The sequence below is a fragment of the Crinia signifera genome, chromosome 6 (genome assembly GCF_055691185.1).
Source record: "Crinia signifera chromosome 6, ASM5569118v1, whole genome shotgun sequence".
Lineage (NCBI taxonomy): Eukaryota > Metazoa > Chordata > Amphibia > Anura > Myobatrachidae > Crinia > Crinia signifera.
Window position 1 is genome coordinate 289,658,241 of NC_139222.1, and position 144,179 is coordinate 289,802,419.

At 50.5% G+C, this 144,179-nt stretch overlaps 1 protein-coding gene across 1 annotated transcript; it reads right to left on the reverse strand.

Annotated features, from left to right (window-relative positions):
- Positions 1–4,406: 4,406 nt before the first annotated feature.
- GFRA1 (GDNF family receptor alpha 1) lies at positions 4,407–112,133 on the reverse strand. The gene is made up of 5 exons (XM_083150249.1): positions 111,779–112,133; positions 94,133–94,435; positions 73,690–73,773; positions 4,684–5,020; positions 4,407–4,587 (listed from the first exon to the last, which is right to left on the reverse strand). The coding sequence occupies exons 1-5, from the start codon at positions 111,816–111,818 to the stop codon at positions 4,407–4,409; spliced, it is 945 nt and encodes a 314-aa protein (XP_083006375.1). The 5' UTR covers positions 111,819–112,133.
- Positions 112,134–144,179: the final 32,046 nt, after the last annotated feature.

Consider the following 144,179-nt stretch of genomic DNA (forward strand, 5'->3'; position numbering starts at 1 on the left):
CACAGAGCGGAGTATACAGTCCAGGGGCAAAATACTGAGCCCAGGGGCAGAATACGGAGCCACAGAGCAGAATATACAGTCTAGGGGCAGAATACGGAGCCCAGGGGCAGATAACTGAGCCCAGGGGCAGAATACGGAGCCCAGGGTCAGATTATGGAGCCCAGGGGCAGAATACGGAGCCCAGGGTCAGATTACGGAGCCCAGGGGCAGAATACGGAGCCCAGGGGCAGAATATAGTGCCACAGAGCAGAGTATAAAGTCCAGGGGCAGAATATAGAGCCACAGAGCAGAGTATACAGTCCAGGGGCAGAATATAGAGCCACAGAGCAGAGTATACAGTCCAGGGGCAGAATACAGAGCCCAGGGGCAGATTACGGAGTCCAGGGGCAGAATACGGAGCCCAGGAGCAGAATACGGAGCCCCAGAGCAGAGTATACAGTCCAGGGGCAGAATACAGAGCCCAGGGGCAGATTACGGAGCCCAGGGGCAGAATGTAGTGCCAGAAAGCAGAGTATACATTCAAAGGGCAGATTATGGAGCCCAGGGGCAGAATATAGAGCCGCAGAGCAGAGTATACAGTCCCGGGGCAGAATATAGAGCCACAGAGCAGAGTATACAGTCCAGGGGCAGATTACGGAGCCCATGGGCAGAATACAGAGCCCAGGGGCAGAAAAAGGAGCCACATAGCATACTATACAGTCCAGGGGCAGATTACGGAGCCCAGGGGCAGAATATGGAGCCCGGGGCAGAATACGGAGCCCAGGGGCAGAATACGGAGCCCAGGGGCAGAATATAGAACCAGAGAGCAGAATATGGAGCCCATGGGCAGAATAAGGAGCCAGATAGCAGACTATACAGTCCAGGGGCAGATTACGGAGCCCAGGGGCAGAATACAGAGCTCAGCGGCAGAATACGGAGCCCATTGGCAGAATATGGAGCCACATAGCAGACTATACATTCCAGGGGCAGATTACGGAGCCCAGGGGCAGAATACAGAGCCCAGGGGCAGAATAAGGAGCCACATAGCAGACTATACAGTCCAGGGGCAGATTACGGAGCCCAGGGGCAGAATACAGAGCCCAGGGGCAGAATACGGAGCCATGGGCAGAATAAGGAGCCACAGAGCAGAATATACAGAGACCAGGGGCAGATTACGGATCCCGGGGCAGAATACGGATCCCAGGGGCAGAATACGGAGCCCAGGGGCAGATTACAGAGCCCAGGGGCAGAATAAAGAGCCACAGAGCAGAGTATACAGTCCAGGGGCAGAATACGGAGCCCAGGGGCAGAATACGGAGCCATGGGGCAGAATAAGGAGCCCTGGGGCAGAATAAGGAGCCCTGGGGCAGAATAAGGAGCCCAGGGGCAGAATATAGCGCCGCAGAGCAGAGCATACAGTCCAGGGGCAGAATACGGAGCCCAGGGGCAGAATACGGAGCCCAGGGGCAGAATATATAGTACAGGGGCACAATATGGAGCCCATGGGCAGAATATATATACATATATATCTGTGTACTAAATACCCCACCCAGCTTGCTGATAAGCATTGCAGCCGCAGCAGCAGCAGCTTCTCCCTCTGGAACCCCGGAGAGGAGAGAACACAGGAGACGCTGACACAACATGACATTTCAATTATCCTAATCTAGAGAAAATATATGCAAGCAATCAGGCGCTGGGATCGCTGATCCCTGTTACTGACATGTGCACGAGGGATCTGTCAGCCATATGCAGACATGTTTTCATTTATGTGGCAGAATCAATATAACACATCACTATTCCGCCATCTGCTAAATATAAGAGGGACGGGGCTGCAGCGAGGTCCCAAATTAGGGGAACTATGCACTTGGCGCCTGTGTATCTCTGCTCGCTGGCTGCCGCAGAACACTCTTCCTTAGCTGGGAACACAACACAATATATAAGCAGAGGGGACAGACTTTGTATATACAGCCAGCAATTGTCTCCCACACGCCTACATTACCATAATGTGTGCCAATCGGACACAGTAGCCAGACACAGGACACAGGACAGATAGAGACTAGACACAGGACACACAGACACAGGACACATAGAGACTAGACACAGGACACACAGACACAGGGCACACTTACACAGGACACACATCCACTAGACACAGGACACACAGACACCGGACACATAGACACTAGACACAGGACACACAGACACACTTACACAGGACACACAGACACCGGACACATAGACACTAGACACAGGACACACAGACACACTTACACAGGACACACATTCACTAGACACAGGACACACAGACACAGGACACACAGACACAGGACACATATCCACTAGACACGACACACAGACACAGGACACACATTCGATAGACACAGGACACACAGACACAGGATACATTGACACAGGACACACATCTACTAGACATAGGACACACAGACACAGGACAAACAGATACAGGGCACACATTCACTAGACACAGGACACACAGACACAGGACACACAACCCCTAGACACAAGACACACAGACACAGGACACACATCCACTAGACACAGGACACACTGACACAGATACAGGACACACAGACACAGGACACACATCCACTAGACACACATAAACAGGACACACATCCCCTAGACACAGGACACACAGACACAGGACGCACAGACACAGGACACATATCCACTAGACACAGGACACACAGACACAGGACACACAGACACAGGACAAACATCCACTAGACACAGGACACACAGACACAGGACACACATCCGCTAGACACAGGACACACATCCACTGGACACAGGACACACAGACACAGGACACACACCCGCTAGACACAGGACACACATCCGCTAGACACAGGACACACATCCACTAGACACAGGACACACAGACACAGGACACACTGACACAGACACATGACACACAGACACACATCCACTAGACACAGGACACAAAGACACAGGACACACAGACACAGGACACACATCCACTAGACACAGGACACACATCCACTAGACACAGGACACACAGACACAGGACACACATTCCCTATTTGTACCTGTCTCACCTGCAAATAGAAGCAGATGCCTCTGTATCTGAGATGACTGTGCCTGGCCTATCATTATATGTGAAGGCGGAATCACGCAAACCTATAACATATACAGGAAATACTCCATATACTGTAAGCATTTGACTGACAGATTACACCCAAGTACCTAGCTGAGTTCCAGAGCACAAAGCGGAGTTCTAGAGCTTATACTGGAGTTATACAGCACTTATCATGGTATCTAGAGCATGTAGATGGGTTACAGAGATCATAGAGGGGTGTATCATGCTCGTATGTGAGGGGGGGGGATAATAAGTGCACATGGTGGGGACTCCGCAGCTCACATCCAATCTTAGTAAATAAAAGCACTTAAAGGGAACTCCGGAGCACATAATGGGGACCCCGAAGCACGTAGTGGGGACCCGCAAGCATGTAGTCGGGACCCGGTAGCACGTAGTGGGGACCCGGTAGCACATAGTGGGGACCCGGTAGCACATAGTGTGGACCCGGTAGCACATAGTGTGGACCCGGGGGCACGTAGAGGGGACCCGGGGGCACGTAACGGGGACCCGGTGGCACGTAGTGGGGACCCGGGAGCATGAAGTGGGGACCTGGGAGCACGTAGTGGGGACCCGGGAGCACGTAGTGGGGACCTCGGAACACATAGTGGGGCCCCGGAACACTGGGGACACCGGAGGATGTAGTCAGGTTTCTGTAGTGAGGTTTCCAGAGCTTGCAGTGGAGTTTCTAGAGTTTGAAGTGGAGTAGCTTGCAGTTGGGTTTCCAGAACTTGCACTGGTGCAGTGGAGTTCCTTGAGCTTGTAGTTGAGTTTCTAGAGCTTGCAGTTGGGTTTCTAGAGCCCACAGATGGGTTTCTAGAGCTCGCATTTGGGTCTCTAGAACCCACAGTTGGATTTCTAGAGTGCACAGTTGGACTTTTTGACCTTGCAGTTGGGTTTCAAGAACCCACAGTTGGACTTCTAGAGCTTGCAGCTGGGTTTCAAGAGCTCACAATTGAGTTTCTAGAGCCCACAGTTGGACTTCTAGCACTTGCAGTTGGATTTCTAGAGTGTGCAGTTGGATTTCTAGAGCGCGCAGTTGGATTTCTAGAGCCAATAGTTGGGTTTCTAGAGCCCACAGTTGGATTGCTAAAACTTGCAGTGGTGCTACTAGAGTTCATGGTGGAGTTCCTAGAGCTTGTAATTGAGTTTCTAAAGCTTGCAGTTGGATTTCAGAGTTTGCCGTTGGGTTTCTAGAGCCCACATTTGGACTTCCACAGCTTGCAATTGGGTTTCTAGAGCTCGCAGTTAGGTTTCTAGAGCTCGCAGTTGGGTTTCTAGAGCTTGCAGTTGGGTTTCTAGGGCCCAGTTAGATTTCTAGAGCGCGCAGTTGGATTTCTAAAGTGCACAGTTGGGTTTCTAGAGCCCACAGTTGGACTTTTAGAGCTTGCAGTTGGGTTTCTAGCGACCACATTTGGACTTCCACAGCTCGCAGTTGGGTTTCTACAGCTCGCAGTTGGACTTTTAGAGCTTGCAGTTGGGTTACACAGCTTATAGAGGTTTCCAGGCCCAGGTTGCAGTAAGAATATACTTGCTCTATACCCCGCACCCAACACACAGAGGAGAAGATGATATTTGGGACTTACCTGCAGATGTAATTCGTCTTGCAGGATTCCTGCAGATTCAGACAGTTCTGCTTCTCCTTTTCCTCGTATGAACACGTGGGGACGATGGTTTGGCGCCGCCGCTCGGAGCAGGCCATGTCCTTGCAAGAACAGAAGAGCATTCCGTAGCTGTGCTTGACCGGCACCTTGTCGAAGAACTGCCGCAGAGCTTTGTGGCATTTCCGCCGGTTGCAGATCTCGCTGGAGATGCTGCTTGTACAGGGCGTTATATAGGCCGAGCGGTACTTCTTACACGTATCATCCAGATTACAGGCCTTCGCTGCATCTAGGCAGTCTTTCACCTTCGGGATCACTGGCTCTGCGGAAACAGAACAACCACAGTTATTCTATGCTATATTTGGGGGGGGGGGGGGGGGGTTGATTAACCCTCTGACTGACAAGGGAATTTGTTAAAATAGGTCTGAAAATTGGCAAGCAAATCTTTTCATTCATCATAAAGACCTGAAATGTCACTTTAGATAGAAAATATAATCTTTTTTAACACATTTTTTATTTGAATTTATATAACAAATGTTAGTGACGCTGGAATTTTTACAGGATATTTGAACATCTCTCACAACAGAGATGTTGGCACTCAAAGGGTTAAGGCAATCTTCTATATATATATATATATATATATATATATATATATATATATATATATATATATATATATACAGTGAGAACAGGTTGTAAAACCATATAAACACAACACAATACGGTGTAGAAAATAAGAGCAGGTCTCGGGAATTGTGTGTACCATAAAACAAACAGGAGAACTTAGTGATACTGGGCAGGAGAACTTCAGGCGCCCAGGTGTGTATACACACATTACACAACAGCGTACAGTGATACAACCACACTACACACTAAATATAACGCACCAGGGAGAACATTGATTGTCTGTGTTATTAATACATTTCTATGCCGCGTTTCCAATATAAAAGGTAATTAAATACAAAACTCAAATACAAATTAAATTTAATTTAATTAAACACAAACATCTGTTGTTCTGAAGTGGGAAACGTCTCTCCTGCCGCAGTCCAAATGCAAATGTCAATCTAGTAATGCGAATTAATGGCCGCAGCGCTGATGATTTAAATGCTATCCGCTAGAGGGGGCCAATCACAATGAACCAATCAGAAGTGGCCATATGGCGCCGCTGATCTCATCATTCTGTGTATAAGCCCCTCATTACCCGCAGGACATACTCCTCCCAATGAGCGCGTCTGAGGATGCGTACACGCCAAACTGCGCACATGTTGTGTCTGTGAGTTTGGACGCCCAGTGTTCTTACTTCAACAAGAAGAACTACATCTCCCAGCATACACAGCCTGCCAGAGTAGCTTTATACAACTGTATTGCAATTATTGTACAACTGGTATGTCTAATAAGGAACACAAATAACCGGTGTGCTCAGTTCTGTATAGGTCACTGGTGCGGCCTCATCTAGATACTGTGCCCAGCTCTGTATAGGTCACTGGTGCGGCCTCATCTAGATACTGTGCCCAGTTCTGTATAGGTCACTGGTGCGGCCTCATCTAGATACTGTGCCCAGCTCTGTATAGGTCACTGGTGCGGCCTCATCTAGATAATGTGCCCAGCTCTGTATATGGCACTGATACGGCCTCATCTAGATACTGTGTCCAGTTCTGTATAAGACACTGGTGCGGTCTCATCTAGATACTGTGCCCAGTTCTGTATAGGTCACTGGTGCGGCCTCATCTAGATACTGTGTCCAGTTCTGTATAAGACACTGGTGCGACCTCATCTAGATACTGTGTCCAGTTCTGTATAGGTCACTGGTGCGGCCTCATCTAGATACTGTGCCCGGTTCTGTATAGGTCACTGGTGCGGCCTCATCTAGATACTGTGCCCAGTTCTGTATAGGTCACTGGTGCGGCCTCATCTAGATACTGTGCCCAGTTCTGTATAGGTCACTGGTGCGGCCTCACCTAGATACTGTGCCCGGTTCTGTATAGGTCACTGGTGCGGCCTCATCTAGATAATGTGCCCAGTTCTGTATAGGTCACTGGTGCGGCCTCATCTATATACTGTGCCCGGCTCTGTATAGGTCACTGGTGTGGCCTCATCTAGATACTGTGCCCAGCTCTGTATAGGTCACTGGTGCGGCCTCATCTAGATACTGTGCCCAGTTCTGTATAGGTCACTGGTGCGGCCTCATCTAGATACTGTGCCCAGTTCTGTATAGGTCACTGGTGCGGCCTCATCTAGATACTGTGCCCAGTACTGTATAGGTCACTTGTACGGACTCATCTAGATACTGTGCCCAGTTCTGTATAGGTCACTGGTGCGGCCTCATCTAGATACTGTGCCCAGTTCTGTATAGGTCACTGGTGCGGCCTCATCTAGATACTGTGCCCAGTTCTGTATAGGTCACTGGTGCGGCCTCATCTAGATACTGTGCCCAGTTCTGTATAGGTCACTGGTGCGGCCTCATCTAGATACTGTGCCCAGTTCTGTATAGGTCACTGGTGCGGCCTCATCTAGATACTGTTCCCGGTTCTGTATAGGTCACTGGTGCGGCCTCATCTAGATACTGTGCCCAGCTCTGTATAGGTCACTGGTGCGGCCTCATCTAGATACTGTGCCCAGTTCTGTATAGGTCACTGGTGCGTCCTCATCTAGATACTGTGCCCAGTTCTGTATAGGTCACTGGTACGGCCTCATCTAGACACTGTGCCTGGTTCTGTATAGGTCACTGGTGCGGCCTCATCTAGATACTGTGCCCAGTTCTGTATACTGTAGGTCACTGGTGCGGCCTCATCTAGATACTGTGCCCAGCTCTGTATAGGTCACTGGTGCGGCCTCATCTAGATACTGTGCCCGATTCTGTATAGGTCACTGGTGCGGCCTCATCTAGATACTGTGCCCAGTTCTGTATAGGTCACTGGTGCGGCCTCATCTAGATACTGTGCCCAGTTCTGTATAGGTCACTGGTACGGCCTCATCTAGATACTGTGCCCAGTTCTGTATAGGTCACTGGTATGGCCTCATCTAGATACTGTGCCCAGTTCTGTATAGGTCACTGGTGCGGCCTCATCTAGATACTGTGCCCAGTTCTGTATAGGTCACTGGTGCGGCCTCATCTAGATACTGTGCCCGGTTCTGTATAGGTCACTGGTGCGGCCTCATCTAGATACTGTGCCCAGCTCTGTATAGGTCACTGGTGCGGCCTCATCTAGATACTGTGCCCAGTTCTGTATAGGTCACTGGTGCGGCCTCATCTAGATACTGTGCCCAGTTCTGTATAGGTCACTGGTGCGGCCTCATCTAGATACTGTTCCCGGTTCTGTATAGGTCACTGGTGCGGCCTCATCTAGATACTGTGCCCAGCTCTGTATAGGTCACTGGTGCGGCCTCATCTAGATACTGTGCCCAGTTCTGTATAGGTCACTGGTGCGTCCTCATCTAGATACTGTGCCCAGTTCTGTATAGGTCACTGGTACGGCCTCATCTAGACACTGTGCCTGGTTCTGTATAGGTAACTGGTGCGGCCTCATCTAGATACTGTGCCCAGTTCTGTATACTGTAGGTCACTGGTGCGGCCTCATCTAGATACTGTGCCCAGCTCTGTATAGGTCACTGGTGCGGCCTCATCTAGATACTGTGCCCGATTCTGTATAGGTCACTGGTGCGGCCTCATCTAGATACTGTGCCCAGTTCTGTATAGGTCACTGGTGCGGCCTCATCTAGATACTGTGCCCAGTTCTGTATAGGTCACTGGTACGGCCTCATCTAGATACTGTGCCCAGTTCTGTATAGGTCACTGGTATGGCCTCATCTAGATACTGTGCCCAGTTCTGTATAGGTCACTGGTGCGGCCTCATCTAGATACTGTGCCCAGTTCTGTATAGGTCACTGGTGCGGCCTCATCTAGATACTGTGCCCGGTTCTGTATAGGTCACTGGTGCGGCCTCATCTAGATACTGTGCCCAGCTCTGTATAGGTCACTGGTGCGGCCTCATCTAGATACTGTGCCCAGTTCTGTATAGGTCACTGGTGCGTCCTCATCTAGATACTGTGCCCAGTTCTGCATAGGTCACTTGTGCGGCCTCATCTAGATACTGTGCCCAGCTCTGTATAGGTCACTGGTGCGGCCTCATCTAGATACTGTGCCCAGTTCTGTATAGGTCACTGGTGCGGCCTCATCTAGATACTGTGCCCAGTTCTGTATAGGTCACTGGTGCGGCCTCATCTAGATACTGTGCCCGGTTCTGTATAGGTCACTGGTGCGGCCTCATCTAGATACTGTGCCCAGCTCTGTATAGGTCACTGGTGCGGCCTCATCTAGATACTGTGCCCAGTTCTGTATAGGTCACTGGTGCGTCCTCATCTAGATACTGTGCCCAGTTCTGTATAGGTCACTGGTGCGGCCTCATCTAGATACTGTGCCCAGTTCTGTATACTGTAGGTCACTGGTGCGGCCTCATCTAGATACTGTGCCCAGCTCTGTATAGGTCACTGGTGCGGCCTCATCTAGATACTGTGCCCGATTCTGTATAGGTCACTGGTGCGGCCTCATCTAGATACTGTGCCCAGTTCTGTATAGGTCACTGGTGCGGCCTCATCTAGATACTGTGCCCAGTTCTGTATAGGTCACTGGTACGGCCTCATCTAGATACTGTGCCCAGTTCTGTATAGGTCACTGGTATGGCCTCATCTAGATACTGTGCCCGGTTCTGTATAGGTCACTGGTGCAGCCTCATCTAGATACTGTGCCCAGCTCTGTATAGGTCACTGGTGCGGCCTCATCTAGATACTGTGCCCAGCTCTGTATAGGTCACTGGTGTGGCCTCATCTAGATACTGTGCCCAGTTCTGTATAGGTCACTGGTGCGGCCTCATCTAGATACTGTGCCAAGTTCTGTATACTGTAGGTCACTGGTGCGGCCTCATCTAGATACTGTGCCCAGTTCTGTATAGGTCACTGGTGCGGCCTCATCTAGATATTGTGCCCAGCTCTGTATAGGTCACTGGTGCGGCCTCATCTAGATACTGTGCCCAGTTCTGGATAGGTCACTGGTACGGCCTCATCTAGATACTGTGCCCAGTTCTGTATAGGTCACTGGTGCGGCCTCATCTAGATACTGTGCCCAGTTCTGTATAGGTCACTGGTGCGGCCTCCTCTAAATAATGTGCCCAGCTCTGTATATGGCACTGATACGGCCTTATCTAGATACTGTGCCCAGTTCTGTTTAGGTCACTGGTGCGTCCTCATCTAGATACTGTGCCCAGTTCTGTACAGGTCACTGGTACGACCACATCTAAATACTGTGCCCAGTTCTGTATAGGTCACTGGTGCGGCCTCATCTAGATACTGTGCCCAGCTCTGTATAGGTCACTGGTGCGGCCTCATCTAGATACTGTGCCCGATTCTGTATAGGTCACTGGTGCGGCCTCATCTAGATACTGTGCCCAGTTCTGTATAGGTCACTGGTGCGGCCTCATCTAGATACTGTGCCCAGTTCTGTATAGGTCACTGGTACGGCCTCATCTAGATACTGTGCCCAGTTCTGTATAGGTCACTGGTATGGCCTCATCTAGATACTGTGCCCGGTTCTGTATAGGTCACTGGTGCAGCCTCATCTAGATACTGTGCCCAGCTCTGTATAGGTCACTGGTGCGGCCTCATCTAGATACTGTGCCCAGCTCTGTATAGGTCACTGGTGTGGCCTCATCTAGATACTGTGCCCAGTTCTGTATAGGTCACTGGTGCGGCCTCATCTAGATACTGTGCCAAGTTCTGTATACTGTAGGTCACTGGTGCGGCCTCATCTAGATACTGTGCCCAGTTCTGTATAGGTCACTGGTGCGGCCTCATCTAGATATTGTGCCCAGCTCTGTATAGGTCACTGGTGCGGCCTCATCTAGATACTGTGCCCAGTTCTGGATAGGTCACTGGTACGGCCTCATCTAGATACTGTGCCCAGTTCTGTATAGGTCACTGGTGCGGCCTCATCTAGATACTGTGCCCAGTTCTGTATAGGTCACTGGTGCGGCCTCCTCTAAATAATGTGCCCAGCTCTGTATATGGCACTGATACGGCCTCATCTAGATACTGTGCCCAGTTCTGTTTAGGTCACTGGTGCGTCCTCATCCAGATACTGTGCCCAGTTCTGTACAGGTCACTGGTACGACCACATCTAAATACTGTGCCCAGTTCTGTATAGGTCACTGGTGCGGTCTCATCTAGATACTGAGCCCAGTTCTGTATAGGTCACTGGTGCGGCCTCATCTAGATACTGTGCCCAGTTCTGTATAGGTTACTGGTGCGGCCTCATCTAGATACTGTGCCCGGTTCTGTATAGGTCACTGGTGCGGCCTCATCTAGATACTATGCCCAGCTCTGTATAGTTCACTGGTGCGGCCTCATCTATATACTGTGCCCAGTTCTGTATAGGTCACTGGTGCGGCCTCATCTAGATACTGAGCCCAGTTCTGTATAGGTCACTGGTGCGGCCTCATCTAGAGTACTGTGCCCAGTTCTGTATAGGTCACTGGTACGGCCTCATCTAGATACTGTGCCCAGTTCTGTATAGGTCACTGGTGCGGCCTCATCTAGATACTGTGCCCGGTTCTGTATAGGTCACTGGTGCGGCCTCATCTAGATACTGTGCCCGGTTCTGTATAGGTCACTGGTGCGGCCTCATCTAGATACTGTGCCCAGTTCCGTATAGGTCACTGGTGCGGCCTCATCTAGATACTGTGCCCAGTTCTGTATAGGTCACTGGTGCGGCCTCATCTAGATACTGTGCCCAGTTCTGGATAGGTCACTGGTACGGCCTCATCTAGATACTGTGCCCAGTTCTGTATAGGTCACTGGTGCGGCCTCATCTAGATACTGTGCCCAGTTCTGTATAGGTCACTGGTACGGCCTCATCTAGATACTGTGCCCAGTTCTGTATAGGTCACTGGTGCGGCCTCCTCTAAATAATGTGCCCAGCTCTGTATATGGCACTGATACGGCCTCATCTAGATACTGTGCCCAGTTCTGTTTAGGTCACTGGTGCGGCCTCATCTAGATACTGTGTCCAGTTCTGTATAGGTCACTGGTGCGGTCCCATCTAGATACTGTGGCCAGTTCTGTATAGGTCACTGGTGCGGCCTCATCTATATACTGCGCCCAGTTCTGTATAGGTCACTGGTGCGGCCTCATCTAGATACTGTGTCCAGTTCTGTATAGGTCACTGGTGCAGCCTCATCTAGATACTGTGCCCAGTTCTGTATAGGTCACTGGTGCGGTCCCATCTAGATACTGTGGCCAGTTCTGTATAGGTCACTGGTGCGGCCTCATCTATATACTGCGCCCAGTTCTGTATAGGTCACTGGTGCGGCCTCATCTAGATACTGTGCCCGGTTCTGTATAGGTCACTGGTGCGGCCTCATCTAGATACTGTGCCCGGTTCTGTATAGGTCACTGGTGCGGCCTCATCTAGATACTGTGCCCAGTTCCGTATAGGTCACTGGTGCGGCCTCATCTAGATACTGTGCCCAGTTCTGTATAGGTCACTGGTGCGGCCTCATCTAGATACTGTGCCCAGTTCTGGATAGGTCACTGGTACGGCCTCATCTAGATACTGTGCCCAGTTCTGTATAGGTCACTGGTGCGGCCTCATCTAGATACTGTGCCCAGTTCTGTATAGGTCACTGGTACGGCCTCATCTAGATACTGTGCCCAGTTCTGTATAGGTCACTGGTGCGGCCTCCTCTAAATAATGTGCCCAGCTCTGTATATGGCACTGATACGGCCTCATCTAGATACTGTGCCCAGTTCTGTTTAGGTCACTGGTGCGTCCTCATCTAGATACTGTGCCCAGTTCTGTACAGGTCACTGGTGCGGCCTCATCTAGATACTGTGCCCGGTTCTGTATAGGTCACTGGTACGACCACATCTAAATACTGTGCCCAGTTCTGTATAGGTCACTGGTGCGGCCTCATCTAGATACTGAGCCCAGTTCTGTATAGGTCACTGGTGCGGCCTCATCTAGATACTGTGCCCAGTTCTGTATAGGTCACTGGTGCGGCCTCATCTAGATACTGTGCCCAGTTCTGTATAGGTTACTGATGCGGCCTCATCTAGATACTGTGCCCGGTTCTGCATAGGTCACTGCTGCGGCCTCATCTAGATACTATGCCCAGCTCTGTATAGTTCACCGGTGCGGCCTCATCTATATACTGTGCCCAGTTCTGTATAGGTCACTGGTGCGGCCTCATCTAGATACTGAGCCCAGTTCTGTATAGGTCACTGGTGCGGCCTCATCTAGATACTGTGCCCGGTTCTTTATAGGTCACTGGTGAGGCCTCATCTAGATACCGTGCCCAGTTCTGTATAGGTCACTGGTGCGGCCTCATCTAGGTACTGTGACCAGTTCTGTATAGGTCACTGGTACGGCCTCATCTAGATACTGTGCCCTATTCTGAATAGGTCACTAGTAGGTACGGATGGCGTAATGGTTAGCATTACTGCCTCACAGCACTGAGGTCATGGGTTCAATACCCACCATGGCCCTAACTGTGCGGAGTTTGTATATTCTCCCCGTACTTGCGTGGGTTTCCTCCGGGTACTCCGGTTTCCTCCCACAATCCAAAAATATACTGGTAGGTTAATTGGCTCCCAACAAAATTAACCCTAGAATGTCTGTGTGTGCATGTACATGTGGTAGGGAATATAGATTGTAAGCTCCACTGGGGCAGGGACTGATGTGAATGGTGAAATATTCTCTGTAAAGCGCTGCGGAATCTGTGTGCGCTATATAAGAAACTGCTAATAAATAAATAAATAAATAGGGCCTCATCTAGATACTGTGCCCAGTTCTGTATAGGTCCCTGGTGCGGCCTCATCTATATACTGTGCACAGTTCTGTATAAGACACTGGTGCAGCCTCATCTAGATACTGTGCCCAGTTCTGTATAGGTCACTGGTGCGGCCTCATCTAGATACTGTGCCCAGTTCTGTATAGGTCACTGGTGCAGCCTCATCTAGATACTGTGCCCAGTTCTGTATAGGTCACTGGTGCGGCCTCATCTAGATACTGTGCCCAGTTCTGTATAGGTCACTGGTGCGGCCTCATCTAGATACTGTGCCCAGTTCTGTATAGGACACTGGTGCGGCCTCATCTAGATAATGTGCCCAGCTCTGTATATGGCACTGATACGGCCTCATCTAGATACTGTGCCCAGTTCTGTATAGGTCACTGGTGCGGCCTCATCTAGATACTGTGCCCGGTTCTGTATAGGACACTGGTACGGCCTTATCTAGATACTGTGTCCAGTTCTGTATAGGTCATTGGCACTGCCTAATCTAGATACTGTGCTCAGTTCTGTATAGGTCACTGGTACGGCCTCATCTAGATACTGTGCCCAGTTCTGTATTGGTCACTGGTGCGGCCTCGTCTATATACTGTGCCCGGTGCTGTATAGGTCACTGATGCGGCCTCATCTAGATACTGTGCACAGTTCTGTATAAGACACTGGTGCGGCCTCATCTAGATACTGTGCCCAGTTCTGTATAGGTCACTGGTGCGGCCTCATCTATATACTGTGCCCGGTTCTGTATAAGACACTGGTGCGGCCTCATCTAGATACTGTGCCCAGTTCTGTATAGGTCACTGGTGCGGCCTCACCTAGATACTGTGCCCAGCTCTGTATAGGTCACTGGTACGGCCTCATCTAGATACTGTGCCCAGTTCTGTATAGGTCACTGGTGCGGCCTCATCTAGATACTGTGCCCAGTTCTGTATAGGTCACTGGTACGGCCTCATCTAGATACTGTGCCCAGTTCTGTATAGGTCACTGGTGCGGCCTCATCTATATACTGTGCCCAGCTCTGTATAGGTCACTGGTGCGGCCTCATCTATATACTGTGCCCGGTTCTGTATAGGTCACTGGTACGACCTCATCTAGATACTGTGCCCAGTTCTGTATAGGTCACTGGTGCGGCCTCATCTAGATACTGTGCCCAGTTCTGTATAGGTCACTGGTGCGGCCTCATCTAGATACTGTGCCCAGTTCTGTATAGGTCACTGGTGCAGCCTCATCTAGATACTGTGCCCAGTTCTGTATAGGTCACTGGTGCGGCCTCATCTAGATACTGTGCCCAGTTCTGTATAGGTCACTGGTGCGGCCTCATCTAGATAATGTGCCCAGCTCTGTATAGGTCACTGGTGCGGCCTCATCTAGATAATGTGCCCAGCTCTGTATATGGCACTGATACGGCCTCATCTAGATACTGTGCCCAGTTCTGTATAGGTCACTGGTGCGGCCTCATCTAGATACTGTGCCCGGTTCTGTATAGGACACTGGTACGGCCTCATCTAGATACTGTGCCCAGTTCTGTATAGGTCACTGGTGCGGCCTCATCTAGATAATGTGCCCAGCTCTGTATATGGCACTGATACGGCCTCATCTAGATACTGTGTCCAGTTCTGTATAAGACACTGGTGCGGTCTCATCTAGATACTATGTGAATTTTCATTCATTATATATATAACTAAAATACAGTAGGCCCAACACCATTATATATAACTACAATACAGTGACCTGATGTCATTATATATAACTACAATACAGTGACCTGATGCCATTATATATAACTACAATACCGTAGGCCCGATGCCATTATGTATAACTACAATACAGTATATGCACTATAATACAATCACCAATAAGGATGTGACCCAGAAACAATGAAGTTGTACCCACATATTCTCAGATGACGACTCCCGGGGACCGCCAGAACGAGGAGATCAGCGCAATCCCTGGACATATGTGTGCGAGCTGCCGGTGCACATGCTCAGTATGTAAATGTGAACATTGCGTATACCCTACAGTAAATGGGCCTCAAGGACTTTCCATATATATTGTGTTCTACACTTCCTAAATCACACTTTGAATAATGTGTGTTACATCCACACCAGCTCCTGCCGACATGTTCTGGCCGACGGGGGTTAACACAATTTTGCAGTGTATTCTGGGACTCCCAGGAAATACTGTACACAGAAAACAGCCCTTGTAGAAAGTTCCCTGAACAGGTATAAAATCCATCACAATTTGTGCTGTCAGCAGCTGCAGAAGTTCCGTCCCGTCTCCGAAAGGCAGGAATCAGAGTAATTACTGTGTAATCTGCGGGGCATGTGAATCTGCGCTGTGCGGCGCACTCTCATTAGTGCATCATTTGAGTAATTACCTGATTACCGGTGCCAGAAAGTAAATAGTATGCAAATGGCTTGGAGTGGTGCTTCGGACTCTGCGCTGTCCTGGGGGCGTGATTACACCCCGCAGGTACCCAGACACCGGATACTGCCGGCGATACAGGGATCTGGCTGAAACGGCTTTATCGCAACATGGTGACTATTGTCATTTATCACAATCTGCCAGAAAGGTGACACCAGCTAATACAGACGTATCACAGTGACGGCTGGGCCCGATGCTATCAGATAATGAGATGTGGCATAATTGCTCAGTGGTTAAGTGCGCACAGTATAAAACACTACAGATCCGCATTTAAGAGTCAACTCTTTAAAGCTACTTACACAGTAGATGATGTGTGTGCTAAGCCCTGCGTAACCCTGCGTCGGTAAGGGCATACCCACCTGCCGACACAGGGGCAAGATGGAGCAACGCGGGATGCAATGGTGTATTTTGGAGGATGGTATCGCTAGAGAGGTCTTGTGTCATGGGGCCTACACACGTAGCGATCACTTAGAAAATCCCCCCTACATTGCTCCGTATCACAGTGCAGGGCACAGCACCCGCCCACACACAGTGGTATTAGACGTATCACCCTACAGGGCACAGCACCCGCCCCCACACAATGGTATTAGACGTATCACCGTGCAGGGCACAGCACCCGCCCACACACAGTGGTATTAGACGTATTACCGTGCAGTGCACAGCACCGGCCCACACACAGTGGTATTAGACGTATCACCATGCAGGGCACAGCACCCGCCCCCACACAGTGGTATTAGACGTATCACCATGCAGGGCACAGCACCCGCCCACACACAGTGGTATTAGACGTATCACTGTGCAGGGCACAGCACCCACCCACACACAGTGCTATTAGGCTTATCACCGTGCAGGGCACAGCACCCACCCCCACACAGAGTGGTATTAGGCTTATCACCGTGCAGGGCACAGCACCCGTCCACACACAGTGGTATTAGGCTTATCACCGTGCAGGGCACAGCACCCGCCCCCACACACAGTGGTTTTAGACGTATCACCGTGCAGGGCACAGCACCCGCCCCCACACAGTGGTATTGGGCTTATAACCGTGCAGGGCACAGCACCCGTCCACACACAGTGGTATTAGACGTATAACCGTGCAGGGCACAGCACCCGCCCCCACACAGTGGTATTAGACGTATCACCATGCAGGACACTGCACCCGCCCACACATAGTGGTATTAGACGTATCACCGTGCAGGGCACTGCACCCGTCCACACACAGTGGTATTAGGCGTATAACCATGCAGGGCACTGCACCCGCCCACACACAGTGGTATTAGGCTTATAGCCGTGCAGGGCACAGCACCCGTCCACACACAGTGGTATCAGCCTTATAACCATGCAGGGCACAGCACCCGCCCACACACAGTGGTATTAGACGTATCACCGTGCAGGGCACTGCACCCGCCCACACACAGTGGTATTAGGCTTATAACCGTGCAGGGCACAGCACCCGCACACACACAGTGGTATTAGGCTTATAACAGTGCAGGGCACTGCACCCGCACAGTGGTATTAGACGTATCACCATGCAGGGCACAGCACCCGCCCACACACAGTGGTATTAGTCTTATAACTGTGCAGGGCACAGCATCCGCCCACACACAGTGGTATTAGTCTTATAACCGTGCAGGGCACAGCACCCGCACACACACAGTGGTATTAGATGTATCACCATGCAGGGCACAGCACCCGCCCACACACAGTGGTATTAGAAGTATCACCGTGCAGGGCACAGCACCCGCCCACACACAGTGGTATCAGGCTTATAACCATGCAGGGCACAGCACCCGCTCACACACAGTGGTATTAGGCGTATAACCGTGCAGGGCACAGCACCCGCCCGGACACAGTGGTCTCAGGCTTATAACCGTGCAGGGCACAGCACCTGCCCACACACAGTGGTATTAGGCGTATAACCGTGCAGGGCACAGCACCCACCCACACACAGTGGTATTAGGCGTATAACCTTGCAGGGCACAGCACCCGCACACACAGTGGTATTAGGCTTATAACCGTGCAGGGCACAGCACCCGCCCACACACAGTGGTATTAGGCGTATAACCGTGCAGGGCACTGCACCCGCCCACACACAGTGGTATTAGGCGTATAACCGTGCAGGGCACAGCACCCACCCACACACAGTGGTATTAGGCGTATAACCGTGCAGGGCACAGCACCCGCACACACACAGTGGTATTAGGCTTATAACCGTGCAGGGCACAGCACCCGCCCACACACAGTGGTATAAGGCTTATAACCGTGCAGGGCACAGCACCCGCCCACACACAGTGGTATTAGGCTTATAACCGTGCAGGGCACAACACCCGCCCACACACAGTGGTATTAGGCTTATAACCGTGCAGGGCACAGCACCCGCCCACACACAGTGGTATTAGGCTTATAACAGTGCAGGGCACAGCACGCGCCCACACACAGTGGTATTAGGCTTATAACCGTGCAGGGCACAGCACCCGCCCACACACAGTGATATGAGGTGTATAACCGTGCAGGGCACAGCACCCGCCACCAGACAGTGGTTAATGTAAAAGTCTTATAGATTTGAGGCTCAGGAAAGTAAAAGCTGAATGGTCAAGGTCATCTGAATATCAATAATGGAGACCACGGTCCTGACCACAGAATCTCTCTCCCCCCATCCTCGCCCCTCCGGCTCTTCCTCTCAAGTCGTTTCTCAGCTCAGATGATCAAACCGCTTCATTTCGAGGTAACTCCATTACACAGTAATGAATGTTTTCGGCTTCTTATTCAAAGGATTGTTGCGGTTGTTGTGCATTAAGTCCGGGAGCAGCCCCTCCGAGACCAGCGCAGGGATCAGCTAAACATTACACAAAGCTTCTTGTTAATATTTCACATGAAAAGCTTTTATGTCGGGGAGATCACACGGTTACTGGGGGCATGATGTTCCAGGTGGGTGGATGGGAGTGGGGGCAGATAGCAGACACTCGGGGCTGACTTGTACAATTTATACCTTGTTAATTGTAAAAACAATTATATAGCGCACAAATATTACACAGGGCTTCACAGATAATTAGAATTACTAGTTATTTCTATAGTGCCGTGTAAAGATTGGCAATAGGACAGTAATAAGATTAGACTGGGAAATAACAGACGGGGTAAGAGGGCCTGCAGGCTTGCAATCTATAGGGAAACAGGCATGTGATACAGTAATTGTATGAGGCTAAGTGCCACTTGTTACATAGTGCCGCAGTCAGATTGCCAGGGTGATAAATGCTTAGTGGCTGCACTGTATAATACAAGCCTGGGGTCGGATGTTGTTGGAGTATAAAGAGAACATCTGTAAATTTTGTTTGAACTGTGTAGAGGAGATGTAATTGGGCAGGGTAGCTTATGGAGGTTCCGTGGGTGGTCCTGGGATGTAATTAGCTGCCTGAAAAGCTCAGTTCTCCGGGGAGGCTTGGAGACTAAACGAGGGAGGTGCAGGCCGTACACAGTCCTGTAACCATGACTGGGAGCAGGTAAGTGACGCAGGCGGCGAGCTGGGAGATATTATTGGAAGAGGTGTAGGCTGGTGTAGTCTGCTTACGGCCTTGTGTGTCAGTACAAGTACAGTATACTGGCTGATGTGCCCGGTTTCTGGGTGGAACATTTTACCCCGTTTCTTGCCCTTAGGAGTTGAACTTGGAAATACTGTATCCCTGCTAAGTGGGTGGCTGCAAAGAACGGTCACAGCTCCCAGCCCACCAGGCAGGTCACATATTCCAGAGTCCAGACCTCCCGGCAGGTGCACCAACTGCCACATTTTCCAGAGCACAATGGTGATGCATTGTAAATGACTGCCGGCCTTTTTGCCATATAACTCCGAAACCAAGCAACAAACTACAGCTCCAATATATAGATTATATGGCATCTGATAAAATACATGAAAAGTATGGACAGGAAGAGCAGACCTATATGTTTGTTTATGGATTGTGAAAGGAATCCAGAGCATCGGGAGGAAGCCCACGCAATCATGGAGAGAACATACAAACTCCGCACAGTTGGAATGGAAATAATTAACTGTAATGCAGACTGTACAGTATCGGCTGACAACTCTTCTCTAAGAAAAGCCCGGATAGGTGCAGCAGCTGGCCACTGAGAAGGCGGCACTGGCTGGGTGTGTCACTAAGTCCCACCCCCACTGCATCATGATCATGCAAATCATGCGTTAAAATCAGGGCCAACATATTATAATTCTCATAGAATGGCCCCTCCCACAGATGCTGAGATAAAGGCGCGGTTATCCCAAGATGCACCTTACCCAAAATGCAGATATTGGAGGAAATTTACTAAGATGGGAATTCTATTTCACATGGGATGTTGCTCTGGGCAACCAATCAGATGCTTTTTTTTATTTATTTAGTACCTTTTAGAAGATAAAATATAGTATCTGATTGGTTGCCCATAGCAACATCCCAGGTGAAATACAACTCCCATCTTAGTAAATTGTGACCATTATATCACACTGTAAATCTTCTCCTCTTCTTCTACATGAGAAGAACCACATATACAAATCACATACTGTATAGCGTACATATGCATCACATATATCAGGAACATGACTACAAGTGACATTGGTTACATTGTCCTAATACATGTCCTTATATGCAACCTGCCAGCATTATATTTGCTTTCATTGTAATATCTGTGAGATCCTTACATGAGTGTCGTCCTCTATAGGTCTCACTGTCATCATTGTAATATCTGTGAGATCCTCACTGTCATCATTGTAATATCTGAGATCCTTACATGAGTGTCGTCCTCTATAGGTCTCACTGTCATCATTGTAAAATCTGTGAGATCCTCACATAAGTGCCGTCCTCTATAGGTCTCACTGTAATCATTGTAATATTTGAGATCCTTACATGAGTGTCGTCCTCTATAGGTCTCACTGTCATCATTGTAATATCTGTGAGATCCTCACTGTCATCATTGTAATATCTGAGATCCTTACATGAGTGTCGTCCTCTATAGGTCTCACTGTCATCATTGTAAAATCTGTGAGATCCTCACATAAGTGCCGTCCTCTATAGGTCTCACTGTAATCATTGTAATATCTGAGATCCTTACACGAGTGTCGTCCTCTATAGGTCTCACTGTCATCATTGTAATATATGTGAGATCCTCACTGTCATCATTGTAATATCTGAGATCCTTACATGAGTGCCGTCCTCTATAGGTATCACTGTAATCATTGTAATATCTGAGATCCTTACATGAGTGTCGTCCTCTATAGGTCTCACTGTCATCATTGTAATATCTGAGATCCTTACATGAGTGTCGTCCTCTATAGGTCTCACTGTCATCATTGTAATATCTGAGATCCTTACATGAGTGCCATTCTCTATGGGTTTCACTGACATCATTGTAACAACTGTGAGATCCTCACATGAGTGCCGTCCTCTCTGGGATTCACTGACATCATTGTAATATCTGTGAGATCCTCACATGAGTGCCGTCCTCTTTAGGTCTCACCGTCATCATTGTAATATCTGAGAGATCCTCACATGAGTGCCGTCCTCTATAGGTCTCACTGTTATCATTGTAATATCTGTGAGATCCTTACATGAGTGATGTCCTCTTTGGGTCTTTCTGATATTCTTGTAATATCCGTGAGATCCCAAGTGCCATCCTCTATGGGTCTCACTGACATCATTGTAATATCTGTGAGATCCCAAGTGCCGTCCTCTATGGGGCTCACTGACATCATTGTAATATCTGTGAGATCATTACATGAGTGGCGTCCTCTATAGGTCTCACTGTCATCATTGTAATATCTGTGAGATCATTACATGAGTGGCGTCCTCTATAGGTCTCACTGTCATCATTGTATATCTGTGAGACCATTACATGAGTAGCGTCCTCTATGGGTCTCGCTGACATGATTGTAATATCCGTGAGATCTTCACACAAGTGCTTTCCTCCATGGGTCTCGCTGACTTCATAATTGTGTTATTCTGATTTTCTTCTAGTTTTTAAACACTGTAAATCCATACTCCACTATTATACCCCGCATCCTGCATGACAGATCGGATACAGGATAATGCACATAATGTATAAAACACACTCTCAGCTTGCAGAATACGGAGCCTCAGAAAGTCATTGTTTGCTACAAGAGATGAAAGCTGTAATTCCACACATATGGTGAGCAGTCTGGTAGCAGGCAGGCGAAGGGGAGCAAACATAGGAGCAGATTGCACTCCGCACGGTGCTGCAGAGACTTGGTATATACCCCAGCTGGTCATGTGTGCCAGCACTACGTCATCCCTGGCTGTGATCATTATTCATCCACACAGGTATGTGGTACTAGTGTCTCCGTATAGCATATGTACAGAGATAAATGTAAGAGGAGAGTGACCCCCTGTAACCCACTCGCTGCTGTCAGCAGGATAATTACACAGCATTATAACTGCTGCGTGTTCTGCAGGGGGCAGATGCCAGAGGAATCCACTAATCTGCGACTGAAACAGGCTGGAAGTGTCATCACTGACATCACAGAGACACCGTGAAAACGCTTTATTTCTGACACACCCAGAAAATGGCTGGGTGACACCAACAAATGCCGACTTCACTCTCCTACAACAAACACATTACTACCCTGCCCTTCTCTCCACTACATCCACATTACTACCCTGCCCTTCTCCCTCCTACATCCACATTACTACCCTGCCCTTCTCTCCACTACATTCACATTACTACCCTGCCCTTCTCTCCACTACATCCACATTACTACCCTGCCCTTCTCTCCACTACATCCACATTACTACCCTGCCCTTCTCCCTCCTACATCCACATTACTACCCTGCCCCTCTCTCCACTACATTCACATTACTACCCTGCCCTTCTCTCCACTACATCCACATTACTACCCTGCCCTTCTCTCCACTACATCCACATTACTACCCTGCCCTTCTCCCTCCTACATCCACATTACTACCCTGCCCCTCTCTCCACTACATTCAAATTACTACCCTGCCCCTCTCTCCACTACATTCAAATTACTACCCTGCCCTTCTCTCCACTACATCCACATTACTACCCTGCCCTTCTCTCCACTACATCCACATTACTACCCTGCCTTTCTCTCCACTACATCCACATTACTACCCTGCCCTTCTCTCCACTACATCCACATTACTACCCTGCCCTTCTCTCCACTACATCCACATTACTACCATGCCCTTCTCCCTCCTACATCCACATTACTAACATGCCCTTCTCTCCACTACATCCACATTACTACCCTGCCCTTCTCTCTACTACATCCACATTACTACCATGCCCTTCTCTCTACTACATCCACATTACTAACATGCCCTTTCCCCCTCTCTACATCCACATTACTACCCTGCCCTTCTCTCCACTACATCCACATTACTACCCTGCCATTCTGTCTACTACATCCACATTACTACCCTGCCCTTCTCTCTACTACATCCACAGTACTACCCTGCCCTTCTCACTCATACATCCACATTACTACCCTGCCCTTCTCTCCACTACATCCACATTACTACCCTGCCCTTCTCTCTACTACATCCACATTACTACCATGCCCTTCTCTCTACTACATCCACATTACTAACATGCCCTTTCCCCCTCTCTACATCCACATTACTACCCTGCCCTTCTCTCCACTACATCCACATTACTACCCTGCCCTTCTCTCCACTACATCCACATTACTACCCTGTCCTTCTCTCCACTACATCCACATTACTACCCTACCCTTCTCTCCACTACATCCACATTAACCTGCCCTTCTCTCTACTAAATCCACATTACTACCATGTCCTTCTCTCCACTACATCCACATTACTACCCTGCCCTTCTCCCTCCTACATCCACATTACTACCCTGCCCTTCTCCCTCCTACATCCACATTACTACCCTGCCCTTCTCTCTACTACATCCATATTACTACCCTGCCCTTCTCTCTACTACATCCCCATTCCTTTCCGAGTTCTCTTTAAACTCCTCACCACCACCTACAAGGCTCTCTCCTCCTCCACAGCTCCCTACCTCTCTTCACTGATCTCTATCCACACTCCCTCCCGTCCTCTTCGCTCCATCGCTGACCGCCGACTGACCTCTCACCTAATCACCTCCTCCCACTCCCGTGTCCAAGATTCCTCTCGCGCTGCCCCCCTGCACTGGAACAACCTCCCGCCACCCATCAGGCTATCTGATTCCCTTACCTCCTTCAAGCGCTCCCTCAAAACCCACTTTTTTCGACTAGCCTATCCCTCCTCCTAACCTCTTTTGATCCTCCTATCCTGCCTCCGTTCCCCTCCGTTCCTACTTATCCTATTGTATTTCGTTCGTCCACCCACCTATTTTTAGTATGTTAACTCTTATGAGCAGGGCCCTCCTTCCTCACGTACTCACCCTACCTCATTACCTCACCTGTGCTCCTGTCCTGTTCTTCCCTTCCTCTACTTCATCTTCAGTCTCCTTGACAATTTTGACACCTACTCTCTCCTACATCCACATCACTACCCTGCCCTTCTCTCCACTACATCCACATTACTACCCTGCCCTTCTCTCCACTACATCCACATTACTACCCTGCCCTTCTCTCCACTACATCCACATTACTACCCTGCCCTTCTCTCCACTACATCCACATTACTACACTGCCCTTCTCTCCACTACATCCACATTACTACCCTGCCCTTCTCCCTCCTACATCCACATTACTACCATGTCCTTCTCTCCACTACATCCACATTACTACCCTGCCCTTCTCCCTCCTACATCCACATTACTACCCTGCCCTTCTCCCTCCTACATCCACATTACTACCCTGCCCTTCTCTCCACTACATCCACATTACTACAATAGATGGATGGATAGATAGATCTGTGCATAACTATATAAGTACTTTGGGGCTCATTTACACTTGGATGTCGTACAATTATATGACATGCCTCTCAGACGTCCGTCTGTTACTGTCTGTGCAGTGTTACTTTCTCAGTAAGTGTGATCTGATTCTGTGCCATGTTACTGGACTGGAATTATCAATGTGTGGTAGAGCAAGGGGACTTTCTGCTGTAAATATATAAACAGCTAATATTGTTCCATTGATTATTTCCATGCACAATCCAATTCACCTCCAGTAACAGATTAGGCGGATTGCGGCTACTACCACCACCTAGTCAGCGTGTTACTGCTCAGAGGCGACTTATTCGATTATATTGAACTAACCAGGACCTAAGGTGCAGTAGCTGCCGCCAGCGTCAGTACCGATTACTGGAGACCTCTGGATATTGGAGGAACAATTGGCGATATGTATAAGAGCAGGTTGCGGTGCAGGGTCTTCCATGATATAGTCTATTTGTGGCGTGATTCCTCTCAGGCTCTCTCCTCTGCAAACGTTCTATACATTTGAAGGGTAACATCTGAAGACACTTGAGCCAATATCTGTCAGGGATGATTGACATCAGGCAGAACGCAGCCTGAAATGACTTTGCATGGTGCAGTATCTCCAGGACTCCTATGGTTAATCGGGTGGGGAAAGCAGAAGCTTGGTGCTGGCTTGTACCGCGGATGATGCATCACTTTGATAGGACAGGCACACTAAACGGAGTGGCTGCATTCCCAACTCATTTCTGTCTTGGCAGCAGAGAAGCGCTTAATGATTCTGTCTACAGGATGCGGCCTCCTTGAAACGCGTTCCCCACCTGATCCCAATTACTAGGTATAAATCTCTCAATGATCAATTAGAACAATAGTGCTTCATGTATTATGTAATGTAACCTCTGAGCTCAGATGGGATCTGTGTAGTGGCTGCAGCTCACTTACTGCTGTGCGCAGAGTATTGCGGAAGGGCAGGGGTTAACGTAAAGCCGCCGGCGCGGTGAGTGGTGTGCACTATGGGCTGTGGCTTTGTCTGCGCTTGTACTTGTGGTTTCCAGCTGAAATACTTGTTCCTCTGCGGTGACAAAGATTTAATAAAAGCAAATGGCGGTGCAGTATATTTGCCAAGCTGGAGGAACGCCGGAGAAATTATAAGCAAGTGTGTTACAGTAAAAGCTGATCATAAAATGTGATGATAAACTATGAAATCCTGAGCCCAACCACGGCCCATCCTGCAAACATAAAGCCAGTACTGATCAGCCAATCCCTGCCCACTCTTGTTGGAGGTCTATGGTCCAATCCCTGCCCACTCTTGTTGGGAGGCCTAGGTCCCTTATTCCGCCCACTCTTGTTGGAGGCCTAGGTCCCTATCCCCCCCCACTGTTGTTGGAGGCCTAGGCCCCTATCCTCGCCCACTCTTGTTGGAGGCCTAGGTCCCTTATTCCGCCCACTCTTGTTGGAGGCCTAGGTCCCTTATTCCGCCCACTCTTGTTGGAGGTCTATGCCCCTATCCCTGTCCACTCTTGTTGGAGGCCTAGATCTTTATCCCCACCCACTCCTGTTGGAGGCCTAGGTCCCTATCCCGCCCACTCTTGTTGGAGGCCTAGGTCCCTATCCCCCCCCACTGTTGTTGGAGGCCTAGGCCCCTATCCTCGCCCACTCTTGTTGGAGGCCTAGGTCCCTTATTCCGCCCACTCTTGTTGGAGGCCTAGGTCCCTTATTCCGCCCACTCTTGTTGGAGGTCTATGCCCCTATCCCTGTCCACTCTTGTTGGAGGCCTAGATCTTTATCCCCACCCACTCCTGTTGGAGGCCTAGGTCCCTATCCCGCCCACTCTTGTTGGAGGCCTACGCCCCTATTTCCACCCACTCTTGTTGGAGGCCTACGGACCTATCTCCACCCACTCTTGTTGGAGGCCTAGATCCTTATCCCCACCCACTCTTGTTAGAGGCCTATGCCCCATCTCCTCCCACTCTTGTTGGAGGCCTCCGCTCCTGTCCACTCTTGGTGGAGGCCTATGCCCCTATCTCTGTCCACTCTTGTTGGAGGACTAGGTCCCTATCTCCACCCACTCTTGTTGGAGGCCTACGCCCCTATCTCCACCCACTCTTGTTGGATGCCTAGATCCTTATTCCCACCCACTCTTGTTAGAGGCCTATGCCCCTATCTCCTCCCACTCTTGTTGGAGGCCTCCGCCCCTGTCCACTCTTGTTGGAGGCCTATGCCCCTATCTCTGTCCACTCTTGTTGGAGGACTAGGTCCCTATCCTGTCTACTCTTGTTGGAGGCCTAGATCCCTATCTCCGCCCACTCTTGTTGGAGGTCTACGGCCCTATCCCTGTCCACTCTTGTTGGAGGCCTTCAATCCTGAGGATACGGGATTGAACAAAATGCTTACAATTGGAGCAGCGGGTCAGAAGACGAATGGGTGCCTACATAGATAGAACATAGATGCGCAGGAGCTGTATCACCTGCTATAGGGCAGCTATAAGTGCCGATAGTGAGCCAGGGACCTTATTCTGGTTGACTAACAAGGCTATGAATTTTGCAGCCTTGCAAGTCCACCAGACGCCACCCCCCACCTGTACTGTAATGAGTGAGCGCCAGGAGAATAATCTATTCGCCAGGGCCGGTCGCACACAACGGCTGCACATGTGTATAACTGACTATGCACATGTGCAGTCGCACAACATCTCTCCCATGCACGAATACGCCTGGGTGCGTGTCAAGCAGAATCCCCCCCCCAGGTGTGTATGCTGATGTACGCTCAGATGCACAGCTGCCGACGGCGCGCATACTCCCGACATGACACACACCAGAGATCTGTGCACTTAGTACATGATGAATGAGCACACCAGCATCACAGATACATTACATTCCCCCAGTCTGTAATATCCTCTCTACACCTCCGTCAGATGCTCAATGTACTAATGACCCAGGTGCCCAATTTATCTTCTCCCCTCTTAGCTGTATACATGGAGCCCTCCGAGTCTCAGGTCCCCGCACTAGATGGTGGTATAATAAGAAATGACAGGGTCCCGGTAGGCCGCCAACAGCTGCAGAAATAACATTGCCGCTCGGAATGGATAAACCCCTGTATATGCAGTCAGAATGAGGGGGGGGGGGGTAACCTGACTCCTCAGGCCCTGGATGTCACCCAGGCCACAGAGCAGGAGTAATGGCACCTATATCATGCACATAAGTGGATGGAAGCGTTATGTAACGCCACGCAGATTATCCTGAGTTTGGCCTTTTGCAGAACTCCTGGGGCTGCGACGAAATAACACTACGGCCTAATTCATGAGCAAGTCAGTCTCTGTAAGAAGCAGGAATGTAATCAGGCAATCCATTCTTCTCGCCCGACGTTCTCGAGTAATGAAATGACGGCCAGGCATTAGGCCGATATGATCAGTTAATAAGGAATTACCCTGCAGAGAGGAGAAGGATCCGCAGCCGATTACAGCACCTGTAAATGCATCATGTTTCCCAGTTCCAGGTATTTGACATCTGGAGAACAAAGTAATCCATCAACACTGAGCTGTGGATCCATCACGCGGGGCGCTGGCGCTGAACACCCTAATAGTATGTGGGTAGTAACGCAGCTATAAAACCTGCGGCCGATAATTGACTACCTCCACTTCCAGCGAACATGTCTGCAGTGGTGACTAATGTTCAGCGGAACGTTTTGTTGGTGCTGAAAGACAATAAGTTTCCGCCGCGCGCTGCTCTCAGTGGATTGCTGATATTGGATGGGGCCCAGCAACAAACAACCTCGCTACGGCGAGAAGATGGAGAGAGTAACCCGTCCGCAGGGCCTGAAGGATGTGTGTCCTCCCTGGGTGTGCTTTATTGTAGAACAGAGGGGTCACGACCGCACCCCAGCGGATAAAGGCCAACAGTAACACAGAATCCCAGGAAATCCCGCAGAGGCGCAGTGTGCACCCGCGTCTCCTTTTATCTGCGTGGCACTACCAGTCTCTCATGTTTATAATGGAGGTGTGCCATTCCAGTCTTTATTCTGCGTACTTGTGAAGGTGGAGACCCTTCTACCTGGACCAGCACCCAATCCCCATACCATTCATACCTGATTGCACAGCACATTGTAGTGGCCAGCGATCATCCCACCTTGTGCATTAGTGCACTCGCTGTGTGAATCGATGTGTACGGCTAGTGTCCAGAACTCTTCGTAAGACTCTCCCCATCCAATATCCTCTGCACTCTTCACCACTGACCGCAGGCTAGGAGCAGCCCAGGACTTTCTGTACTCAGTGGCTGCGATGAGATCAGTCTGATTGTGGGCGGAGCTTTTCTTGGCACTCCGGTTACCAACCCCAGATGCCGGCTTCCTGTCAATGTCTAGCAAAGGAAAAAAGTAGCAGGATTTCATCGCTGTATCGATAATCGCAGAACAGAGATCAGGTCCTCGCCTGTCAGATACAGACAGACCTATGGTCACATTATAGTGATCTGTACCACAGCAATAAGCCCCGATGGTGATACCGGAGTATTCCCTGTACACAGTAATGGAAGCATTGTGGATTCTGGCTCTGCGACGAGATTAGCTGCAGTAACAAGACGACACCTACAGTACGTGCGCGGCCCTTATACACAGACACGGCTCAGCGGCCTCTCCAGCTGATTAACCTGGTGTCACTATTAATATACAAAGCCTCCTTGAGGATGCCAGATGTATAATTGGAAGAAACACCCAGGCAATATTCATTATACAGACACAAGAGGAGCCACAAACACCCATTAACTACTGACACAAAGGATTAGACAGACAAGGCCGTAATTATACAGCAAAAGTATTATACAATCCCTGCACAAAGTGGAAGAACTGTACAGGAAGTGGGTTAGTTGCTGTGGTCATAAACATTTGACACTGTAATCAATGGTTACTGTGCATTATGTTCCTCTGTACCATAACAGCATTGGGAGGACAGAGGGTCCTGCTCACATCAGCTTGCACTCTAACACGCAGTATACAGTATGATGATTACTCCGGCCTCTACTCACAATGGATGGATGGAGGTTACACCGGCCTCTACTCACAATGGATGGATGGAGGTTACACCGGCCTCTACTCACAATGGATGGATGGAGGTTACACCGGCCTCTACTCACAATGGATGGATGGAGGTTACACCGGCCTCTACTCACAATGGATGGATGGAGGCTACACCAGCCTCTACTCACAATGGATGGAGGCTACACCGGCCTCTACTCACAATGGTTGGAGGTTACACCGGCCTCTACTCACAATGGATGGAGGTTACACCGGCCTCTACTCACAATGGATGGAGATTACACCGGCCTCTACTCACAATGGATGGAGGTTACACCGGCCTCTACTAACAATGGATGGAGGTTACACCAGCCTCTACTTACAATGGATGGAGGTTACACCGGCCTCTACTAACAATGGATGGAGGTTACACCGGCCTCTACTCACAATGGATGGAGGTTACACCGGCCTCTACTCACAATGGATGGATTGAGGTTACACTATGGCACTGCTCCGGATGCCGGCCTCGGCCTGTGTGTAGCACATGATGGCACTGCTCCGGATGCCGGCCTCGGCCTGTGTGTCGTACATGATGGCACTGCTCCGGATGCCGGTCTCGGCCTGTGTGTAGCACATGATGGCACTGCTACGGATGCCGGCCTCGGCCTGTGTGTCGTATTTGATGGCACTGCTCCGGATGCCAGCCTCGGCCTGTGTGTAGTACATGATGGCACTGCTCCGGATGCCAGGCTCGGCCTGTGTGTAGCACATGATGGCACTGCTCCGGATGCCGGTCTCTGCCTGTGTGTAGTACATATGGCACTGCTCCGGATGCCGGCCTCGGCCTGTGTGTAGCACATAATGGCACTGCTCCAGATGCCGGCGTCGGCCTGTGTGTAGTACATGATGGCACTGCTCCGGATGCCGGCCTCAGCCTGTGTGTAGTACATGATGGCACTGCTCCGGATGCCGGTCTCGGCCTGTGTGTAGTACATGATGGCACTGTTCCGAATGCCGGCCTCGGCCTGTGTGTAGCACATGATGGCACTGTTCCGAATGCCGGCCTCGGCCTGTGTGTAGTACATGATGGCACTGCTCCGGATGCCGGTCTCGGCCTGTGTGTAGTACATGATGGCACTGTTCCGAATGCCGGCCTCGGCCTGTGTGTAGCACATTACGGCACTGCTCCGGATGCCGGCCTCGGCCTGTGTGTAGCACATGATGGCACTGCCCCGGATGCCGGCCTTGGCCTGTGTGTAGCACATTACGGCACTGCTCCGGATGCCGGCCTTGGCCTGTGTGTGGTACATTACGTCACTGCTCCGGATGCCGGCCTCGGCCTGTGTGTAGGACATTACGGCACTGCTCCGGATGCGGGTCTCGGCCTGTGTGTAGCACATGATGGCACTGCTCCGGATGCCGGCCTTGGCCTGTGTGTAGCACATGATGGCACTGCTCCGGATGCCGGTCTCGGCCTGTGTGTAGCACATGATGGCACTGCCCTGGATGACGGTCTCGGCCTGTGTGTCGTACATGATGGCACTGCTCTGGATGCCAGCCTCGGCCTGTGTGTAGCACATGATGGCACTGCCCCGGATGCCGGCCTTGGCCTGTGTGTAGCACATGATGGCACTGCTCCGGATGCCGGTCTTGGCATGTGTGTAGTATATGATGGCACTGCTCCGGATGCCGGCCTCGGCCTGTGTGTAGTACATGATGGCACTGCTCCGGATGCCGGTCTCGGCCTGTGTGTAGTACATGATGGCACTGCTCCGGATGCCGGCCTCGGCCTGTGTGTAGCACATTACGGCACTGCTCCGGATGCCGGTCTCAGCCTGTGTGTAGCACATGATGGCACTGCTCCGGATGCCGGTCTCGGCCTGTGTGTAGTACATGATGGCACTGCTCTGGATGCCGGCCTCGGCCTGTGTGTAGCACATGATGGCACTGCTCCGGATGCCGGTCTCGGCCTGTGTGTAGCACATTACGTCACAGCCCCGGATGCCGGTCTCCGCCTGCGTGTAGCACATGATGGCACTGCTCCGGATGCCGGTCTCGGCCTGTGTGTCGTACATGATGGCACTGCTCCGGATGCCGGTCTCGGCCTGTGTGTAGCACATGATGGCACTGCTCCGGATGCTGGTCTCGGCCTGTGTGTAGTACATGATGGCACTGCTCCGGATGCCGGCATCGGCCTGTGTGTAGCACATGATGGCACTGCTCCGTATGCCAGCCTCGGCCTGTGTGTAGCACATGATGGCACTGCTCCGGATGCCGCTCTCTGCCTGTGTGTAGTACATGATGGCACTGCTCCGGATGCCGCTCTCTGCCTGTGTGTAGTACATGATGGCACTGCTCCGGATGCCGGCCTCGGCCTGTGTGTAGCACATTATGTCACAGCTCCGGATGTCGGTCTCGGCCTGTGTGTAGCACATAATGGCACTGCTCCGGATGCCGGCCTCGGCCTGTGTGTCGTACATGATGGCACTGCTCCGTATGCCGCTCTCTGCCTGTGTGTAGTACATGATGGCACTGCTCCGGATGCCGCTCTCTGCCTGTGTGTAGTACATGATGGCACTGCTCTGGATGCCGGCCTCGGCCTGTGTGTCGTACATGATGGCACTGCTCCGGATGCCGGTTTCGGCCTGTGTGTAGCACATTATGTCACAGCCCCGGATGCCAGCCTCGGCCTGTATGTAGCACATGATGGCACTGCTCTGGATGCCGGTCTCGGCCTGTGTGTAGCACATGATGGCACTGCTCCGGATGCCGGTCTCGGCCTGTGTGTAGCACATGATGGCACTGCTCCGGATACCGGTCTCGGCCTGTGTGTCGTACATGATGGCACTGCTCTGGATGCCGGCCTCGGCCTGTGTGTCGTACATGATGGCACTGCTACGGATGCCGGTCTCGGCCTGTGTGTAGCACATTATGTCACAGCCCCGGATGCCAGCCTCGGCCTGTATGTAGCACATGATGGCACTGCTCCGGATGCAGGCCTCGGCCTGTGTGTAGTACATGATGGCACTGCTCTGGATGCCGGCCTCGGCCTGTGTGTCGTACATGATGGCACTGCTCCGGATGCCGGCCTCGGCCTGTGTGTAGTACATGATGGCACTGCTCCGGATGCCGGCCTCGGCCTGTGTGTAGCACATTACGTCACTGCTCCGGATGCCAGCCTCGGCCTGTGTGTAGCACATGATGGCACTGCTCCGGATGCCGGTCTCGGCCTGTGTGTAGCACATGATGGCACTGCTCCGGATGCCGGTCTTGGCCTGTGTGTAGTACATGATGGCACTGCTCTGGATGCCGGCCTCGGCCTGTGTGTAGCACATGATGGCACTGCTCCGGATGCTGGTCTCTGCCTGTGTGTAGCACATGATGGCACTGCTCTGGATGCCGGCCTCGGCCTGTGTGTAGTACATGATGACACTGCTCCGGATGCCGGCCTCGGCCTGTGTGTCGTACATGATGGAACTGCTCCGGATGCTGGTCTCTGCCTGTGTGTAGCACATGATGGCACTGCTCCGGATGCCGGTCTCGGCCTGTGCGTAGCACATGATGGCACTGCTCCGGATGCCGCTCTCAGCCTGTGTGTCATACATTACGGCACTGCTCCGGATGCTGGTCTCTGCCTGTGTGTAGCACATGATGGCACTGCTCTGGATGCCGGCCTCGGCCTGTGTGTAGTACATGATGACACTGCTCTGGATGCCGGCCTTGGCCTGTGTGTAGCACATGATGGCACTGCTCTGGATGCCGGCCTCGGCCTGTGCGTAGCACATGATGGCACTGCTCCGGATGCCGCTCTCAGCCTGTGTGTCATACATTACGGCACTGCTCCGGATGCTGGTCTCGGCCTGTGTGTAGCACATTATGGCACTGCTCCGGATGCCGGCCTCGGCCTGTGTGTAGTACATGATGACACTGCTCCGGATGCCGGCCTCGGCCTGTGTGTCGTACATGATGGCACTGCTCCGGATGCTGGTCTCTGCCTGTGTGTAGCACATGATGGCACTGCTCCTGATGCCGGTCTCGGCCTGTGCGTAGCACATGATGGCACTGCTCCGGATGCCGCTCTCAGCCTGTGTGTCATACATTACGGCACTGCTCCGGATGCTGGTCTCGGCCTGTGTGTAGCACATGATGGCACTGCTCCGGATGCTGGTCTCTGCCTGTGTGTAGCACATGATGGCACTGCTCCGGATGCCGCTCTCAGCCTGTGCGTAGCACATGATGGCACTGCTCCGGATGCCGCTCTCAGCCTGTGTGTCATACATTACGGCACTGCTCCGGATGCTGGTCTCTGCCTGTGTGTAGCACATGATGGCACTGCTCTGGATGCCGGCCTCGGCCTGTGTGTAGTACATGATGACACTGCTCTGGATGCCGGCCTCGGCCTGTGTGTAGCACATGATGGCACTGCTCCGGATGCCAGCCTCGGCCTGTGTGTAGCACATGATGGCACTGCTCCGGATGCCGCTCTCTGCCTGTGTGTAGCACATGATGGCACTGCTCCGGATGCCGGCCTCGGCCTGTGTGTAGCACATTATGTCACAGCTCCGGATGCCGCTCTTCGCCTGTGTGTAGCACATGATGGCACTGCTCCGGATGCCGGCCTCGGCCTGCGTGTCGTACATGATGGCACTGCTCCGGATGCCGGTCTCCGCCTGTGTGTAGTACATGATGGTACTGCTCCGAATGCCGGCCTCGGCCTGTGTGTAGTACATGATGACACTGCTCCGGATGCCGGCCTCGGCCTGTGTGTCCTACATGATGGCACTGCTCCGGATGCCGGTCTCGTCCTGTGTGTAGTACATGATGGCACTGCTCTGGATGCCGGCCTCGGCCTGTGCGTAGCACATGATGGCACTGCTCCGGATGCCGCTCTCAGCCTGTGTGTCATACATTACGGCACTGCTCCGGATGCTGGTCTCGGCCTGTGTGTAGCACATGATGGCACTGCTCCGGATGCTGGTCTCGGCCTGTGTGTCGTACATGATGCCACTGCTCCGGATGCTGGTCTCTGCCTGTGTGTAGCACATGATGGCACTGCTCCGGATGCCGGTCTCGGCCTGTGCGTAGCACATGATGGCACTGCTCCGGATGCCGCTCTCAGCCTGTGTGTCATACATTACGGCACTGCTCCGGATGCTGGTCTCTGCCTGTGTGTAGCACATGATGGCACTGCTCTGGATGCCGGCCTCGGCCTGTGTGTAGTACATGATGGCACTGCTCTGGATGCCGGCCTCGGCCTGTGTGTAGTACATGATGACACTGCTCCGGATGCTGGTCTCTGCCTGTGTGTAGCACATGATGGCACTGCTCTGGATGCTGGTCTCGGCCTGTGTGTAGCACATGATGGCACTGCTCCGGATGCCGGCCTCGGCCTGTGTGTAGCACATGATGGCACTGCTCCGGATGCTAGTCTCGGCCTGTGTGTCTAACATGATGGCACTGCTCCGGATGCTGGTCTCTGCCTGTGTGTAGCACATGATGGCACTGCTCCGGATGCCGGTCTCGGCCTGTGTGTAGGACATTACGGCACTGCTCCGGATGCCGGCCTCGGCCTGTGAGTAGTACATGATGGTACTGCTCCGGATGCCGGTCTCGGCCTGTGTGTAGCACCTGATGGCACTGCTCCGGGTGTCGGCCTTGGCCTGTGTGTAATACATTATGTCACAGCCCAGGATGCCGGCCTCGGCCTGTGTGTAGTACATGATGGCACTGCTCTGGATGCCGGCCTCGGCCTGTGTGTAGCACATGATGGCACTGCCCCGGATGCCGGCCTTGGCCTGTGTGTAGCACATTACGGCACTGCTCCGGATGCCGGTCTCCGCCTGTGTGTAGCACATTATGTCACAGCTCCGGATGCCGGCCTCGGCCTGTGTGTAGCACATTTTCCCTGCACTGTAGGACTCACTACTTACTGGATTAGTACTGAACATAAGGTCCCTATGTGGAAGCTCTTTAGCCTCCTGCATGCAGTAATTACTTCTCCATGAGTTCATCAGAGCCACCGGCAGATACACATGAACCCATCCTGCTGGCTGCTGGCTATTATTACAGGGCACATTATAGAGAACCATTGAATATGTGCCGCTAGCCTGTCTAACAATGTCACTGTCAGTTATACTTAAATAACAACGCAGCAGCAGCCCCCTCCCCCCCCCCACACACAATATCCGCACAGAACCAAGACCTGGTGCATGGAGAGGACACAGCACCAATAAACGGGGTCGTCACACCCAACTATCTAGGAGTAAGTCAGCTGGAACACAGTGAATCCGCCTGTGTGTAAGTAACCTGCCCGGTGTACAGGTGAGACCTTACCTTTAATTGGCCAACATCCGAGCTGTAACGCGGTTGGCCCTGCCTGCCACAGAACAGAGGGCCTAGTTCAGTAAGAGTTGTAGGTTAGCATCTGATCGCAAAGCTACAACTCCTAGCGGTAATATGCGGTAACTGCCCAGCACAGGGCTAGGCTGCCCCACATGACACGGCAACGCCATTGCAAAAACTCGCAATCACATTGCTTATTTAGGAATGCTTCTCTATAGTAAGGGTAGCCCCCTGGCTGCACAGCGCCAATCACCAGGCTGCCATGTTTGGGGTCACAGCGGCTGTGTGTGACGTCATGCATCTGCTGTGGTGTCTCTCCCCCCCCCCCTCCTCACAACACATTGTCGATGTTTCTGCAACATCACGTTGCTGCCCCAGTCGGCCCTTAGATTACATTGACATTTTCCTGATGCGACCGCAGTGTAAGGGGTCATGCAGGGGCTCTGCTGTGTGCGCACATTTGTAGTGATTTACAGAACTCAGCGATTGGCCCAGAGTACATTAGTGCTGAGACATTTGGGTGTTCAGCAGTGAGAGGGTTACATGGGGGCTACAACAGAACAGCCAGGAACGCACCTCCCAGCCACACGTCTTCTGTAGAAGGATGGGAACAGCCATGTAACGCACACTTCAAACAACTGATGAGCTGACACTTTATTCCTTCTGTGCCAATTAAAATGAGCCTCAGAGTGTTTCCATCCTGCCTAGTGGAGTGTAGCCTCTTCCAAATGTGCGCCTCCTAGTGCGAAGCCTTCGCCAGGCAGAGAGCGAGCAGGGGAATGTGATGCAGGCATCATTATACCCAGCAATTCTGGCCTTATAATGAACGCTGAATGGCGCAGTCATATGTCCTGTCACTACTTACACAGGACACCTACAGGGTGACCGCGTCTAATGACCAATATACACTTATGTGGGGACCTCGTTCCCTGCAATCAGAACACATAGAATAGTCTTCGGAATAAGTATATAGCGCTCAGCCGGGATCACACATCCCGGGGATGGTGTGTGTCCTGGCCCAGGATTGTGGCACCAGATGCGCTGTACGGTAACAGCACCACTGGGCAGAGGTAGGAGGCACCAACCTCTGACCAGCTGCAGGAGGCACCTACCCCCCAAATGCCACAGTCATGCTGCCTCCAGAATCCGGCACACTGCCCCAGCACCAGCCTCTAATATAGTAAACAGAAATGTCCCAACATCCCTCGGGGGTAAATGTATGGGGGTCCAGGTTGCAGGACTTTGGGGCGAGAATGTTCATAAAGCGGCTATAATGTAAAACCAGGCTGATTTTGCCTGATAAACACAGGTAATCTTCCCCTAAGTCCCACACTTCCGGCGCAGCGTCCCCGTTGCATCTACCCCTTTATCTTGTGCAGCATGTTAGCTGCGTTTCTTACTCAGCTTCTATATATATATGTCTAGAGTCCGTGAGTATCCCAGACACTGACATCTGCTGGCAGAGAGTGACACTGCATCCCTTTCTCACACATGCACAAACACAGAAGGTAGCAGGCTAGCTTTCGAAGCTTTTGCTTGGAGCGGGCTTACTTTAGACTTGATACCATGAATGTTTATAGAGAAGAGTGTAAGATATGTGGTATTACACCCCGTGGTCTGCCGGCGCTGTGGACTCGGTATACAGAAGGTGAGTGAGGTACTACCAGGCTCTGCCCGCACCTCATGCCTCACACGCCAGCGTGCAGGAAGGACACATAGACCAAGATGGGATGTCTATTGCACATGGGATGTTGCTATGGGAAACCAATCCGATGTTTATTATCTTCTAGAGTAAATAAGTCGATTCTGATTGGTTTCCCATAGCAACATCACAAGTGAACTAGAACTCCCATCTTAGTAACTTATCCCCATAACATCCAGATGAGCAGAGAGAACTCAGGGCCACTAATTAGCTGTTATGTTACATGAAAGGTCTGAGCGCCACAATTACTGTCAGCAGAACGTCAGTGTAACGACCGTCCGTGATGTTCCGCTCAGTGTACACTGTCGTTACGGCTGCGCCATGGTGTGGGGGTAACAGGCTGTAGCAGAAGCGCCGGGAGTCCAGCCACCGCTCAATGTCCTAATGATGGCATTACCCCCCCCACGTGCTGCTGATAGCCGCACCACACACAGGGCTTGTGGGTGATTATCAGGATGCTCCTGCGCTGGGCGGTCAGTGGGGGGGAGACCTGGGGTGGAATCAGCTATTACCCACATGAAGGTAAGATGTCGCTCGCCCTGGGCCCAGGCCTATAGCTGCTTCCCAATCCCCCTCTTCCGTCCTAGAACCACTCGCCTAACAGATGGATCATATATATATATATATATATATATAATATATATATATATATATATATATATAGTCGCCAACAGGATAAGGCACTCGTAGCAATCAACTTTCATATGCAATGCAAAAAATGAAGAGACCAACACAGGCACATACCCCTGTGTGGGTCTCTTCATTTTTTGCATTGCATATGAAAGTTGATTGCTACGAGTGCCTTATCCTGTTGGCAACTACATATCCCCTGTTGGGGTGTAAGCAGCACCGTACAAGTTGTTCTTGTTAAAGCGGAGTGCCAGGCATCTACAGTGTGTATATATATATATATATATAGGGATCCATCTTTCATGGGCTGTGCCCTCCTCCGCCGCTCCCCACCTGCACTGTTAGGTGCGAGTGGGGCGGTGAACATGTAGTTCGCCATGCCCGCTCGCAGTGTCTGCACATGCGTAGAGATGCATCTGATGTAAAACATCGGTCCCCCATGCCAGCGCACGGGGGACCGGGGATATTAAATTAATAATAATAATTTATCAAAATCGCATGCATCACACGCTGTATCTTATATATTTAGACATTGACCCAGAGGTGTGGTAGTGGTTGGTGCCATGCTTCCCTCAACACAAACATCTGGGCCATACTAGTGGGCGATACCGAACCCTACACAGCGGCAATGACTACGTGATCAGATGCAGATGAGCTTTCCCACCGGCATCCAATCAGATGTAAGGTCTCATTGGGGTCAGGATACTGGGCGGCGCGTACCCCTGATGCCTCCCATGTGGGGACACCCTCAGACTGATCTCAGGACAGATTCTTTGGGAATCTCTGGGGTAATTGGGCTACAAAAGTGTTAACACATTTCCCACAATTTACACGTTTAATAATTTATCATTCAAAATGCAAATAAGCAGTGGCGGTATAGAGCAGCAGGGAGTATGACAGGACAGACACAGATATATGGGAAGTTATTAGTGGTCATTACACAGAGCAGAAGATAATTATCTAAGCCCCTTTATTTAGGCAGATCACTTACAGGGCGTGTAATGCACATAACTAACAATCGTTCTCTCCCCATATCTGTAATGAGCCAGAACCACAGATTACAGCGATACAGGGACTCTCTACTGTGCAGGACACAGCTATGGGGAAACCCCTCTATCCCTGCACCCCCTACTCTGAAGGTGTACCCCCACTACTCTGCAGGTGTACCCCCACTACTCTGCATCTGTACCCCCCACTACTCTGCATCTGTACCCCCCCCCCACTACTCTGCATCTGTACCCCCCACTACTCTGCATCAGTACCCCCACTACTCTGCATCTGTACCCCCCCCCCACTACTCTGCATCTGTACCCCCCCACTACTCTGCATCTGTACCCCCCACTACTCTGCATCTGTACCCCCCACTACTCTGCATCTGTACCCCCCACTACTCTGCATCTGTACCCCCCACTATTCTGCATCTGTACCCCCACTACTCTGCATCTGTACCCCCACTACTCTGCATCTGTACCCCCACTACTCTGCATCTGTACCCCACTACTCTGCAGGTGTACCCCCCACTACTCTGCATCTGTACCCCCCCACTACTCTGCATCTGTACCCCCCACTACTCTGCATCTGTACCCCCCCCCCACTACTCTGCATCTGTACCCCCACTACTCTGCATCTGTACCCCCACTACTCTGCATCTGTACCCCCACTACTCTGCAGGTGTACCCCCACTACTCTGCATCTGTACCCCCCCACTACTCTGCATCTGTACCCCCCACTACTCTGCATCTGTACCCCCCACTACTCTGCATCTGTACCCCCCACTACTCTGAATCTGTACCCCCACTACTCTGCATCTGTACCCCCACTACTCTGCATCTGTACCCCCCCACTACTCTGCATCTGTACCCCACTACTCTGCATGTGTACCCCCCACTACTCTGCATCTGTACCCCCCCCCCCCACTACTCTGTATCTGTACCCCCCCACTACTCTGCATCTGTACCCCCCCCCACTACTCTGCATCTGTACCCCACTACTCTGCATGTGTACCCCCCACTACTCTGCATCTGTACCCCCCCCCACTACTCTGCATCTGTACCCCACTACTCTGCATGTGTACCCCCCACTACTCTGCATCTGTACCCCCCCCCACTACTCTGCATCTGTACCCCACTACTCTGCATGTGTACCCCCCACTACTCTGCATCTGTACCCCACTACTCTGCATCTGTACCCCCCACTACTCATCTAGCTAAATATATAAGTTTATGGTGCTGTGTATCATATATGGTGCCGTATATATATATATATATATATAGATACAGAGACAGAGTCCGGCACTCACGAGTATAAGTAGTACTTGCTGCGGTGCCTTCCCAAGAACCCGCAGGTTTATAAGCAGCACAGGAATAACAGGTGGCACTCCAACAGGCTTTCTTTTTATTTCGGTCCTACGCCATTACGTGGTGGATACCTCGTCATCAGGGACATAACAATACAAAATAAATACACACATATATATACCATACTTTTTCCCGCCCGCCCACCTCACAGATTAACCTGGTACCTGCTGAACTCCAGCCACAGACTCTCCGTCACTCTACCCACCATCACTGTAATCCTCAGGTTCCCCCAGCTCCACGCGAGGACGCCGGCGGAAATCGCTCTCACCTGACTTCCGTCAGGCCTTACCTCACAGTCAGCTGGCTTCTCCAGGAGCACGTGATCCAGGAGCACACTTCCGCCGGCGTCCTCGCGTGGAGCTGGGGGAACCTGAGGATTACAGTGATGGTGGGTAGAGTGACGGAGAGTCTGTGGCTGGAGTTCAGCAGGTACCAGGTTAATCTGTGAGGTGGGCGGGCGGGAAAAAGTATGGTATATATATGTGTGTATTTATTTTGTATTGTTATGTCCCTGATGACGAGGTATCCACCACGTAACGGCGTAGGACCGAAATAAAAAGTTTGTGATTTATTTGCAAGAAAGCCTGTTATTATATATATATATATATATATATATATAAAATATATATATAAAATACTATGGTGCTGTGTAACAGACGGATGTCGTGTATATAATACTATGGTGCTGTGTATCAGACAAGTGCCTATATATATATATATATATATATATATATATATAATTCTATGGTCCTGTGTCACAAACAGATGACAAATATATAATATTATGGTGCTGTGAAACAGACAGATGCCGTATATATAACACTACGGTGCTGTGTAAAAGATAGATGCCGTATATATAATACTATGGTGCTGTGTAACAGACAGATGCCGTATATATATATATATATATATATATATATATATATATATATATATATATATGGAGAGAGATTTGATTAACTGCGCCCGTAATGTCAGTTCAACTAAAACACCAGTATACAACGTCCACTGTTATATGAAGCAGGGGATAATGGCACCAAAGTTCACATGAAACTTGCAGCTACTTCTTTCTCTGTATGGAGGTCCCTGGAATCCACAGGGCAAAAAGGATCTAGAAGGAGGCAGAAAGAAGGCGCTTCATGGTGCAGTATTTTGATAGTGAAAGATTTATTAAGAATAAAAATTCCAAGGTACAATTAAGCATAGACTCGTACCATGTGTAAAAACACTGTGGACTGGGTACCACAAGGCTTAGGTAATTAAAACCAAAGGCAAACTGCTCACACTGTACCAGGACCTTGGTATCACTCGAAACGCTGCAGAGCTGGCTTGCACGGAAGCGTGTGAAGGAGAACCACGTCCAGGAGACCAGTGATCAGAGTAGTAGGAGCGTCGTAGGCCACGTAGTCACTGGTCTCCTGGACGTGGTTCTCCTTCACACGCTTCCGTGCAAGCCAGCTCTGCAGCGTTTCGAGTGATACCAAGGTCCTGGTACAGTGTGAGCAGTTTGCCTTTGGTTTTAATTACCTAAGCCTTGTGGTACCCAGTCCACAGTGTTTTTACACATGGTACGAGTCTATGCTTAATTGTACCTTGGAATTTTTATTCTTAATAAATCATTCACTATCAAAATACTGCACCATGAAGCGCCTTCTTTCTGCCTCCTTCTATATATATATAATATTATATATAATACTATGGTGCTGTGTAACAGACAGATGCCGTATATATAATACTATGGTGCTGTGTAACAGAAAGGTGCCATATATATAATACTGTACTATGGTCCTGTGTCACAGGTGGATGCCATATATATAATACTATGATGCTGTGTAACAGACAGATGCCATATACTGTATATAATACACTCAGTAACATTTAGCAGATCAGGCCCCCCCCCCCCCCCCCCCCCCCCCCCCCCCCCCCCTCCGTACCATTCATCAGTAAGATATTATATCTGGAGGCAGAGACTTGGCTGTATCATAGAATAGGAACAATCTCTGTGACCCATCATGCAATGGGTAAACATCCTTTCTCTATTAATTATGCACAAATTCTTCCCCGTTTCGGGTATGAACTAGGACAGATGAGCATTAAAAATGTATCACAACATGGAATGAGTGGGCTGCTTGTAATTACTGGATTTGATCGCCTGCAATAAGTGTAATAAATGTTGTAATTATGGCGTTGCGAGTTTGCCGGGCCTGTGACTGCGCTGCCAGACAGAACAACCCATATTGGTTCCATATCGATGTCTGGTGCAGATGGACTAGAGATTGGTAACTGCGCAATGTGCCTATAATGCTCTGTTATAGCTCAATTCTGCTAAGTACAGACAGGGCCTGATTCAGAGACGCACGGGTCAATGTTCACGTAAGTGTTTGATTTGGACCTACACAAAAAGTCCTACGCGCATGCATTACATAGAGTGCACCCATAATGTGCCATGACCATCTTATCAGACTGTATCTGACATGTGGAAAAGTTCCGGGGTTCCTGGGTCAGGAGAAAATCAGGGAATGGGTGGGCACACGTCCTGCAGAGCAGGGTCAGAGCACGGGCCGCCCCATCATCCCCTGTGTGGAAACACGTCGGTGTATTGATGACCTATCGCTAAGGAACAGGAAGGATCCTGGAGGGAAGGGAGCTACTGAAGAGATCTACCAGATACGGCGGTCTGCAGACAGGTCAGGTGAGTGTGCACTCCGGATACGGTGGTCTGCAGGCAGATCGGGTAAGTGTGCACTCCGGATACGGCGGTCTGCAGGCAGATCGGGTAAGTGTGCACTCCGGATACGGCGGTCTGCAGACAGGCTGGGTGAGTGTGCACTCCGGATACGGTGGTTTGCAGGCAGGTCAGGTGAGTGTGCACTCCGGATACGGTGGTCTGCAGGCAGATCGGGTAAGTGTGCACTCCGGATACGGCGGTCTGCAGGCAGATCGGGTAAGTGTGCACTCCGGATACGGCGGTCTGCAGACAGGCTGGGTGAGTGTGCACTCCGGATACGGTGGTTTGCAGGCAGGTCGGGTGAGTGTGCACTCCAGATACGGTGGTTTGCAGGCAGGTCGGGTGAGTGTGCACTCCAGATACGGTGGTCTGCAGACAGGTCGGGTAAGTGTGCACTCCGGATACGGTGGTCTGCAGACAGGTCGTGTGAGTGTGCACTCCGGATACGGCGGTCTGCAGGCAGGTCGGGTGAGTGTGCACTCCGGATACGGTGGTCTGCAGGCAGGTCGGGTGAGTGTGCACTCCGGATACGGCGGTCTGCAGACAGGTCGGGTGAGTGTGCACTCCGGATACGGTGGTTTGCAGGCAGGTCAGGTGAGTGTGCACTCCGGATACGGTGGTCTGCAGGCAGATCGGGTAAGTGTGCACTCCGGATACGGCGGTCTGCAGGCAGATCGGGTAAGTGTGCACTCCGGATACGGCGGTCTGCAGACAGGCTGGGTGAGTGTGCACTCCGGATACGGTGGTTTGCAGGCAGGTCGGGTGAGTGTGCACTCCAGATACGGTGGTTTGCAGGCAGGTCGGGTGAGTGTGCACTCCAGATACGGTGGTCTGCAGACAGGTCGGGTAAGTGTGCACTCCGGATACGGTGGTCTGCAGACAGGTCGTGTGAGTGTGCACTCCGGATACGGCGGTCTGCAGGCAGGTCGGGTGAGTGTGCACTCCGGATACGGTGGTCTGCAGGCAGGTCGGGTGAGTGTGCACTCCGGATACGGCGGTCTGCAGACAGGTCGGGTGAGTGTGCACTCCGGATTTGGCGGTCTGCAGACAGGTCGGGTGAGTGTGCACTCCGTATACGGTGGTCTGTAGAAAGGTTGGGTGAGTGTGCACTCCAGATACGGCGGTGTGCAGACAGGTCGGGTGATTGTGCACTCCGGATACGGCGGTCTGCAGACAGGTCGGGTGAGTGTGCACTCCGGATACGGTGGTCTGCAGGCTGGTCGGGTTAGTGTGCACTGCGTATACGGCGGTGTGCAGACAGGTCGGGTGATTGTGCACTCCGGATACGGTGGTCTGTAGAAAGGTTGGGTGAGTGTGCACTCCGGATACGGCGGTCTGCAGACTGGTCGGGTGAGTGTGCACTCCGGATACGGTGGTCTGCAGGCAGATCGGGTAAGTGTGCACTCCGGATACGGCGGTCTGCAGGCAGATCGGGTAAGTGTGCACTCCGGATACGGCGGTCTGCAGACAGGCTGGGTGAGTGTGCACTCCGGATACGGTGGTTTGCAGGCAGGTCAGGTGAGTGTGCACTCCGGATACGGTGGTCTGCAGGCAGATCGGGTAAGTGTGCACTCCGGATACGGCGGTCTGCAGGCAGATCGGGTAAGTGTGCACTCCGGATACGGCGGTCTGCAGACAGGCTGGGTGAGTGTGCACTCCGGATACGGTGGTTTGCAGGCAGGTCGGGTGAGTGTGCACTCCAGATACGGTGGTTTGCAGGCAGGTCGGGTGAGTGTGCACTCCAGATACGGTGGTCTGCAGACAGGTCGGGTAAGTGTGCACTCCGGATACGGTGGTCTGCAGACAGGTCGTGTGAGTGTGCACTCCGGATACGGCGGTCTGCAGGCAGGTCGGGTGAGTGTGCACTCCGGATACGGTGGTCTGCAGGCAGGTCGGGTGAGTGTGCACTTCCGGATACGGCGGTCTGCAGACAGGTCGGGTGAGTGTGCACTCCGGATACGGTGGTTTGCAGGCAGGTCAGGTGAGTGTGCACTCCGGATACGGTGGTCTGCAGGCAGATCGGGTAAGTGTGCACTCCGGATACGGCGGTCTGCAGGCAGATCGGGTAAGTGTGCACTCCGGATACGGCGGTCCTGCAGACAGGCTGGGTGAGTGTGCACTCCGGATACGGTGGTTTGCAGGCAGGTCGGGTGAGTGTGCACTCCAGATACGGTGGTTTGCAGGCAGGTCGGGTGAGTGTGCACTCCAGATACGGTGGTCTGCAGACAGGTCGGGTAAGTGTGCACTCCGGATACGGTGGTCTGCAGACAGGTCGTGTGAGTGTGCACTCCGGATACGGCGGTCTGCAGGCAGGTCGGGTGAGTGTGCACTCCGGATACGGTGGTCTGCAGGCAGGTCGGGTGAGTGTGCACTCCGGATACGGCGGTCTGCAGACAGGTCGGGTGAGTGTGCACTCCGGATTTGGCGGTCTGCAGACAGGTCGGGTGAGTGTGCACTCCGTATACGGTGGTCTGTAGAAAGGTTGGGTGAGTGTGCACTCCAGATACGGCGGTGTGCAGACAGGTCGGGTGATTGTGCACTCCGGATACGGCGGTCTGCAGACAGGTCGGGTGAGTGTGCACTCCGGATACGGTGGTCTGCAGGCTGGTCGGGTTAGTGTGCACTGCGTATACGGCGGTGTGCAGACAGGTCGGGTGATTGTGCACTCCGGATACGGTGGTCTGTAGAAAGGTTGGGTGAGTGTGCACTCCGGATACGGCGGTCTGCAGACTGGTCGGGTAAGTGTGCACTCTGGATACGGTGGTCTGCAGACAGGTCGGGTAAGTGTGCACTCCGGATACGGCGGTCTGCAGACAGGCTGGGTGAGTGTGCACTCCGGATACGGTGGTTTGCAGGCAGGTCGGGTGAGTGTGCACTCCAGATACGGTGGTTTGCAGGCAGGTCGGGTGAGTGTGCACTCCAGATACGGTGGTCTGCAGACAGGTCGGGTAAGTGTGCACTCCGGATACGGTGGTCTGCAGACAGGTCGTGTGAGTGTGCACTCCGGATACGGCGGTCTGCAGGCAGGTCGGGTGAGTGTGCACTCCGGATACGGTGGTCTGCAGGCAGGTCGGGTGAGTGTGCACTCCGGATACGGCGGTCTGCAGACAGGTCGGGTGAGTGTGCACTCCGGATATGGCGGTCTGCAGACAGGTCGGGTGAGTGTGCACTCCGGATTTGGCGGTCTGCAGACAGGTCGGGTGAGTGTGCACTCCGTATACGGTGGTCTGTAGAAAGGTTGGGTGAGTGTGCACTCCAGATACGGCGGTGTGCAGACAGGTCGGGTGATTGTGCACTCCGGATACGGCGGTCTGCAGACAGGTCGGGTGAGTGTGCACTCCGGATACGGTGGTCTGCAGGCTGGTCGGGTTAGTGTGCACTGCGTATACGGCGGTGTGCAGACAGGTCGGGTGATTGTGCACTCCGGATACGGTGGTCTGTAGAAAGGTTGGGTGAGTGTGCACTCCGGATACGGCGGTCTGCAGACTGGTCGGGTAAGTGTGCACTCTGGATACGGTGGTCTGCAGACAGGTCGGGTAAGTGTGCACTCCGGATACGGCGGTCTGCAGACAGGTCAGGTGAGTGTGCACTCTGGATACGGCGGTCTGCAGGCAGGTTGGGTAAGTGTGCACTCTGGATACGGTGGTCTGCAAACAGGTCGGGTAAGTGTGCACTCCGGATAAGGCGGTCTGCAGGCAGGTTGGGTAAGTGTGCACTCCGAATATGGCGGTCTGCAGACAGGTCGGGTGAGTGTGCACTCCGGATACGGTGGTCTTTAGAAAGGTTGGGTGAGTGTGCACTCCGGATATGGCGGTGTGCAGACAGGTCGGGTAAGTGTGCACTCCGGATATGGCGGTCTGCAGGCAGGATGGGTAAGTGTGCACTCCGGATACGACGATCTGCAGACAGGTTGGGTAAGTGTGCAATCCGGAAAAGGCGGTCTGCAGGCAGGTTGGGTAAGTGTGCACTCTGGATATGGCGGTCAGCAGACAGGTCGGGTAAGTGTGCACTCCGGATATGGCGGTCTGCAGACAAGTTGGGTAAGTGTGCACTCTGGATACAGCGGTGTGCAGACAGGTCGGGTAAGTGTGCACTCTGGATACGGTGGTCTGCAGACAGGTCGGGTAAGTGTGCACTCTGGATACGGTGGTCTGCAGACAGGTCGGGTAAGTGTGCACTCCGGATATGGCGGTCAGCAGACAGGTCGGGTAAGTGTGCACTCTGGATACGGTGGTCTGCAGACAGGTCGGGTGAGTGTGCACTCCGAATAAGGCAGTCTGCAGACAGGTCGGGTGAGTGTGCACTCCGAATAAGGCAGTCTGCAGACAGGTCGGGTGAGTGTGCACTCCGAATATGGCAGTCTGCAGACAGGTCGGGTGAGTGTGCACTCCGAATAAGGCAGTGAGGTCGGGTGAGTGTGCATTTCGGATAAGGCAGTCTGCAGACAGGTCGGGTGAGTGTACCCATATCAGGGCGGCCTGTGCAGGGAGTATAGACTACTAGCTGCAATGGAAGAAATTACGTGTATGCTTGGAAGTCTGTATATTGGGGTACAGGACTGATAGCGCCGGGCGCTCTGCTCCCTCCCTTCCCCACCGATGTTACCATCATCCCTGGACGGCTGCCAACACTAAGTTACACACCAATATCACAATCCTTCTTTCCTGACAGCCCATTGGGAAGCGTTTTGTGGGAAATTGCTTTGCAATCATTAATTCTGCAAGAGGAGCGGCAGAGAAGCCTGCGTCTATTTCTCCTGACCTCTATTGAGTGAGGGTCTTTAAATGATTCAAATTGCAGGCACACAGAGAGCCCCCCCACAGCTGCAATCATTGTGAGAGCCGGGCTCCGCCACTCCTTCCGCTTTGCAAGCCATTTGGGGGAATTTCTTAGAGAAGCGGATGTTAAGTTATTACAGAAATATAAATGGCGACATATTCTGTTCTTGTGCTTTGCATGCTGCTTTCATTGTTCTGCTGAGTAACCGTTGTGTTACAGATTGTAAGCTCCTGAGCCCGCTGCTGTGTGGATTGTGGGAGATCCATGCTGTCTTGTGTGCAGCAGATCATTTCTCTGTTTTATACACAATAAATACATAATGTGCTTGTTTGGTGCAGCGCAGCCGTCCCTTGGTAAACGTGTCGGTATTCCCAGGCCCCGGGATCTGTAGGGATCACTGACGAGGGAAAGAGTCTGTGCCGCAGAGAAGGAACGTTACAGCCCCTACCACCCATCTTCTGGTACTGCTTTTCCACCAAAATCCTGGGTCACACACACAGGCTTTTTGACTGGGTATTTTGGCGGGTCTCCTACCCACGTCCCTTGTTTCCACTGCCCTGTTTTTCAGGGTTGACACCGTTTCCACTGAAACGGGAAACCCAGGAAAGCAGGTCGTCATCTCTGTGGTGGGAGGCGATCAGGTAACAGGCGGCAGCATGTAGGGACCGGGGGGTGGTGTGTGGGCGGCATGCGGGGCTGGCGGGTGGCTGGGCAGTGTACAGGGATCGGCGGGCAGGAGGCTGGGAAGCGTGTAGGGACCGGGGGGGGGGGGGGGGGGGGTGGTGTGTGGGCGGCTGGGCAGCATGCGGGGCTGGCGGGTGGCTGGGCAGTGTACAGGGACTGGCGGGCAGGCGGCTGGGAAGCGTGTAGGGACTGGAGAGTGGCCGGGCAGCAGGAGGCGCCTGCCCAATGGCCAGCCATCCCTGCCTGTGTCAAAAACAGCTGTTTCTACTGCTCGTTACCTGGGAAAGACCCTGCTGGTGACCAGGGTAAATCCCAGGTACAGGGGATACGTTCATTGGGTCACCATCAAGTAGGTCGACAGCATTAGGTCGGCATGCAGATATGTCGACATGGGTTTAGGTCAACATGGTTTAGGTCAACAGGGTCATTAGGTCAACATGTTTTTAACGTTTTTTTTTTGAGCCGACGTGTGCCGACAGGCGGTATTTCATGCCCTACCATCCACTAGGGCATGGTGGGAGAATAACATAGTGCGCCGAGTGTAGCGAGACACTGTGCCCGGAGCCTGGCGAGCACAACGAACCATGTGAAGGGACGTGGTGGTACGTTTTAGGCTGGGTACACACCAGGATGACCCGCTCACGATCCTCACGTGCGTCTCAGTCTCCGTCGCCAGCGCAACGGAAACCCTGTCCGTCTCCGCCTCAGGGAGACGGACAGGGTTAGGGGGGGGGGTGCGGGCAGGCGGTGGGGACCCGGGGGAACGGAAGGAAGCGCAGTCGGAAGGGGACGCGCGCGCCTCTCGTGCGCGCGCGTCCCCTTCTCGCCATCGCCAGCGCCATCCCCTGCCAGGATGAGAGCTGCTCCATCTGTAGCTCATCGGAGCAGGGCCCTCAATCCTTTGCTCACCGCACAATTTCATGCCCAGGTTTAAGAGTGTACCCCTAGACCCAACTAAATTTAGATGCTTCAGCGTCTAAATCCAGACTCCCCCTTCTTAGCGGCTTGCAGGGAGGCTGGATTCAGACGCCTACATTTTTGTGTCTACATGTGGGACACCCCCTTTGATAGCGGTGTGCCGGGGTGTCTAGTTTAGAAGCCCCGGCATGTCAGCGGTGTGCCGGGGTGTCCACTTTACATGCCCCCGTTGTCAGCATTGCGCAGGACTGCCTATTTCACTGTGGAACTACAAGTACCACAGTGACCTGTCAGTCACTGTGCTGCTGCTGCCCGGCGCTACGCTGATAACGTAGCTTACATATGGAAAGCATCCACGCGCTGCGCTGAGAACAGCTAGAGCGGCACGCGCACAGTCTGGCAAGCTGCCAAGTTTCTGAGACAGACTGTGCGTGCGGCGGCGCCGTGAAACTACACAAGTACCGATAAAGTATTATTAGTAACTTTACCACTGTAAAATGATGGCGAGTTCAGAGATTTGTAGCAGGAAAGAGAAGATAAAGGGGGTTATTCTGGTTCACTCACAAAGGCACAATGCACTGCAGGTGGGGCAGATGTAACATGTGCAGAGAGCTTTATAATGTCATAAGCGAGAGGAAAGAGAAGTGTTGGGCTCCACGTAGGGACATGATTATAATTATTATTGTTTATAAGGTGCCACAAGGTTTCCACAGCACCTGACAATACCGAGATGAGCAAATGACAGCACAAGGTATCAGTAACAGTGCAGACAGTAATACCTGCGCCGTCTGCGTCACTTCCCTGCTCTGCGGGCTGCAGTAACACTGCGTAAGCAGTGACCCCCTCTTGCCAAGGTTTCAGGGCGTGCGCCCCAGCTCACAAGTACATAGGTTAGAGAAAGCTTTAATTAATGAGAACTTTTCTGCAGATTATTTGTAAAAAATAAATAAGAATTTGCACGACTAAATCATTTACTAATTGAGATTTGTTTCCCCCCTCTTCCCTATTTCGTTGACTCTGTCAGGTTCCGGAGAGACAGTTCCGGAGATGAATTACGTGGTCCGTGACGCGGGGATTTGTGTCTGTGAAGTCCGTTATCCCTGGGAGAATAATCTTATTAAACCCTTTTGCAGTTGGAGCCTAGGGTGTTATCGCGCCTGCGATCAGCAATGCGGTAAGGATTAAGCCGGCCATTCGTGACTTGTGTCTCCCTAATGAGACATGTGGAGATCTCTGGCACTGGAGATGGGCCACACACACACTGGGGTCTTATGTCGGGGTGTTCCGTTACCTTGTTAGTCGCCCCCAGAGATGGGCCACACACACACTGGGGTCTTATGTCAGGGTGTTCCGTTACCTTGTTAGTCGCCCCCGGAGATGGGCCACACACACACACACACACTGGGGTCTTATGTCGGGGTGTTCCGTTACCTTGTTAGTCGCCCCCGGAGATGGGCCACACACACACTGGGGTCTTATGTCAGGGTTGTTAGTTGCCCCGGAGATGGGCCACACACACACTGGGGTCTTATGTCGGGGTGTTCCGTTACCTTGTTAGTTGCCTCCAGAGATGGGCCACACACACACTGGGGTCTTATGTCGGGGTGTTCCGTTACCTTGTTCGCCTCCCCTGGAGATGGGCCACACACACGCTGGGGTCTTATGTCGGGGTGTTCCGTTACCTTGTTAGTCGCCCCCGGAGATGGGCCACACACACACTGGGGTCTTATGTCGGGTGTTCCATTACCTTGTTAGTTGCCCCGGATATGGGCCACACACACACTGGGGTCTTATGTCGGGGTGTTCCGTTACCTTGTTAGTCGCCCCCAGAGATGGGCCACACACACACTGGGGTCTTATGTCAGGGTGTTCCGTTACCTTGTTAGTCGCCCCTGGAGATGGGCCACACACACACAGGGGTCTTATATCGGGGTGTTCCGTTACCTTGTTAGTCGCCCCCGGAGATGGGCCACACACACTAGGGTCTTATGTCGGGGTGTTCCGTTACCTTGTTAGTCGCCCCTAGAGATGGGCCACACACACACTGAGGTGTTATGTAGGGGTGTTCCGTTACCTTGTTAGTCGCCCCCGGAGATGGGCCACACACACACTGGGGTCTTATGTCGGGGTGTTCCGTTACCTTGTTAGTTGCCCCGGAGATGGGCCACACACACACACTGGGGTCTTATGTCGGGGTGTTCCGTTACCTTGTTAGTCGCCCCCAGAGATGGGCCACACACACACTAGGGTCTTATGTCGGGGTGTTCCGTTACCTTGTTAGTCGCCCCTGGAGATGGGCCACACACACACAGGGGTCTTATATCGGGGTGTTCCGTTACCTTGTTAGTCGCCCCCGGAGATGGGCCACACACACTAGGGTCTTATGTCGAGGTGTTCCGTTACCTTGTTAGTCGCCCCTAGAGATGGGCCACACACACACTGAGGTCTTATGTCGGGGTGTTCCGTTACCTTGTTAGTCGCTCCCGGAGATGGGCCACACACACACTGGGGTCTTATATCGGCAGAATGCAGGAGGGGAGGTAACTATGGTGTAACATTGTAATGTGGGCTAGGTGACATGAGGGAGATTGCTAGACTAATGAGGGAGAGAGGGAGATTGCTGCTATGTCAGGGAGTCTCCTGCAGAATGCAGGAGGGGAGGTAACTATGATGTAACAGTGTAATGTGGGCTAGGTGACATGAGGGAGATTGCTAGACTAATGAGGAAGAGAGGGAGATTGCTGCTATGTCAGGGAGTCTCCTGCAGAATGCAGGAGGGGAGGTAACTATGATGTAACAGTGTAATGTGGGCTAGGTGACACGAGGGAGATTGCTAGACTAATGAGGGAGAGAGGGAGATTGCTGCTATGTCAGGGAGTCTCCTGCAGAATGCAGGAGGGGAGGTAACTATGGTGTAACAGTGTAATGTGGGCTAGGTGACATGAGGGAGATTGCTAGCCTAATGAGGGAGAGAGGGAGATTGCTGCTATGTCAGGGAGTCTCCTGCAGAATTCACGAGGGGAGGTAACTATGGTGTAACATTGTAACGTGGGCTAGGTGACATGAGGGAGATTGCTAGACTAATGAGGGAGAGAGGGAGATTGCTGCTATGTCAGGGAGTCTCCTGCAGAATGCAGGAGGGGAGGTAACTATGATGTAACAGTGTAATGTGGGCTAGGTGACATGAGGAAGATTGCTAGACTAATGAGGGAGAGAGGGAGATTGCTGCTATGTCAGGGAGTCTCCTGCAGAATGCAGGAGGGGAGGTAACTATGGTGTAACAGTGTAATGTGGGCTAGGTGACATGAGGGAGATTGCTAGCCTAATGAGGGAGAGAGGGAGATTGCTGCTATGTCAGGGAGTCTCCTGCAGAATTCACGAGGGGAGGTAACTATGGTGTAACATTGTAATGTGGGCTAGGTGACATGAGGGAGATTGCTAGACTAATGAGGGAGAGAGGGAGATTGCTGCTATGTCAGGGAGTCTCCTGCAGAATGCAGGAGGGGAGGTAACTATGATGTAACAGTGTAATGTGGGCTAGGTGACATGAGGGAGATTGCTAGACTAATGAGGGAGAGAGGGAGATTGCTGCTATGTCAGGGAGTCTCCTGCAGAATGCAGGAGGGGAGGTAACTATGATGTAACAGTGTAATGTGGGCTAGGTGACATGAGGGAGATTGCTAGACTAATGAGGGAGAGAGGGAGATTGCTGCTATGTCAGGGAGTCTCCTGCAGAATGCAGGAGGGGAGGTAACTATGATGTAACAGTGTAATGTGGGCTAGGTGACACGAGGGAGATTGCTAGACTAATGAGGGAGAGAGGGAGATTGCTGCTATGTCAGGGAGTCTCCTGCAGAATTCACGAGGGGAGGTAACTATGATGTAACAGTGTAATGTGGGCTAGGTGACATGAGGGAGATTGCTAGCCTAATGAGGGAGAGAGGGAGATTGCTGCTATGTCAGGGAGTCTCCTGCAGAATGCAGGAGGGGAGGTAACTATGATGTAACAGTGTAATGTGGGCTAGGTGACACGAGGGAGATTGCTAGTCTAATGAGGGAGAGAGGGAGATTGCTGCTATGTCAGGGAGTCTCCTGCAGAATGCAGGAGGCGAGGTAACTATGATGTAACAGTGTAATGTGGGCTAGGTGACATGAGGGAGATTGCTAGCCTAATGAGGGAGAGAGGGAGATTGCTGCTATGTCAGGGAGTCTCCTGCAGAATGCAGGAGGGGAGGTAACTATGCTACGCGAAAATGAAGAAAAAAAATCATATATGACGTCTGGCATGTCACTGATGTGTAGTCACACAGATTCTTCTATAGCAACACATGATGGAAATAACCCTGTGGGGTGTAACACAGAAGAACAGGATACCAGGGGCGGCGTATTGCTATACAAATACATAAAGTAACACAATTCTGATCACAGTAATATAATACACAACTATATGTGATCTTCTGGCCACACTAACAGGACACACTCCACTGACCAATGAATGGGTCTCATCCAATCTGTACACATGTAAGGATTTGTCTGGTCTCCCAGCATCTGAGCAGTCAGGCAGGATCAGCCTGTTTAGGGCTCATGTCAGGTCCTCATGCCATAGATTATGCTGTCTGCTACAGTCTAGATCTATCGAGTGCCGAGCTGCTGATGAGTCTGGGCTCTCTGAGACCCCCAGGCAGTGGCTGCAGTCAGCATCCTCCTAATATAAAAGTCTCTGGGACGTCCCTGGAAATCCATAAAAATGGTCAGCTATGGATGGTGCCATTGGCAGAGGGTGATATGGACGACCCAAGGAACATGAGCGACCAATGAGCAACCACCATAACTGCTCTGATACAGCAATAATAAAGGTGAAGTAATAAAGCAGCAGCCAATCAGCTCTTAACTGTCAAGTTACAGGTGGGGTTTGCAAAATGAGATAGGAGCTGATTGGCTGCTGCGTTATCACCGTCCACTTTATCCCTTCACCAGGCTGAATACACCTACCCCAATATTCTGTAGGCTCCTATTTCTGGGACTATGGATGGAGAGAACACACACCTAAGGCAGGAAAGGTGGACCCCAGCCACGTAGTTACTTAGGTGTCCCCATAACTCTAGTATAGACCGGTGCCGCTCTCTGGATCATGGCGGTGGCAGAAGAACCGGAGCTTCCCATGTGTGCCACCGGACCGGGGCTATTACCAGTGTGTTCCTATACACAGCAATGTGAGTGCGTGTTCTGCTAGTCCCCCCAAGGCTCAGCCCGGTATTAATGTACTGCAGGACGCAGGCTACATGCATCATTCTTGTACAGTTCTGTAATTGAGTCTTGTATTTAAATGAGCACTATCAATTATTAACATTATTTAAACCCAAAGATAAAACCTGCGCTGGCTCCATTCATCAGGCCTGAGCGGAGCGATGGCGGATAACCATAGGCTTCCAGCTCCTTATTAATTCATGTCCTGTCCCTCTGCCGCTCCCATTAGTGTGAGCAGTACGCACCATCCTTCCTTCATGCCTAATTATGTTGTATGTTTTCAGCTGCTTGAAGGGAATTGTATTAAAAAGTGCCGCATTAATATCTGTAATGTGCTCGCGGTCCTGTGTCATTTATTTGCCGGCTCCTTGAACAATTCCAGATGATGCAGCCAGTGATAAATGCTCAGGGAAAGTAACATCACTCTTTCCACAAAGTAGCAGTGATCAGACGCTAATGTGCCCGGGCCTCTGTCTACTAGGTAATAGGGAGGGTAACAGGGTCCTACTCTCTGACAACAACATAGCTCCTCCTCCCTGACAACACAGCAACAGCTCCTCCTACCTGACAACACCACAGCTCCTCCTCCCAGACAACACAGCAACAGCTCCTCCTGCCTGACAACACCACAGCTCCTCCTCCCTGACAACACAGCAACAGCTCCTCCTACCTGACAACACCACAGCTCCTCCTCTCTGACAACACAGCAACAGCTCCTCCTGCCTGACAACACCACAGCTCCTCCTCCCTGACAACACAGCAACAGCTCCTCCTACCTGACAACACCACAGCTCCTCCTCCCTGACAACACAGCAACAGCTCCTCCTGCCTGACAACACCACAGCTCCTCCTCTCTGACAACACAGCAACAGCTCCTCCTGCCTGACAACACCACAGCTCCTCCTCCCTGACAACACAGAAGCAACTCCTCCTACCTGACAACACCACAGCTCCTCCTCCCTGACAACACAGCAACAGCTCCTCCTGCCTGACAACACCACAGCTCCTCCTCCCTGACAACACAGCAACAGCTCCTCCTACCTGACAACACCACAGCTCCTCCTCCCTGACAACACAGCAACAGCTCCTCCTGCCTGACAACACCACAGCTCCTCCTCTCTGACAACACAGCAACAGCTCCTTCTGCCTGACAACACCACAGCTCCTTCTCCCTGACAACACAGCAACAGCTCCTCCTGCCTGACAATACCACAGCTCCTCCTCCCTGACAACACAGAAGCAACTCCTCCTACCTGACAACACCACAGCTCCTCCTCCCTGACAACACAGCAACAGCTCCTCCTACCTGACAACACCACAGCTCCTCCTCCCTGACAACACAGCAACAGCTCCTCCTGCCTGACAATACCACAGCTCCTCCTCCCTGACAACACAGAAGCAACTCCTCCTACCTGACAACACCACAGCTCCTCCTCCCTGACAACACAGCAACAGCTCCTCCTACCTGACAACACCACAGCTCCTCCTCCCTGACAACACAGCAGCAACTCCTCTTCTCTGACAACACTGCAGCTCCTTCCCTCTGACAATAAAGCAGCATCTCCTCCTCCCTGACAACAGCATAGCTCCTCCTCCCTGACAGCACAGCAGCAGCTCCTCCTCCCTGACAATAAGCAGCATCTCTACCTCCTTCAAAACACCATAGCTCCTCCTCCCTGACAGCACAACAGCAACAGCTCCTCTTCCCTGACAGCACAGAAGCAGCTCCTCCTCTTCCTACCTGACAACACCTTAGCTCCTCCTCCTCCCTCACAACACAGCAGCAGCAACTCCTCCTCCCTGAGTAGCTCCTCCTCAACAAAACAGTAGCTACCCCTCCTCCCGGACAACATCTTAGCTCCTCCTCCCTCAGCAGCTCCTGAGTGGGTGGTGGTGCACTGTCCCAGACTCTATACCTTAGTGTGAGTGAGTGGTGGTGCACTGCCGCAGACTCCATACCTTAGTGTGAGTGGGTGGTGGTGCACTGTCCCAGAATCTATAGCTTAGTGTGAGTGGGTGGTGGTGCACTGTCCCAGACTTGATACCTTACTGTGAGTGGTTTATGGTGCACTGTCCCAGACTCTATACCTTACTGTGAGTGGTTGGTGGTGCACTGTCCCAGACTCTATACCTTACTGTGAGTGGTTGGTGGTGCACTGTCCCAGACTCTATACCTTAGTGTGAGTGGTGGTGCACTGCCGCAGCCTCTATACCTTACTGTGAGTGGGTGGTGCACTGTCCCAGACTCGATACCTTACTGTGAGTGGTTGGTGGTGCACTGTCCCAGACTCGATATCTTACTGTGAGTGGTTGGTGGTGCACTGTCCCAGACTCGATACCTTACTGTGAGTGGTTGGTGGTGCACTGTCCCAGACTCTATACCTTACTGTGAGTGGTTGGTGGTGCACTGTCCCAGACTCTATACCTTAGTGTGAGTGAGTGGTGGTGCAGTGCCGCAGACTCTATACCTTAGTGTGAGTGGGTGGTGCACTGTCCCAGACTCTATACCTTAGTGTGAGTGGGTGGTGGTGCACTGTCCCAGACTCTATAGCTTAGTGTGAGTGATTGGTGGTGCACTGCCGCAGACTCTATACCTTAGTGTGAGTGGGTGGTGCACTGTCCCAGACTCTATACCTTACTGTGAGTGGATGGTGGTGCACTGTCCCAGACTCTATACCTTACTGTGAGTGGATGGTGGTGCACTGTCCCAGACTCTATACCTCAGTGTGGGTGGTGGTGCACTGTCCCAGACTCTATACCTTAGTGTGAGTGAGTGGTGGTGCACTGCCGCAGACTCTATACCTTAGTGTGAGTGGGTGGTGCACTGTCCCAGACTCTATACCTTACTGTGAGTGGATGGTGGTGCACTGCCCCAGACTCTATACCTTAGTGTGAGTGGGTGGTGGTGCACTGCCACAGACTCTATACCTTAGTGTGAGTGGATGGTGGTGCACTGCCTCAGACTCTATACGTTAGTGTGAGTGGATGGTGGTGCACTGTCCCAGACTCTATTCCTTACTGTGAGTGGATGGTGGTGCACTGCCCCAGACTCTATACCTTAGTGTGAGTGGGTGGTGGTGCACTGTCCCAGACTCTATACATTACTGTGAGTGGATGGTGGTGCACTGTCCCAGACTCTATACCTTACTGTGAGTGGATGGTGGTGCACTGCCTCAGACTCTATACGTTAGTGTGAGTGGATGGTGGTGCACTTCCCCAGACTCTATACCTAAGTGTGAGTAGGTGGTGGTGCACTGCCCCAGACTCTATATCTTACTGTGAGTGGATGGTGGTGCACTGTCCCAGACTCTATACCTTAGTGAGTGGGTGGTGGTGCACTGCCCCAGACTCTATATCTTACTGTGAGTGGATGGTGGTGCACTGCCCCAGACTCTATACCTTAGTGTGAGTGGGTGGTGGTGCACTGCCCCAGACTCTATACCTTAGTGTGAGTGAGTGGTGGTGCACTTCCACAGACTCTATAAGTTAGTGTGAGTGGATGGTGGTGCACTGCCCCAGACTCTATACCTTAGTGTGAGTGGGTGGTGGTGCACTGCCCCAGACTCTATACCTTAGTGTGAGTGGGTGGTGGTGCACTGTCCCAGACTCTATACCTTAGTGTGAGTGGATGGTGGTGCACTGTCCCAGACTCTATACCTTAGTGTGAGTGGGTGGTGCACTGTCCACGACTCTATACCTTAGTGTGAGTGGGTGGTGGTGCACTGCCGCAGACTCTATACCTTAGTGTGAGTGGGTGGTGGTGCACTGTCCCAGACTCTATACCTTAGTGTGCGTGGATGGTGGTGCACTGCCCCAGACTCTATACCTTAGTGTGAGTGGGTGGTTGTGCACTGTCCCAGACTCTATACCTTAGTGTGCGTGGATGGTGGTGCACTGCCCCAGACTCTATACCTTAGTGTGAGTGGATGGTGGTGCACTGCCCAGACTCTATACCTTAGTGTGAGTGGATGGTGGTGCACTGCCGCAGACTCTATACCTTAGTGTGAGTGGGTGGTGGTGGTGCACTGCCTCAGACTCTATACCTTAGTGTGAGTGGATGGTGGTGCACTGCCCAGACTCTATACCTTAGTGTGAGTGGATGGTGGTGCATGGCCGCAGACAGTACAGGAAAGCCTTATATTGTACATACACCTAGAACCTTGGGCCTGTTCTCAGCTGCACAGACGGTTGAATATGGCTGCATTTAGCGATATTTAGCAATCTGCACATGCATCGTCAGGATATCGTTTTTTAATATGTGACTGGTGAGTGGATGTTACCGGATGTCGATAGGCAACAAGTGGGTTTTTGCAGTAGGGTTTTGGTTGCGGTCTAAGCCGTGCGTAAGCTCGATGCATGCCACTTGCAGTTGTAACCTCTGCTCCTAGTATGGGGTAGGTGTAACGGACCATTATAGTGATGGCAGCTGGGACAGGGCATAGATGAGTATGGGTGTATTAGCATTCTCCTACCTCACAGCACACCATGCAGAGCAATCTCTGTCTCACAGCACACATCATGCAGAGCAATCTCTGTCTCACAGCACACATCATGCAGAGCAATCTCTGTCTCACAGAACACATCATGCAGAGCAATCTCTGTCTCACAGCACACATCATGCAGAGCAATCTCTGTCTCACAGCACACATCATGCAGAGCAATCTCTGTCTCACAGAACACATCATGCAGAGCAATCTCTGTCTCACAGCACACATCATGCAGAGCAATCTCTGTCTCACAGCACACATCATGCAGAGCAATCTCTGTCTCACAGAACACATCATGCAGAGCAATCTCTGTCTCACAGCACACATCATGCAGAGCAATCTCTGTCTCACAGCACACATCATGCAGAGCAATCTGTCTCACAGCACACATCATGCAGAGCAATCTCTGTCTCACAGCACACATCATGCAGAGCAATCTCTGTCTCACAGCACACATCATGCAGAGCAATCTGTCTCACAGCACACATCATGCAGAGCAATCTCTGTCTCACAGCACACATCATGCAGAGCAATCTCTGTCTCACAGCACACATCATGCAGAGCAATCTGTCTCACAGCACACATCATGCAGAGCAATCTGTCTCACAGCACACATCATGCAGAGCAATCTGTCTCACAGCACACATCATGCAGAGCAATCTGTCTCACAGCACACATCATGCAGAGCAATCTCTGTCTCACAGCACACATCATGCAGAGCAATCTCTGTCTCCCTCTTCCAGCACATCTCATGCAGAACAATCTGTGTCACAGCACAAATCATGCAATATCTGTCTCTTTCCTCATGGCACACATAATATGCAAAGCAATCTCTGTCTGAAAGCACACATCATGCAGAGCAATCTGTCCCTCTCTTCACAGCACACATCATGCAGAGCAATCTGACCATACCCCCCCCCCCCCCCTGCACACCCCCAGTCTCCTGACACCATCTCTGAGCTACTTTCAATCCACTATCCTCCGATTTCCAGTTAGCTCGTGAATAAATATACACTAGTGCTGCGCTAATGACTGGCTGGCGGGTCTCTCATCCGCACATGATACGTGAGCAGTATGGATCTGTGTGTAACCTAAAACCAGACCAGTGTTAAGTTAATAAGCATCTGGAGTCATTGATTTTCTTAAAGGGCAAGGTCATGTCGTCCCTGGCTCAGTGCCCCTGCCGTTATAGGGGGGCCAGTGGCACATGTGGTTGGCCACCAGTAACATAGAACCCGTCGCTAGATCAGAATCCAGTTACAATAACAATAATACATTTATTTATATAACACTCACTCTCGAATTGAACTCAGAGGGCTTAACAGATAGAATGAACGTAACACAGTACAGGAACAATGAAGTACAGAAAAACTGTTTATAAACTATATTTAAGGGAATTACGGAAATGCTTGAGAATACAGGAAAGTCTTGGGTTTTTTAAGGATTCAAAGGATTCCCCGAGCCTATGGAACTGTGCGGGGAAGTAAGTTCCATAGAGTCGGAGCCGCATGGCTAAAACCTCGACCCCCAGATGAATTATGGGAGATCCTAGGTACTGCTAAAAGTTCGGTCAGGCAGGACATTAAGGAATCAGAAGCTGCGCTCGCCGCAAGGGGAAAGGACCGGGTGTGCTGGGATTCCGGGTGGCGGTAATGTCGGCAGTCGGGATCTTGCCGTCAGCATACTAACTACATCCCTCTTTATACTGGTCCAGCAGATATCTGGGGCCCCGGCCACACAACCATTGTTAGGAATGCAGATCATTATCCCCTGGTAAGGATCATGGATAAAACCTAATTAGAGGATTATATGGCTGTAAATAAAGACTAGAGCGGTCTTATGTATGTGGGACAGATAAACCCGGCACATGAGCCGCCTCTCCGGGAGACTCTTAATCTTATCTGCGTTTGGCAGGGATCAGAGCCCCCCCGGATCTCTAGGCTTTGCCAGAGCCGCCCGGCTGGCAGTAGTGTAGACGCTATGAATGTATCGCTGTCACCCACAGAAGACTTTACTTTGGCTCTGAGTCTCGCAGAGCTGCCAAAGCTAATCCCTGGCACACAGCGACCCACAGCCAACTCCTGGGCACACGTAGGCAATAAGACAAGTATCCAGGGGAGGGGCAAACACGGGAGGGCAGTGCTCCCATCAGCCAACTCCTGGGCACACGCGGGCAATAAGACAATTATCCAGGGGAGGGGCAAACACGGGAGGGCAGTGCTCCCATCAGCCAACTCCTGGGCACACGCGGGCAATAAGACAATTATCCCGGGGAGGGGCAAACACAGGAGGGCAGTGCTCCCATCAGCCAACTCCTGGGCACACGCGGGCAATAGGACAATTATCCAGGGGAGGGGCAAACACGGGAGGGCAGTGCAGTGCTCCCATCAGCCAACTCCTGGGCACACGCGGGCAATAAGACAATTATCCTGGGTAGGGGCAAACACAGGAGGGCAGTGCTCCCATCATCCCACTCCTGGGTACACGCGGGCAATAGGACAATTATCCCTGGGAGGGGCAAACACGGGAGGGCAGTGCTCCCATCATCCCACTCCTGGGCACACATGGGCAATAAGACAATTATCCCAGGGAGGGTCAAACACAGGAGGGCAGTGCTCCCATCATCCCACTCCTGGGCACATGCGGGCAATAGGACAATTATCCCTGGGAGGGGCAAACACAGGAGGGCAGTGCTCCCATCATCCCACTCCTGGGCACATGCGGGCAATAGGACAATTATCCCTGGGAGGGGCAAACACAGGAGGGCAGTGCTCCCATCATCCCACTCCTGGGCACACGCGGGCAATAGGACAATTATCCTGGGGAGGGGCAAACACAGGAGGGCAGTGCTCCCATCATCCCACTCCTGGGCACACGCGGGCAATAGGACAATTATCCCTGGGAGGGGCAAACACAGGAGGGCAGTGCTCCCATCATCCCACTCCTGGGCACACATGGGCAATAAGACAATTATACCAGGGAGGGGCAAACACAGGAGGGCAGTGCTCCCATCATCCCACTCCTGGGCACACGCGGGCAATAGGACAATTATCCCTGGGAGGGGCAAACACGGGAGGGCAGTGCTCCCATCATCCCACTCCTGGGCACACATGGGCAATAAGACAATTATCCCAGGGAGGGTCAAACACAGGAGGGCAGTGCTCCCATCATCCCACTCCTGGGCACATGCGGGCAATAGGACAATTATCCCTGGGAGGGGCAAACACAGGAGGGCAGTGCTCCCATCAGCCAACTCCTGGGCACACGCGGGCAATAGGACAATTATCCTGGGGAGGGGCAAACACAGGAGGGCAGTGCTCCCATCATCCCACTCCTGGGCACACGCGGGCAATAGGACAATTATCCCTGGGAGGGGCAAACACAGGAGGGCAGTGCTCCCATCATCCCACTCCTGGGCACACATGGGCAATAAGACAATTATCCCAGGGAGGGGCAAACACAGGAGGGCAGTGCTCCCATCAGCCAACTCCTGGGCACACGCGGGCAATAGGACAATTATCCTGGGGAGGGGCAAACACAGGAGGGCAGTGCTCCCATCATCCCACTCCTGGGCACACATGGGCAATAAGACAATTGTCCCAGGGAGGGTCAAACACAGGAGGGCAGTGCTCCCATCATCCCACTCCTGGGCACACGCGGGCAATAGGACAATTATCCCTGGGAGGGGCAAACACAGGAGGGCAGTGCTCCCATCATCTCACTCCTGGGCACACGTGGGCAATAGGACAATTATCCCAGGGAGGGTCAAACACAGGAGGGCAGTGCTCCCATCATCTCACTCCCGGGCACACGCGGGCAATAGGACAATTATCCCGGGGAGGGGCAAACACAGGAGGGCAGTGCTCCCTTCATCCCACTCCTGGGCACACATGGGCAATAAGACAATTTTCCCGGGGAAGGGCAAACACAGGAGGGCAGTGCTCCCATCATCTCACTCCTGGGCACACGTGGGCAATAGGACAATTTTCCCGGGGAAGGGCAAACATAGGAGGACAGTGCATCCATCATCCCACTCTTGGGCACACGCGGGCAATAAGACAATTAGGTACTTATGTAGTATCTGGGCTGCCGATTTTTTGATTGTATGCCTTAAGTTAAGGCATACAATCAGATGCGATGCGATGCGATATCGCATCGCATCGCATGCGACCATCGGATGCGATGACCCGATTTTTCCATAGGAATCAATGTTAAAATGGACTGAGTCCATTTTAACATGGAATTCAATAGGAAAAAGGGGTCCTTTTCATACCCCTACTATCCAAGTGGGCATGGAGTTGGATATAAACCTGTGGCGAGCGTAGCGAGCCACCGAGCCCGAAGCGTGGCGAGCGAAGCGAGCCCCGCGAGGGGCCGGTATTCTGTGTCCCCTCGCGGGGCTCGCTACGCTCGCCACGCTTCGGGCTCGGTGGCTCGCTACGCTCGCCACAGGTTTATATCCAACTCCATGCCCACTTGGATAGTAGGGGTATGAAAAGGACCCCTTTTTCCCATTGAATTCCATGTTAAAATGGACTCAGTCCATTTTAACATTGATTCCTATGGAAAAATCGGGTCATCGCATCGCATCGCATCGCATCGATGGTCGCATGCGATGCGATGCGATGTGCCCGATTCGACCCGATTTAGAAATCGGCAGCCCAGATACTACATAAGTACCGACAATTATCCCGGGGAGGGTCAAACACAGGAGGGCAGTGCTCCCATCATCTCACTCTTGGGCACACGCGGACAATAAGAGAATTATCCCGGGGAGGGGCAAACACAGGAGGGCAGTGCTCTCATCATCCCAATCCTGGGCACATGCGGGCAATAGGGCAAACATAGGAGGGCAGTGCTCCCATCAGCCAACTCCTGGGCACACGTGGGCAATAGGACAATTATCCAGCGGAAGGGCAAACACGGGAGGGCAGTGCTCCCATCACCCAACTCCTGGGCACACGCGGGCAATAGGACAATTATCCAGGGGAGGGGCACAGTGTTCCCGTCAGCCGGACAACCTCTATGTGGGTACATGTGCCTCTATGTAACTCCTCTAATGTACATACATGGGGCCAGGGGCTGCTCAGTGTCAGACGGTGCTTCCTACACCTCTGCTAATGTACATACATGGGGCCACGGGCTGCTCACTGACAGACGGTGCTTCCCACACCTCTGCTAATGTACATACATGGGGCCACGGGCTGCTCAGTGACAGACGGTGCTTCCTACACCTCTGCTAATGTACATACATGGGGCCACGGGCTGCTCACTGACAGACGGTGCTTCCCACACCTCTGCTAATGTACATACATGGGGCCACGGGCTGATCAGTGACAGACGGTGCTTCCTACACCTCCGCTAATGTACATACATGGGGCCACGGGCTGCTCAGTGACAGATGGTGCTTCCTACACCTCCGCTAATGTACATACGTGGGGCCACGGCCTGCTCAGTGTCAGACGGTGCTTCCTACACCTCCGCTAATGTACATACATGGGGCCACGGGCTGCTCAGTGACAGACGGTGCTTCCTACACCTCTGCTAATGTACATACATGGGGCCACGGGCTGGTCAGTGTTAGACGGTGCTTCCTACACCTCTGCTAATGTACATACATGGGGCCACGGGCTGCTCAGTGTCAGACTGTGCTTCCCACACCTCTGCTAATGTACATACATGGGGCCACGGCCTGCTCAGTGACAGATGGTGCTTCCCACACCTCTGCTAATGTACATACATGGGGCCACGGCCTGCTCAGTGACAGACGGTGCTTCCCACACCTCTGCTAATGTACATACATGGGGCCACGGGCTGCTCAGTGTCAGACGGTGCTTCCTACACCTCTGCTAATGTACATACATGGGGCCACGGCCTGCTCAGTGACAGACGGTGCTTCCTACACCTCTGCTAATGTACATACATGGGGCCACGGGCTGCTCAGTGTCAGACGGTGCTTCCTACACCTCTGCTAATGTACATACATGGGGCCACGGGCTGCTCAGTGACAGACGGTGCTTCCTACACCTCTGCTAATGTACATACATGGGGCCACGGCCTGCTCAGTGACAGACGGTGCTTCCTACACCTCTGCTAATGTACATACATGGGGCCACGGCCTGCTCAGTGACAGACGGTGCTTCCTACACCTCTGCTAATGTACATACATGGGGCCACGGGCTGCTCAGTGACAGATGGTGCTTCCCACACCTCTGCTAATGTACATACGTGGGGCAACGGGCTGCTCAGTGACAGACGGTGCTTCCTACACCTCCGCTAATGTACATACATGGGGCCACGGGCTGCTCAGTGACAGACGGTGCTTCCTACACCTCCGCTAATGTACATACATGGGGCTACGGGCTGCTCAGTGTCAGACGGTGCTTCCTAAACCTCTGCTTATGTACATACATGGGGCCACGGGCTGCTCAGTGACAGACGGTGCTTCCTACACCTCTGCTAATGTACATACATGGGGCCACGGGCTGCTCAGTGTCAGACGGTGCTTCCTACACCTCTGCTAATGTACATACATGGGGCCACGGGCTGCTCAGTGACAGACGGTGCTTCCCACACCTCTGCTAATGTACATACGTGGGGCCAAGGCCTGCTCAGTGACAGACAGTGCTTCCTACACCTCCGCTAATGTACATACATGGGGCCACGGGCTGCTCAGTGACAGACGGTGCTTCCTACACCTCCGCTAATGTACATACATGGGGCCACGGACTGCTCAGTGTCAGACGGTGCTTCCTACACCTCCGCTAATGTACATACATGGGGCCACGGACTGCTCAGTGTCAGACGGTGCTTCCTACACCTCTGCTAATGTACATACATGGGGCCACAGGCTGCTCAGTGACAGACGGTGCTTCCTACACCTCCGCTAATGTACATACATGGGGCCACGGGCTGCTCAGTGTCAGACGGTGCTTTCTACACCTCTGCTAATGTACATACATGGGGCCACGGGCTGCTCAGTGACAGACGGTGCTTCCTACACCTCTGCTAATGTACATACGTGGGGCCACGGGCCCCCATAAAGATCTTATACATCTGCTTTCTCATTTACTGCTGTATTTGTCTCTCATCTCCCAGTATATAGTCAGCAATAAATGAAAGCTAGCTGGAACAATTCAGAGTTTTCCAAGCCATAAATTCACAATACTAAGGGATTTTAATAATGCACAACAGCCATGAAATATACTACAAGGGAAAATATTGTTTTCTGATTCTTTCCCAGCTCCCGGCCTCAGAGCTAAATGTGATTAAACCGTCTCAGCCTCGTATCACTGGATCTGATTTTATTATTTCTAGAAATGTATCTTCCATATGAAATATTAAGCCATCATGTTCCATACAAATTCCATTACACAATTCTGACATTGCCAGAGATTGAGAGAAGTTGGACCCCGGAGAATTCGCCGGCATACGGGGAGCACGGTAATATCTCCATATCGGATCCACTCGCAGGTGTCTGACTATAAATAACCAGGTTTTATATAGATTAAATATTACAACACAAACAGCTGTGAGCACGATATTCAGGTGATTAACGAGTCTTAATACGTCAATTATTAGTATTGATTGTAGGGAATAAGCAGTTCGTCTTTTCTGGGGATCATTAAATCAGGCGTCAGACAGATGATAATACGCCGGTAAACATTTCGTGTTAATCCATAAAATCGCAATTTTAAAAATATAATGAAAGTAACAAATCTGTGGCACAGTCGTCCCCTCCGCAGACTGCCCCGACCAGCTCACTTTGTACAGGAACCATGCCAAGGACGGGACTAGGGGACTGATTTGGTCCTGATCGCTAGAATGCTAATTTTTGGAGCCCTGAGATCAGGTATGCGCCGCACCACCAGAGTGAGATCCCGCCCTGGTCAGGTGTGTGATTTGCTTAGCAGGACTAAATGAGATTAGTGGCATTACGTGTACTGTAGGGCGGTATAGATGAGATTAGTGGCATTACGTGTACTGTAGGGCGGTATAGATGAGATTAGTGGCATTACGTGTACTGTAGGGTGGTATAGATGAGATCAGTGGCATTACGTGTACTGTAGGGTGGTATAGATGAGATCAGTGGCATTACGTGTACTGTAGGGCGGTATAGATGAGATCAGTGACATTACGTGTACTGTAGGGCGGTATAGATGAGATCAGTGACATTACGTGTACTGTAGGGCGGTATAGATGAGATTAGTGGCATTACGTGTACTGTAGGGTGGTATAGATGAGATCAGTGGCATTACGTGTACTGTAGGGTGGTATAGATGAGATTAGTGGCATTACGTGTACTGTAGGGTGGTATAGATGAGATCAGTGGCATTACGTGTACTGTAGGGCGGTATAGATGAGATCAGTGGCATTACGTGTACTGTAGGGCGGTATAGATGAGATTAGTGGCATTACGTGTACTGTAGGGTGGTATAGATGAGATCAGTGGCATTACGTGTACTGTAGGGTGGTATAGATGAGATCAGTGGCATTACGTGTACTGCAGGGTGGTATAGATTAGATCAGTGACATTACGTGTACTGTAGGGTGGTATAGATGAGATCAGTGGCATTACGTGTACTGTAGGGTGGTATAGATGAGATTAGTGGCATTACGTGTACTGTAGGGCGGTATAGATGAGATTAGTGGCATTACGTGTACTGTAGGGCGGTATAGATGAGATTAGTGGCATTACGTGTACTGTAGGGCGGTATAGATGAGATTAGTGGCATTACGTGTACTGTAGGGTGGTATAGATGAGATCAGTGGCATTACGTGTACTGTAGGGTGGTATAGATGAGATCAGTGGCATTACGTGTACTGTAGGGTGGTATAGATGAGATTAGTGGCATTACGTGTACTGTAGGGTGGTATAGATGAGATCAGTGACATTACGTGTACTGTAGGGCGGTATAGATGAGATCAGTGACATTACGTGTACTGTAGGGCGGTATAGATGAGATTAGTGGCATTACGTGTACTGTAGGGCGGTATAGATGAGATTAGTGGCATTACGTGTACTGTAGGGCGGTATAGATGAGATCAGTGGCATTACGTGTACTGTAGGGCGGTATAGATGAGATTAGTGGCATTATGTGTACCGTAGGGCGGTATAGATGAGATCGGTGGCATTACGTGTACTGTAGGGTGGTATAGATGAGATCAGTGGCATTACGTGTACTGTAGGGTGGTATAGATGAGATTAGTGGCATTACGTGTACTGTAGGGTGGTATAGATGAGATCAGTGGCATTACGTGTACTGTAGGGCGGTATAGATGAGATTAGTGGCATTACGTGTACTGTAGGGCGGTATAGATGAGATTAGTGGCATTACGTGTACTGTAGGGTGGTATAGATGAGATTAGTGGCATTACGTGTACTGTAGGGCGGTATAGATGAGATCAGTGGCATTACGTGTACTGTAGGGCGGTATAGATGAGATTAGTGGCATTACGTGTACTGTAGGGCGGTATAGATGAGATCAGTGGCATTACGTGTACTGTAGGGTGGTATAGATGAGATCAGTGGCATTACGTGTACTGTAGGGTGGTATAGATGAGATTAGTGGCATTACGTGTACCGTAGGGTGGTATAGATGAGATTAGTGGCATTACGTGTACCGTAGGGCGGTATAGATGAGATCAGTGGCATTACGTGTACCGTAGGGTGGTATAGATGAGATTAGTGGCATTACGTGTACTGTAGGGCGGTATAGATGAGATTAGTGGCATTACGTGTACTGTAGGGTGGTATAGATGAGATCAGTGGCATTACGTGTACTATAGGGTGGTATAGATGAGATCAGTGGCATTACGTGTACTGTAGGGTGGTATAGATGAGATTAGTGGCATTACGTGTACCGTAGGGTGGTATAGATGAGATTAGTGGCATTACGTGTACCGTAGGGTGGTATAGATGAGATTAGTGGCATTACGTGTACCGTAGGGCGGTATAGATGAGATCAGTGGCATTACGTGTACCGTAGGGTGGTATAGATGAGATTAGTGGCATTACGTGTACCGTAGGGTGGTATAGATGAGATTAGTGGCATTACGTGTACCGTAGGGTGGTATAGATGAGATTAGTGGCATTACGTGTACCGTAGGGCGGTATAGATGAGATCAGTGGCATTACGTGTACCGTAGGGTGGTATAGATGAGATTAGTGGCATTACATGTACTGTAGGGTGGTATAGATGAGATCAGTGGCATTACGTGTACTGTAGGGCGGTATAGATGAGATTAGTGGCATTACGTGTACCGTAGGGCGGTATAGATGAGATCAGTGGCATTACGTGTACTGTAGGGCGGTATAGATGAGATCAGTGGCATTACGTGTACTGTAGGGTGGTATAGATGAGATCAGTGGCATTACGTGTACTGTAGGGCGGTATAGATGAGATTAGTGGCATTACGTGTACTGTAGAGTGGTATAGATGAGATTAGTGGCATTACGTGTACTGTAGGGCGGTATAGATGAGATTAGTGGCATTACGTGTACTGTAGGGCGGTATAGATGAGATTAGTGGCATTACGTGTACTGTAGGGCGGTATAGATGAGATTAGTGGCATTACGTGTACTGTAGGGCGGTATAGATGAGATTAGTGGCATTACGTGTACTGTAAGGCGGTATAGATGAGATTAGTGGCATTACGTGTACCGTAGGGTGGTATAGATGAGATTAGTGGCATTACGTGTACTGTAGGGCGGTATAGATGAGATTAGTGGCATTACGTGTACTGTAGGGCAGTGTAGATGAGATCAGTGGCATTACGTGTACTGTAGGGTGGTATAGATGAGATTAGTGGCATTACGTGTACTGTAGGGTGGTATAGATGAGATCAGTGGCATTACGTGTACTGTAGGGCGGTATAGATGAGATTAGTGGCATTACGTGTACTGTAGGGTGGTATAGATGAGATTAGTGGCATTACGTGTACTGTAGGGCGGTATAGATGAGATTAGTGGCATTACGTGTACTGTAGGGTGGTATAGATGAGATCAGTGGCATTACGTGTACTGTAGGGCGGTATAGATGAGATCAGTGGCATTACGTGTACTGTAGGGCGGTATAGATGAGATCAGTGGCATTACGTGTACCGTAGGGTGGTGTAGATGAGATCAGTGGCATTACGTGTACTGTAGGGCGGTATAGATGAGATCAGTGGCATTACGTGTACTGTAGGGCGGTATAGATGAGATTAGTGGCATTACGTGTACTGTAGGGCGGTATAGATGAGATCAGTGGCATTACGTGTACTGTAGGGCGGTATAGATGAGATTAGTGGCATTACGTGTACCGTAGGGCGGTATAGATGAGATCAGTGGCATTACGTGTACTGTAGGGCGGTATAGATGAGATCAGTGGCATTACGTGTACTGTAGGGCGGTATAGATGAGAGATGATTAGTGTATAATCCGGCGACAGGTAGAACTGAGTTACTGAGCGCGTGAGCCTATTAATCACGCTGCCGGCTCGCTGGCTGTTTTAGCGCCGTGCTCGGCATTCGCCTCGGCCGCACAAATCCAATCACCGAGAGCTTTTCATCAACATAGCCAATATCACATTTACATGTAAATGCAATCCTTTTAATTTAATTGGTTTTCACAAGGCCGACTGTGTTGTGGGATCCCTGAGGATAACGGGGAGATGTACCGCGGTGACGAACCCAGTTCAAAGATTTGTGTTCTGCCACCCAATGTGAGAATAAATGGATTGCGAGGAGACAAACGCCGCTCGCCTCCCGCCATCACCGGCAGCCTTTGAAATATCTCAGACAAAAGCGGTGAAATCCTCGGCTGGGTTCGACCTCAAGAGGATTTTAAAAGTTCTGCAAGACAAGGTCTCAGCATTGGAAGGGACAAAGGGACGGGACACCAGATCTGCTGCATTCCACCTCCCAGACAGCGGCTGTATCAGACCTTTGTGCCCGAAGGTCAGGAGGATGGAGGGGTCAATACTGCCACCTACAGGCTTGCCTGGTTATATCAGGCGGACAGGTCTCTCAGCCAAGAACATTTGCATCTGCTGACCGAATACTGGCTCAGCACATATAGTGCAGTGGTGTGTCTGGCACGTATCAGAGTACCGGGCCCTTCCTGCGACCAGCAACGTTCAGGGTGCTGCTCCTAAATCTGCTGATAATTATACACGTAGAAGACATTATCGCAAAGACCGTGAAAACTCCTCCCATCCTGATTATTATTGATTTATTATCAGTTTCTTATATAGCGCAGCAAACAACGGAAACAACAATTATAAAACAGACTGGGTAATAACCGACAGACACAGAGGTCGGAGGGCCCTGCTAGCACACTGCACCCTATAGGGAAATAGGCCAGGATAGGCGTCATCTACTGAGAGCATCACTGCGGATTTAACCCTTTGGCTGCCAAGGGAATTTGTCAAAATAGGTGTGAAAATTGCAAACATTATATTCATCATAATGACTGGTAATGTTACTTTATACAGGAAATATCATCTTTTCTTACGGCACATTTTGATTTGAATTTATATAACAAATGTGAGCGACGTCGGTGATTTTAGTGCGAGGTGTCGGCACTTGAAGGGTTAATATCAGCCGTGACGCTTTCCTCCTACAACACCGCTCACTTCATCCACATTCTGTCTTACAAGGACAAGTGACATTTTCTTCTCCAGTTCATAACGGCATTACTACTACTGACAACCTCCTGGTAGAGGATGAGCACACACAGATGTACCCGGCCTCATCACCAGGCTGCCAGTGCAATCCACACTGGCGGCTGAGCGGGTGTCTCTGGGCACAAGGGATTGTTCACTAGAATAAAGGTGCATACACACGGATAGATTTGGGAAATGATGTGGGCTCCAGTCCCAATCGATCAGAACGACCAAATCGTTCCGTTTGTATGAACGATATTGATGCTGAAGCGCATTCCCGACGCTCGCTAATAGAGGCCGATGATCTGTCACGCATGCAAATTGTTTCATTGTTTCAACGATTTGGTAAAAGCTGAGTGACTGGCTCCCTCTCCCCTCCACCATCGATATAGATAGATTGTTCATGTGTAATCGTGTGTCCAGGAGTCCTGAGGAGATCACTAACGATATTGGAACATTTGCCAAATTGTTCCGTGTGTATGCACCTTAAGTGTCCGGAGGTCGTGTGACGGACATCCTGAGGGGGTGCCACGGACATCCTGAGGGGGTGTCACGGACATCCTGAGGGGGTGCTATAGACATCCTGAGGGGGTGTCACGGACATCCTGAGGTCGTGTCACGGACATCCGGAGGGGGTGTGACGGACATCCTGAGGGGGTGTCACGGACATCCTGAGGGGGTGTCACGGACATCCTGAGGGGGTGTGACGGACATCCTGAGGGGGTGTGACGGACATCCTGAGGGGGTGTGACGGACATCCTGAGGGGGTGCCATGGACATCCTGAGGGGGTGTGACAGACATCCTGAGGGGGTGTGACGGACATCCTGAGGGGGTGTCACGGACATCCTAAGGGGGTGTGACGGACATCCTGAGGGGGTGTCACGGACATCCTGAGGGGGTGCGACGGACATCCAGAGGGGGAGTCACGGACATCCAGAGGGGGTGTGACGGACATCCTGAGGGGGTGTGACGGACATCCTGAGGTCGTGTCATGGACATCCTGAGGGGGTGTCACGGACATCCTGAGGGGGTGTCACGGACATCCTGAGGGGGTGTCACGGACATCCTGAGGGGGTGTCACGGACATCCTGAGGGGGTGCTATGCCTGGACGATTGCATATGCTGATAATTACAGTAGAATTAGATGTATGAGAGCAGATACTGAATACAGGGTCAGAGTCCCACCTACATTGTGCAGAACCAATCACAATACAGAGGCTGCGTGCCGTGCTCTAAGCGAGTTGGGATCATTGGGAACCGTCATGTATATAACCCAGATCACAGCCCAGCAGAGAATTACACATCATCCGCCATTACTGCTCCTTACCTGATAGGCTGGAATCCATTTTGAAGATGTCAGAGAGTCGGTTATTGACTGGCTCATATGGCGAATCCTCCAGCAGCTCGTTCCCTGCGGGAGACACAGAAATGATGGCGTTATAAGACTGAACATGGTGCATCTGTCAGAATGATGGTGGGTTCCACAGGTGCTTACCAATATGGTATCTACTAAATGCAGCCTAGTTCTGTACAGATGGGACAGGTGGCTTCAGTGAAAGGTCCAGGTATGTAGAGGTGTAAATGATGGGGGACAGGTATGTAGAGGTGTAAATGATGGGGACAGGTATGTAGAGGTGTAAGAGATGGGGACAGGTATGTACAGGTGTAAATGATGGGGACAGGTATGTAGAGGTGTAAATGATGAGGGACAGGTATGTAGAGGTGTAAATGATGGGTGACAGGTATGTAGAGGTGTAAATGATGGGGGACAGGTATGTAGATGTGTAAGAGATGGGGACAGGTATGTGGAGGTGTAAATGATGTAGGACAGGTATGTAGAGATGTAAATGATGGGGGACAGGTATATAGAGGTGTAAATGATGTAGGACGGGTATGTAGAGGTGTGAATGATGAGGGACAGGTATGTAGAGGTGTAAATGATGTAGAACAGGTACGTAGAGGTGTGAATGATGGGGGACAGGTATGTACAGGTGTGAATGATGGGGGACAGGTATGTACAGGTGTAAATGATGAGGGACAGGTATGTAGAGGTGTAAATGATGGGGGACAGGTATGTAGAGGTGTAACTGATGTGGGACATGTATGTAGAGGTGTAAATGAGGGGGGACAGGTATGTAGAGGTGTAACTGATGGGGGACAGGTATGTAGAGGTGTAAATGATGGGGGACAGGTATGTAGAGGTGTAACTGATGGGGGACAGGTATGTAGAGGTGTAAATGATGGGGGACAGGTATGTAGAGGTGTAAATGATGGGGGACAGGTATGGAGAGGTGTAAGTGATGTAGGACAGGTATGTAGAGGTGTAAGTGATGTAGGACAGGTAGCGAGAGGTGTAAATGATGCGGGACAGGTAAGTAGAGGTGTAAATGATTGGGGACAGGTATGTAGAGGTGTAAATGATGCGGGACAGGTATGTAGAGGTGTAAATGATTGGGGACAGGTATGGTGAGGTGTAAATGATGTGGGACAGGTATGTACAGGTGTAAATGATGTGGGACAGGTATGTACAGGTGTAAATGATGTGGGACAGGTATGTAGAGGTGTAAATGATGTGGGATTGGTATGTAGAGGTGTAAATTATGGGGGACAGGTATGTACAGGTGTAAATGATGTGGGACAGGTATGTACAGGTGTAAATGATGTGGGACAGGTATGTAGAGGTGTAAATGATGGGGAACAGGTATGTACAGGTGTAAATGATGGGGGACAGGTATGTAGAGGTGTAAATGATGGGGGACAGGTATGTACAGGTGTAAATGATGGGGGACAGGTATGTAGAGGTGTAAATGATGTGGGACAGGTATGTAGAGGTGTAAATGATGGGGGACAGGTATGTACAGGTGTAAATGATGTGGGACAGGTATGTAGAGGTGTAAATGATGGGGGACAGGTATGTACAGGTGTAAATGATGGGGGACAGGTATGTACAGGTGTAAATGATGTGGGACAGGTATGTAGAGGTGTAAATGATGGGGGACAGGTATGTACAGGTGTAAATGATGGGGGACAGGTATGTACAGGTGTAAATGATGTGGGACAGGTATGTAGAGGTGTACATGATGTGGGACAGGTATGTAGAGGTGTAAATGATATAGGACAGGTGCGTATAGGTGTAAATGATATAGGACAGGTGTGTAGAGGTGTAAATGATGTGGGACAGGTATGTAGAGGTGTAAATTATGTAGGACAGGTATGTACAGGTGTAAATGATGGGGAGAGGTATGTACAGGTGTAAATGATGGGGACAGGTATGTACAGGTGTAAATGATGGGGGACAGGTATGTAGAGGTGTAAATGATGGGGGACAGGTATGTAGAGGTGTAAATGATGTGGGACAGGTATGTAGAGGTGTAAATGATGGGGGACAGGTATGTACAGGTGTAAATGATGGGGGACAGGTATGTAGAGGTGTAAATGATGGGGGACAGGTATGTACAGGTGTACGAGATGGGGACAGGTATGTACAGGTGTAAATGATATAGGACAGGTATGTGGAGGTGTAAATTTTGTGGGACAGGTATGTGCAGATGTATATTATATGGGACAGGTATGTAGAGGTGTAAATGATGTGGGACCGGTATGTAGAGGTGTAAATGATGGGGACAGGTATGTACAGGTGTAAATGATGGGGGACAGGTATGTACAGGTGTAAGAGATGGGGACAGGTATGTAGAGGTGTAAGAGATGGGGACAGGTATGTAGAGGTGTAAGTGATGTGGGGACAGGTATGTAGAGGTGTAAATGATGGGGGACAGGTATGTAGAGGTGTAAATGATGTGAGACAGGTATGTAGAGGTGTAAATGATGGGGGACAGGTATGTACAGGTGTAAATGATGGGGGACAGGTATGTGCAGATGTAAATTATGTGGGACAGGTATAAAACGGTATGAAACAAAAAACTCTCTTTAGCGACATTTTCTGTCCCCATAATGCTGGATTACTACGATTTGATAGTGAACACTTGCTGGCTATCACTTTTCATCTATTATTAACAAGTGCAAGAATTCTCCAGGTGACACCTTTTAAAAACCTACAGCGCACTATATGGCCTCATCTTCTCCACTTTTGGGGCCCAGAATAGTTTGGCCACCTTGCCCTGTCACATGAAATGGCATTACCCGGGTGCAGGCGCGTCCGTGATGTATGCGAGACACATTGATGCGAGGATTGTGAGTTACAATTGAATTACGTGCAGGGGACAGTTGGTGACATTAACCCGTCCCTCACTGGGGAGTCGGAGCGGATAATGACATCTTGCAGAAATGGTTAAGCCAGCCGCCTGACACAAGCCATGTGGCCCCTGGGTATAGAGAGCCCCTATCCCCCTCCTTCCCCAGCAAAGCTGGAACAAAGCAGAGAGATTAGAAGCTTCCTCCAGGAGCTGGGGAGAGACTGAGAGACTTGCAGCGGGGTGTACAAGACAAAGGAGCACTTTACAGCCATGATCGATGGGGTAACGGGGCCTGGTGCTGGCAAACTTTCTTCAATGCTCCTTTTTGTAATAAACCTGAAAACAAAATTGACTGTACCCAGAGAAGGATTTATTATAGTGACTTCATTGAGCAATGACATAAATAAGGGGAGATAATTGAAAACCTTATTTTTTTAGGAAATGGGTTTTGCAGTGAGTGTTGCAGTGACAAAGGCGCAGATGCGGCCGAGGCCTTTGGCAGAGTCTCATAGATCAGCAGAGGGGAGCGTCGGCCTTTCTCTGCTTTATGTTACCCCACGGACACCAGTGGGGGTTCTGCCGCAGGTGATCTGGACAGAACTGACAGACCGCTCACAAAGGGTTAACAGGCGGGGGAGGGGGGAGTTCACGGGATGTGTCCCAAAATAATGGTCTCATGCCCTGAAGTCCTGATGTAATCCGCGGTAACATGTGGGCTGGACACGTCTCAGGCTGCAGCTGCTGCTGTGTATGTGTTACAGCTAATAGACCCTGCATACAGAATAAGGAGAACATCGGCAATCGGGCCCCAGGGAGTGGGGCCAGGGCATGATACAGAAGACAGGTGATGTTGCCCCTAGCAACCATCAGATTCTGCCTATTATTGTCTAGGATGGCGCGCTGCGCTCGGCACACTGTTATATTCTCACTCTATGACCACTTGGATGGGAAAGTATGAAACAAACACATTCATTAAATAAAAACCACATAAAAACTCGGTTACCTTTTCCATGTCGACCGAATGACCTCGTCGACCTAAAGTATGTTGACCTATTTCATGTGTTAACCTAGAGACTGTTGACCTAGTGACATCCTGAATCTGATTGGTTGGTATGGGCAACATGTGCCCCTCTGTCTGTGCCCGGTCTCTGGCCAGTGTGATATATGTGTGTAGCTGCCGTCTATCACCAGGAGGAGTAACCACATTTCCTATCCTTAAAATTAACCCTAGAATGTCTGTGTGCGTGTATATGTGGTTGGGAATAGAGAGTGTAAGCTCCACTGGGGCAGGAACTGGGACTGGTATGGCCATCACTGACCATTACACCACCACCATCACCCACACCGCCATCACTGACCATTACACCATCACCATCACCCACACCGCCACCACCATCACCACCATCACCCACACCGCCACCACCATCACCCACACAATCATCGTTACTGCCATCACTGACCATTACACCACCACCATCACCCACACAATCACCGTTACTGCCATCACTGACCATTACGCCACCATATCCCACACCGCCACCACTGACCATTACACCACCACCATCACCCACACCGCCACCACCATCACCACCATCACCCACACCGCCACCCCCATCACCCACACAATCATTGTTACTGCCATCACTGACCATTACACCACCACCATCACCCACACAATCACCGTTACTGCCATCACTGACCATTACGCCACCATATCCCACACCGCCACCACTGACCATTACACCACCACCATCACCCACACCGCCACCACCATCACCCACACAATCACCATTACTGCCATCACTGACCATTACACCACCACCATCACCCACACCGCCACCACCATCACCACCATCACCCACACCGCCACCACCATCACCCACACAATCATCGTTACTGCCATCACTGACCATTACGCCACCATCACCCACACCTCCACCACCATCACCATCATCATCCACACAATCACCGCCACCGCCATCACTGACCATTACGCCACCATCACCCACACCGCCACCACCATCACCATCATTATTCACACAATCACCGCCACCGCCATCACTGACCATTACATCACCACCATCACCCACACAATCACCACCATCACCACCATCACCCACACAATCACCGTTACTGCATCACTGACCATTACGCCACCATAACCCACACCGCCACCACCATCACCCACACCGCCACCAACATGATCCACACAATCACCATTACCGCCATCACTGACCATTACACCACCACCATAACCCACACCGCCATAACTGACCATTACATCACCACCATCACCACCATCATCCACACAATCACCACCATCACCCACACAATCACCGTTACTGCCATCACTGACCATTACGCCACAATAACCCACACTGCCACCGCCATCACTGACCATTACATCACCACCATCACCCACACAATCACCACCATCACCCACACAATCACCGTTACTGCCATCACTGACCATTACGCCACCATAACCCACACCGCCACCGCCATCACTGACCATTACATCACCACCATCACCCACACAATCACCGTTACTGCCATCACTGACCATTACGCCACCATAACCCACACCACCACCACTGACCATTACATCACCACCATCACCCACACAATCACCATTACCGCCATCACTGACCCACACCGCCACCAGTACCGCCACACAATCATTGTTACTGCCATCACTGACCATTACGCCACCATAACCCACACCACCACCGTTATCGACATCACTGACCGTTACACCACCACTATCACCCGCATCTGTTATCGCCATCACTGACCATTACATCACCACCATCACTCACACCGCCACCATTATCGCCATCACTGACCATTACACCATCACCATCATTATCCCCATCAGCCACACAATCACCATTACCGCCATCGCTGACCATTACACCACCACCGCCATCACTGACCATAACATCACCACCATAACGCATACAATCATTGTTACCGCCATCACTGACCATTTCATCACCACCATCACCCACACTGCCACCGTTATCACCATCACTGACCATTACATCACCACCATAACCCACACAATCACTGATACCGCCATCACTGACCATTAAACCACCACTCACCCTGCATCCGTTATCGCCATCACTGACCATTACATCACCACCATAACCCACACCGCCACCGTTATCGCCATCACTGACCATTACACCACCACCATAACCCACACCGCCACCGTTATCGCCATCACTGACCATTTCATCACCGCCATAACCCACACTGCCACCGTTATCGCCATCACTGACCATTACATCACCGCCATAACCCACACCGCCACCGTTACCGCCATCACTGACCATTGTATCACCACCATAACCCACACTGCCACCGTTATCGCCACCACTGACCATTTCATCACCACCATAACCCACACAATCACCATTACCGCCATCACTGACCATTTCATCACCACCATCACCCACACCGCCACCGTTTTCACCATCACTGACCATTACACCAACACCATCACCCACACAATCACTGATACCGCCATCACTGACCATTAAACCACCACTCAAGCCGCATCCGTTATCGCCATCACTGACCATGTCATCACCGCCATAACCCACACCGCCACCGTTATCGCCATCACTGACCATTGTATCACCACCATAACCCACACTGCCACCGTTATTGCCATCACTGACCATTTCATCACCACCATAACCCACACAATCACCATTACCGCCATCACTGAATATTACACCACCCACCATCACTGACCATTACATCCCCATTACACCACCACCATCGCCCACACCACCGATTATCACCATCACTGACCATTACACCACCACCATTATCACCATCACCCACACAACCACTGTTACCGGCGTTCACTGATCAGTACACCACCGCCATCACCCACACCACCAGTTACCACCTTCACATAACCACTACCACCCACACCGCCACCATTACCACCCTAGCAGATAATTACACCACCAGTGGACTCTACAGAGACAACAAGAAGGTCTTATGGAGCGATAAATATACATCTGAAGTCTGGTTCATCGGGCAGGTTTTGCAGGCAGTAGAGCAGGTTCCCCCGTGTCTGCGGTTTATATACTGAGCATGTAATACCTGTAGCTGCTGCTTCCAGGGGGTTTAAGCCAGAAATGTAAAAGGGCAAAGAACCCCATGGGTGGCGAGACTAGTAATAATCTCCTGTGATTGCAACTGTCAAAAATGGTGTCAGAAGTGGGATTATCGGGGGCTTTTTCTTCTTTAAACTGTTTATTAAACAGCAAGAGAAAAAGAAACACATTGTATAACATGAAGAATAAAGCAAAGTACAATATCTATTCCCGAGTCTGAGTGTGAATCTCTGTCAGTTTCTTGTAACAATTGGTAACTAGTAAGTGGTATAATTATCAAAGAAACAGGAAAAAGAAAAACTAACAGAAAAATAAAACCCTGACAAGCCGCACATAGGCAGCAATGTGATTAGATACTGTATGCTGGACGCACAAAGGCAGCAACGTGATTAGTTACTGTATGCTGGACGCACAAAGGCAGCAACGTGATTAGATACTGTATGCTGGACGCACATAGGCAGCAACGTGATTAGTTACTGTATGCTGGACGCACATAGGCAGCAATGTGATTAGATACTGTATGCTGGACGCACAAAGGCAGCAACGTGATTAGTTACTGTATGCTGGACGCACAAAGGCAGCAACGTGATTAGATACTGTATGCTGGACGCACATAGGCAGCAACGTAATTAGTTACTGTATGCTGGACGCACAAAGGCAGCAACGTGATTAGTTACTGTATGCTGGACGCACAAAGGCAGCAACGTGATTAGATACTGTATGCTGGACGCACAAAGGCAGCAACGTGATTAGTTACTGTATGCTGGACGCACAAAGGCAGCAACGTGATTAGATACTGTATGCTGGACGCACATAGGCAGCAACGTAATTAGTTACTGTATGCTGGACGCACATAGGCAGCAACGTGATTAGTTACTGTATGCTGGATGCACAAAGGCAGCAACATGATTAGTTACTGTATGCTGGACGCACAAAGGCAGCAACGTGATTAGTTACTGTATGCTGGACGCACAAAGGCAGCAACGTGATTAGTTACTGTATGCTGGATGCACAAAGGCAGCAACGTGATTAGTTACTGTATGCTGGACGCACATAGGCAGCAACGTGATTAGTTACTGTAGGCTGGACACACAAAGGCAGCAATGTGATTAGTTACTGTATGCTGGACGCACAAAGGCAGCAACGTGATTAGTTACTGAATGCTGGACGCACATAGGCAGCAACATGATTAGTTACTGTATGCTGGACGCACAAAGGCAGCAATGTGATTAGTTACTGTATGCTGGACGCACAAAGGCAGCAACGTGATTAGTTACTGAATGCTGGACGCACAAAGGCAGCAACATGATTAGTTACTGTATGCTGGACGCACATAGGCAGCAACATGATTAGTTACTGTATGCTGGACGCACAAAGGCAGCAATGTGATTAGTTACTGTATGCTGGACGCACAAAGGCAGCAACATGATTAGTTACTGTATGCTGGACGCACATAGGCAGCAACGTGATTAGTTACTGTATGCTGGACGCACAAAGGCAGCAACGTGATTAGTTACTGTATGCTGGACGCACAAAGGCAGCAACGTGATTAGTTACTGTATGCTGGACGCACATAGGCAGCAACATGATTAGTTACTGTATGCTGGATGCACATAGGCAGCAACGTGATTAGTTACTGTATGCTGGACGCACAAAGGCAGCAACGTGATTAGTTACTGTATGCTGGACGCACATAGGCAGCAACGTGATTAGTTACTGTATGCTGGACGCACAAAGGCAGCAACGTGATTAGTTACTGTATGCTGGACGCACAAAGGCAGCAACATGATTAGATACTGTATGCTGGACGCACAAAGGCAGCAACATGATTAGATACTGTATGCTGGACGCACATAGGCAGCAACATGATTAGTTACTGTATGCTGGACGCACAAAGGCAGCAACGTGATTAGTTACTGTATGCTGGACGCACATAGGCAGCAACATGATTAGATACTGTATGCTGGACGCACAAAGGCAGCAACATGATTAGTTACTGTATGCTGGACGCACAAAGGCAGCAACATGATTAGATACTGTATGCTGCACGCACATAGGCAGCAACATGATTAGTTACTGTATGCTGGACGCACAAAGGCAGCAACATGATTAGTTACTGTATGCTGGACGCACAAAGGCAGCAACATGATTAGATACTGTATGCTGGACGCACAAAGGCAGCAACATGATTAGATACTGTATGCTGGACGCACATAGGCAGCAACATTATTAGATACTGTATGCTGGACGCACAAAGGCAGCAACATGATTAGTTACTGTATGCTGGACGCACAAAGGCAGCAACATGATTAGATACTGTATGCTGGACGCACATAGGCAGCAACATGATTAGTTACTGTATGCTGGACGCACAAAGGCAGCAACATGATTAGATACTGTATGCTGGACGCACAAAGGCAGCAACATGATTAGATACTGTATGCTGGACGCACAAAGGCAGCAACATGATTAGATACTGTATGCTGGACGCACATAGGCAGCAACATGATTAGATACTGTATGCTGGAGGCACAAAGGCAGCAACATGATTAGTTACTGTATGCTGGACGCACAAAGGCAGCAACATGATTAGATACTGTATGCTGGACGCACATAGGCAGCAACATGATTAGTTACTGTATGCTGGACGCACAAAGGCAGCAACATGATTAGATACTGTATGCTGGACGCACAAAGGCAGCAACATGATTAGTTACTGTATGCTGGACGCACAAAGGCAGCAACATGATTAGATACTGTATGCTGGACACACATAGGCAGCAATGTGATTAGATACTGTATGCTGGACGCACATAGGCAGCAATGTGATTAGATACTGTATGCTGGACGCACATAGGCAGCAATGTGATTAGATACTGTATGCTGGACGCACATAAGAACAAGTAAAATAGGCTACATAATGTATTCATACAGTATGTGGCACCCATGTCGCACCGGAACTAAAGGAGACTCAAACTAGAATAAATCAGAGGTTTACACAGAATCCACAAACAACTGCAGTATAGAATAAGTAAGACAGACTGGGGACCATTACACTGGGGATCCAGGAGATCTACTGTAGCAGAACCATTGTCCTTCCGCATATTCCTCTGCATTTGGGGAGGTAAACACTCGGGGTGTCAGGCAGGTTGGTGAGAGGTACAGTGTAGGCTGGTGAGGGGGAGAGTGTAGGTTGGTGAGGGGGAGAGTGTAGGTTGGTGAGGGGGAGAGTGTAGGTTGGTGAGGGGGAGAGTGTAGGTTGGTGAGAGGTACAGTGTAGGCTGGTGAGGGGGAGAGTGTAGGTTGGTGAGAGGTACAGTGTAGGCTGGTGAGGGGGAGAGTGTAGGTTGGTGAGAGGTACAGAGTGTACGCTGGTGAGGGGGAGAGTGTAGGTTGGTGAGAGGTACAGTGTAGGCTGGTGAGGGGGAGAGTGTGGGTTGGTGAGAGGTACAGTGTAGGCTGGTGAGGGGGAGAGTGTAGGTTGGTGAGAGGTACAGTGTACGCTGGTGAGGGGGAGAGTGTAGGTTGGTGAGAGGTACAGTGTAGGTTGGTGAGAGGTACAGTGTAGGCTGGTGAGGGGGACAGTGTAGGTTGGTGAGAGGTACAGAGTGTACGCTGGTGAGGGGGAGAGTGTAGGTTGGTGAGAGGTACAGTGTACGCTGGTGAGGGGGACAGTGTAGGTTGGTGAGAGGTACAGAGTGTACGCTGGTGAGGGGGAGAGTGTAGGTTGGTGAGAGGTACAGTCTATGCTGGTGAGGAAGAGAGTGTAGGTTGGTGAGAGGTACAGTGTAGGCTGGTGAGTGGGAGAGTGTAGGTTGGTGAGAGGTTCAGTGTAGGCTGGTGAGGGGGAGAGTGTAGGTTGGTGAGAGGTACAGTGTAGGCTGGTGAGGGGGAGAGTGTAGGCTGGTGAGGGGGAGAGTGTAGGTTGGTGAGAGGTACAGTGTAGGCTGGTGAGGGGGAGAGTGTAGGTTGGTGAGAGGTACAGTGTAGGTTGGTGAGAGGTACAGTGTAGGCTGGTGAGGGGGACAGTGTAGGTTGGTGAGAGGTACAGAGTGTACGCTGGTGAGGGGGAGAGTGTAGGTTGGTGAGAGGTACAGAGTGTACGCTGGTGAGGGGGAGAGTGTAGGTTGGTGAGAGGTACAGTCTATGCTGGTGAGGAAGAGAGTGTAGGTTGGTGAGAGGTACAGTGTAGGCTGGTGAGTGGTAGAGTGTAGGTTGGTGAGAGGTACAGTGTAGGCTGGTGAGGGGGAGAGTGTAGGCTGGTGAGAGGTACAGTGTAGGCTGGTGAGGGGGAGAGTGTAGGTTGGTGAGAGGTACAGTGTAGGCTGGTGAGGGGGAGAGTGTAGGTTGGTGAGAGGGAGAGTGTCCTGGCTGTAACCTGTGACTAGTTCTCAGTACCTCTGTCCTGGCTGTAACCTGTGACTGGGTCTCATATACTCTGTCCTGGCTGTAACCTGTGACTGGGTCTCAGTAACTCCGTCCTGACTGTAACTAGGTCTCAGTAACTCTTTTCTGACTGTAACCTGTGACTGGGTCTCAGTAACTCCATCCTGACTGTAACCTGTGACTGGGTCTCATATACTCTGTCCTGACTGTAACCTGTGACTGGGTCTCAGTAACTCTGTCCTGACTGTAACCTGTGACTGGGTCTCAGTAACTCCGTCCTGACTGTAACCTGTGACTGGGTCTCAGTAACTCTGTCCTGACTGTAACCTGTGACTGGGTCTCAGTACCTCTGTCCTGACTGTAACCTGTGACTGGGTCTCAGTAACTTTGTCCTGACTGTAACCTGTGACTGGGTCTCAGTAACTCTGTCCTGACTGTAACCTATGACTGGGTCTCAGTACCTCTGTCCTGACTGTAACCTGTGACTGGGTCTCAGTAACTATGTCCTGACTGTAACCTGTGACTGGGTCTCAGTAACTATGTCCTGACTGTAACCTGTGACTGGGTCTCAGTAACTCTGTCCTGACTGTAACCTGTGACTGGGTCTCAGTAACTCTGTCCTGACTGTAACCTGTGACTGGGTCTCAGTACCTCTGTCCTGACTGTAACCTGTGACTGGGTCTCAGTAACTATGTCCTGACTGTAACCTGTGACTGGGTCTCAGTAACTATGTCCTGACTGTAACCTGTGACTTGGTCTCAGTAACACTGTCCAGAAGTTGGCCCTTTGCCACCCTGAAAATTTCACAGAAACAGACTCCAGCACCAGCAGATCCCACCTCGGCCACAGTCTACAGACCCACTACATGTAACATATGGGCTGAAACCTCCTCTGAGTGGAAACAGTTTGATTTGAATCCTTCAGTTGTAGTGGCCCCGTGGGGATTCTGTTGAGGTTTATAATGAACGCGTGTGTCCAGCACTTTCTACAGGCACCGGCTGCTCAATACAATTGATTTTCTCTGTGCATACAAAAGACAGTTGGAAATAATGGCCGAACAATTTATGTCCTGTGTCTGTGAGCTCAGGAAGCCGGTTCCAGCTCCAAACAGCAGAGCGGGGATCAGGAAGGGGTTAATGCAGCGGGTTTGCATAGTCCGTGAAACATTATTTACTCCTAGTAACCGCGAGGGGAGAGCGCACATCTGCTGTTTATGATCCTCTTAATGCACTAACTGCAGAGGGTGTTAACAATGAGGATGCACAAGTCCGGTCCCAGCACTGCACCAGTGCATAACCGCCAGCGCCAGTACTCCACACACAGCGAAGTGCAGGCAGCTGCTGTACAACTACAAGTCCCAGCACTGCACCAGTTCATAACCATCAGTGCCAGTACTCCACACACACCGAAGTGTAGGCAGCTGCGGTACAACTACAAGTCCCGGCACTGCACCAGTGCATAACTGCCAGTGCCAGTACTCCATACACACCGAAGTGTAGGCAGCTGCTGTACAACTACAAGTCCCAGCACTGCACCAGTGCATTACCGCCAGCGCCAGTACTCCACACACAGCGAAGTGTAGGCAGCTGCTGTACAACTACAAGTCCCAGCACTGCACCAGTGCATAACCGCCAGCGCTAGTACTCCATACACGCCGAAGTGTAGGCAGCTGCTGTACAACTACAAGTCCCAGCACTGCACCAGTGCATAACCACCAGCGCCAGTACTCCATACACAGCGAAGTGTAGGCAGCTGCGGTACAACTACAAGTCCGGGCACTGCACCAGTGCATAACCGCCAGTGCCAGTACTCCATACACGCCGAAGTGTAGGCAGCTGCTGTACAACTACAAGTCCCAGCACTGCACCAGTGCATTACCGCCAGCGCCAGTACTCCACACACAGCGAAGTGTAGGCAGCTGCTGTACAACTACAAGTCCCAGCACTGCACCAGTGCATAACCGCCAGCGCCAGTACTCCACACACAGCGAAGTGTAGGCAGCTGCTGTACAACTACAAGTCCCAGCACTGCACCAGTGCATAACCGCCAGCGCCAGTACTCCACACACAGCGAAGTGTAGGCAGCTGCGGTACAACTACAAGTCCCAGCACTGCACCAGTGCATAACCGCCAGTGCCAGTACTCCACACACGCCGAAGTGTAGGCAGCTGCTGTACAACTACAAGTCCCAGCACTGCACCAGTGCATAACCGCCAGCGCCAGTACTCCATACACGCCGAAGTGTAGGCAGCTGCTGTACAACTACAAGTCCCAGCACTGCACCAGTGCATAACCGCCAGCGCCAGTACTCCATACACAGCGAAGTGTAGGCAGCTGCTGTACAACTACAAGTCCCAGCACTGCACCAGTGCATAACAGCCAGCGCCAGTACTCCACACACAGCGAAGTGTAGGCAGCTGCTGTACAACTACAAGTCCCAGCACTGCACCAGTGCATAACCGCCAGCGCCAGTACTCCATACACAGCGAAGTGCAGGCAGCTGCTGTACAACTACAAGTCCCAGCACTGCACCAGTGCATAACCGCCAGCGCCAGTACTCCATACACAGCGAAGTGCAGGCAGCTGCTGTACAACTACAAGTCCCAGCACTGCACCAGTGCATAACCGCCAGCGCCAGTACTCCACACACAGCGAAGTGTAGGCAGCTGCTGTACAACTACAAGTCCCAGCACTGCACCAGTGCATTACCGCCAGCGCCAGTACTCCATACACAGCGAAGTGCAGGCAGCTGCTGTACAACTACAAGTCCCAGCACTGCACCAGTGCATAACTGCCAGCGCCAGTACTCCATACACAGCGAAGTGTAGGCAGCTGCTGTACAACTACAAGTCCCAGCACTGCACCAGTGCATAACCGCCAGCGCCAGTACTCCATACACAGCGAAGTGCAGGCAGCTGCTGTACAACTACAAGTCCCAGCACTGCACCAGTGCATAACCACCAGCGCCAGTACTCCACACACAGCGAAGTGCAGGCAGCTGCTGTACAACTACAAGTCCCAGCACTGCACCAGTGCATAACCGCCAGCGCCAGTACTCCACACACAGCGAAGTGTAGGCAGCTGCTGTACAACTACAAGTCCCAGCACTGCATCAGTGCATAACCGCCAGCGCCAGTACTCCACACACAGCGAAGTGTAGGCAGCTGCTGTACAACTACAAGTCCCAGCACTGCACCAGTGCATAACCGCCAGCGCCAGTACTCCATACACGCCGAAGTGTAGGCAGCTGCTGTACAACTACAAGTCCCAGCACTGCACCAGTGTATAACCGCCAGCTCCAGTACTCCACACACAGCGAAGTGTAGGCAGCTGCTGTACAACTACAAGTCCCAGCACTGCACCAGTGCATAACCGCCAGCACTAGTACTCCACACACGCCGAAGTGTAGGCAGCTGCTGTACAACTACAAGTCCCAGCACTGCACCAGTGCATAACCGCCAGCGCCAGTACTCCACACACAGCGAAGTGTAGGCAGCTGCTGTACAACTACAAGTCCCAGCACTGCACCAGTGCATAACCGCCAGCGCCAGTACTCCACACACAGCGAAGTGTAGGCAGCTGCTGTACAACTACAAGTCCCAGCACTGCACCAGTGCATAACCGCCAGTGCCAGTACTCCACACACAGCGAAGTGTAGGCAGCTGCTGTACAACTACAAGTCCCAGCACTGCACCAGTGCATAACCGCCAGCGCCAGTACTCCACACACAGCGAAGTGTAGGCAGCTGCTGTACAACTACAAGTCCCAGCACTGCACCAGTGCATAACCGCCAGCGCCAGTACTCCACACACAGCGAAGTGCAGGCAGCTGCAGTACAACTACAAGTCCCAGCACTGCACCAGCGCATAACCGCCAGCGCCAGTACTCCATACACAGCGAAGTGTAGGCAGCTGCTGTACAACTACAAGTCCCAGCACTGCACCAGTGCATAACCGCCAGCGCCAGTACTCCACACACAGCGAAGTGCAGGCAGCTGCGGTACAACTACAAGTCCCAGCACTGCACCAGTGCATAACCGCCAGCGCCAGTACTCCACACACAGCGAAGTGTAGGCAGCTGCTGTACAACTACAAGTCCCAGCACTGCACCAGTGCATAACCGCCAGCGCCAGTACTCCACACACAGCGAAGTGCAGGCAGCTGCAGTACAACTACAAGTCCCAGCACTGCACCAGCGCATAACCGCCAGCGCCAGTACTCCATACACAGCGAAGTGTAGGCAGCTGCTGTACAACTACAAGTCCCAGCACTGCACCAGTGCATAACCGCCAGCGCCAGTACTCCACACACAGCGAAGTGCAGGCAGCTGCGGTACAACTACAAGTCCCAGCACTGCACCAGTGCATAACCGCCAGCGCCAGTACTCCACACACAGCGAAGTGTAGGCAGCTGCTGTACAACTACAAGTCCCAGCACTGCACCAGTGCATAACCGCCAGCGTCAGTACTCCACACACAGCGAAGTGCAGGCAGCTGCTGTACAACTACAAGTCCCAGCACTGCACCAGTGCATAACCGCCAGCGCCAGTACTCCACACACAGCGAAGTGCAGGCAGCTGCTGTACAACTACAAGTCCCAGCACTGCACCAGTGCATAACCGCCAGCGCCAGTACTCCACACACAGCGAAGTGTAGGCAGCTGCTGTACAACTACAAGTCCCAGCACTGCACCAGTGCATAACCGCCAGCGCCAGTACTCCATACACAGCGAAGTGTAGGCAGCTGCTGTACAACTACAAGTCCCAGCACTGCACCAGTGCATAACCGCCAGCGCCAGTACTCCACACACAGCGAAGTGCAGGCAGCTGCAGTACAACTACAAGTCCCAGCACTGCACCAGTGCATAACCGCCAGCGCCAGTACTCCATACACAGCGAAGTGTAGGCAGCTGCGGTACAACTACAAGTCCCAGCACTGCACCAGTGCATAACCGCCAGCGCCAGTACTCCATACACAGCGAAGTGTAGGCAGCTGCTGTACAACTACAAGTCCCAGCACTGCACCAGTGCATAACCGCCAGCGCCAGTACTCCACACACAGCGAAGTGCAGGCAGCTGCTGTACAACTACAAGTCCCAGCACTGCACCAGTGCATAACCGCCAGCGCCAGTACTCCACACACAGCGAAGTGCAGGCAGCTGCTGTACAACTACAAGTCCCAGCACTGCACCAGTGCATAACCGCCAGCGCCAGTACTCCACACACAGCGAAGTGTAGGCAGCTGCTGTACAACTACAAGTCCCAGCACTGCACCAGTGCATAACCACCAGCGCCAGTACTCCACACACACCGAAGTGTAGGCAGCTGCTGTACAACTACAAGTCCCAGCACTGCACCAGTGCATAACCGCCAGCGCCAGTACTCCATACACACCGAAGTGTAGGCAGCTGCTGTACAACTACAAGTCCCAGCACTGCACCAGTGCATAACCGCCAGCGCCAGTACTCCACACACAGCGAAGTGCAGGCAGCTGCGGTACAACTACAAGTCCCAGCACTGCACCAGTGTATAACCGCCAGCGCCAGTACTCCACACACAGCGAAGTGTAGGCAGCTGCTGTACAACTACAAGTCCCAGCACTGCACCAGTGCATAACCTCCAGCGCCAGTACTCCATACACGCCGAAGTGTAGGCAGCTGCTGTATAACTACAAGTCCCAGCACTGCACCAGTGCATAACCGCCAGCGCCAGTACTCCACACACAGCGAAGTGTAGGCAGCTGCTGTACAACTACAAGTCCCAGCACTGCACCAGTGTATAACCGCCAGCGCCAGTACTCCACACACAGCGAAGTGTAGGCAGCTGCTGTACAACTACAAGTCCCAGCACTGCACCAGTGTATAACCGCCAGCGCCAGTACTCCACACACAGCGAAGTGTAGGCAGCTGCTGTACAACTACAAGTCCCAGCACTGCACCAGTGCATAACCGCCAGCGCCAGTACTCCACACACACCGAAGTGTAGGCAGCTGCTGTACAACTACAAGTCCCAGCACTGCACCAGTGCATAACCGCCAGCGCCAGTACTCCATACACGCCGAAGTGTAGGCAGCTGCTGTACAACTACAAGTCCCAGCACTGCACCAGTGCATAACCGCCAGCGCCAGTACTCCACACACCGAAGTGTAGCCAGCTGCTGTACAACTACAAGTCCCAGCATGCCCTGAGACCCAAGCTATTCCATAAACCAATATATATGTCAGACTTTATTCGTTACTCTCACATCCATAAGTATCCAAATTCTCCCACCACGGGAACATGCAATCATTATATACCAGGGACTATAAATTGTGACCAGACTCAGCGATTATATGAAATATACAGGGAGCCTGAGAACGGGCAGACGTGACCCGCTAACGCCCGCCAATAACGCAGCCATACTGCAGATGCCTGACTGCTGCTTACAGGGTAATCTGGTGACATCTGCTTAGAGAGGTCAGACACCACCCCCCCCCGGGGGACCATTCTCCGAGGGTTCTGGTCGGTCAGCGCCATCTGTTCTGTGGGCTGAAGAAAAGACCCAGATCTTACAGATGGGAATGTGCAGCACATGGCGGAATTGAATCATGAGGTCAAACCCTTGTTTTGTGCCACAAAAGGCAGCTTGACTTGACTCAGTAATCTGCTCAATAGCAGCGGGGGCCCCACAGAGCTGACGATCCCCCTATGGGTCAGAGATCTGCTTCTACGTCACAGTCTCCGACATTGCCACAGGCATGAAACGATATATAGTGAGCTTCCAAAATGTGACTGTTGTCTTAGGAGCCCACCCATCTTTTGTTGGCTGATCACTGTGTATCAGAACAAAATTTCTGTGTAACACCCACCCGGCGGTGGCAGGCAGCACATGTAACACCCACCCGGCGGTGGCAGACAGCACATGTAACACCCACCCGGCGGTGGCAGACAGCACATGTAACACCCACCCGGCGGTGGCAGACAGCACATGTAACACCCACCCGGCGGTGGCAGACAACACATGTAACACCCACCCGGCGGTAAAAGGCAGGTCATGTAACACCCACCCGGCGGTGGCAGACAGCACATGTAACACCCACCCGGCGGTGGCAGACAGCACATGTAACACCCACCCGGCGGTGGCAGGCAGCACATGTAACACCCACCCGGCGGTGGCAGACAGCACATGTAACACCCACCCGGCGGTGGCAGACAACACATGTAACACCCACCCGGCGGTGGCAGGCAGCACATGTAACACCCACCCGGCGGTGGCAGGCAGCACATGTAACACCCACCCGGCGGTGGCAGACAGCACATGTAACACCCACCCGGCGGTGGCAGACATATCCCATATATTTTTGCTTAAAATATATTTCACAGAACTACGTGTTTATTGTCTTCATTATGACTATACCACTAACTGGCATCTAGCTGCTGCAGTCTATGTATCTGCGTCATGTGCACAGTACTACAGCTGCCAATCATTGCCTTACTTGTGCTATACAGATGTAGATGGGATCTTTCTAGAATTTGCTAAAGCCTTCGACACCGTACCACACAAGAGGTTGATAAATTAAATGGAGGACCTGGGATTAGGGGCAGATATCTGTAGATGGGTAGGGAACTGGCTGTGTAATAGAGAACAAAGAGTGGTCGTGAACAGTGCCGTATCTAATATGATACCAGTACTAAGTGGAGTGCCACAGGGTTCGGTTCTAGGGCCCATTTTTTTTTACCATTGTTATTAATGATATTGGGATGGGGTTACTCAGCAATGTATCCATCTTTGCGGACGATACGAAACTGAGCAGAGTTATTAAAGCATCAGAAGATGTCACCATGCTTCAAAATGATCTTCACAATCTAGATGAGTGGGCAAAAAAGTGGAAGATGTGGTTCAATGTGAACAAATGCAAGGTCATGCACCTTGGGAGACATAACCAGTGTGCTAGTTATAACCTAAGCGGGGAGGAATTGGGAAAAGCAGTACTCGAAAAGGATCTAGGAGTCCAAATAGACAACAAACTGGGGTGCACTGCTTAATGTAATATAGCAACAAAAAAGGCCAACAAAACTAGAATGTATTAAAAGGGGCATGAAAACTAGGGACTCATGGGTAATTATGCCTCTATACAAATCATTGGTTAGGCCGCACCTCGAATACGGAGTATAATTCTGGGCCCCGCACTATAAAAAGGACATCATAGAATTAGAAAAAATCTAAAGAAGAGCAACAAAGCTTATTAGGGGAATGGAGACTTTAAGATACGAGGACAGATTAAGCAAGCTGGGACTATTTACACTAAAGAGACGATTAAGGGGGGACATGCTCAATATGTACACATATATCAGGGGCCAATATAAGGAACACCCTTATTTCTGCTAGACAGGAATCTAGGACGCGAGGGCACGAGTTTAGATTAGAAGAAAAAAAAATTGTTCATCTATAAGAAAAAATTTCTTTACAGTCAGAGCAGTCAAACTGTGGAACTCTCTTCCTGGAGAAGTGGTGTCGGCAGACACTATAAATACGTTTAAAATAAGGTTGGACACGAATAAGTAACAATCTGTCTTTAAAATATCAGAACATACTATACAACAAGGGATAAGCTACTATAAACATAGGTTGAACTAGATGGACGCAAGTCTTTATTCAGCCTCACCTACTATGTAACTATGTAAAGATGAGAGCTAACAGCTGATTGGTTGGGCACATTTGCACTCTTGGGTGATGTCACAGTTCAGTTTTGAATATAAAGCAGGCAAATATACTTCAATGACCACCTTCAGCTCCCGTCATCTGTATGCAGTACAGTGGAAGGGGCAATAAATTACCCACCCGCCGCTAATGAACTACACATCCCAGCATGCCCTGCCACAATCCTTAGCAAGTCCTGTGGCAGGGCATGATGGGATGTGTAGTCCCGCAGCAGCTGGAGGACTATTACTGCCCAAGCCATCACTATAAGGGCTGAATCACAATGCAGCGTAGCACCTGACTAGGACACGGAGCCACTTGTAGCCTCATACCTCAGTGAGGAGGCATGGAATGGACAGCATGGCGGGGGCACCTACCCTGCAGGCTCTGGTAGACGCTCCAGTATATCCTCAGACAGTTCTTCTCCTTCTTCATGCCTCGCTTGCAGCGGCAGTTGTACAGGGACTTCTGTTTCAGCGCCTCCGTGGCGTTCTTACACTCGTCCTTGGCCTCCAGCCCGGTGACTTTGCTGAAATTGGTCTCTTTGCCAGCCACACACTGGCGGAGCGTTCTGTACTTTGTGCTACATTCCTGCTCTTTCAGGCACTGTTCATTGGCTCTCACACAGTCCGGCCTGTCCCCGGCCGGCAGCCGCCTCACCTCCGCAGACAGAAAGGCATCTGGGGCAACACAGAGAGACACAAGGTTACTCGTTACTAACATTGGGGAGCACCGTTATCAGCATGATCTATTACACATGGATCAATAACACACAGTGACAAACACAGCCCTAGTCACGTGAGCTGACAATCTAAGGCAGGATCTACCAACAGTTATATATAGTAGGAATGATGCAGCATGTGTGACAATGTGACAGTTAGTAATGACTACACCTGTGCACCAGCTAGGTGATCTGGGGAATGTAAGTTAGTAATGACTGCACCTGTGCATCAGCTAGGTGATCTGGGGAATGTGACAGATAGTAATGACTGCACCTGTGCACCAGCTAGGTGGTCTGGGGAATGTGACAGTTAGTAATGACTGCACCTGTGCACCAGCTAGGTGGTCTGGGGAATGTGACAGTTTGTAATGACTGCACCTATGCACCAGCTAGGTGATCTGGGGAATGTGACAGATAGTAATGACTGCACCTGTGCACCAGCTAGGAGGTCTGGGAAATGTGACAGTTAGTAATGACTACACCTGTGCACTAGCTAGGTGGTCTAAGGAATGTGACAGATAGTAATGACTACACCTGTGCACCAGGTAGGTGATCTGGGGAATGTGAGTTAGTAATGACTGCACCGGTGCACCAGCTAGGTGGTCTGGGGAATGTGACAGATAGTAATGACTGCACCTGTGCACCAGCTAGGTGATCTGGGGAATGTGACAGTTAGTAATGACTACACATGTGACAGTTAGTAATGACTGCACCTGTGCACCAGCTAGGTGATCTGGGGAATGTGACAGATAGTAATGACTGCACCTGTGCACCAGCTAGGTGATCTGGGGAATGTGACAGTTAGTAATGACTACACCTGTGCACCAGCTAGGTGGTCTGGGGAATGTGACAGTTAGTAATGACTACACCTGTGCACCAGCTAGGTGGTCTGGGTAATGTGACAGATAGTAATGACTGCACCTGTGCACCAGCTAGGCGATTTGGGGAATGTGACAGGTAGTAATGACTACACCTGTGCACCAGATAGGTGATCTGGTGAATGTGACCGTTAGTAATGACTGCACCTGTGCACCAGCTAGGTGATCTGGGGAATGTGACCGTTAGTAATGACTGCACCTGTGCACCAGTTAGGTGGTCTGGTAAATGTGACAGTTAGTAATAACTGCACCTGTGCACCAGCTAGGTGATCTGGGGAATGTGACAGATAGTAATGACTGCACCTGTGCACCAGCTAGGTGATCTGGGGAATGTGACAGATAGTAATGACTGCACTGTGCACCAGCTAGGTGGTCTGGGGAATGTGACAGTAATGACTGCACCGGTGCACCAGCTAGGCGGTCTGGGAAATGTGACAGATAGTAATGACTGCACCTGTGCACCAGCTAGGTGGTCTGGGAAATGTGACAGTTAGTAATGACTGCACCTGTGCACCAGCTAGGTGGTCTGGGAAATGTGACAGTTAGTAATGACTGCACCTGTGCACCAGCTAGGTGATCTGGGAAATGTGACAGTTACTAATGACTGCACCTGTGCACCAGCTAGACGATCTGGGGAATGTGACCGTTAGTAATGATTATAGCTGTGCAACAGCTAGGTGATCTGGGGAATGTGACAGATAGTAATGACTACAGCTGTGCACCAGCTAGGTGATCTGGGGAATGTGACAGTTAGTAATGACTGCACCTGTGCACCAGCTAGGTGATCTGGGGAATGTGACAGTTAGTAATGACTGCACCTGTGCACCAGCTAGGTGATCTGGGGAATGTGACAGTTAGTAATGACTGCACCTGTGCACCAGTTAGGTGATCTGGGGAATGTGACAGTTAGTAATGACTGCACCTGTGCACCAGTTAGGTGATCTGGGGAATGTGACAGTTAGTAATGACTACAGCTGTGCACCAGCTAGGTGATCTGGGGAATGTGACCGTTAGTAATGACTACAGCTGTGCACCAGCTGGGTGATCTGGGGAATGTGACAGTTAGTAATGACTACAGCTGTGCACCAGCTAGGTGGTCTGGGAAACGTGGACCGTTGGTGGATCTCGAGGACCGGTTTGGTCACCCCTGCTGTAAGGGATATGGAGAGCACTTGGTATATATGATACTTGCAACGTTATCACCCTGGCACCGAAATACTGCACAGAGTAGCACAAAGTGTCACTTTATCAGATACGCAACCGTTATAGGAACCGGTTTATTAGGATGGGAGCTCTATTATAGATAGAATCTGATTGGTTGCCCATAGCAATATTCCATCGTCGTAGATAACCACCAACGTGTGAGCTGCGTCTGTCCTGAATCAGGCTCAGGCTGTCTTTAGGATATGGAACTACCTGTCAGTGACATTAGGGGCATTGAGATTGGTTGTGACCAGTGTTGGCCTGGGGCATGACGATCCCTCTGGGGGAATGCAGTGGTAGGAGCCCATATGTAGGGGTGTGGCCAGTCTCCAGATGAGGGTGTGGCCAACCAATGCAGAGGCATGGCTAACCAATAGAGAGCATCTTGTCACCTTGATAAATATATATAAAAACTGGTAATGCTGCATGATAATAACAGCAATGTACTGTAGGGCATCCACCACAGATCTGTGCAGTATAAGGTATTACATATTCAGTATCCTTTATCCAAAATACTCAGGACCAGAAGCATTTTGGATAATGGATTATTCCGTATTTCGGAATATTTTTATATTTCAATTGGATATCTTGAGGACGGGACCCATGTGTGAACACATAATGCATTTATGTTGTATAAACACATGAAATACACAAATATATTTTATTTGTGCATGAAACATGATTTGTGTCCTATCTCAGACACTGAATGTGAATGCCAAGCAATCATTTTCTTGCACATATTCAGTGGCAGTTTCATATCATGTCCCCAGTAGTGGCAGTTACATATCATGTCCTCAGTAGTGGCAGTTACCTATCATGTCCCCAGTAGTGGCAGTTACCTATCATGTCCCCAGTAGTGGCAGTTACATATCATGTCCCCAGTAGTGGCAGTTACCTATCATGTCCCCAGTAGTGGCAGTTACATATTATGTCCCCAGTAGTGGCAGTTACATATCATGTCCCCAGTAGTGGCAGTTACATATCATGTCCACAGTAGTGCCAGTTACCTATCATGTCCCCAGTAGTGCCAGTTACATATCATGTCCCCAGTAGTGCCAGTTACATATCATGTCCCCAGTAGTGCCAGTTACACATCATGTCCCCAGTAGTGCCAGTTACATATCACGTCCCCAGTAGTGCCAGTTACATATCATGTCCCCAGTAGTGCTGGTACGGATGTCCCCAGTAGTGCCGGTTACATATCACCCCCCCCCCCAGTAGTGCCAGTTACGGATGTTCCCAGTAGTGTTAGTTACATATCATGTCCCCAGTAGTGTCAGTTACAAATGTACCCAGTAGTGCCAGTTACATATCATGTCCCCAGTAGTGTCAGTTACATATCATGTCCCCAGTAGTGCCAGTTACATATCATGTCCCCAGTAGTGCTGGTACAGATGTCCCCAGTAGTGCCAGTTACATATCATGTCCCCAGTAGTGCCAGTTACAGATGTACCCAGTAGTATCAGTTACAGATGTACCCAGTAGTGCCAGTTACATATCATGTCCCCAGTAGTGCCAGTTACATATCATGTCCCCAGTAGTGCCAGTTACATATCATGTCCCCAGTAGTATCAGTTACAGATGTACCCAGTAGTATCAGTTACAGATGTACCCTGTAGTGCCAGTTACATATCATGTCCCTAGTAGTGCCAGTTACAGATGTACCCAGTAGTATCAGTTACAGATGTACCCAGTAGTGCCAGTTACATATCATGTCCCCAGTAGTATCAGTTACAGATGTTACCTCACCTGTGCTCCTGTCCTGTTCTTCCCTTCCTCTACTTCATCTTCAGTCTCCTCGACAATTTTGACACCTACTTCTGAACTGAAGCTGATTTTAGTTCTACCAGCTATACCCCTATTCATACTGTATTTTTTAACACACCCTGTACGTTACCTTGTAATTTGTTTGCTATGTACGGCGCTGCGGACACTTTGCGGCGCCTTATAAATAAACGTACTACTACTACTACTACCCAGTAGTATCAGTTACAGAAAGAAAAAAAAAATGACATTCTGGAAATTATAGATACTCAACCTGTACATGTACACTCCAAGTGCCAGAGTCCAGAACCTGATCTCTGGACCCACCAGGGGTTTCCAATATACCCCTGTGTGCCAGTCTGACCCTGCTGGTGATATATTCCTAATCCAGCTATTGCCCTATGGTCCTGTTACATCCCGGCCACTTACATGCTCACTGTTACATCTACTGCACATGTACAGTATGTGGCATCACCGCAGGATATGGGAATATACTAGATATATAATGTTTGTTTGTATGAGGATTATAGTGCGGCCTTCTGTCTGCAATCACTGTAATGCTGCGCGGCGCAGAACGCCCGGGAGCCACTGTCAGCAGCTGTAATCCTTCATTATTGTATGAACTCAATCATTGAATTAATAAAGGCACATTTCATACAGATGCAGAGTATGTTACATACTGTATACTGCGGGCAGGCCAGCACCCGCTCAGAGGGTGGCACTGCCAGTATCAGCACACCTTTACGTGCATACAGATGGCGCCGGCCTAGTCTTTGCATGGACTGGCGAAAGTGTCGCTAGCTCCCTTCTGGCTCCCGCCAGGGGCGCATGCGCACGAGACGCTCACGCACCCCGTGGCAATGGAGCCCCGGGTCCCTGCCGCCTCCCCCGCCGTAGGTTCCCCTCACCGCCCCGACCCTCCCCGTCTCCCTGAAGCGGAGACGGGCAGGGCGATGCTGCCCAGTCGCCGTGATACTGGGACACACATCCTAGTCCCTATCGCCGGCGCTCGCCTGAGGAGAGGATGTGGCGGGCGCCGGCGTTGAATGAGGCCGGCTCCATCTGTATGGTGTCACATTATCTGCGGAACACTGGGAATATGCTCACCTCTGTAACGCACGGGGAGCTGAGCGAGACGCAGAAATGAGGCCGGCTCCATCTGTATGGTGTCACATTATCTGCGGAACACTGGGAATATGCTCACCTCTGTAACGCACGGGGAGCTGAGCGAGACGCAGGAATGAGGCCGGCTCCATCTGTATGGTGTCACATTATCTGCGGAACACTGGGAATATGCTCACCTCTGTAACACACGGAGAGCTGAGCGAGACGCAGGAATGAGGCCGGCTCCATCTGTGTGGTGTCACATTATCTGCGGAACACTGGGAATATGCTCACCTCTGTAACGCACGGGGAGCTGAGCGAGACGCAGGAATGAGGACGGCTCCATCTGTATGGCGTCACATTATCTGCGGAACACTGGGAATATGCTCATCTCTGTAACGCACGGGGAGCTGAGCGAGACGCAGGAATCAGGCCGGCTCCATCTGTGTGGTGTCACATTATCTGCGGAACACTGGGAATATGCTCACCTCTGTAACGCACGGGGAGCTGAGCGAGACGCAGGAATGAGGCCGGCTCCATCTGTATGGTGTCACATTATCTGCGGAACACTGGGAATATGCTCACCTCTGTAACGCACGGGGAGCTGAGCGAGACGCAGGAATGAGGCCGGCTCCATCTGTATGGCGTCACATTATCTGCGGAACACTGGGAATATGCTCATCTCTGTAACACACGGGGAGCTGAGCGAGACGCAGGAATGAGGCCGGCTCCATCTGTGTGGTGTCACATTATCTGCGGAACACTGGGAATATGCTCACCTCTGTAACGCACGGGGACCCGAGCGAGACGCAGGAATGAGGCCGGCTCCATCTGTATGGTGTCACATTATCTGCGGAACACTGGGAATATGGGGGAGCTGAGCGAGACGCAGGAATGGGAGCCGGCTCCATCTGTATGGTGTCACATTATCTGCGTAACACTGGGAATATGCTCACCTCTGTAACGCACGGGGAGCTGAGCGAGACGCAGGAATGAGGACGGCTCCATCTGTATGGTGTCACATTATCTGCGGAACACTGGGAATATGCTCACCTCTGTAACGCACGGGGAGCTGAGCGAGACGCAGGAATGAGGCCGGCTCCATCTGTGTGGTGTCACATTATCTGCGGAACACTGGGAATATGCTCACCTCTGTAACGCACGGGGAGCTGAGCGAGACGCAGGAATGAGGCCGGCTCCATCTGTGTGGTGTCACATTATCTGCGGAACACTGGGAATATGCTCACCTCTGTAACGCACGGGGAGCTGAGCGAGACGCAGGAATGAGGCCGGCTCCATCTGTATGGTGTCACATTATCTGCGGAACACTGGGAATATGCTCACCTCTGTAACGCACGGGGAGCTGAGCGAGACGCAGGAATGAGGGCCGGCTCCATCTGTATGGTGTCACATTATCTGTGGAACACTGGGAATATGCTCACCTCTGTAACGCACGGGGAGCTGAGCGAGACGCAGGAATGAGGCCGGCTCCATCTGTATGGTGTCACATTATCTGCGGAACACTGGGAATATGCTCACCTCTGTAACGCACGGGGAGCTGAGCGAGACGCAGGAATGAGGCCGGCTCCATCTGTATGGTGTCACATTATCTGCGGAACACTGGGAATATGCTCACCTCTGTAATGCACGGGGAGCTGAGCGAGACGCAGGAATGAGGACGGCTCCATCTGTATGGTGTCATATTATCTGAGGAACACTGGGAATATGCTCACCTCTGTAACGCACGGGGAGCTGAGCGAGACGCAGGAATGAGGCCGGCTCCATCTGTATGGTGTCACATTATCTGCGGAACACTGGGAATATGCTCACCTCTGTAACACACGGGGAGCTGAGCGAGACGCAGGAATGAGGCCGGCTCCATCTGTATGGTGTCACATTATCTGCGGAACACTGGGAATATGCTCACCTCTGTAACGCACGGGGAGCTGAGCGAGACGCAGGAATGAGGCCGGCTCCATCTGTATGGTGTCATATTATCTGAGGAAATCTGGGAATATGCTCACCTCTGTAACGCACGGGGAGCTGAGCGAGACGCAGGAATGAGGCCGGCTCCATCTGTATGGTGTCACATTATCTGCGGAACACTGGGAATATGCTCACCTCTGTAACGCACGGGGAGCTGAGCGAGACGCAGGAATGAGGCCGGCTCCATCTGTATGGTGTCACATTATCTGCGGAACACTGGGAATATTCTCACCTCTGTAACGCACGGGGAGCTGAGCGATACGCAGGAATGAGGCCGGCTCCATCTGTATGGTGTCACATTATCTGCGGAACACTGGGAATATGCTCACCTCTGTAACGCACGGGGAGCTGAGCGAGACGCAGGAATCAGGCCGGCTCCATCTGTGTGGTGTCACATTATCTGCGGAACACTGGGAATATGCTCACCTCTGTAACGCACGGGGAGCTGAGCGAGACGCAGGAATGAGGCCGGCTCCATCTGTATGGTGTCACATTATCTGCGGAACACTGGGAATATGCTCACCTCTGTAACGCACGGGGAGCTGAGCGAGACGCAGGAATGAGGACGGCTCCATCTGTATGGTGTCACATTATCTGCGGAACACTGGGAATATGCTCACCTCTGTAACGCACGGGGAGCTGAGCGAGACGCAGGAATGAGGCCGGCTCCATCTGTATGGTGTCACATTATCTGCGGAACACTGGGAATATGCTCACCTCTGTAACGCACGGGGAGCTGAGCGAGACGCAGGAATGAGGCCGGCTCCATCTGTATGGTGTCACATTATCTGCGGAACACTGGGAATATGCTCACCTCTGTAACGCACGGGGAGCTGAGCGAGACGCAGGAATGAGGACGGCTCCATCTGTATGGTGTCACATTATCTGCGGAACACTGGGAATATGCTCACCTCTGTAACGCACGGGGAGCTGAGCGAGACGCAGGAATGAGGCCGGCTCCATCTGTATGGTGTCACATTATCTGCGGAACACTGGGAATATGCTCACCTCTGTAACGCACGGGGAGCTGAGCGAGACGCAGGAATGAGGTCTCTCTGTAGGTGCTCACTATGAACAGCTACATTTGGGTTTCTGGAGGACTTTAAGCTTCCCGCTAGGAATTTATATTTGTATATATACGCAGCTGCATTCTCTAGGTACCAGAGCAGCCAATCATCGCCCAGGAAAGGAGACAGAGGCCCACCAGAGCCGCAGCGATGAGCTCCGCAGATGCCAACTCACACGCTGCACCGATGCAATTAACGAGGAACATAGACTCCTAGGGTTCCCCTACGGCTAAACAGACTGGTGTCATCAATAGCGATGCTGGTACCACACACGATCACAACTGAAGTAGAGATATACCTGGAACGCAGATGTGACATCCCTGCGATAGTGCCACCACTGTGTGTATAAAATGTGAGAGCGGTCACAAAGGTACGTCAGCGTGTGCTCAGTGTGACCGCAGCACATGCAGTCTGCTGATAATTGCGCAGTTGGCCTCCAATTGTAAAGCGCATTGGATTATGACGCATTATATAAGAAACTGTAAATAAATAATAAATTGACGTTTCTGAAACATCAGCCCTCACAGCACCCCGACAGTGCATGTTTTCAATGTATCCTCAGGAATGATTAGTGCCACCTGTAGATCATTTGTATTAGTCACAACACACTGGCTGTGTGGCAGGTAGATGATCTGGAAAACATGCCCTGTTAGGGCTCCATGAGGAGTGGGTTTCGGAAACACTGGTCTCCAGACATCAGCTGAACGATGACTGGTCTGGAGCTCCCCCTGCTGCCCCAGGTCTGCTGTTACCTGATCACACACACGCCAGAGGAATAAGGTAGCCCTGGGGGACACTGGAGGGGATGCGGTCATCTATTAGAATGAACTTAGGTCTACAGTCATTAGGTCGACCCCACTAGGTCGACTGGCAGGAAGGTCGACCAGACTTAAGGTCGACATGGGCCAAGGTCGACATGACTTAAGGTTGAATTTGCATAAAGGTCGACATGAGGAAGGTCGACTGGTCATAAGGTCGACATGGGTTTTTCACTGTTTTTTTGAGCCGACATGTGCCGACAGGCGGTATTTCATGCCCTACCATCCACTAGGGCGTGGTGGGAGAACAAAATAGTGTGCCAACTGTGTCCATGTCGACTGTGTCGACATTCGGATCAAAAAACAGTGAAAAAAAACAGTGAAAAACCCATGTCGACCTTATGACCAGTCGACCTCACCTTTATGCAAATTCGACCTTAAATCATGTCGACCGTGGCCCCTGTCGACCTTAAGTCAGGTCGACCTTCCTGCCAGTCGACCTAGTGGGGTCGACCTAATGACTGTAGACCTAAGTTCATTCTGACAGATGTCCCGATTCCGCTGGAAATTGCTTCATGTGCCAGTCCCAGGCCGTTCGTCCCCAGTGCCAGGAGCGTTGGGCGGAACGGCCTGGGACTGGCACATGAAGCAATTTCCAGCATAGTGCCCGGTTTAATATCATTTTGATGCTTAAGGCAGAATAAAAGAAATGCTTGTTCGTGACTAGAAATGTGATAACAAAGAACGTGTACACTGCATTCGCCGAGTCATCACAGAATTGCTGACTTGGACCCAACCACTCGCCTGAGATGGCTACAGATGGTACCGATAAGAAGAACTGTCCAGAACTGTCTACGTGCAGAAGTCTCTGATTGGTTCAAGGCTCGGGTGGAGTGGGGTTCTGTAATGTGTATATCAATGTCACTGTTACTCGTGGTCGGGGTATCAGCAGACTGAGAGCTCATGGCCTACTACGTGTAAGTGCATTGCTGTAAGTCATTCTGCTATATAAACTTCTTCATTTGACTACAGCTGTTCACGTTGTTTTTTTCTTCCTTAACAAGAGTGACCATGACGATTACATATGGGTGCAGAAAGCAGAAGCTCCACCATGACGCTGCACTAGCTGCAGACACTCCTAGGCCTGTCGCATCACATTCCCAGGGTTCACAGGCTCATCTACCAATAGTGAGTGTGTAATTCTCCACCAATACCCCCGCCCCGAGGTATAGTTATGTATAGTGGTCACCATTTGGAGCAGAGTGAGTGTGCTCCCTGATACATCTCCGGATGCCGTCGCTCAGACATAGAGGCGCATCAGGCTGCGTGTATGGGCGCTTCGCCGACACAATCTCCTATTAATGTCAGGGGTGATAAATACTCAATATTGGGCCTACAATCCCAGTACACAGGGGCCCCTTAGGATTAGTGTTTTGGGCAGATAGTAGTAGTAGAATCATTGGCTAAGGACTATTTGGTGTAATATGAGGATAGGTGTGTGTGGATGCAGCTATATACAGACACATATGATAGCTATACTGTATACACAAGTCAGATGGCAGCAACTGTGACTCAGTGCCCCCTCCTGGTTGTGCTGGATATTGCAGCCTCCACAGAAAGCGTCACATACCCTGCTTTACATTATATATACACACAGACAGACAGGAGCTTTTCATCTACCCCATTATGAATTATGCTTTGGGGACGGGTGACATTTGCTTCCAGGGGAGATTAAGCGCACCCCTTTTTTCAACGCAGAACAATTTATTGTGCTATCTAAGAGGCTGAAAAATCCTCTAGCAGTATATTCCAGATTAGACTGATCATCAGTGCTTGTCATTTGCTGATGCTGCTAGGGGGTGCAGTCACTGTCTGGGGTACAGTCACTGGCTGCAGCCTCTGGTGGCCAGCTGCTGGGGACCACCTACCTGGGGCACAGTCACTGCTGCTGGGGACCACCTACCTGGGACACGGTCACTGCTGCTGGGGACCACCTACCTGGGGTACGGTCCCTGCTGCTGGGGGCCCTATCTGGAGCACAGTCACTGCTGCTGGGGACCACCTTCCTGGGGCACAGTCACTGCTGCTGGGGACCACCTACCTGGGGTACGGTCCCTGCTGCTGGGGACCACCTACCTGGGGTACGGTCCCTGCTGCTGGGGACCACCTACCTGGGGTACGGTCCCTGCTGCTGGGGACCACCTACCTGGGGCACAGTCACTGCTGCTGGGGGCCACCTACCTGGGGCACAGTCACTGCTGCTGGGGGCCACCTACCTGGGGCACAGTCACTGCTTCTGGGGGCCAGCTGCCTGGGGCACGCACAGTTACTGCTGCTGGGGACCACCTACCTGGGGCACGGTCACTGCTGCTGGGGACCACCTACCTGGGGCACAGTCACTGCTGCTGGGGGCCACCTACCTGGGGCACAGTCACTGCTTCTGGGGGCCAGCTGCCTGGGGCACGCACAGTTACTGCTGCTGGGGACCACCTACCTGGGGCACGGTCACTGCTGCTGGGGACCACCTACCTGGGGCACAGTCACTGCTGCTGGGGACCACCTACCTGGGGTACGGCCCCTGCTGCTGGGGGCCACCTACCTGGGGCACAGTCACTGCTGCTGGGGACCACCTACCTGGGGCAAGGTCACTGCTGCTGTGGACCACCTACCTGGGGTACGGTCACTGCTGCTGGGGGCCCTATCTGGAGCACAGTCACTGCTGCTGGGGACCACCTACCTGGGGCACAGTCACTGCTGCTGGGGACCACCTACCTGGGGCACAGTCACTGCTGCTGGGGACCACCTACCTGGGGCACGGTCACTGCTGCTGGGGACCACCTACCTGGGGTACGGTCCCTGCTGCTGGGGGCCACCTACCTGGGGCACGGTCACTGCTGCTGGGGACCACCTACCTGGGGCACGGTCACTGGTGCTGGGGACCACCTACCTGGGGTACGGTCCCTGCTGCTGGGGGCCCTGTCTGGAGCAGTGTCACTGTTGTTGGTGACATAGCGCTGCATATTACTATAGTAATACTGTGGGAGTGTCATGTATCTACATACAGTATACACTTATCAGTCACTGCGTCAGCCAGCAACATTCGCAGCTGCTAAATACTATTTACTACATGTCCCTGTCTGCTGGGAGATGTCAGAGGGCACCACGGACCTCTGCCACCGTCACCCCTGATCTGTGTCCATCACCCTAATCCAGTGGTGGAACTTGTGGGTCATGAGCTCAGGTGCGAAAATATCATTAAGGCCCCCTCCTCCACCCTAACCCAAGTTCTCAACATTCAACACAGGTGACACGGAAGGAAGAGAGGGTGACAGGGAGAGGCAGAAACAGGGAGGGACAGAGGATGACAGGAAGAGATAGAGGGTGATAGGGAGGGACAGAGGGTGACAGGAAGAAGCAGAGGGTGACAGGGAGGGGCAGAGACAGTGGGTGACAGGGAGGGGCAGAAACAGGGGGAGGCAGAGGGTGACAGGAAGAGGCAGAAGGTGACAGGGAGGGACAGAGAGTGAAAGGAAGAAGCAGAGGGTGACAAGGTGAGGCAGAGTGTGACAGGGAAAAACAGTGGATGACAGGGGGCCCAATGCACTGCACCAATGCTAGTCCTGCCTCTGCCCTAATCTCTGCACATCACCCTGATCTCTGTACATCACCCTGGCTCTGTGTCATGTGATAGACAGACAGACATCCATCCATCCATCCATCCATAAGCCACATTGGTGTGTGTTCTATACTGGGACAGGGCTGGTATGAGCTCTGCACTGGAACCGGTGTGGGTTCTGTTAGAACTGATGAGAACTGATGTACCAACACTGGGACTGGTGTATTGCATGTACTGACACTGGTGTGTTCTGTGTACTGGGACTGGTGTGTTTTGTGTGCTGGCACTGGTGTGTTCTGTCATACTGGGCTAGTAACAATGTATCAAATCAGTACAGTGACTCCTGGCTACTGCTCCCCTAGTGCTGATCTGTGTCATACTGGGATAGTAACAATGTATCACATCAGTACAGTGACTCCTGATCACTGCTCCCCCCTAGTGCTGGTCTGTGTCATACTGGGCTAATAACAATGTATCACATCAGTACAGTGACCACTGATCACTGCTCCCCTAGTGCTGGTCTGTGTCATACTGGGATAGTAACAATGTATCACATCAGTACAGTGACCACTGATCACGGCTCCCCTAGTGCTGGTCTGTGTCATACTGGGCTAATAACAATGTATCACATCAGTACAGTGACCACTGATCACGGCTCCCCTAGTGCTGGTCTGTGTCATACTGGGATAGTAACAATGTATCACATCAGTACAGTGACTCCTGATCACGGCTCCCCTAGTGCTGGGCTGTGTCATACTGGGCTAATAACAATTTATCACATCAGTACAGTGACTCCTGATCACTGCTCCCCTAGTGCTGGTCTGTGTCATACTGGGCTAGTAACAATGGGGCAGATGTATTAAGCCTGGCGAAGAGATAAACTGGAGATAAAGTGGAAGGAGATAATGCACCAGCCAATCAGCTGTGTTTGAAATATGTCAGTTAGGAGTTGATTGGCTGGTGCGTTATCTCCTTCCACTTTATCTCCAGTTTATCTCTTCACCAGGCTTAATACATCTGCCCCAGTGTATCACATCAGTACAGTGACTCCTGATCACTGCTCCCTTAGTGCTGGTCTGTGTCATACTGGGATAGTAACAATGTATCACGTCAGTACAGTGACCACTGATCACTGCTCCCCTAGTGCTGGTCTGTGTCATACTGGGATAGTAACAATGTATCACATCAGTACAGTGACCACTGATCACTGCTCCCCTAGCGCTGGTCTGTGTCATATTGGGATAGTAACAATGTATCACATCAGTACAGTGACTCCTGGCTATTGCTCCCCTAGTGCTGGTCTGTGTCATACTGGGCTAATAACAATGTATCACATCAGTACAGTGGCTCCTGATCACTGCTCCCCTAGTGCTGGTCTGTGTCATACTGGGATAGTAACAATGTATCATGTCAGTACAGTGACTCCTGATCACTGCTCCCCTAGTACTGATCTGTGTCATACTGGGATAGTAACAATGTATCACGTCAGTACAGTGACTCCTGACCACTGCTCCCCTAGCGCCGGCCAGGTTGCTCTGTGTCATACTGGGATAGTAACCAGTTTACCTGGGCCCAGGTGTGATGGAGGGGCCCCATTACCTGGCAACTTAAGCAGCTCTTCTCACCCCAACACATACTGCTCTGTTCTGGGCTGTAGGGTGGCCAAGGAGGTGCATCAAATACTGTTTTTTTTCTGTATTGTATTCTAAGAGTGCATGGCCATGCCCCTGTAATTTGGCCACACCTCTAAAAAGTACCTGGGCCCAGTCAGGCTATCTACTACCCTGATAGTAACAATGTATCACATTTGTACAGTGACTCCTGATCACTGCTCCCCTAGTGCTGGTCTGTGTCATACTGAGATTGCAACAATGTATCACATTTGTACAGTGACTCCTGATCACTGCTCCCCTAGTGCTGGTCTGTGTCATACTGAGATTGCAACAATGTATCGCACCCACTCTGTGGAATGCCCTCCCAAGCACAATAAGACTCTCCTCAAGTCTCCAAACCTAAAGTTCCCTAAAATCTCATCTCTTCAGGCAAGCTTATGAAATTCCAGAACCAGTCACAGAACCTCGCATTCTGGTGGAATTGATGCAATAAGAATACAGTATCTATCCTTATGTATCAATGCCTATTTCCCTATAGATTGTAAGCTTGCGAGCAGGGCCCTCCTACATTTTGACTGTCTGTAAATACCCTGTTTGTTGTATCACGGTCTCCTTTGTAAAGCGCAACGGAATATGCTGCGCTATATAAGAAACTGTTAATAAATAATAAATAAATCAGTACAGTGACTCCTGGTCACTGCTCCCCTTGTACTGGTCTGTGTCATACTGGGCTAATAACAATGTATCACATCCTCACAGTGACTCCTGATCACTGCTCCCCTTGTGCTGGTCTGTGTCATACTGGGATAATAACAATGTATCACATCCTCACAGTGACTCCTGATCACTGCTCCCCTTGTGCTGGTCTGTGTCATACTGGGCTAATAACAATGTACCACATCCTCACAGTGACTCCTGATCACTGCTCCCCTTGTGCTGGTCTGTGTCATACTGGGATAATAACAATGTATCACATCCTCACAGTGACTCCTGATCACTGCTCCCCTTGTGCTGGTCTGTGTCATACTGGGCTAATAACAATGTATCACATCAATACAGTGACTTCTGATCACTGCTCCCCTTGTGCTGGTCTGTGTCATACTGGGATAGTAACAATGTATCACATCCTCACAGTGACTTCTGATCACTGCTCTCCTAGCACTGGTCTGTGTCATACTGGGATAGTAACAATGTATCACATCAGTACAGTGACCACTGATCACTGCTCCCCTAGTGCTGGTCTGTGTCATACTGGGCTAATAACAATGTATCACATCCTTACAGTGACTCTTGATCACTGCTCCCCTTGTGCTGGTCTGTGTCATACTGTGATAGTAACAATGTATCACATCCTCACAGTGACTCCTGATCACTGCTCCCCTAGTGCTGGTCTGTGTCATACTGGGCTAATAACAATGTACCACATAATAACTGATTACTGCTACTCTAGTTCTGGTCTGTGTCATACTGAGATGGTAACAATGTATCACATCAGTACAGTGACTCCTGGTCACTGCTCCCCTTGTGCTGGTCTGTATCATACTGGGATAGTAACAATGTATCACATAATCAGTACAGTGACTCCTGACCTCTGCTCCCCTAGTGCACAGGGGGCTGGTCTGTGTCTATACTGGGATAGTAACATGTATGACAGAATAACTGAATACTGCTACTCTGGTCTGTGTCATACTGAGATGGTAACAATGTATCCCATCAGTAGTGACTCCGTATAATACAGAGGCATCTATAATCAGTCCATCACAGGGAATACCCCAATAATGGCACAATGTCCATACACACAATTGGTACAATATACACACACAAACAATCACAATGACACACGTGTGAGGTAGGGCTTTACAGGGATGTATTGTATCCTGGCACTGCCCGGACTCGGCGTATACAGGGACAGTCCCTATCGTGGCACAGCACTGTGTATACAGGGATATTCTGTGTCCTGGCACTACCCGGTGTATACAGCAGAGACAGACCCTATCCTGGCACTGCCTGGGAACATTGTATACATGGACAGTCCCTATCCTGGCACTGCCCGGGAACATTGTATACAGCAGGAACAGTCCCTATCCTGGCACTGCCCGGGCACGGTGTTTATAGCAGACACAGTCCCTATCCTGGCACAGCCCCTATCCTGGCACTGCCCGGGCACGGTGTATACAGCAGGCATATAGTCCCTATCCTGGCACTGCCCGGGCAGGATGTACACAGCAGGCACAGTCCCTATCCTGGCACTGCCCGGGCTCAGTGTATACAGCAGGCACAGTCCCTATCATGGCACTGCCTGGTCTCAGTGTATACAGCAGGCACAGTCCCCCTGGCATTGCCCGGGCACGATGTATAGAGCAGGCACAGTCCCTATCCTGGCACTGCCCGGGCACGATGTACAGTCTATCCTGGCACGATGTACACAGCAGGCACAGTCCCTATCCTGGCACTGCCCGGGCACCGTGTTTATAGCAGGCACAGTCCCTATCCTGGCACTGCCCGGGCACGGTGTATACAGCAGGAACAGTCCCTATCCTGGCACGATGTATGCAGCAGGCACAGTCCCTATCCTGGCACTGCCCGGGCACGATGTATGCAGCAGGCACAGTCCCTATCCTGGCACTGCCCGGGCACGATGTATACAGCAGGCACAGTCCCTATCCTGGCACTGCCCGGGCACGGTGTATACAGCAGGCACAGTCCCTATCCTGGCACTGCCCGGGCACGGTGTATACAGCAGGCACAGTCCCTATCCTGGCACTGCCCGGGCTCGGTATATACAGCAGGCACAGTCCCTATCCTGGCACTGCCCGGGCTCGGTATATACAGCAGGCACAGTCCCTATCCTGGCACTGCCCGGGCACGGTGTATAGAGCAGGCACAGTCCCTATCCTGGCACTGCCCGGGCACGATGTACAGTATACAGCAGGCACAGTCCCTATCCTGGCACGATGTATACAGCAGGCACAGTCCCTATCCTGGCACTGCCCGGGCACGGTGTATAGAGCAGGCACAGTCCCTATCCTGGCACTGCCCGGGCACGATGTACAGTATACAGCAGGCACAGTCCCTATCCTGGCACTGCCCGGGCTCGGTATATACAGCAGGCACAGTCCCTATCCTGGCACTGCCCGGGCTCGGTATATACAGCAGGCACAGTCCCTATCCTGGCACTGCCCGGGCACGGTGTATAGAGCAGGCACAGTCCCTATCCTGGCACTGCCCGGGCACGGTGTATACAGCAGGCACAGTCCCTATCCTGGCACTGCCCGGGCTCAGTAGGTAAGTACACGCACAGCCTGGCACTTACCCATCAGGGGCAGCACGAAGTACAAGGTGACACAGAACATTGTTACGGGTCACACAGCAGCTCAGCAGTTAGGTGTCCGCGGGGTAACATCCACATGTCACAGATCCATACAGAGAATAACCAAATCCAAGCCGGAGGGTCCGGAGCCAGCCAGGGGGAAGTCCGGAGCCACAAGCCGCCGCAACAAAGTATCCAGACCGCACGCCCGGGTCCAGGTCCCAGCACAAGACGCGGAGATGCCGGAGACGCTGCAGCCACTGATCCGAGTCAGGGAGTGTGATCCCCCCCAGCCTCATGCGAGTGAGCCCCGGACACAGGGGGAGGAGACAGGAGGGGAGGGGGAGGCAAGAGCTGGGGAAGTTTGGGGGTGAGGTCAGTCAGTATGGATGCGAGGGCTCTGGGGAGCTGCAGGTGTCATGCGGGCTCAGTGCACTGAGAGGGGGGCACCGAGTGCAGGGGATCCCGAGGAGAAAGTACAGTAAGGGGGCGCAGGGTGCTCACAGGAGAGGGTGCAAGGTGCCCCGCGGAGGGGACAAAAGGTGCAGTAAGGAGGCGCAGGGGGCAGTAAGGAGGGGATATAAGGTACAGTAAGGGGGTGCAGAGCGCCCTGCGGAGGAGACACAAGGTACAGTAAGAGGACATAGGGGGCAGTAAGGAGGGCATATAAGGTACAGTAAGGGGGTGCAGGGGGCAGTAAGGAGGGAATATAAGGTACAGTAAAGGGGTGCAGAGCGCCCTGCGGAGGAGACACAAGGTGCAGTAAGGGGGCGCAGGGTTCCCAGAAGAGGGGGCACAGGGGGCAGTAAGGAGGGGACACAAGGTGCAGTAAGGGGGCACAGGGTGCCCAGAAGAGGGGGCGGAGGGGGCAGTAAGGAGGGGACACAAGGTGCAGTAAGTGGGCAATAAAGAGGGGAAATAAGGTTCAGTAAGGGGGTGCAGGGGGCAGTAAGGAGGGGATATAAAGTGCAGTAAGTGGGCGCAGGGGGGCTGTAAAGAGGGGATATAAGGTGCAGTAAGGGGGTGCAGAGTGCCCTGCGGAGGAGACACAAGGTGCAGAAAGGGGGCACAGGGTGCCCAGAAGAGGAGGCGCAGGGGGCAGTAAGGAGGGGATATAAGGTACAGTAAGGGGTTGCAGAGTGCCCTGCGGAGTAGACACAGGGTGCAGTAAGGGGCGCAGGGTGCCCAGAGGAGGGGGCATAGGGGGCAGTAATGAGGGAACACAAGCAGGGGCGTAACTTGATATTCATAGGCCCCATAGCAACTGATGGTGATAAATGTATGTAAAACATATTACTTAGACAGTAAAGATGGGCCCCCTTCAGCTCTGGGCCCCATAGCAGCTGCACCCCCCTGCACTTATAGTAATTACGCCCTTGGACACAAGGTGCAGTAAGGGGGCGTAGGTGGCAGTAAGGAGGGGACATAAGGTGCAGTAAGGGGGTGCAGGGTACCCCGAGGATGGTGCACAGAGGGGGAGGATGATGCACAGAGGAGGGGACAAAGGGTACCCCGAGGATGGTGCACAGAGGGGGGGGGAGGATGCACAGAGGAGGGGACAAAGGGTTCCCTGAGGAGAGTGCACAGTGGAGGGGGGGGGGCAGTAAGGAGGGGACGTAAGGGGGTGCAGGGTACACTGAGAAGGGTGCACGGAGAGGGGGATTCACAGAGGAGGGGATGCAGGGTGCACGGAGGGGCGAGAGGGTGCACAAAGGGGGGGGACACAGGATGTACAGAAGAGGGGGACACAGGGTGCACAGGGGGGGGGGAGTGCACAGAGGAGTGGACACAAGATGCACAGAGGGGGGGGGGGCACAGGGTGCACAGAGGAGTGGACACGGGGTGCACAGAGGAGGGGACGCAGGGTGCCCTGAGATCCACAGAGGAGGGGACGCAGGGTGCACAAGGAGGGACAGACATACTGTAGGGGGTGCAGGGTACCCTGAGTATTGGTCTCAGAGAGAGATAGAGGTTGCTGCAGTCAGGGTTGATGGAGAGCCCAGTCCCAGTTTATTTGCCCTGTAGGGGGTAAGTTACCCCACCCTATGATAAATCACCCGGAGCAAAGTGTTTCCCAGCAGCTCGGTGCCTGGTGTCAGTCAGTGAGTAATTACCCCTGGCACAGATGAAAGGGAGGGTGGGGAGATTGGCAGACATCCTGGTTAATCAGTATTTGTTCTAGTCTCTGATCTCTGCAGCCGGGAGACCAGCTGGCAGCTCCCTGTACAGCACTGGTTATACTGGGACGAGGGGCACACAACTCCCCTCGCCCTCGCTGGCAGCTCCCTGTACAGCACTGGTTATACTGGGAGGAGGGGCACACAACTCTCCTCGCCCTCGCTGGCAGCTCCCAGTACAGCACTGGTTATACTGGGAGGAGGGGCACACAACTCCCCTCGCTGGCAGCTCCCTGTACAGCACTGGTTATACTGGGAGGAGGGGCACACAACTCCCCTCGCCCTCGCTGGCAGCTCCCTGTACAGCACTGGTTATACTGGCAGGAGGGGCACACAACTCCCCACGCCCTAGCTGGCATTGTGTATACCAGCCGCTCACATGAGATCTCCATAGTATACATACATATAGTGTCCATGCTGCCTGTACGTGGTCAGTGTTGTCAGTCTGCGTGTGTATGAGCCGCAATGTCCGCATAGGAGTCGCACCTTGGCATGGGCGTGTCGCTGACAGCAACAGGCGGAGCCACTGAAGTAAGAAATATATATATATATATATATGAGCAGGACCCTCATGTGCTTTTACTACCTGTAGTTATAATATCTATGATCTACTCCCTAGATTGGACAGCCCCTAACCCCCTGCTGCTCGCGCAAGTGCTAGAACCGCTGGTGCAGCAAGGTGTATATACCATGTACCAGTTTAGTGGTGGTCTCCCTAGTGCACCAATAGCAATATACACACATACACCTGTCACCGGTATCAGCGAGGGCAGGTTATATATCTAATAACGATGAGTCAAATACGACAAACCGACAATATACAGTACACACATACACCTGTCACCGGTAACGATGAGTCAAATACGACAAACCGACAATATACAGTACACACATACACCTGTCCCCGGTAACGATGAGTCAAATACGACAAACCCGACAATATACAGTACACATATACACCTGCCACCGGTAACGATGAGTCAAATACGACAAACCCGACAATATACAGTACACACATACACCTGTCCCCGGTAACGATGAGTCAAATACGACAAACCCGACAATATACAGTACACACATACACCTGTCCCCGGTAACGATGAGTCAAATACGACAAACCCGACAATATACAGTACACACATACACCTGTCCCCGGTATCAGCGCGGGCAGGTTATATATCTAATAACGAGTCAAATACGACAAACCCGACAATATACAGTACACACATACACCTGTCCCCGGTAACGATGAGTCAAATACGACAAACCGACAATATACAGTACACACATACACCTGTCCCCGGTAACGATGAGTCAAATACGACAAACCCGACAATATACAGTACACACATACACCTGTCACCGGTAACGATGAGTCAAATACGACAAACCCGACAATATACAGTACACACATACACCTGTCCCCGGTAACGATGAGTCAAATACGACAAACCCCGACAATATACAGTACACACATACACCTGTCCCCGGTAACGACGAGTCAAATACGACAAACCCCGACAATATACAGTACACACATACACCTGTCACCGGTAACAACGAGTCAAATACGACAAACCCGACAATATACAGTACACACATACACCTGTCACCGGTAACGATGAGTCAAATACGACAAACCCCGACAATATACAGTACACACATACACCTGTCACCGGTAACGATGAGTCAAATACGACAAACCCGACAATATACAGTACACACATACACCTGTCACCGGTAACGATGAGTCAAATACGACAAACCCCGACAATATACAGTACACACATACACCTGTCACCGGTAACGATGAGTCAAATACGACAAACCCCGACAATATACAGTACACACATACACCTGTCCCCGGTAGCGATGAGTCAAATACGACAAACCCAGACAATATACAGTACACACATACACCTGTCCCCGGTAACGATGAGTCAAATACGACAAACCCGACAATATACAGTACACACATACACCTGTCACCGGTAACGATGAGTCAAATACGACAAACCCAGACAATATACAGTACACACATACACCTGTCACCGGTAACGATGAGTCAAATACGACAAACCCCGACAATATACAGTACACACATACACCTGTCCCCGGTAGCGATGAGTCAAATACGACAAACCCAGACAATATACAGTACACACATACACCTGTCACCGGTAACAACGAGTCAAATACGACAAACCGACAATATACAGTACACACATACACCTGTCACCGGTAACGATGAGTCAAATACGACAAACCCGACAATATACAGTACACACATACACCTGTACCCGGTAACGATGAGTCAAATACGACAAACCCGACAATATACAGTACACACATACACCTGTCCCCGGTAACGATGAGTCAAATACGACAAACCCGACAATATACAGTACACACATACACCTGTCACCGGTAACGATGAGTCAAATACGACAAACCCAGACAATATATAGTACACACATACACCTGTCCCCGGTAACGATGAGTCAAATACGACAAACCCGACAATATACAGTACACACATACACCTGTCCCCGGTAACGATGAGTCAAATACGACAAACCCGACAATATACACTACACACATACACCTGTCACCGGTAACGATGAATCAAATACGACAAACCCGACAATATACAGTACACACATACACCTGTCACCGGTAACGATGAGTCAAATACGACAAACCGACAATATACAGTACACACATACACCTGTCACCGGTAACGATGAGTCAAATACGACAAACCCAGACAATATATAGTACACACATACACCTGTCCCCGGTAACGATGAGTCAAATACGACAAACCCCGACAATATACAGTACACACATACACCTGTCACCGGTAACGATGAGTCAAATACGACAAACCCGACAATATACAGTACACACATACACCTGTCCCCGGTAACGATGAGTCAAATACGACAAACCCGACAATATACAGTACACACATACACCTGTCACCGGTAACGATGAATCAAATATGACAAACCCGACAATATACAGTACACACATACACCTGTCCCCGGTAACGATGAGTCAAATACCACAAACCCGACAATATACAGTACACACATACACCTGTACCCGGTAACGATGAGTCAAATACAACAAACCCGACAATATACAGTACACACATACACCTGTACCCGGTAACGATGAGTCAAATACCACAAACCCGACAATATACAGTACACACATACACCTGTCACCGGTAACGATGAGTCAAATACCACAAACCCGACAATATACAGTACACACATACACCTGTCCCCGGTAACGATGAGTCAAATACGACAAACCCGACAATATACAGTACACACATACACCTGTCACCGGTATCAGCGAGGGCAGGTTATATATCTAATAACGATGAGTCAAATACGACAAACCCGACAATATACAGTACACACATACACCTGTCACCGGTATCAGCGAGGGCAGGTTATATATCTAATAACGATGAGTCAAATACGACAAACCCGACAATATACAGTACACACATACACCTGTACCCGGTAACGATGAGTCAAATACCACAAACCCGACAATATACAGTACACACATACACCTGTCACCGGTAACGATGAGTCAAATACCACAAACCCGACAATATACAGTACACACATACACCTGTCACCGGTAACGATGAGTCAAATACGACAAACCGACAATATACAGTACACACATACACCTGTCCCCGTTAACGATGAGTCAAATACGACAAACCCGACAATATACAGTACACACATACACCTGTCACCGGTATCAGCGAGGGCAGGTTATATATCTAATAACGATGAGTCAAATACGACAAACCCGACAATATACAGTACACACAGGCAGATCGTGTGTGTTCTAGAACTGGAAGCTCTGCGTTGAGCGAAAGGAATTAGCGGTATGTTCACATATGCTGCTGTTAGCGCTGTAACATTACATGTCCACAGTGACAGTCTGGCAGTCAGCGAGTGTAGCGCAGCATAGACTCCCAAGCTGCTCTCTGCTCTACCCCCCCCCCCCCCCCCCCTACACACACACACACACACTGTACTATCAGCACAAGCAGTGTGATACATGCAGGCAGGCTCCATCGGGGATCACTACATGTAGTAATTAGTGCTCATCCAAATCTGCACAGTTCCTCTACCCTGCCTGGGGTGTCATTGTCTGCAGGGTGATTCTAACATAGGTCTGTCTGCAGATCAGTGTTGTAATACAGACCACACTGTGCTAGAAACACCCCAGGCAGGGAAAAAGAACTGCAAAGGTTTTGTAATACCCCGTTCTCACTGTCGCAAAAACCCGGGTTTTTGGCAGGGCAAGCAGTAATTTCAAAAAGAGAAGGGAAAAGAGTCGGAACCAACCTAAGGTTGGTACCAAAAGGGCGCTTGAAATGAGTGGTCTCCGAGCAGCTGCTGGGAACAGGTCAGTTAGTCCTGTAAATGGTACACACACATCTTTACAAAAACCTTCCATCTCCTTGGTCCATTTGGACCCCAACGTCTCACCGGTGGACCGGTTATTTGTGCCATCTTTGGGCGACCACCTGGACATTGTACTCTAGCATCTATCCATGAGACTGTTACACCAGGAGTGGTAATTATCACCAATACAATTAGTACTGTTTGGCTATAATAGGATCGGACTCTCCTTTCAGGTACTGCTAAGGTGGGAGTGGGAGTGTGGGGAGTGTGGGAGTGGGGCCACTTTTCATTGTTTTTATGAATTGAAAAATTAGAATTTAATTTCTCATTAGCTATTTTACTATTAATAAATTAATTGTAAAGATCATCCAATTTCTCAAAGTTTTTAAAGGTACAGCGCTGCTTTCTTTTTGTTGTTTCTTCAAGCAGTAATTTCCCATGTCCTGTCTCAGTGTGAACAGGTGTTTGTGAAATTCCCAGGTGTAATGCCCTGGGAATTACACACAGGTTTTTTGCAAGGTTTTTCCTAGGTAATACCTGGGTGTGTGGCAGTGTGAACAGGCTAGACCAGGGATTTTCTCACAAGATGAAAAAAGCAAGCTCATTGCATTGCTCAAAGCTGCTTTTTCAACAGCCAAAGATACTTTTTCAACAGCCAATCAAAGCTGCTCTAAGATTCCACACACTTGTTGGCAGGCAGACCAGGTGACGCAATGTGAACGGGGCAAACACGGGAATTTCCCGGGTCTAAGGTGCAGTATAAATGGGGTCTGTAGAGCTGAGATGCTCTGTGCCCTGCCAAAAACCCAGCAACAAAAACCCGGGTCTTTGCAGAGGCGGCAATGAGAATGTGGTATTAGATGCAGGGCGCCGCATATCATATGGTGTATAAAAACCTCTAAGCTGGGTACACATACTGGAGCTATGTATCATTAACGATATGGGCGGTATCGATATATGTAACGATATCGCGTGCATTTTTCCCAATGTTTACGGTCAAAATCGTTGCCCGGGGCTGCGGGTCGATAACGACCCCCGCCCCCTCCCCATCGTCTGTACATTCAGCTCAATCTGACAATACCGTTAGCGACTGCATGTACAGAGTGGTTGACATCAGTGAGCGATATCATGAATAACATCGGTCAGTGTGTTTGCACGATATTGCTGTCCCGCAGGAAGTGGCAACATTACAGTGACTGCGCTCTCTACAGCCCCATACACACTACAGCTAGCCATACATCAGGTCGACCACAACCTATCTCCACTGATCATACATACAGAGCATAAGATCATAGATGCCACCTCATACCCACAGTACCGCGTCTCGCATCGTCATTGTACCGACATCCATCACAAATTGCACACAATCGATTGCATGGTCCGTTGAAATCGTGCGTTCGGGGCATAGAATCGTTGTATGGCCAACTTAAGCGATGTTTAACACAATGATGCTCATTCCCCCCTTCTGAGCGATATCGCTTATTACGTATGCTGAATATTGCCAGGCATAGTGCGCCCGGGTCATTAATGCTGAATATCACATGTACACCCAGTAACAGGTGTATGTGTCTGTATACTGTGTACCTGTCCTGCATGGTCTTGTACTGTAAGTCACTTCTATTTGGTTATGTACTAAGGGTCTGCGGCCCAATAATGGATAATAATTAGGATTTATCAGTGTTGTTGGTATTAATAGTAATAAGTCCAGAGTGATGGTGCAGGAGTGTGGCAGCAGTATTGTACGGGAGGAACAGAAGGTTACTGTAACCAATATATATTATCTCTGCGGCCTGTGAGTGGCGGCTCGTACAGCGCAGAGTAGCTGCGCACCGTGATCATAGAGGGGGACACAATGTGTACTTCATACACATGGTCCTGTGTCAGCGTATAACCCCCCGATTATATGTCCAGCACATAACAACGTTACAAAGCCGTTACCCCACACAATCGGGGCTTTGTTTCCAGCCACACTAATTGGTCAAACTATAAAGGATCAATCATGTCATAGGTTGGGTACAATGGTGGCCATAGATCCGGCCAGTCCCTCGATGACATTTCACACAATAGTCTCAGAGGCTTGGGTTGGTGAATGTCTATTTGTTTGATGATTAGTTAGAGTTGGGGCTGTCTAACCTCCTGGGAGACCGCTGTCTGATATGACTGGGGCTGTCTAACCTCCTAGGAGACCGCTGTCTGATATGACTGGGGCTGTCTAACCTCCTGGGAAACAGCTGTCTGATATGACTGAGGCTGTCTAACCTCCTGGGAGACCGCTGTCTGATATGACTGGGGCTGTCTAACCTCCTGGGAGACCGCTGTCTGATATGACTGGGGCTGTCTAACCTCCTGGGAGACCGCTGTCTGATATGACGGGCTGTCTAACCTCCTGGGAGACAGCTGTCTGATATGACTGGGGCTGTCTAACCTCCTGGGAGACAGCTGTCTGATATGACTGGGGCTGTCTAACCTCCTGGGAGACAGCTGTCTGATATGACTTGGGCTGTCTAACCTCCTGGGAGACAGCTGTCTGATATGACTGGGGCTGTCTAACCTCCTGGGAGACAGCTGTCTGATATGACTGGGCCTGACTAACCTTCCAGGAGACCGATGTCTGATATGACTGGGGCTGTCTAATCTCCTGTGAGACAGCTGTCTGATATGACTGGGTCTATCTAACCTCCTGGGAGACAGCTGTATAATATGACTGGGGCTGTCTAACCTGCTCTGCAGGTGGTACAATGCTCCATACACAGTCCAGCGCTCTGCAGGCGGTATAATGCTCAGTAGACAGTCCAGTGCTCTGCAGGAGATATAAGGCTCGGTAGACAGTCCAGTGCTCTGCAGGAGATATAAGGCTCGGTAGACAGTCCAGCGCTCTGCAGGCGGTATAATGCTCAGTAGACAGTCCAGTGCTCTGCAGGCAGTATAATGCTCAGTAGACAGTCCAGCGCTCTGCGGGCGATATAATGCTCGGTGGACAGTCCAGCGCTCTGCAGGAGATATAATGCTCGGTAGACAGTCCAGCGCTCTGCAGGCAGTATAATGCTCTGTAGACAGTCCAGCGCTCTGCAGACGGTATAATGCTCAGTAGACAGTCCAGCGCTCTGCAGGTGATATAATGCTCGGTAGACAGTCCAGCGCTCTGCAGGAGATATGCTCGGTAGACAGTCCAGCGCTCTGCAGGCGGTATAATGCTCAGTAGACAGTCCAGCGCTCTGCAGGCGGTATAATGCTCAGTAGACAGTCCAGCGCTCTGCAGGCAGTATAATGCTTAGTAGACAGTCCAGCGCTGTGCAGGAGATATAAGGCTTGGTAGACAGTCCAGCGCTCTGCAGGCGGTACAATGCTCGGTAGACAGTCCAGCGCTCTGCAGGCGGTATAATGCTCAGTAGACAGTCCAGCGCTCTGCAGGCGGTATAATGCTCAGTAGACAGTCCAGCGCTCTGCAGGCGGTATAATGCTCAGTAGACAGTCCAGCGCTCTGCAGGCGGTATAATGCTCAGTAGACAGTCCAGCGCTCTGCGGGCGATATAATGCTTGGTAGACAGTCCAGCGCTCTGCAGGTGGTATAATGCTCTGTAGACAGTCCAGCGCTCTGCAGACGGTATAATGCTCTGTAGACAGTCCAGCGCTCTGCAGACGGTATAATGCTCAGTAGACAGTCCAGCGCTCTGCAGGTGATATAATGCTCGGTAGACAGTCCAGCGCTCTGCAGGAGATATGCTCGGTAGACAGTCCAGCGCTCTGCAGGCAGTATAATGCTCAGTAGACAGTCCAGCGCTCTGCAGGAGATATAAGGCTCGGTAGACAGTCCAGCGCTCTGCAGGCGGTATAATGCTCAGTAGACAGTCCAGCGCTCTGCAGGTGATATAATGCTCAGTAGACAGTCCTGCGCTCTGCAGGCGATATAATGCTCGGTAGACAGTCCAGCGCTCTGCAGGCGGTATAATGCTCAGTAGACAGTCCAGCGCTCTGCAGGCGGCATAATGCTCGGTAGACAGTCCAGCGCTCTGCAGGAGATATAATGCTCAGTAGACAGTCCTGTGCTCTGCAGTTGGTATAATGCTCAGTAGACAGTCCAGTGCTCTGCAGGCGGTATAATGCTCAGTAGACAGTCCAGCACTCTGCAGGCGGTATAATGCTCGGTAGACAGTCCAGCGCTCTGCAGGCGGTACAATGCTCGGTAGACAGTCCAGCGCTCTGCAGGCGGTATAATGCTCAGTAGACAGTCCAGCGCTCTGCAGGCGGTATAATGCTCAGTAGACAGTCCAGCGCTCTGCAGGAGATATAATGCTCAGTAGACAGTCCTGCGCTCTGCAGGCGGTATAATGCTCAGTAGACAGTCCAGCGCTCTGCAGGCGGTATAATGCTCAGTAGACAGTCCAGCGCTCTGCAGGCGGTATAATGCTCAGTAGACAGTCCAGCGCTCTGCAGGAGATATAATGCTCAGTAGACAGTCCTGCGCTCTGCAGGCAGTATAATGCTCAGTAGACAGTCCAGCGCTCTGCAGACGGTATAATGCTCTGTAGACAGTCCAGCGCTCTGCAGGCGGTATAATGCTCGGTAGACAGTCCAGCACTCTGCAGGCGGTATAATGCTCAGTAGACAGTCCTGCGCTCTGCAGGCGGTATAATGCTCAGTAGACAGTCCTGCGCTCTGCAGGCGGTATAATGCTCAGTAGACAGTCCAGCGCTCTGCAGGCGGTATAATGCTCAGTAGACAGTCCAGCGCTCTGCAGGTGGTATAATGCTCAGTAGACAGTCCAGCGCTCTGCAGGAGATATAATGCTCAGTAGACAGTCCAGCGCTCTGCAGGCGGTATAATGCTCAGTAGACAGTCCAGCGCTCTGCAGGCGGTATAATGCTCAGTAGACAGTCCAGCGCTCTGCAGGCGATATAATGCTCAGTAGACAGTCCAGCGCTCTGCAGGCGATATAATGCTCAGTAGACAGTCCAGCGCTCTGCAGGAGATATAATGCTCAGTAGACAGTCCAGCGCTCTGCAGGTGATATAATGCTCAGTAGACAGTCCAGCGCTCTGCAGGCGGTATAATGCTCAGTAGACAGTCCAGCGCTCTGCAGGCGGTATAATGCTCAGTAGACAGTCCAGCGCTCTGCAGACGGTATAATGCTCTGTAGACAGTCCAGCGCTCTGCAGGCGGTATAATGCTCGGTAGACAGTCCAGCGCTCTGCAGACGGTATAATGCTCTGTAGACAGTCCAGCGCTCTGCAGGCGATATAATGCTCAGTAGACAGTCCAGCGCTCTGCAGGCGGTATAATGCTCAGTAGACAGTCCAGCGCTCTGCAGACGGTATAATGCTCAGTAGACAGTCCTGCGCTCTGCAGGCGGTATAATGCTCAGTAGACAGTCCAGCGCTCTGCAGGCGGTATAATGCTCAGTAGACAGTCCTGCGCTCTGCAGGCGGTATAATGCTCAGTAGACAGTCCAGCGCTCTGCAGGTGATATAATGCTCAGTAGACAGTCCAGCGCTCTGCAGGCAGTAAAATGCTCAGTAGACAGTCCAGCGCTCTGCAGGTGATATAATGCTCACTAGACAGTCCAGCGCTCTGCAGGCAGTAAAATGCTCAGTAGACAGTCCAGCGCTCTGCAGGTGGTATCAGTATAATGCTCAGTAGACAGTCCAGCGCTCTGCAGGTGGTATCAGTATAATGCTCAGTAGACAGTCCAGCGCTCTGCAGGCAATATAATGCTCAGTAGACAGTCCAGCGCTCTGCAGGAGATATAATGCTCGGTAGACAGTCCAGCGCTCTGCAGGCGATATAATGCTCAGTAGACAGTCCAGCGCTCTGCAGGTGGTATCAGTATAATGCTCAGTAGACAGTCCAGCGCTCTGCAGGCGATATAATGCTCAGTAGACAGTCCAGCGCTCTGCAGGAGATATAATGCTCGGTAGACAGTCCAGCGCTCTGCAGACGGTATAATGCTCAGTAGACAGTCCAGCGCTCTGCAGGAGATATAATGCTCGGTAGACAGTCCCGCGCTCTGCAGGCGGTATAATGCTCAGTAGACAGTCCAGCGCTCTGCAGGTGATATAATGCTCAGTAGACAGTCCAGCGCTCTGCAGACGGTATAATGCTCAGTAGACAGTCCAGCGCTCTGCAGGAGATATAATGCTCGGTAGACAGTCCCGCGCTCTGCAGGCGGTATAATGCTCAGTAGACAGTCCAGCGCTCTGCAGGTGATATAATGCTCAGTAGACAGTCCAGCGCTCTGCAGGCGGTATAATGCTCAGTAGACAGTCCAGCGCTCTGCAGATGGTATAATGCTCTGTAGACAGTCCAGCGCTCTGCAGGCGGTATAATGCTCAGTAGACAGTCCAGCGCTCTGCAGGCGGTATAATGCTCTGTAGACAGTCCAGCGCTCTGCAGGTGGTATAATGCTCAGTAGACAGTCCAGCGCTCTGCAGACGGTATAATTCTCTGTAGACAGTCCAGCGCTCTGCAGGCGGTATAATGCTCGGTAGACAGTCCTGCGCTCTGCAGGCGGTATAATGCTTGGTAGACAGTCCAGCGCTCTGCAGGTGATATAATGCTCAGTAGACAGTCCAGCGCTCTGCAGGTGATATAATGCTCGGTAGACAGTCCAGCGCTCTGCAGGAGATATGCTCAGTAGACAGTCCAGCGCTCTGCAGGCGGTATAATGCTCAGTAGACAGTCCAGCACTCTGCAGGTGGTATAATGCTCAGTAGACAGTCCAGCGCTCTGCAGATGGTATAATGCTCAGTAGACAGTCCTGCGCTCTGCAGGCGGTATAATGCTCAGTAGACAGTCCAGCGCTCTGCAGACGGTATAATGCTCAGTAGACAGTCCAGCGCTCTGCAGGTGATATAATGCTCAGTAGACAGTCCAGCGCTCTGCAGGCGGTATAATGCTCAGTAGACAGTCCAGCGCTCTGCAGGCAGTAAAATGCTCAGTAGACAGTCCAGCGCTCTGCAGGTGGTATCAGTATAATGCTCAGTAGACAGTCCAGCGCTCTGCAGGTGGTATCAGTATAATGCTCAGTAGACAGTCCAGCGCTCTGCAGGCGATATAATGCTCAGAAGACAGTCCAGCGCTCTGCAGGAGATATAATGCTCGGTAGACAGTCCAGCGCTCTGCAGGCGATATAATGCTCAGTAGACAGTCCAGCGCTCTGCAGGTGGTATCAGTATAATGCTCAGTAGACAGTCCAGCGCTCTGCAGGCAGTATAATGCTCAGTAGACAGTCCAGCGCTCTGCGGGCGATATAATGCTCGGTGGACAGTCCAGCGCTCTGCAGGCGATATAATGCTCAGTAGACAGTCCAGCGCTCTGCAGACGGTATAATGCTCAGTAGACAGTCCAGCGCTCTGCAGGAGATATAATGCTCGGTAGACAGTCCCGCGCTCTGCAGGCGGTATAATGCTCAGTAGACAGTCCAGCGCTCTGCAGGTAATATAATGCTCAGTAGACAGTCCAGCGCTCTGCAGGCGGTATAATGCTCAGTAGACAGTCCAGCGCTCTGCAGACGGTATAATGCTCTGTAGACAGTCCAGCGCTCTGCAGGCGGTATAATGCTCAGTAGACAGTCCAGCGCTCTGCAGGCGGTATAATGCTCTGTAGACAGTCCAGCGCTCTGCAGGTGGTATAATGCTCGGTAGACAGTCCAGCGCTCTGCAGGCGGTATAATGCTCAGTAGACAGTCCAGCGCTCTGCAGGCGGTATAATGCTCTGTAGACAGTCCAGCGCTCTGCAGGCGGTATAATGCTCAGTAAACAGTCTAGCGCTCTGCAGACGGTATAATGCTCAGTAGACAGTCCAGCGCTCTGCAGGCGGTATAATGCTCAGTAGACAGTCCAGCGCTCTGCAGGCGGTATAATGCTCTGTAGACAGTCCAGCGCTCTGCAGGTGGTATAATGCTCAGTAGACAGTCCAGCGCTCTGCAGGTGGTATAATGCTCAGTAGACAGTCCAGCGCTCTGCAGACGGTATAATGCTCTGTAACGGCTGAGTCCTGAATTGTGAACTCCTTGTCGTGTGTGTGAGAAATGACTAAAGCCTAATAAAGAGATAGTGGTGCCGGAGGCAGGAGCGGCCTGTATAGAGATCACATTGCAGAGCACATCTCAGCTGCAAGATACAGGGGACGGTTACTCCATGTGAAATACATGATATATATATATATATATATATCTGTATATCTATCTATATACTGTATATCTATATACTGTATATATATGTATGTAAGAACCTTGCTGTCAAAACGACTCAGTGTAAGAAATACATGTGCGCTTCTGTATATCTACCGTTGGAAGTGAACACAGGTGTCTGATGATCTTGATTGAGGCACAGACTCATAGATAAAGAGGTGCCTGACTGACGCTAGGCCAGCCCTCTGATGAAGTCTGTAGTGACGAAACGCGTAGGGGCGTGGCCTAGCGTCGCTCAAACGAGTGAGACGGACAGAGAGTGTAACTGCCTTTTTTTGCTGACACTGTGCGGTTCTGATACCGCCTGATCCGGTACGTGACCTTTATACTGCTAAAGCCGTGGCAATTGTTTTAAAGAATAAAATCTTTTTACTTGGATAACTGCACTATGGAGCGCTTCTTTCTATCTCCTTCTTCACAGGCACTGAAATGCTACAATTGCTTCCTATGCTGCCTGGTTGTACATTCTGTCCATTAGAGCCGGCAAGTACTGAATCCCCCCAATCCAGTAATATGTGATGATGTCAGAGTACGGGAACATCCAGATACTCAGAAAGACTTCCTTCCATATATGTATTAATGCGATAATTAGGATATAGTCACAGTGATGTCACCAGAGAAGAGCAGCTTCTGAGCACAGATATAATATATATATATATATAGAACGAGGGAGCATGGTCCAGGTTTGGTGCACGCCACCGTTGTCTTAGTGCATTTGTGCATCGATTTACAATCACTGCTAAATAAACACAGAAAACAGATGCTGGGCAGATGGAATCGGAGCGGATCATTGTGATGTGTCACACAGAAAGGTCGGACAAGTCCCTCCCTGCCTTTGTATTACTGTGACCTGTATGTGATGTCACAGCTCATGGCTCTACTTACCATACAGGACAAAGGACTGGGGTACAGATGCGACCGACAACAAGGCCTGTGTGTTAGTGCAAATAAACCATACACCGTTACTAAATAAGCATAAACAGAATAATAATAACACATATATTACTGATCAGGAGTAGCGAGGCAAGGTTGGATAGCACAATACAAGTGTCATACTGTATATGCATCTCTGTCTGGCAAACTCGCCCTCTCTCTCTCCCCGCCCGCCCCTTCTGATGTCACTTCTGAGGACATAAGCCGGTATTACATTATTCACGGTAATTTACCACAGATAATTTATTAGCCTGGGGCTATTCAATTGTCCTCTATGCCGGCAGTTAGCAGGGATTTCCGTTTGGCTGCCCTGCATAGTCCCGGGAATTGGGATCGCTAATGAGACTAGAATCAGTTTCCTGCGATGAAAAAGTCGCCGTTCAGAAAGAAAGAATAACTGTCCCTAGCGCAATTACACATGCGCCACAAACAGCGATGCCTTCGCAGGTCCATTCACAGAAACGCAGTAACAAATATGAACGTTATTCCCAGTTCTGCGCTTCCAAAGAATGTTACAAGTAAAGGATATTCCCTAATCCTTAAAGCTACCAATATTTATTACCAATAGAAAGAGAGTAACTTCAAACGGCGCCCCAGGTGAAAAGAGGGGGTCTTTATCAAGGCCGGGTATCAGCACATCACAGGGACGGGCTCAGAGCCCCGTCCCTGCGCGTCAGGTATGATACATCCCGCCGTTAGGATTGCATTTTACAGTGCGATCCTGGGTGGTGATATTCCGCCCAGATCGCACTGTAAATCTATGATAAATGGGACAGGGAAAGAGATATGTAAACTGGTGACATTAGTGATAGTGGTCACTGTTCTACCCATCATATCCAAGTCACCAGTTACACTACCGGGGCGGGGAAATGTATTATGGGTATAATGCTGGAATTACGCCGATCCGTCTATAAAAGCGGTAGAATCCGATCTGTCATTTGTAATGACGTCATTATGCTGGAATTATAGAGATCGCTCCTAATTACTAGAGACAGGATTATATGCAACATAAAAAGCTTGAAATATGCATGCAAATATGCATGAAAAATACTTAAAATATGCATGAAAAGTGTTAAAATATGCTACAATAAATAATAAAAAAAGTAATTTTTAACTTATTTATTTAAAAATCAGCATAAAATTAGTTGCAAATAAACCTAAAAAATAGGCCCACAGCATCTGCAGATGTCTAGTGCTATACACAGGATATTTTTTCTTCCTGGCTGTTACAGCCGACTTACGCTAGAAAATAGGCATCTAAGAGAGGATGCTCTTCTTGCATCAACTACACGGACCCTCATCTCCAGCGCCGATAGATCAAATGTCAGCATAGCGTGTGAGGGCGGCGCAGTGGAAGGTTTCCTCCCTGCGCAACATACTCACTGTGACACCGCATTTTCTCCACGCCACGTGATATCACAACCCTTCTGCCCGCCTACTCTGCTGCAGAAGTCTGTCTCTTGGTGTAAAGTCCCAGGCCAGGGGCAGGCAAAGGTTCAGGAGCTTCGTAATGGCATCCGCCCCAACTGACTTTTATCAACATGGATTGGCAGCCTAGAGCAGTGTCAGACATAGCGTACATCCAAGGTTCCCCACACTGCGCACATATTGCCCCAGCCTGAACACTCTACCACTACCTGGCCAGCAGCAGCAGGGCAAAGCAGTGCTGTGACTCGCGGGTGGAAAGGGGGCAGGACCTAAAATATGCACCATCACTAGAATTTAGGTAAAATATGCAATAACCAGTGAGAATGTGCAAAATATGCAAATGCATAAGCAAATATGCAAATGCATATAATCCTGTCTCTACTAATTACAGAAATATCCCCTCTCGGACGAGACAGAGCCCAATCCCGCTGTCTTGGGGGAGGGGGCACCGTCACCGGGTCTGCAGCACTGGGCCGACATGCATTAGGATGACATGGTCATTAGGGCGACATGAGCTTTTCCTCTAAAAAGGGTGTTTTTTCCCATAATTATAACAGTACAGGGTACGCAGCGCTGTACATAGAGAACACATTAGAACAGTACAGGGTATGCAGCGCTGTACATAGAGAACACATTATAACAGTACAGGGTACGCAGCGCTGTACATAGAGAACACATTAGAACAGTACAGGGTACGCAGCGTTGTACATAGAGAACACATTAGAACAGTACAGGGTACGCAGCGCCGTACATAGAGAACACATTAGAACAGTACAGGGTACGCAGCGCCGTACATAGAGAACACATTAGAACAGTACAGGGTACGCAGCGCTGTACATAGAGAACACATTATAACAGTACAGGGTACGCAGCGCTGTACATAGAGAACACATTAGAACAGTACAGGGTACGCAGCGTTGTACATAGAGAACACATTAGAACAGTACAGGGTACGCAGCGCCGTACATAGAGAACACATTAGAACAGTACAGGGTACGCAGCGCCGTACATAGAGAACACATTAGAACAGTACAGGGTACACAGCGTCGTACATAGAGAACACAATATAACAGTACAGGGTACGCAGCGCTGTACATAGAGAACACATTAGAACAGTACAGGGTACGCAGCGCCGTACATAGAGAACACATTAGAACAGTACAGGGTACGCAGCGCCGTACATAGAGAACACATTAGAACAGTACAGGGTACACAGCGTCGTACATAGAGAACACAATATAACAGTACAGGGTACGCAGCGCTGTACATAGAGAACACATTAGAACAGTACAGGGTACGCAGCGCTGTACATAGAGAACACATTAGAACAGTACAGGGTACGCAGCGCTGTACATAGAGAACACATTAGAACAGTACAGGGTACGCAGCGCCGTACATAGAGAACACATTAGAACAGTACAGGGTACGCAGCGCCGTACATAGAGAACACATTAGAACAGTACAGGGTACACAGCGCCGTACATAGAGAACACATTAGAACAGTACAGGGTACACAGCGCCGTACATAGAGAACACATTATAACAGTACAGGGTACGCAGCGCCGTACATAGCGAACACATTAGAACAGTACCGGGTACGCAGCGCCGTACATAGAGAACACATTAGAACAGTACAGGGTACGCAGCGCTGTACATAGAGAACACATTATAACAGTACAGGGTACCCAGCGCCGTACATAGAGAACACATTAGAACAGTACAGGGTACGCAGCGCCGTACATAGAGAACACATTAGAACAGTACAGGGTACGCAGCGCCGTACATAGAGAACACATTAGAACAGTACAGGGTACGCAGCGCTGTACATAGAGAACACATTATAACAGTACAGGGTACGCAGCGCTGTACATAGAGAACACATTAGAACAGTACAGGGTACGCAGCGCCGTACATAGAGAACACATTAGAACAGTACAGGGTACGCAGCGCTGTACATAGAGAACACATTATAACAGTACAGGGTACGCAGCGCTGTACATAGAGAACACATTAGAACAGTACAGGGTACGCAGCGCCGTACATAGAGAACACATTAGAACAGTACAGGGTACGCAGCGCCGTACATAGAGAACACATTAGAACAGTACAGGGTACGCAGCGCCGTACATAGAGAACACATTAGAACAGTACAGGGTACGCAGCGCTGTACATAGAGAACACATTAGAACAGTACAAGGTACGCAGTGCTGTACATAGAGAACACATTAGAACAGTACAGGGTACGCAGCGCCGTACATAGAGAACACATTAGAACAGTACAGGGTACACAGCGCTGTACATAGAGAACACATTAGAACAGTACAGGGTACGCAGCGCCGTACATAGAGAACACATTAGAACAGTACAGGGTATGCAGCGCTGTACATAGAGAACACATTAGAACAGTACAGGGTACGCAGCGCTGTACATATAGCACACATTAGAACAGTACAGGGTACGCAGCACTGTACATAGAGAACACATTAGAACAGTACAGGGTACGCAGCACTGTACATAGAGAACACATTAGAACAGCACAGGGTACTCAGCGCTGTACAGAGAACACATTAGAACAGTACAGGGTACGCATCGCTGTACATAGAGAACACATTAGAACAGTACCGGGTACTCAGCGCTGTACAGAGAACACATTAGAACAGTACAGGGTACGCAGCGCTGTACATATAGCACACATTAGAAAAGTACAGGGTACGCAGCGCTGTACATAGAGAACACATTATAACAGTACAAGGTACGCAGTGCTGTACATAGAGAACACATTAGAACAGTACAGGGTACGCAGCGTTGTACATAGAGAACGCATTAGAACAGTACAGGGTACGCAGCGCTGTACATAGAGAACACATTAGAGCAGTACAGGGTACACAGTGCTGTACATAGAGAACACATTAGAACAGTACAGGGTACGCAGTGCTGTACATAGAGAACACATTAGAACAGTACAGGGTACACAGCGCTGTACATAGAGAACACATTATAACAGTACAGGGTACGCAGCGCTGTACATAGAGAACACATTAGAACAGTACAGGGTACGCAGCGCTGTACATAGAGAACACATTATAACAGTACAGGGTACGCAGCGCTGTACATAGAGAACACATTAGAACAGTACAGGGTACGCAGCGCTGTACATAGAGAACACATTAGAACAGTACAGGGTACGCAGCGCTGTACATAGAGAACACATTATAACAGTACAGGGTACGCAGCGCTGTACATAGAGAACACATTAGAGCAGTACAGGGTACACAGTGCTGTACATAGAGAACACATTAGAACAGTACAGGGTACGCAGCGCCGTACATAGAGAACACATTAGAACAGTACAGGGTATGCAGCGCTGTACATAGAGAACACATTAGAACAGTACAGGGTACGCAGCACTGTACATAGAGAACACATTAGAACAGTACAGGGTACGCAGCACTGTACATAGAGAACACATTAGAACAGTACAGGGTACTCAGCGCTGTACAGAGAACACATTAGAACAGTACAGGGTACGCAGCGCTGTACATAGAGAACACATTAGAACAGTACCGGGTACTCAGCGCTGTACAGAGAACACATTAGAACAGTACAGGGTACGCAGCGCTGTACATTTAGCACACATTAGAAAAGTACAGGGTACGCAGCGCTGTACATAGAGAACACATTATAACAGTACAAGGTACGCAGTGCTGTACATAGAGAACACATTAGAACAGTACAGGGTACGCAGCGCTGTACATATAGCACACATTAGAACAGTACAGGGTACGCAGCACTGTACATAGAGAACACATTAGAACAGTACAGGGTACGCAGCACTGTACATAGAGAACACATTAGAACAGTACAGGGTACTCAGCGCTGTACAGAGAACACATTAGAACAGTACAGGGTACGCAGCGCTGTACATAGAGAACACATTAGAACAGTACCGGGTACTCAGCGCTGTACAGAGAACACATTAGAACAGTACAGGGTACGCAGCGCTGTACATTTAGCACACATTAGAAAAGTACAGGGTACGCAGCGCTGTACATAGAGAACACATTATAACAGTACAGGGTACGCAGCGCTGTACATAGAGAACACATTAGAACAGTACAGGGTACGCAGCGCTGTACATAGAGAACACATTAGAACAGTACAGGGTACGCAGCGCTGTACATAGAGAACACATTAGAGCAGTACAGGGTACACAGTGCTGTACATAGAGAACACATTAGAACAGTACAGGGTACGCAGCGCCGTACATAGAGAACACATTAGAACAGTACAGGGTATGCAGCGCTGTACATAGAGAACACATTAGAACAGTACAGGGTACGCAGCGCTGTACATATAGCACACATTAGAACAGTACAGGGTACGCAGCACTGTACATAGAGAACACATTAGAACAGTACAGGGTACGCAGCACTGTACATAGAGAACACATTAGAACAGTACAGGGTACTCAGCGCTGTACAGAGAACACATTAGAACAGTACAGGGTACGCAGCGCTGTACATAGAGAACACATTAGAACAGTACCGGGTACTCAGCGCTGTACAGAGAACACATTAGAACAGTACAGGGTACGCAGCGCTGTACATTTAGCACACATTAGAAAAGTACAGGGTACGCAGCGCTGTACATAGAGAACACATTATAACAGTACAAGGTACGCAGTGCTGTACATAGAGAACACATTAGAACAGTACAGGGTACGCAGCGTTGTACATAGAGAACACATTAGAACAGTACAGGGTACGCAGTGCTGTACATATAGCACACATTAGAACAGTACAGGGTACACAGCGCTGTACAAAGAGAACACATTAGAACAGTACAGGGTACGCAGCGCCAAACATAGAGAACACATTAGAACAGTACAGGGTACACAGCACTGTACATAGAGAACACATTAGAACAGTACAGGGTACGCAGCGCTGTACATAGAGAACACATTATAACAGTACAGGGTACGCAGCGCTGTACATAGAGAACACATTAGAACAGTACAGGGTACACAGCGCTGTACATAGAGAACACATTATAACAGTACAGGGTACGCAGCGCTGTACATAGAGAACACATTAGAACAGTACAGGGTACACAGTGCTGTACATAGAGAACACATTAGAACAGTACAGGGTACGCAGCGCCGTACATAGCGAACACATTAGAAAAGTACAGGGTACGCAGCGCCGTACATAGAGAACACATTAGAACAGTACAGGGTACGTAGCGCCGTACATAGAGAACACATTAGAACAGTACAGGGTACGCAGCGCTGTACATAGAGAACACATTATAACAGTACAGGATACGCAGCGCTGTACATAGAGAACACATTAGAACAGTACAGGGTACACAGCGCTGTACATAGAGAACACATTAGAACAGTAGAGGGTACGCAGCACTGTACATAGAGAACACATTAGAACAGTACAGGGTACGCAGCGCTGTACATAGAGAACACATTAGAACAGTACAGGGTACGCAGCGCTGTATATAGAGAACACATTAGAACAGTACCGGGTACTCAGCGCTGTACAGAGAACACATTAGAACAGTACAGGGTACGCAGCGCTGTACATATAGCACACATTAGAAAAGTACAGGGTACGCAGCGCTGTACATAGAGAACACATTATAACAGTACAGGGTACGCAGCGCTGTACATAGAGAACACATTAGAACAGTACAGGGTACGCAGCGCTGTACATAGAGAACACATTAGAACAGTACAGGGTACGCAGTGCTGTACATATAGCACACATTAGAACAGTACAGGGTACACAGCGCGGTACATATAGCACACATTAGAACAGTACAGGGTACACAGCGCTGTACAAAGAGAACACATTAGAACAGTACAGGGTACGCAGTGCCGTACATAGAGAACACATTAGAACAGTACAGGGTATGCAGCGCTGTACATATAGCACACATTAGAACAGTACAGGGTACGCAGCACTGTACATAGAGAACACATTAGAACAGTAGAGGGTACGAAGCACTGTACATAGAGAACACATTAGAACAGTACAGGGTATGCAGCGCTGTACATAGAGAACACATTAGAACAGTACAGGGTACGCAGCGCTGTACATAGAGAACACATTAGAACAGTACAGGGTACGCAGCGCTGTATATAGAGAACACATTAGAACAGTACCGGGTACTCAGCGCTGTACAGAGAACACATTAGAACAGTACAGGGTACGCAGCGCTGTACATATAGCACACATTAGAAAAGTACAGGGTACGCAGCGCTGTACATAGAGAACACATTATAACAGTACAGGGTACGCAGCGCTGTACATAGAGAACACATTAGAACAGTACAGGGTACGCAGTGCTGTACATATAGCACACATTAGAACAGTACAGGGTACACAGCGCAGTACATTTAACACACATTAGAACAGTACAGGGTACACAGCGCTGTACAAAGAGAACACATTAGAACAGTACAGGGTATGCAGCGCTGTACATAGAGAACACATTAGAACAGTACAGGGTACGCAGCGCTGTACATAGAGAACACATTAGAACAGTACAGGGTACGCAGCGCTGTACATAGAGAACACATTAGAACAGTACAGGGTACACAGCACTGTACATAGAGAACACATTAGAACAGTACAGGGTATGCAGCGCTGTACATAGAGAACACATTAGAACAGTACAGGGTACGCAGCGCTGTACATAGAGAACACATTAGAATAGTACAGGGTAAACAGCGCGGTACATATAGCACACATTAGAACAGTACAGGGAATGCAGCGCTGTACATAGAGAACACATTAAAACAGTACAGGGTATGCAGCGCTGTACATAGAGAACACATTAGAACAGTACAGGGTACGCAGCGCTGTACATAGAGAACACATTAGAACAGTACAGGGTAAACAGCGCGGTACATATAGCACACATTAGAACAGTACAGGGTATGCAGCGCTGTACATAGAGAACACATTAGAACAGTACAGGGTACGCAGCGCTGTACATAGAGAACACATTAGAACAGTACAGGGTATGCAGCACTGTACATAGAGAACACATTAGAACAGTACAGGGTACACAGCGCTGTACATAGAGAACACATTAGAACAGTACAGGGTACGCAGCGCTGTACATAGAGAACACATTAGAACAGTACAGGGTACGCAGCACTGTACATAGAGAACACATTATAACAGTAGAGGGTACGCAGCGCTGTATATAGAGAACACGGTACTTATGTAATATCTGGACTCCCGGTTTTCTTATGAGACCGTGTCCGCTCGCCACGCTTCGGGCACGGTGGCTCGCTGCGCTCGCCACACTATATAAAATCAACTCCATGCGTAATTGGATAGTAGGGGTATGAAAAAATGGGGTGCATTTAACATGGGAGTCCAGATAATACATAAGTACCGAGAACACATTAGAACAGTACAGGGTACACAGCGCTGTACATAGAGAACACATTAGAACAGTACAGGGTACACAGCGCTGTACATAGAGAACACATTAGAACAGTACAGGGTACGCAGCGCTGTACATAGAGAACACATTAGAACAATACACGGTACACAGCGCTGTACATAGAGAACACATTAGAACAGTACAGGGTAAACAGCGCGGTACATATAGCACACATTAGAACAGTACAGGGTACGCAGCGCTGTACATAGAGAACACAATATAACAGTACAGGGTACGCAGCGCGGTACATATAGCACACATTAGAACAGTACAGGGTAAGCAGCGCTGTACATAGAGAACACAATATAACAGTACAGGGTACGCAGCGCTGTACATAGAGAACACATTAGAACAGTACAGGGTACGCAGCGCTGTACATAGAGAACACATTAGAACAGCACAGGGTATGCAGCGCCGTACATAGAGAACACATTAGAACAGTACAGGGTACGCAGCGCCGTACATAGAGAACACATTAGAACAGTACAGGGTACGCAGCGCCGTACATAGAGAACACATTAGAACAGTACAGGGTACGCAGCGCCGTACATAGAGAACACATTAGAACAGTACAGGGTATGCAGCGCTGTACATAGAGAACACATTAGGACAGTACAGGGTACGCAGCGCTGTACATAGAGAACACATTAGAACAGTACAGGGTACGCAGCGCTGTACATAGAGAACACATTAGAACAGTACAGGGTAAACAGCGCAGTACATATAGCACACATTAGAACAGTACAGGGTATGCAGCGCTGTACATAGAGAACACATTAGAACAGTACAGGGTACGCAGCGCTGTACATAGAGAACACATTAGAACAGTACAGGGTACGCAGCACTGTACATAGAGAACACATTAGAACAGTACAGGGTACACAGCGCTGTACATAGAGAACACATTAGAACAGTACAGGGTACGCAGCGCTGTACATAGAGAACACATTAGAACAGCACAGGGTATGCAGCGCCGTACATAGAGAACACATTAGAACAGTACAGGGTACGCAGCGCTGTACATAGAGAACACATTAGAACAGTACAGGGTACGCAGCACTGTACATAGAGAACACATTATAACAGTAGAGGGTACGCAGCGCTGTATATAGAGAACACGGTACTTATGTAATATCTGGACTCCCGGTTTTCTTATGAGACCGTGTCCGCTCGCCACGCTTCGGGCACGGTGGCTCGCTGCGCTCGGTACACTATATAAAATCAACTCCATGCGTAATTGGATAGTAGGGGTATGAAAAAATGGGGTGCATTTAACATGGGAGTCCAGATAATACATAAGTACCGAGAACACATTAGAACAGTACAGAGTACACAGCGCTGTACATAGAGAACACATTAGAACAGTACAGGGTACGCAGCGCTGTACATAGAGAACACATTAGAACAGTACACGGTACACAGCGCTGTACATAGAGAACACATTAGAACAGTACAGGGTAAACAGCGCGGTACATATAGCACACATTAGAACAGTACAGGGTACGCAGCGCTGTACATAGAGAACACAATATAACAGTACAGGGTACGCAGCGCGGTACATATAGCACACATTAGAACAGTACAGGGTACGCAGCGCCGTACATAGAGAACACATTAGAACAGTACAGGGTACACAGCGCCGTACATAGAGAACACATTAGAACAGTACAGGGTACGCAGCGCCGTACATAGAGAACACATTAGAACAGTACAGGGTACGCAGCGCCGTACATAGAGAACACATTAGAACAGTACAGGGTACGCAGCGCCGTACATAGAGAACACATTAGAACAGTACAGGGTACGCAGCGCCGTACATAGAGAACACATTAGAACAGTACAGGGTACGCAGCGCCTTACATAGAGAACACATTATAACAGTACAGGGTACGCAGCGCCGTACATAGAGAACACATTATAACAGTACAGGGTACACAGCACCGTACATAGAGAACACATTAGAACAGTACAGGGTACGCAGCGCCGTACATAGAGAACACATTAGAACAGTACAGGGTACGCAGCGCCGTACATAGAGAACACATTAGAACAGTACAGGGTATGCAGCGCCGTACATAGAGAACACATTAGAACAGTACAGGGTACGCAGCGCCGTACATAGAGAACACATTAGAACAGTACAGGGTACGCAGCGCCGTACATAGAGAACACATTAGAACAGTACAGGGAATGCAGCGCCGTACATAGAGAACACATTAGAACAGTACAGGGTACGCAGCGCCGTACATAGAGAACACATTAGAACAGTACAGGGTACGCAGCGCCGTACATAGAGAACACATTAGAACAGTACAGGGTACGCAGCGCTGTACATAGAGAACACATTAGAACAGTACAGGGTACGCAGCACTGTACATAGAGAACACATTAGAACAGTACAGGGTACGCAGCGCCGTACATAGAGAACACATTAGAACAGTACAGGGTACGCAGCGCCATACATAGAGAACACATTAGAACAGTACAGGGTACACAGCACTGTACATAGAGAACACATTAGAACAGTTCAGGGTACGCAGCGCCGTACATAGAGAACACATTAGAACAGTACAGGGTACACAGCACTGTACATAGAGAACACATTAGAACAGTACAGGGTACGCAGCGCCGTACATAGAGAACACATTAGAACAGTACAGGGTACGCAGCGCCGTACATAGAGAACACATTAGAACAGTACAGGGTATGCAGCGCCGTACATAGAGAACACATTAGAACAGTACAGGGTACACAGAACTAGACATAACAGCAATAGAAGAACAAAAACAGAGCACAAGTAACAGCACAAATCTTAGTACACAATACAGTTGACATGTAGGGCCGTTCACTCTTTCTGACCAAATTCTTCTTAGATGGACAAAACCATGTGCACTGCAGGGGGGCAGATGTAACATGTGCAGAGAGAATTAGATTTGGGTGAGTTATTTTGTTTCTGTGCAGGGTAAATACTGACTGCTTTATTTTTACACTGCAATATAGATCTCACTTTGAAGTAAAACCCCACCCAAATCTAATTCTCTCTGCACAAGTAACATCTGCCCCACCTGCAGTGCACATGGTTTTGCCCATCTAAGAAGGATTTTGTCAGAAAGAGTGAACTAGAATAAGGCCCTTAGGGAGGTGAGTGAGACGAGATGCGGGTATAGATGGTAGGTGAGTAAGGGCCCCACATTTACAATGTGATCTGGGCAGAATATTACTGCTCACCGGAATGTATCACCTGCCAGGGCGCAGGGACAGGGCTCTCCAAAGTTGATACATCGGGCAGCTTCGCATCCCCCATAGAAACCTGTGGGGGATGCGGCCGGCGGCGCTGCAGGGATCGGAGATTCCTGCTGCGGTCCCCTGTTATACATTAGGGGATATTTGCTGTTAACCCCCGAAAACGGGAGCATGGCGAGCAAAGCGCGGACACGGTCCACTTATACGGTGTCCACTTATGTCAACATAGACATGAAAAACTCACGTCGACCTGCTCCTGGAGTTGCTCTAATGACTATGTCAACCTTTTTTATGTGTCAACCTAAGTTCTGTCAACCAAATGACCAATAGCCCCCAGGAAGACATTACAGATCTGATGAACCCATGCACTGTGCCATAACCAGTGCGGAGTGTGGGCACTACTGGTGTCACCGGGACACCTGGCCTCCTCTCTCCACGGTCAATTTGGCAATATAGCATGTACAGCAGGTTCCGGTAACGGCATTGGTATCGGCAACCAATGCCGGCGTGTGTGTACAGGCCATATCTGCCGCCTGCAGCCGATACGGTAACTATACGAGCCATGTAGTGCGTATGGTTGTGGGAGATTTCCCTGCAGCCCTGGAAGAGCGACCAGCGACCATGTCTCCCACATCCCACCTATTCCTAGTGAAGTGGGCAGACAACTCCAGGAATCATAGCTCCAGGGGCCCGGGGCCGCCTCCCGATGCTGCCTGCATTGTTTCCTCTCCAGTCTTCTCCCAGAGAGTAATAAAGAGTTGGCAAGGCCTCTCCAAGCTTATAAGTTATATTCAGAAAGAGTTATGGCACGGAGCCCCTCGGATGTAAGTGTTGCACTTCTGGCTAAATGGAGGTTGTGGTCTGAATATTTCACAACATATAAAGCATTGCATCGCTCAGCTCCCGCAGTGTGTCTTCCCAATGATATGAGATTTATGGTTTAGCCGGAGACCTGCTCCTGGCTCCGGTTTGGTCTCGGATTGTATTTTACAGGTTTATTTTCTTGTTTCTCATTCGCGGCTACTGTACATTGTCCCAGCTTATTTCTCCCTTCCTCCCCTCCTTTTAATGGTTTTTTTATTCATTACTTTTGTTATGTTGTATTTAGTTTCTTTTCTTTGTCGACCACTAGATTTTAGCTATTGATAGTTGTATTTTTTGAAAATGCTAATAAACTTTATAAATTGAAAAAGGTGGCAAGTAAGTGATTTAGGGCGGTATCCAATCACCATGGCGGGATGGACTTAACGGGGGCTATCCAATTGTTCCTAATAGCTGCCACTTATTGTGGGATATGCTTTAGGACAAGAATCCCTCAGAGCTGTGATAACACAGGGGGTCCAGATACTAATTCCAAATTACCAGTTATTATATAGCGCACACATATTCCACAGCGCTGTACAGAGACTATTATTACCAGTTATTATATAGCGCACACATATTCTGCAGCGCTGTACAGAGACTATTATTACCAGTTATTATATAGCGCACACATATTCCGCAGCGCTGTACAGAGACTATTATCACCAGTTATTATAAAGCGCACACATATTCTGCAGCGATGTAGAGAATATTATTACCAGTTATTATATAGCGCACACATATTCCGCAGCGCTGTACAGAGAATACTATTACCAGTTATTATATAGCCCACACATATTCCGCAGCGCTGTACAGAGACTATTATTACCAGTTATTATATAGCGCACACATATTCTGCAGCGATGTACAGAGAATATTATTACCAGTTATTATATAGCACACATATACCGCAGCGCTGTACAGAGAATATTATTATCCAGTTATTATATAGCGCACACATATTCCACAGCGCTGTACAGGGTATATTATTACCAGTTATTATATAGTGCACACATATTCCACAGCGCTGTACAGAGACTATTATTACCAGTTATTATATAGCGCACACATATTCCGCAGCGCTGTACAGAGATTATTATTACCAGTTATTATATAGTGCACACATATTCCGCATCGCTGTAGAGAGACTATTATTACCAGTTATTATATAGCGCACACATATTCCGCAGCGCTGTACAGAGAATATTATTACTAGTTATTATATAGCACACACATATTCCACAGCGTTGTACAGAGAATATTATTACCAGTTATATTATATAGCGCACACATATTCCGCAGTGCTGTACAGAGAATAGTTGAACATTCACATCAGTCACTGCCCTAGTGGAGTTTACAATCTATAATCCCTACCACATGTTTATTTATTTACAGAGTCTTATATAGCGCAGCAGATTCCGTTACAGCGTCTTATATAGCGCAGCATATTCCGTTACACTGTCTTATATAGAGCAGCATATTCCGTTACAGCGTCTTATATAGCGCAGCAGATTCCGTTACAGCGTCTTATATAGCGCAGCAGATTCCGTTACAGTGTCTTATATAGCGCAGCAGATTCCGTTACACTGTTTTAAATAGCGCAGCAGATTCCGTTACAGCGTCTTATATAGCGCAGCAGATTCTGTTACAGTGTCTTATATAGCGCAGCATATTCCGTTACAGCGTCTTATATAGCGCAGCAGATTCCGTTACAGTGTCTTATATAGCGCAGCAGATTCCGTTACAGCGTCTTATATAGCGCAGCAGACTCGTTACCCTGTCTTATATAGCGCAGCAGATTCCGTTACAGTTTCTTATACAGCGCAGCAGATTCCGTTACAGCGTCTTATATAGCGCAGCAGATTCTGTTACACTGTCTTATATAGCGCAGCAGATTCCGTTACAGTTTCTTATATAGCGCAGCAGATTCCGTTACAGCGTCTTATATAGCGCAGCAGATTCCGTTACAGCGTCTTATATAGCGCAGCAGATTCCGTTACAGCGTCTTATATAGCGCAGCAGATTCCGTTACAGTGTCTTATATAGCGCAGCAGATTCCGTTACAGTGTCTTATATAGCACAGCAGATTCCGTTACAGCGTCTTATATAGCGCAGCAGATTCCGTTACAGTGTCTTATATAGCGCAGCAGATTCCGTTACAGCGTCTTATATAGCGCAGCAGATTCTGTTACACTGTCTTATATAGCGCAGCAGATTCCGTTACAGTTTCTTATATAGCGCAGCAGATTCCGTTACAGCGTCTTATATAGCGCAGCAGATTCCGTTACAGCGTCTTATATAGCGCAGCAGATTCCGTTACAGCGTCTTATATAGCGCAGCAGATTCCGTTACAGTGTCTTATATAGCACAGCAGATTCCGTTACAGTGTCTTATATAGCACAGCAGATTCCGTTACAGCGTCTTATATAGCGCAGCAGATTCCGTTACAGCATCTTATATAGCACAGCAGATTCCGTTACAGTGTCTTATATAGCACAGCAGATTCCGTTACAGTTTCTTATATAGCGCAGCAGATTCCGTTACAGTGTCTTATATAGCGTAGCAGATTCCGTTACAGCGTCTTATATAGCGCAGCAGATTCCGTTACAGCGTCTTATATAGCGCAGCAGGTTCCGTTACATTGTCTTATATAGCGCAGCAGATTCCGTTACAGCGTCTTATATAGCGCAGCAGATTCCGTTACAGCGTCTTATATAGCGCAGCAGATTCCGTTACAGCGTCTTATATAGTGCAGCAGATTCCGTTACAGTGTCTTATATAGCGCAGCAGATTCCGTTACAGTTTCTTATATAGCGCAGCAGATTCCGTTACGGTGTCTTATATCGCGCAGCAGATTCCGTTACAGTGTCTTATATAGCGCAGCAGATTCCGTTGCACTTTACAATAGTAGACAGAGATAAAACAAACTGGGTAACAACAGACAGACTTGGAGATAGGAGGGCCCTGCTGCAAGCTTACAATCTATAGGGACATAGGAGGGAAACACAGGGACAGGCATCAGTAATAGCATAGCAGTCCCACCAAGTTACAAGTCCAGAAGGGAAGCTATAAGATACATAAGTGCCTCAGAGGGTTATGCGTGCGGTATATAAATATGATAGGCTTGCCTGAAGAGGTGAGTTATCAGGGAACACTGGAAAGTTTGGAGGCTAGTGGAGAGTCTTATTGTGTGTGGAAGGGCATTCCATAGGATGGGAGCAGCCCGATGAAAGTCCTGTAATAGTGAATGGGAGCTAGTGATCCGTGCAGAAGAGAGACGCAGATCTTGTGTAGAGCGGAGTGGTCGAGATGGGAGATATATTGTGATAAGTGCAGAGATATATGCTGGTGCAGTATGGGTAATAGCTTTATATGCTAGAAGTGTTTTATATTGAATACGGTAAGATACAGGCAACCAATGGAGGGACTGGCAGAGCGGATCAGCAGACGATGAGCGTCTTGCAAGGAAGATCAGCCTAGCAGCAGCATTTAAAATGGATTGCAGTGGTGAGAGTCTGTTCTTGGGAAGTCCAGTTAGGAGACTATTGCAATAATCAATGCGGGATATAATGAGTGCATGGATAAGAGATTTGGTAGTGTCTTGTGTGAGATACGGCCGTATTTTGGATATGTTTTTTAGATGCATCTAACATGATTTG

Bases quoted from the DNA above. Each gene is read 5' to 3' on its own strand.
- GFRA1 (XM_083150249.1), bottom strand. From the start codon at position 111,818: ATGTTCTGTGTCACCTTGTACTTCGTGCTGCCCCTGATGG. The intron at 94,436-111,778 runs GTAAGTGCCAGG...GTGTTGCCCCAG, and splicing joins CTTCGTGCTGCCCCTGATGG to ATGCCTTTCTGTCTGCGGAG. The intron at 4,588-4,683 runs GTAAGTCCCAAA...AACCTCTATAAG, and splicing joins AAGACGAATTACATCTGCAG to CTGTGTAACCCAACTGCAAG.